The following is a 116,842-nucleotide window of genomic DNA, read 5'->3' on the forward strand; positions in this document are numbered from 1 at the left end:
ATAATATTAAATGTTAATATGAACCCTATTTCAATCCGATATTGGCTTGAGATCTATGTGAGTTACCCATATGTTTGCTCCTAATTACATTGTTTGTCAAATAAATCCCCTTTCCAAGCCATTTTATCATATACAGCTACGAGTAACAGTTTTTCCTTATGCACGGCATTTGTTTGCTTCATCATCAATCAATTGTGATGTCTAGGTATAGATGACTGGACTAACAAATAACCCCCTTCCTTTTTCAGCTCAGTACCCTCCCATGTGCTACACGGACATACCGATGCTGCCAGCAACTTCTGGACCTGGTGATACCATGGAGGTCTTCTTCGTCAAGGTGAATCAGATCACCAGCGACCTCCAATGGCCACTAGATGTCTATGGCATCGTCGTTGTGCGCGATTCCCTAGACTGGAAGCGCAACTACCTCTTCAGTCGAGGCAGAGATAATTGCCAGACCCTCACCTCTCAGGCATGTTCAAACATCTGTGTTTCAACTTCTGTCCTATTCCATCGCCCATTTAATCTACTATAAGCATCTCAATGCATGTATATGGTGTAATCTGCTTGGTAGTACTGGTAATATCAGCTGATTTTTATGGCGTTTAACTCAAAGCTAGCATTCGGAAGAAATATTTATACAGGTTGATACTGTGAATTAGGATCAGAACCTTTCCATCAGAGATACTTTATGCATGTTGCTGCTGGCTCTTAAAACATAAATAGTAAAACTTGGTTGTATTTTTAAAAGTATATCAAATGTAGTTTTTATAGTTGGTATCCACTTCACTTCTTGGTTGGCTGGCCCTGACATGCAAGATTTCAGTAGGTGGGCACATTTCTGATCCTTAAATCTTCATTTTAGAGAATGCTATTAAGTGGTTTTGTATGTGCATCACTGGTGAAATAAATTGCTGGCTGCTGATTCACCTTTAGTGATGGTGTTCCCAAAGGCAATTGAAATTTGCTGGCCTTTAATTTGTCTGGCTGCTGATGCACCTTTAGTGATGGTGTTCCTAAAGGCAATTGAAATTTGCTGGCCTTGAATTTGTGTCACTGTATGCAGGATTCTCTTTTGGAACTTACAGGTCCTAGCCGAGCTATCCTGCTGTGGGATGAGCCTATTTTTGAGATTGACCTGAAAGTGAAGGACAAAGGGAGTTCATCGTCTGAAGATGACAAGATTTTATGCTTGGATTTCTTTGGATACAACAACATCTCTTACAAAGGCAGTCTCAGTTACACCACTACAGAGGAAAATACTGTTTGGTGGCTGATAAGCCGGCTGAATAAGCTGAAGCGAACAGGAGGCTTGTCGCCCTCAAAATGAAGTGGTTTAGGGACAAAAAAAAAGTATAGAACAACAAAGCATCAGTTTACTTTTTAAATTTTTGCACAAAATTCACACAGAGCCAAACTCCCCTTGGGAAAGACGGATTAATACAACAGTGTTTGCCAATGGTAAAACGACTTGGGGATAAAGTGAATAAATCGACAGCAGCTTGGTGGTGACAATTATTATCTCTAATTCACCTTTACAGTGACAATTGTGATAATTGGCATTGACAGTTGGATATCTAGAAAGCCTGTCGCCACTCAATATCCTCACCTATACTCATATGTGACAAGCACCAAGACCTGCTACAATGGCTAGCTCGACCAAGTAAACCTAAGCCCGATTGAAGATTGAAGAGCAATGAGATTTGGTCCGACAAAAGAATTCACGGTCAAGACAAAGCTATTACATACTAGCTTTTGGTCTTTGGAGGCACAGCTTGTCCGGTGGCCCCATCTATTTGGACGTCTTTGGCACCAGATAAATGCAAAATATTTGCATGCCTAAGAACCAGACAGGTGCAGTACTAGCCAATAGAAACATTGTCACAAGCACATGTTGCACACCCCCTACGCTGGCATCCTTTTTTGTCACCGCTTGCCTTATCCGCTCCAGCACGCGCCGCCGGCCACCTCCGCCCCGCGCCCGCCGCCGCCGGCCGTCCTCCGCCCCTCGCCCGCCGCCGCCGGCCGTCCTCCGGCCTCCCTGCGCCCGCGCCCGTGCCATCCTCCGACCCCGTGCGCCCATGGCCAAGATGGGGATTTTGGCCCCACGAAGGGACGAAGCCGCGGGGAGCCCCTTTTTGGGCTTCTCCTCCCTCTCCTGGCTCCTCTCAGCGAGATTTCCGGAGCTTCAGGTATGAAGCCGGTTGAGAAGCCCTACCAAAGGGGGCCTAAGTTTAGTCCGGGGTACCCCCTAGAGGCATCTCGTTAACCTTCTCTTCGGTGGCGGGGCAAAAACCCTAACCTTCTCGGCGGCGGAATATGGAGGCGATGGATCTGGAGGCGAAGCTGGGTGAGAACGGCCACGGCCACAAGGGGTCTGATCTGGATCCGGAGAAGGCCACGGGTCAAGTGCTTCAGGGCGGCGATGCTAAAAGGCCCCGCGAGGCCGACAACGGCGACCACCGCAGCGCCATGGAGACGGATGAGGAGGAGGACGAGGAGCTGGGGCCGGAAAGTTGCTTTGAATTGCACCGCAAGAGTTGGCTCTCGATGTTCGGCAGAAACGGCGCCATCCCCTTCGAGGCCGAGAGTACGTATTCACCTGCACATCTCTCATGCTTTTCCTCGTCTTGATCAAGCATTCGTTTCTTCTCTTATATCAAGGAGGCATATATAATTAGACGCGTGAACTTGCTGGGGACTGGTGCTTGAGATCAATGGTAGGAGGTCGATCTGTCTAGCCAGACGGGGTGTAGGTCTACATTCTTTAATTTAGAAGAACGCCATGATGTGGGTCATCCGTTTTAGATCCTGTTGTTTACAAAACCTACTGATTTTATTTTAGAAAGAATAAAAGATAATATTAAATGTTAATATGAACCCTATTTCAATCCGATATTGGCTTGAGATCTATGTGAGTTACCCATATGTTTGCTCCTAATTACATTGTTTGTCAAATAAATCCCCTTTCCAAGCCATTTTATCATATACAGCTACGAGTAACAGTTTTTCCTTATGCACGGCATTTGTTTGCTTCATCATCAATCAATTGTGATGTCTAGGTATAGATGACTGGACTAACAAATAACCCCCTTCCTTTTTCAGCTCAGTACCCTCCCATGTGCTACATGGACATACCGATGCTGCCAGCAACTGCTGGACCTGGTGATACCATGGAGGTCTTCTTCGTCAAGGTGAATCAGATCACCAGCGACCTCCAATGGCCACTAGATGTCTATGGCATCGTCGCTGTGCGCGATTCCCTAGACTGGAAGCGCAACTACCTCTTCAGTCGAGGCAGAGATAATTGCCAGACCCTCACCTCTCAGGCATGTTCAAACATCTGTGTTTCAACTTCTGTCCTATTCCATCGCCCATTTAATCTACTATAAGCATCTCAATGCATGTATATGGTGTAATCTGCTTGGTAGTACTGGTAATATCAGCTGATTTTTATGGCGTTTAACTCAAAGCTAGCATTCGGAAGAAATATTTATACAGGTTGATACTGTGAATTAGGATCAGAACCTTTCCATCAGAGATACTTTATGCATGTTGCTGCTGGCTCTTAAAACGTAAATAGTAAAACTAGGTTGTATTTTTAAAAGTATATCAAATGTAGTTTTTATAGTTGGTATCCACTTCACTTCTTGGTTGGCCGGCCCTGACATGCAAGATTTCAGTAGGTGGGCACATTCCTGATCCTTAAATCTTCATTTTAGAGAATGCTATTAAGTGGTTTTGTATGTGCATCACTGGTGAAATAAATTGCTGGCTGCTGATTCACCTTTAGTGATGGTGTTCCCAAAGGCAATTGAAATTTGCTGGCCTTTAATTTGCCTGGCTGCGGATGCACCTTTAGTGATGGTGTTCCTAAAGGCAATTGAAATTTGCTGGCCTTGAATTTGTGTCACTGTATGCAGGATTCTCTTTTGGAACTTACAGGTCCTAGCCGAGCTATCCTGCTGTGGGATGAGCCTATTTTTGAGATTGACCTGAAAGTGAAGGACAAAGGGAGTTCATCGTCTGAAGATGACAAGATTTTATGCTTGGATTTCTTTGGATACAACAACATCTCTTACAAAGGCAGTCTCAGTTACACCACTACAGAGGAAAATACTGTTTGGTGGCTGATAAGCCGGCTGAATAAGCTGAAGCGAACAGGAGGCTTGTCGCCCTCAAAATGAAGTGGTTTAGGGACAAAAAAAAAGTATAGAACAACAAAGCATCAGTTTACTTTTTAAATTTTTGCACAAAATTCACACAGAGCCAAACTCCCCTTGGGAAAGACGGATTAATACAACAGTGTTTGCCAATGGTAAAACGACTTGGGGATAAAGTGAATAAATCGACAGCAGCTTGGTGGTGACAATTATTATCTCTAATTCACCTTTACAGTGACAATTGTGATAATTGGCATTGACAGTTGGATATCTAGAAAGCCTGTCGCCACTCAATATCCTCACCTATACTCATATGTGACAAGCACCAAGACCTGCTACAATGGCTAGCTCGACCAAGTAAACCTAAGCCCGATTGAAGATTGAAGAGCAATGAGATTTGGTCCGACAAAAGAATTCACGGTCAAGACAAAGCTATTACATACTAGCTTTTGGTCTTTGGAGGCACAGCTTGTCCGGTGGCCCCATCTATTTGGACGTCTTTGGCACCAGATAAATGCAAAATATTTGCATGCCTAAGAACCAGACAGGTGCAGTACTAGCCAATAGAAACATTGTCACAAGCACATGTTGCACACCCCCTACGCTGGCATCCTTTTTTGTCACCGCTTGCCTTATCCGCTCCAGCACGCGCCGCCGGCCACCTCCGCCCCGCGCCCGCCGCCGCCGGCCGTCCTCCGCCCCTCGCCCGCCGCCGCCGGCCGTCCTCCGGCCTCCCTGCGCCCGCGCCCGTGCCATCCTCCGACCCCGTGCGCCCATGGCCAAGATGGGGATTTTGGCCCCACGAAGGGACGAAGCCGCGGGGAGCCCCTTTTTGGGCTTCTCCTCCCTCTCCTGGCTCCTCTCAGCGAGATTTCCGGAGCTTCAGGTATGAAGCCGGTTGAGAAGCCCTACCAAAGGGGGCCTAAGTTTAGTCCGGGGTACCCCCTAGAGGCATCTCGTTAACCTTCTCTTCGGTGGCGGGGCAAAAACCCTAACCTTCTCGGCGGCGGAATATGGAGGCGATGGATCTGGAGGCGAAGCTGGGTGAGAACGGCCACGGCCACAAGGGGTCTGATCTGGATCCGGAGAAGGCCGCGGGTCAAGTGCTTCAGGGCGGCGATGCTAAAAGGCCCCGCGAGGCCGACAACGGCGACCACCGCAGCGCCATGGAGACGGATGAGGAGGAGGACGAGGAGCTGGGGCCGGAAAGTTGCTTTGAATTGCACCGCAAGAGTTGGCTCTCGATGTTCGGCAGAAACGGCGCCATCCCCTTCGAGGCCGAGAGTACGTATTCACCTGCACATCTCTCATGCTTTTCCTCGTCTTGATCAAGCATTCGTTTCTTCTCTTATATCAAGGAGGCATATATAATTAGACGCGTGAACTTGCTGGGGACTGGTGCTTGAGATCAATGGTAGGAGGTCGATCTGTCTAGCCAGACGGGGTGTAGGTCTACATTCTTTAATTTAGAAGAACGCCATGATGTGGGTCATCCGTTTTAGATCCTGTTGTTTACAAAACCTACTGATTTTATTTTAGAAAGAATAAAAGATAATATTAAATGTTAATATGAACCCCGTTTCAATCCGATATTGGCTTGAGATCTATGTGAGTTACCCATATGTTTGCTCCTAATTACATTGTTTGTCAAATAAATCCCCTTTCCAAGCCATTTTATCATATACAGCTACGAGTAACAGTTTTTCCTTATGCACGGCATTTGTTTGCTTCATCATCAATCAATTGTGATGTCTAGGTATAGATGACTGGACTAACAAATAACCCTCTTCCTTTTTCAGCTCAGTACCCTCCCATGTGCTACACGGACATACCGATGCTGCCAGCAACTGCTGGACCTGGTGATACCATGGAGGTCTTCTTCGTCAAGGTGAATCAGATCACCAGCGACCTCCAATGGCCACTAGATGTCTATGGCATCGTCGCTGTGCGCGATTCCCTAGACTGGAAGCGCAACTACCTCTTCAGTCGAGGCAGAGATAATTGCCAGACCCTCACCTCTCAGGCATGTTCAAACATCTGTGTTTCAACTTCTGTCCTATTCCATCACCCATTTAATCTACTATAAGCATCTCAATGCATGTATATGGTGTAATCTGCTTGGTAGTACTGGTAATATCAGCTGATTTTTATGGCGTTTAACTCAAAGCTAGCATTCGGAAGAAATATTTATACAGGTTGATACTGTGAATTAGGATCAGAACCTTTCCATCAGAGATACTTTATGCATGTTGCTGCTGGCTCTTAAAACGTAAATAGTAAAACTTGGTTGTATTTTTAAAAGTATATCAAATGTAGTTTTTATAGTTGGTATCCACTTCACTTCTTGGTTGGCTGGCCCTGACATGCAAGATTTCAGTAGGTGGGCACATTCCTGATCCTTAAATCTTCATTTTAGAGAATGCTATTAAATGGTTTTGTATGTGCATCACTGGTGAAATAAATTGCTGGCTGCTGATTCACCTTTAGTGATGGTGTTCCCAAAGGCAATTGAAATTTGCTGGCCTTTAATTTGTCTGGCTGCTGATGCACCTTTAGTGATGGTGTTCCTAAAGGCAATTGAAATTTGCTGGCCTTGAATTTGTGTCACTGTATGCAGGATTCTCTTTTGGAACTTACATGTCCTAGCCGAGCTATCCTGCTGTGGGATGAGCTATTTTTGAGATTGAATTTTTAGTTCCGACTAAAAATCCAAAACACCGCCTAACAACCACCGAAAACAAGAGAAAAAAAAAAGGAAAAAGAGCGTGATGAACTCGCCGCCATGCGCGTGCGGATGTGCCATCATCCATCCCATCCATCGAGATGACGGCCCGAGAGCGCGTCGCGCGGCTCGCTCGCTGCTTATCCGGTAGTGCCTGGGCCGGATCGGCCCGATACGCCGTGCCAGGCAGGGCACGGCCCGTTAATGGCCAACACGCCCTCCCCGTCCCACGCGTCCCCCATATAAAAGGTTGCGCTTGCGCCCAACCCTAGCCCTCTCATTCTCCCCTCCCGGCTCCCTAGCAGCCGCCGCGTTCCCATCTCTCCTCCATTGCCGGCGACGAGCTCCTACCAGGTACCCTCCCCTTCTTTTCCTTTCTGCTGTACGAAACGGAGCGCTCTACATGTATGTGTACACCCATGTCCTATGCTAATGGTTTCATGGGTGCCCTGATTGCTACAGGTAAGTAGGAGGAGGTCGGCGAGGATGTCGCACCGTAAATTCGAGCACCCGAGGCATGGATCCCTCGGCTTCCTCCCTAGGAAGCGGGCCTCCCGCCACCGCGGAAAGGGTACGTGCTGCTACACCGATGCATTCGTCTGGATACTTGTGTTTTCCCAATCGCTTGAGTTGTAGCTTATCTCATGTGTTGTGTACCAGTACTCTTATTGTAACATGATTTCATTTGTTGTGCGTTGGGTAGATTATGGAGATTGCTAAATTGAATGAAATTGCTGTCATATACCTATATTTCTAGGTGCATGATTGATCTGTTCACATCTTAGATTCATTTTATGATTTTATGACTAGTATATTGCATTTGGGATCGCTAGTGTTCTTGAACCATGGTGGTAAGTTGTGTGCCGCAAACATTGAATGTGGAAATACAAAATGATGAAGCTGTCGTGAATTTTTAGGTTTTGTCAGTGGTTCCAAATGGAAGATGGTCTTATCTTTTCTAATATATATGTTTAATTGTTGCTTCTATGCAGTTCAATTAATGGGTATGATAATATGTCTGATATGCCAATTCTCGTTTTATGCAGTGAAGTCCTTCCCTAGGGATAACCCGACGAAGCCCTGCCACCTCACTGCCTTCCTTGGCTACAAGGCTGGCATGACACATATCGTGCGTGAGGTCGAGAAGCCTGGCTCCAGTAAGTAAACTCTGTCAGTGGAAGCAGCTTCTTTATAATGTCCCTTTGAGAAAACAATTACTGTTATTTTTGTTGGTAATATAACCATCAGACGAGGAAACTCAAGAATGCGACCTGATTATTCTATCCATATCTGGTCCTTTAGTTTTCGAAATCAAATTGTTATTTGTTGGCGGTATGTGAATGGGATGTAATATCGCCATGTGATTTTGTGCAGAGCTCCACAAGAAGGAAACCTGTGAGGCTGTTACCATCATTGAGACCCCTCCTCTTGTCGTTGTTGGACTTGTGGCATACGTTAAGACCCCACGTGGTCTGCGTACCCTCAACTCTGTCTGGGCCCAGCACCTGAGCGAAGAAGTGAGGAGAAGGTTCTACAAGAACTGGTGCAAGAGCAAGAAGAAGGCTTTCACCAAGTATGCCCTCAAATATGACAGTGATGCAGGCAAGCAAGAAATCCAGGTGCAACTTGAGAAGATGAAGAAGTATGCTTCAGTTGTCCGTGTTATCGCCCACACTCAGGTGATTTTTCCATTCACTAGCATTGCAGCTCAGTAATTTAGTGTTTTACTGTGTTCTGTTCTCACATGTTATGCTGTTTCTGATTTCAGATTAGAAAGATGAAAGGTTTGAAGCAGAAGAAGGCCCACCTCATGGAGATCCAGGTTAACGGTGGCACTATCGCAGACAAGGTTGACTATGGCTACAAGTTCTTTGAGAAGGAGGTCCCCGTTGATGCTGTCTTCCAGAAGGATGAGATGATTGACATCATTGGTGTCACCAAGGGTAAGGGGTACGAAGGTGTGGTTACCCGTTGGGGTGTCACCCGCCTTCCCCGCAAGACCCACAGGGGTCTCCGCAAGGTTGCCTGTATTGGTGCCTGGCATCCTGCTAGGGTGTCGTACACTGTTGCCCGCGCTGGTCAGAATGGATATCACCACCGTACTGAGATGAACAAGAAGGTTTACAAGATCGGCAAGGCTGGACAGGAAAGCCACGATGCCTCTACAGAGTTTGACAGGTGATGCTTTCTATATTCTCTGCAGTTACATGTTTATCCACAATCTTGAATTTGTTGTTTCCATTATTTATACCTGTACGGATTAATGAATTTGCTCCATGTTTACAGGACTGAGAAGGACATCACTCCCATGGGTGGCTTCCCCCACTACGGTATCATCAAGGGTGACTACCTGATGATCAAGGGCTGCTGCGTGGGCCCCAAGAAGAGGGTGGTGACACTCCGCCAGTCCCTGCTGAAGCAGACCTCACGGCTGGCGTTGGAGGAGATCAAGCTCAAGTTCATCGACACCTCGTCTAAGTTCGGGCACGGGCGCTTCCAGACCACCGACGAGAAGCAGAGGTTCTACGGCAAGACCAAGGCCTGAGCTGAGGTTCTGCTGTCGAAGCAAGATGTCTTACCAGATAGTGTTCAGTTTGTTTTTTCTCAGTTTTGTTGGAGATATTCGGAGGACCGGTTTGTGTTGCTACTGTGAGCTGCTTTCATTGCAGATGATTAAAGTTATTACAAATTTTGAACTTGGTAACATGTTGGATTCTCTGGTATGGCATGGTGTGCTGGTGCTGCCTGTCAGCGCAATTGTTTACTCGCGGCGCTTCCTGATAGTTTCTCTTGTGACTGCTGTCCGCGCCCGTGTCACAGCTTCACGATTTCATTGTTGTTTCTGTACAGTCATCCTTTCTCCCAGTCCGTTCGGCGGGTGAAGTGTGAACTGAAAACCTGCTCCTAGTAGCAGGTAAACCAAAAAATTGTCAGAAATTTCAATTTCGGGCAAAAATTTTCGTACTTGAATAGTTTGCATGTGCATTTTTCAAAAAGAGAAAAAAGTGAGGTCAACGGTGACAGTTTTTAAAGGCGAAGTTAGTCATTCAGATTGGAAGCCGGCTCTTGTTGCTCTTCTCCAGATTGAGCTTTCCCCCAAAAATCCCAGTTCCAATTACTCGCGCTCTGCTCCGGTGGCAGGAGGGGATGGCCTCGGCCGCCGCCGTGGCGGACGATGATGGGGCGTGGAAGTGGGCGATACGGAAGCGGGTGTGGGACGCGCTGGAGGTTGATGGCGTCGCGCGAGACCCCCGCCCCGCCCACCACGGCATCCCCAACTTCGACGGCGCCGCCGCCGCAGCCAACACGGTGCGCTCCCTCCCTCTCTCTCTCGCTGTACCACGGCTGACGGCCTGACGCCAACTGCCGGTTCACTTGCCCGCCAGAGCCCTACCTGTCAACAGTGTGTGCTTTACAATCAGCTTCAATACGATGAATCTCGGTCTGGTTTTCCTTGCTGTTCTTGAAGCCTCGTATCCAAGAAATCCTTGCCCACTTGCTTAGTTTTGAACTGTCTGCAGTTGGGAAGGCTTGAAGTATTTCTGAATGCTCAATGCGTAAAGGTCAACCCTGACTCGCCTCAGAAGCAAGTTCGGTTCTTAACACTGTCAGGTCAGTTGCCTGTGATTGCTAGTACTACTTATGGCTGCCTGAACATGTTGAGCTCCCATCCAAGTTTTCCATACGATTTGCAACTTTTTGAGCTGATGCTAATTTTCTTTGTTAGGCATGTTACCTGGGCATGTGCAAATGAACTGTATTCTTACCATTTTCTTTGTTCCTGTTGTTCTTACAAATGGTGCTAATTGTGTCATCCAGGTGATAAGAAGCTGTTGACTCCACAACCTCGACTGACGACAGAACTTTTCTCAGTTCTGGACTCCCAAATGATACCCGCTGGGTGCATTCCTGAGGCATCCACTCCTGTTGCTGCAGCCAAATATGGGAGACCGATAGGCCTAGATGAAAAGTTCAAAGTGGATCTAATTGTGATTGGGTCGGTTGCAGTTGTCCGAATTCAGGAGCACGACTAGGGAAGTGGATCTAAGTGCTTTAATAGAAAAAAAAAACTAGATTGACTTGATTCCGATCTGGCCAGCCAAATGACAAACTATGCTTTGCTTACCACTATTATGTACTCCTATGATTTTGTACATGAACATCAACTATAGGGATTTGCAGAGCTGGAATATGGAATGCTTCGTTATATGGGTGCTATAGATGATTCAACCGTGATAGTAACAACTGGTGAGTCCTCTTGTTTCTATTTCATACAGCTGGTAACCCATCTTTTACATGGATCTCTCTCCTTTTTTGTTATGTAGTATGTTTGGTGTGTTTTGAGCACAAATAAGAGCTATTTCCCCGTCAACAGCATGTCATGAATCGATGTAACTTAGCAGATCTGATTCGAACAATGTTTGAAATACAAATGTCCCCATATACAGATGTTTTCCCCCTACCGCACTGACCCAAAGGTCACTTTGGTGACTTAATATTCAATGATCTATTTACGAGCATGCTTTTATCTCTTTTTATTAGTTGTAAAAACTATTTACGTTTCCCCTGTTTTCCTTCTTTGATTTGATTGGAAATTGATTACCTTTTACTCGTATAATTCTTGGCTTATCACTAACACATGCTGTGAACCTGTCCACAACTACAGTGCATGACTCGCAATTAGTGGACGACATTCCAGTCGAGAAGCTGCAAATTCATGATGTGCCGGTTGCATTTGCACCCCAACTCAGGTCATCTTCACCAACACCACGATCCCAAAGCCGCAAGGTCTGACCGATAGCGTCACATATCACCTCTTTAACCTACAAAGAAGCCTTCTGCCTTAAACGACTTGGGGTGTTTGGTTCTTTAGTCCAGACTAAAATTTATATCACATCGAATATTCGGACGTCAATTAGGAGGACTGAATATGATCTAATTATAACACTAATTATATAGATGGAGGCTAATTCATGAGACAATCTATTAAGCCTAATTAATTCATCATTAGCACATGTTTACTCTAGCACCATATTATCAAATCATGAACTAATTAGACTTAATAGATTCATCTCGCAAATTAATCTCTATCTATGCAATTGGTTTTATAATTAGTCTATGTTTAATATTCCTAATTAATATCCAAACATTCGATGTGATAGGAATTTTAGGAGGTCCCAAAGAACCACCCCCTTAACATCGGGGAACTTGTGCGCGCAGAGATTTACTGGGAAAAATTGTCTCCACAAAAACTGGGCCAGATCCGAGTTCTCAGAGAGCTTAAGGCACGCATAGAGCAGGAGATGGGAACCAAGCTTCCTTGCGGGCCTCCTGTGAAGCTACCACAAGCATCTAAACAAGAAGGACTGGAATGTAAGAGGGAGGGAAGATGAAATGTCTGTGAAGTGAAGCTACCAGCAACATGGGGGTTGATTTTGTGGAATTCTATTCTAAGCCGTATGCACCTTTTTTTTTTGGGCAAATTGAAATATTTTCACCTTTCCGGAGTTCAGAGATCTACACTTCAGTTTCCCTGAGCTACTGTGCAGATGGTTGTGTAACTTGTGTTGTCGAGTATTTCGAATTGCAAACATCAAGCTCAGATAAAAATGCAGAGTATTTTCAAACTGAAATGATGCTGGCTGTTGTGTTGTGGACTTGTGGTGTTGCTGGCTCGCCACACGCCTGCGCATAGGCCCCCACCGTTTCTACGGGGCCCACACGCCAGCGTTACGAGATGATCCGTAGCTCCCCGAATCCGTTGCTCCCTGGCGCGCGAGTGGGGAGCGTGCACACAAGCCAGCCAAGCGATGCCGCTCCTCTTCCCCAAAGCCGCGCCGCCGCTACCACTGTGCCTCGCGGCTCGGGTTTCCCGCGGCGCGCGCCTCGCCGTGGCGTCCACGGCCGGGGGCTCCTCTTCGGCCTCGGCCTCGTTCGACGCGGCCGCCTTCGAGGCCGAGCGCCTGCGCCTCGACGCGGCGGCACGGGACGGGATGGCGTCGGCTGCCGCGGCGGCGGAGGCGGACCCGAGGGCGTGGAAGTGGGCGATACGGAAGCGGGTGTGGGACGCGCTGGAGGCCGAGGGTATCGCGCGGGACCCGCGCCCCGTCCACCATCGCATCCCCAACTTCGACGGCGCCCCCGCCGCCGCCGACGCGGTACGCTTGCTCGCTCTCTCGCCTCCCCGTTCCAGTTCTACATTTCGCTAGCGGCCCGGCATTTCGTGGCTTGCATTCTCCGACTCTTGCTGGTGAAATAGTTGGATTTATTTGGATCGCGATTATTAATCTCGATCCAAATTAGGCGGCTATATGTAAATACCAGGGTGGTTATTGCATATATTTGGATCGCGACTATTGATCGCGATCCAATCTAGGGGTCTATTTATAAAATGTTAGGGTCTGTTTTTGCATATATTTGGATGCGATCCAAACTAGGGGGCATTTTGAAATATATCCTCGAAGGCGACATGCCACATCCGGCGAGGTCGCGCTGCCGCCGGCGATCTCCGTTGGCCTGGCTGGCCGCCGCTATGCGTCCCCTGCGATCCTCGTCAAGTCCACGCGTCCTAGCCACAGGCTTCGAGACCCCTCGCACGCTGCCGCCGCCGCTCACGGACCTATCTCCTCGTGAGACGCCGCGGCGGCTGTGCCGGCGCGCGGTGCTCGCAGGCTGCCGCGGCCCGGGCCTCCGAGTTGTTACGGAGATGCGCTCGTCCACGGTGCACATGGAGCCACCGGATCCATCCTCCAAGCGCATGCCGACTGTGCGCGACATGGCTCCAGTCAATCATCGTCAGAGAGTCCGAAACCGTTTTGCGTTGCTGGCTCGCCGCATCCATTTGTTAGCACGAATAGCCCTGCTAGTGGGGGGTGTACCCGCCCCTCACCCACCCCTAACCGCAACAGCTAAGGATAATCACCCGCCCCAACCCCATCCAAAAAATAAATTAATCACCCCGCCCCACCCCGCCCTATAAAAATGGGTACCCATGGCAGCTGCATGCCATTAATTTATTTTTCCAGAGCTACAGCTAAAAAAACAAGTGTCTTAAGCCAAGTGTCTTAAGTTACAGTTAAAAAAACAAAACAAGTCTCTTGATCTACATAATAGACACTTCAGAAGCCCTGTCTTCTAGCTGCTCGTCCTGGTTTCTTTAACTTCTTCCCAATGGTCTCTTGATAATCAAAATGGTAAACAGCTTGCCCGACCAAACTAAAATGGGCCATGCACTCATTTACTCATTTTTTTCTATCAATTCTCACTGTCTGTGTGTCAAGGAGATGTAGGTCACTGAAACATGTAGAATGAGACCCCCCACCAAATATCAGAAGATATCGCTCTGCAAAGCAAGCAGCAGCATGCTCTGATCTTGGAGAAGGGGGAGTGCCTCTGAAGAGCAACAGCATAGTTTTAAAACAGTCAGATATTGATCCTGCACATCAAAGCAAAGCAAGTATAATACAAGTTTCATCGCATGTCCTAGACCAAGTGTAATTACCAACTGCAAGCTAAATATGCATCATTCTCATGTCACTTTCAAGTTTGGATCTCCACAGTTATATAAGAAACCAGTTCAACATTAACAGGAAGGAGGACCATTCCTATCCAGTAGGGACCCAGACCCAGAACATAAAAATACAATCATTTGTACCAAAAAAATTACTAATGTCAGTTAGCCAACTGAACAAATTTTCTTCATAGAACTTACGTGGTCTCAAATTCATCCCAAGTCATGGTCTCAAGATCAAGAATGTGCAGATCATTCAGAAGTGATCTCTTTAGCCTGATTTTTGCTCAAGTCAATGTCAATAAAGTTCCTGCACACCTTCTCATAAAAGAAGTCTAAGAAGTCAACTTTTGTTCTTGGATCAAGTATGCTGCAAATAACAAGGACCATATTGTAATTTCCATTCCAATACTTATCAAATTTCCTCTCCATTGCTTTTGCCAAATCTGCGATAACCTCATCCTTGTACCATTCTGGACTATTTAGAGTTTGATGGATACAAAGCACATTATCCAGGAACATGTGGGAAGTAGCGTATCTATCAGCTGAGAACGCCCTGGTAGTTTCTTCAAAAACTCCAAGAAACTCACCAATGTACTCAACTTTGCTAAACTCATCTTGAGTTGGAAATGGTTGCTGATTTGCTTGGGCATATCGCTTCAAGACGATCTTGTACTTTACTGCCTCCATAATCATGGCATGGGTTGAGTTCCAACGGTTGGGAACATCAAGGACTAAACCAGCCTTTGCAGCAAGACATTCCCTTTGAGCTATCTCATTGAAATCCTGGATACGCGATGGTGATGAGTTAATGTGCCTAATCAGGTCTCTTATCAACTCTATCATAGCACTAACAATGTTCATACCATCTTGGACAAGAATGTTGAGTATATGAGCACAACATCTAACAAGAAGATGCTCACCACCAAATAACATGTCAGACTTTCCGCTTTCTTGCAAAAGATCACAAGCTGCCTTGTTATTTGTTGCATTATCGAGTGTGATGGTAAACATCTTCTCTTTGATACCATAATCTATTAGAACAGTTGTAATGGCTTCCTCAATAGCTACACCCGTATGTGGATACTTCAGATCCTTAAATGCAATTATCTTTTTCTTCAAAACAAAATCAGGGCCAATATAGTGAGCTGTCACACAAATATATCCCAACTTTTAGTTTGATGTCCAAAGATCAGATGTGAAGCAAATGCGAGAGTTAAGACTCTGAAGTTCACTTCGCAATTCTATCTTTGCTCTCTCAAACTTAGCAACACATTCATTACGAATCATTTGTCGCCCTATGCATCTAAATGCAGGTTGCAATGATTCCATCCAAGGCTCAAACCCTTCATCATCAAACTTATTGAATGCTACATCAGCTCTAACACATCATGCAATCATCAAGTCACGACTTCTCTGTTGATTAAAGGTGAATGAACTATCTACAGGCTTTTTCTTCATTGTAGCGACAAATTTGTTCCTATCATCACTAGGGATTGTGGGGCAATGCTCTGCAATGTGAGTTCGAAGGCTGTTTGTACCTGATTTTCTGTTCGCAGTCAACTTTGTTCCACAGTACTTGCAAATTGCTTTTAGGACACCATCTATCTCGACCAAATCCGGCTCATAATATTCCCAGACTGGTGCCCTTCTGTTTGGTGTTTGCGAGGAATTGTTGTTGGTGCTCTCACTAGTACCAGAGGCCTCTAACCGATGAGAAGACATCTGTTTCAAAAAATATAAAGTATAAAGTAGAAGCAACGTTGTGTAAAAGTAGAGTGACATCTGCCAAATTAACAAACTGACAAGATTTCGTAATGAAACAGATGAACTGATAATAGCACAAAGTAGAAGCAACGCTCTCTATTTAACAAACTGACAAGGTTTCAGCTTAACTAGTAGCACTAGCAGAGAAGCACCAAAGGCCCTCCATGTAGTTTCTGTAGCACTAGCTGGGCTCATTCATGGTGTGAAAATAAAGGTAGAGTAGCAGAGAAGCTTAGACGAACCAATAAACTTTTGTCCTAGACCTTTTCTTTATTGCTATACATACTGACATCATTGGTCGTTGCTTGTTTGTTAATCAAAGAGTTAAAAATCACTTTGTTATACCAGTACAATAGAGTCGTATAAACCATTTCCCCTTTGGATGCAGAGCAATTGGATGCAGAGCATTTCCCCTTTTTACTAGTCAAACACATAAAGTTGTGAAAAAATTGTACTGCCTAATTTTCCCTGTACAATAGATGTTTGTAACCCTTCATAAAACTGTCAAACTGACCCAGGTCGTGAACTAACTAACAATAATCGAAATGGAAGAATCAATTTGGTCGGTTAACTATGCATTCCTCCTAATCATGTCGCTCGTGCAGAGGTTCTTTGCAGAGGTTCTTTGCTGGACAAAGATAGCGCACCTGTGTGTGGGTACTGTGGCTGGCGATTTAGCCTAGCCTGCTAATGGGAGGAGGACGGCGCGAGGGGCCTGGATCTAGCGCCTCCCTGCAGATCAAGCAAGAAGAAGGGTTGAAGGCCGACAGCTCCGTCTCCTCGGTACCGCCCCTGCAGATCGGGATGAGTTGATGAGGAGAAGAAGGGGAGGGGTAATCTGGAGGGGATGGAAGGTGGGAGGTGCAAGAAGAGTACCTGGATCTGCCGCCGTTGTTGGAGGAGAGCGGCGGGAGCGGGGGTTGCGGCAGACGGTGCTGGCACCGGCGGCGTCGCCGGAGCAAAGGCACAAGGGGCTCCGGACTCGGCGGTAGATGGAAGAGCGGCGGATCCACGGACTTGGTGGCGTATCCAGAGAGGGCAATCGGCAGGGACGCAGGGTGGGGCGGCTCGCGACTCGGCGACTCGCGTGCGGGGTGCTGGCCGCATGATGTGGGAGGCCAACCCGCCCCCGACCCGCATTTCAGTACACCCAACCCGCCCCAACCCATTAACCTCTGGTACCCATTCCTACCCATCCTAACAAAACCCGCGCGTGGACCCGCCCCAAAATACCCGTATCAACCCGCCCCACTAGCAGGGCTAAGCACGAATCAGTTCCGATCACGATCACGATCAGAGCATGTGTAATGTGAAATCATGCCAGATGAATTGGATCTTCATTGACAACGTGATATTGATTGCCAAACGGTGCGTTGCATTTCACCAGGCCTGTTTTCAGTTATAATGTGAATGTGATGTGAGACACCTAAAATGTTTCAGCTATCCTATTGAATGGGGTGCTTCAACAAATTGCTTTGTTATCTTGTTCATCTAAATGTGTAAGAAACTGTAACGTGACAGCAGTTTCTTGATATCAACAGGTGCTTACGCTATAGCATGTGTTACACTTGTTGATCCATCCAAATACAATTTGCTTAGTTATATTCTAAAGCCTATTGTACATGCAATCCAAGGTCCTATTCTTGTTGCTTAGCAGTTTATTTATGCACTCAATCACTAATATCACAATGTTTCAATATGTCACCAGTTGGGGAGGCTTGACGTATTTCAGAATTCCCAGTGGGTAAAGGTCAATCCTGACTCGCCTCAGAAGCAAGTTCGGTTCTTAACGCTGTCAGGTCAGTTACCTGTGACTGCTACTACTTATGATGGCCTTAACATCTCTAAATATTCTTTCTAGCAGTAGCATATTAGCATCTGCACAAATTTTGTCTGACGATACATATCAAAACTGTAGTACATCTGCCTCTTAGATTGACTGTCAGTTTGATCCTTGTTTTGCTTACACAAGTAGAGTAGCTGTCAGTATTGACAACCTTTCCTGCAGCTAGACAGGTTATTGAAGTCACTTTTTCTGGTGTAACGTTGTATGATCAAGTGTGTTCTGAACTGCCCTTAAATAGTGAGTTCTGAATTAGGTATGTGGAGCATGATATATGAGGTCGATTCTTGCTCACTTCCACAGGGTGCATATGTCAGTATATCACTCTTTCCTAATTATCTTCCTTAAGTCAGTAGTAGTAGCACTCGATCTCGTAGAATTTTTGTGCTGCAAACAAAGGCATACTCGTTGCATTAGGAGTCCAAGTTTGCTGTACAATTTTCAAGTTTTGATCTGATGCTCCTTTTTGTCATCCAGGTGATAAAAAACTGTTGACTCCACAACCTCGGCTAAGGACAGGATTTTTCTCAGTTCTGGACTCTCAAATGATACCCATTGGATGTGTTCCTGAAGCATGCACTTCTGTTGGTGCAGCAAAATATGGGAGGCCAATAGGTCTAGATGAAAGGATTAAGGTGGATTTGATTGTGATTGGATCAGTAGCAGTTGATCCAAGTTCAGGAGCACGGTTGGGGAAGGGTGAGGTAACTATTCTCTCTTGTATATACAGTTGAAATCAAGTAGATATTGTTGTTTCTTTCTACATTTGAACAGTAATAGTTAATAGAGCACCAATGAAGCTTTCACGGTTTCCCCTTCTTTTCCCCCTTCCTTTGACAGAAAATAAACTAGATCAAATTGATGGTCTTCTGTCCAGTCGACACTGCCTTAAAATGAAAAACTGTTCTTAACAAAGTTAAGCTCTTCCTGTTCTTCATCCATAACTTCATCTATGAACTTCGACTACAGGGATTCGCAGAGCTGGAATATGGAATGCTTCGGTATATGGGAGCTATAGATGATTCGACCATGATAGTAACTACTGGTGAGTTCTCTTTATTGATTTTGCTGGCAAACTTTTTCTTAAATGGGTCAGATTTTCAGTAATTCAGTATTATTGATACACAGGATCCTATATATTTCTTCTTGTTTTTGAGCTCAAACAACAACTATTTTAGCCTGTGATTCTAGCAAAGCTTGAGATAAGTGGATATCGTCTTTGCATGCATGCCTCATATATTCTTTTGTTGAGTTGGAAAACTTTTAGCGCATTGTTTCTTGTGTTGGGCTAGAAATTTACTAGTTATTGCATATTTATTTCGCGGCTAGTCACTAACACAACTGGCAACGATGTCTATGCTTGCTTACAGTGCATGACAAGCAGTTAGTGGATGACATTCCAGTGGAGAAGCTGCTAATTCATGATGTGCCGGTTGACATTATCTGCACCCCGACTCAGGTCATCTTCACAAAGACCACAATCCCGAAGCCACAAGGTTTGACTGGTTACTATTACTTGTTTAACCTGCAAATAAGCATTATGTGACCAGATATTGGGGACTTCCGTATGCAGGAATTTACTGGGAAAAATTATCTCCGGAAAAATTGGGCCAGATCCGAATTCTGAGAGAGCTGAAGAAACGCATAGAGCAAGAGACAGGAACTATACTTCCTTGTGGGCCCTCGGAGAAGCTACCACCAACAGCTCAGAGAAGGAGGCGAGTCAGGCAACAACGACGACGATAATTGTGTATGCTTATCTTAACTGCTTTTATTGAACACAAGCTACGCATACCGTTTTCTTGGGGGAGAATCAATATATATTCTGCATGGTTCAAAATTTAAAGCATCCGATTTTAAGAGCATTTGGATGTCGCAGATGTTGGCAATGGCCAAGGTGAGTTCCTAGAACTCCTAGAACACATCACACACCCACACTATCTGGAGGTAGAAGAAGGGGATGAGAGAACAGCACACACACGCACAAACACTTTGCACAGGTTCAATTGGTGCTGCTGAACTGATTTGAGCTGCAGCTGCTCATCTACTCTTTATAGAGCACAAAGTCAAACTAGAGTACACAATGGTATGAGTGAAACTACCAACTACACTACCAACTACTAGTACTATACATGACAAGGCATACTGCCCTTCTAGTCATGGCACTGCTGCCATATACGGCTGGCAGTGGCCACTATTGGCCAAGGAGCTTACCTGCTCCATTTACTTTCAGCAAAAGGAAGAGTGAAACAAGAGCTAAGCAATTATCCAACAGCAGAAACACCAGAAATGCCCCTGACTGATGAGGCAATGAGAAAACTTGTGGCTGCTTCCATGCCCATTTAATTTTTGTTTGCCAGTATAAGGCTCCATTTGTCATTGCAATGGCTTTTGAAAAGCACCTTTTTTTCCTGGATGTTGCAGTTAGTTGAAACATATTTTACATAGTTGCAATAATATAATACCTTTAGAATTAGTAATGATTTAGGGGACTACTGGATTCAATTTCGACATCATAGCAACCAACCTTAGGAACCCTGGCATGAGTAAGTAAATTCTTGAACGAGTAATATAATTTGAGTCATTGTTAACCTAGGTTTATGAAGTCTGTCCAATATGAAGAGAGGCAGACCAAAATTGACATGGGAAGAGGCAATAAAAGGAGATTTGAAGGGATGGAATATACCTAAAGATTTAGCCCTGGATAGGAGTGCTTGGAAAACAGCTATTCATGTGCATGAACCCTGATTTGTGGCTCTTGTTGGGTTTCAACTCTAGCCTACCCCAACTTGCTTAGGACTGAAAGGCTATGTTGCTGTTGTATGAAGTCTGTCCAATTATCGGAACTTGGAACAAATAAACTCTCATAGAGACATATTGAGCTATGGTTATTTAGTTAGTAAATCCTAGGTTGCAAATGTCCTACTGAGCAGCCACTTCAGATGATCACTTTTTGTGTGCTGTTCAGTTTGGGTAGTTGCTATCTTCTAGGATTCCTTACCCAAGGACATAGGTGGCCTAGTCAACCCCAACCATCATCGACTATAAACTATATTTTTCATGAATGTGGTAGGCTCCAAGAGTTAGTTTCCTTTCTCTTTTCTGAAAGAAAGTAGAATTGGGCGAAGTGCCAGAACAGGTGTGACCATTTACCATCCCAAGTGGCGGTGCCTAGCGAGTTACTTCTGGGTTCTTGTGCCTCCTCACTTTGATAAATCACCTAAACCTGCACTAGGTGTAGCAAGAATTATCAAAGCACTATCGCATATCCACTGACAGAAGTTTGAAAATGGAACATGTGCAATCACTTGTGACTGGCTTTATTTATATATTTAAATTTTTGTGTACTACCCTACTGAAGTACTAATACAATTTATCCAGTGCTAGAAGAGCATTGTTCTTGTTGTCTTGGTTGATGTTGACCTTTCTCATAGCCATGGGCCAGAGCTACCACAAACTAATGGATCTACTTGTAATCTCTTCTTCAGACTGCTTTGTAGAAGATTCAGTTAGCTGCAAATGATAACTACTAAATTTTGGCGTAGTAAATTAAGTTCACGGCAGTGTAATTCAATTTGAGCAAGGTCAGTCTCTACAGAGTGAGATCCCAGATTAGTGTATCCATGTTTGAACCAGATTAGGCTTTATTTCTGATAACTGGCCACATCTGCCCGCCATTTTCCTTTTCATTTGGCACATACATATGCATGCAGATTCCTTATGCCTGACACGTTAATGGATATCATGTAAAAAACAAGAAAAAAATATGACTGTTAATGTAAAACTCTTGCTCTTAGAGTCTTAGTCTTTTATGTTTTGCATCATGCTAACTAAGTAACTGTATTTAGGGACTGGTAACCTTTTCTTTTGATAGGAAAGCTATTGGTGTATCAGTTTTCAAGAGTAATAATATGCAAAAGAATGAACCACCACTGTCTTGACCTTCCATGTCTTTGCATCGATGGTAGCTGCCAATGACTTTGCTCAGTGAAGGAGGTTGCTGAACGTCAGGTGGTAGGAGCAGGCATAACCTAAATGTTGACATGGGGGAGCAAAAAATTCCAAACCACTCCAATTCTGCGTTCAAAATGCTTTGTCCCAATTCCTCATTCTTCAGCATGAGGACAGCACTCTTTGGAAGTTCAAACTGCTGTCCATCCACCCCGTTCTGGATGTTGTCACTAAAGCAATGCTGCTCGTGTGGAAACAGGGCAGGCAGGGCATCTGGCATGTACCTTGACCTGCCGCCTGTTGTGCATTGGGACCTTATATTTTGCCTCGGATTTGCAACTGGCACATTCTACTTGATATACCTAGTCCAACCACGTTCCTTTATTTGTATATAGACATAGTCAATGTGATGCTGCAATCAGATTTTGAATTTGCAAGTGCCATTGTAATCAGTTTTGTTTTATAGTACTATAACCTATGCGCACAGTTTGGATTTGCGACTGCATCTTCGTACTACGGAGCTGTCCCAACTTTCAGCAGCTGATCTTGTATTTCTTATTACCTTTTGGAGGATGAAGAGATAGTGCATGGTCTTCATAAGCAATGAACTCGATCGTCAACTATATCTATTAGATAATAAAAGAACATGCCGTGGTCAAATGCACGTACACAAACACCTACTGCAAGGTGCATTTCTCGTGACGTGACGGCGTATCTAAGCAACCATGTTGGCGTAAGGAAATGGTTGTTTTGTACTTTTGTTTGTCGGACGAAACGTAAGGCGTGATGAAGATGGACGACAGGCCCACGCGAGGACTGGTCTGTGCTGTCCTGGCCGTCCGATCGAGGTCTCAACAGTCTAGATCGCTCGTTCACGTCGTCACTTGCCTGCTGTCTGGTGGTGATTAGCGAGCAGCGGCATGCCGTGTTTGGACTAGGGAGCGCGACGGTCCTGTTCGCTCCGAGAATAGCCTTTTCCCTGTTAGAATCTGTGCGCAGATCCAGGCTCATCGCAGGTATTATGAACTGGATGCGTCTCAAAAGACTTAGTTTAATGGGTTATGTTCCTACTATAAAGAGTTCAAAAGTTCAGCGACTCATCTCAGGTTTCATGCGAACATCTTTCGATATTTCTTCTGTCTCATGTAGTACCATCTATGCAAAGGCATCGTGGTGATGGAGTCGTGGGTGGGAATTGCACATGACAGCTTCACCTGAAAAACCTTACCACATGTTGAGTTGAGTACCGGCAGGGAATTGCACATGTTAGTTGTAGGGAGCACTTGAACATCAAATTTAAGGTCTTCCTTTATTTTGAAGGAATTGAAATCTAGTTAATGGAGTAAACTATTTATCTTGGAATGTGGTATTCCACGACTTTTCAAAGTTTAGATATAAGCCTATCTTAAATTTATGAGGGTGGGATATGGAAATTGATTCTATAGATCCTCATGCTACGTTTCTAATATGCAACTTATAGCACGCTCTTTGACTCGTTTCCCTATAGCAGAAGTGCAATACATAAGTATCTCTCCCGTATGACCAACAATAATATACAAATATACTCCACATACAATTATATTAGCTTAATTAATTTATATTAAAAAATAATTATTAAAATGGAATTCAATTCCAAGATCCAACATGGTATCTAAAGTCAAGAACAAAAAATGAAGAAAGTTATCCATGCCCAGGGCTTCGATTCTCTCCAAGCTGGTGACTCCAAGAGATCGGGGTGTCCTAATCACCTTTGCCGTTTTGCGCCGTCCATCTGACCGAGCTCGCCGTTTGATGACCGCGGCAACCGCACAGCAGCTTGACGGCGTCTTTCCACGACACAAAGCGTCATCCGATATTGGCAGGCCCCGCGCCGACCTGTCAGTGACAGCGAGATTTCACGTGGCGTTTCGTGCCGCCCCACGACTTCCCCGCCGTTTGAAACCGTTGACCGCTCACCACGTGGCGTTAAAGGCGGTTGACCGAATATCTGTGTTCCCGGGCCCCCTTTTCGTTGACGGCGGTCAACCTGACTGGTCCCACTGCCACAGCGGGTTCGAGCCGTAGTAGTGGCTCGCCCACGCCGCCGCGGGGTTGCCTGGCGCGCCGGCGCCGCGGCTCTGTAGCGGCGAGAGCATGCTCAGTCGTGTATCGCCGTCTGCTGTGAAGCTGTACGCTGCTGCAGGAGGAGGAGGAGGAGGCAACGTGCTACTTGACGAGCCACCAGGATCGTCGCCGCCGGCGCTCTGCAAGATCCTGGCGTACTCCGCGTACGGCTCCAAGCCACCGGTGTGGGGCGCCTGCGACTCCAGCAGCGCGTCCGGCCTGGACGGCGGAGGCGGCCATGGGCGCGAGGCCGGATCTGGTGGCGGCGGGGACGGGAGCGTGGCGGACTCGGGGAAGTTGAGCTTGGCGCGGCTGCCGCGGAACCTGAGCGCGGCGCCGTCGTAGGCCCGGGCGGCGGCCTCGGCGGTGTCGAAGGTGCCGAGCCACACGCGCGCCGCCTTGTGCGGGTCCCGGATCTCCGCCGCCCACTTCCCCCACGGCCGCTGCCGCACGCCGCGGTACCGCTTCCGCGGCGCCGCCCTGCTGCCACCGGCGCCGGCGGACGACGGCGAGGTTAGCTCCTCGTCGGCCGCGGCGGCACGGTACTGCGTCTGCGACGAGGTCGCCGCCTCTGTTGCCGCCGGAGGCCAGCACTGCTCCGGCGGCGGCTGCGTCGCGCCGTAGCCTGCATAAAGGTTACAAAATTCAGAGGAGATTACTAACTTATTCATAGGAGAAATATCTTATCTCAAATTGAAAAGAATCTCATTACAAATCTCTTAAAAGAGTAACACTTTTGCTCGAAAAATCGAGAAACACTGCAGCACCAAGACAAGAGTGGCGGTCAGCGTTGACAAGCTTATCGGATAATTTAGCTCCTCAGTTTCGCACCTTCCTTGCTCTGTTTTTCTGAACCATCTAAGGAGGCTATGCAGATTGCTAATGCACTTTATAGTATCTAAAAATATCTAAATTTTAACAACCTCTTCGAACAAGTTTCATAGTTCATTTTCCCCAGTATGCTAATACACAAATAAAGAAAAGCCAAATAAATCCCACGCATTCGAAGCAAAGGTGGTTTCACGAAATGAAGCGTGCAGATTCTAGACATCTTTTATTCTCTTTTATATAAAAAAAAAGAGAGTGTGAAAAGAAAAGACAAATGAACTAAACGTGCTTAGTTGGTAGCATTCTTTTTTTCCCCTTTCTTAAAAGAGACGATCGAGCACTTGCGTGCGTGTGGATGCAAACGGAGCATTGCATGTTGCACGATGCGTGTGCAACTCATACAGAATAGTAGTAGCAAGTAGCACAAATCGACATCCTATGCCCTACCACGAGATCCAAATAACAAGTGGGTTAATTAGTAGATAAAATTAAGAGAAATGCTAGATTCGTAGTGTGTTGTCAGCCCTTACTCATGCGGGAGCAATTAAAAATGGAAACATGGTAAAAAAAATCACATGTCCATGCATATGTGTCGATGCTACTGCACCAAACGCCATGCAATTTTTTGCCGTGCGTTCTTACCGTCGAGCACGAAGGCAGGGGACGGCTCGGCGACCAGCTCGTCGTACGGCCACCACGCCTCCTCCTCCTGCACGGCCTGGTGGTGCCTCTTGGCCGGCGGCGCGGAGCCGGCGACCACCCTGGCCAGCGCGGCCACCATGGCCGACATCTCGCGCGCCTGCCTGCCCCGCGACAGCGCCGCCGGCGACGGCGACGACGATGGCAGCGTGGTTTCCATCATCGCGGGCAGCTGCTGCTGGCGGCGGTCTCCTCCGCCGCCGCCGCCGTCGTCGCCGGCGGCGAGAAGCCGCCGCCCGTGCTGCTCCCCCGGGTCCGCCACCGCGGCGTGGCACATGAACAATCTGTCCTGAACACGCAGGAGCGCACTCGCCGGCCGGACGCCGCCCTAGCTACGTGACAGGCGAGACCTTTTCTCGGAAATGGTTTGCGGTCCTTGGCGAGCAACATGTGTCCATTTATATAGGCGCTGCGGATGTGATCCATGTGAACTGCATGCAGCGGCGGATCAAAAGCTTAGCTTTTTTTTTTTGATAAAGTAAAAAAAAAGCTTAGCTTAGTAGGCAGCAAGAGAAGGTAAAAAGGCGAGCTGGGCATAATTAATTAATTTGCGGCCAAATTTCTCATTCAATGGTTTTCTTATAATAAAAAAAGAGAAACATGGAAAAGTTCTTCATATTTTTAATTTTCTGTCCAAGAGAAAAAAAACGTTTAAAGCATAAACGTTAAATGTTCCAAAAATTGCATGTTTTCCCCATTTTACCCACTTTTCTAGCACGATACTCTCTTGTGAATCTGGAAGGTTGGATTTAAGGGCCTGGCATAGCTTTAGCTCCGAGATCCAGCTTTGATATGTAGTTTGAAGACTAAAGTAAAGTGAAATATCAGTATTTAGTCTAAATTATGAATAAATTGATTCATCTAAATGCTCATGATGTATCTCCAGTTCTAGTTTCAGTATTTTTTTGGAGCTATCAATATCTAACTCCAAGTCATTCAAAAATTTTCAGGAACTGGAATCTTGCCAAACACAACCTTATCCGAACCGTAAAAGTAAACTATTTGGAGTCACAAATTTATAGGTAGATAAAGACATACTCCCTCCATCCCACAAAGATTGTTGATTTAGACTTCAAAACTTATCCCACAAAGAGTGTTTATATAACTTTCAGGTCATCCAACAAAGACCCTCGTAATACCTTCTGGCTCAATTAATGAATCGATCATTTACTCTCGTCATCGATGACCAAGTCAAACTCACTAAATAAGGAAGGCTAATAGGTCCGACAATTACTACAAGCGTACATTCATAATTAATTCTACTCGGTAATCCATCCAATTAAGAAGAGTTATTTGGGGTACTTTTGATTTTTAGCATTGCTACTATCTTATCTAAAATTTTCTAAATGAACGGTCTTGTGGACGGAGGGAGTAGTCCTGGTTACCCTATAGATAACTATAAAAGAGAAAACTAGAGTAATGCGTTCTACTTGAGTCAATGGCTAGATTTTCAACCACGCGTATACTTGAGTCAAATGTTCATTTATCGTTTGCAAACAGAGGAAGCAATAGTAACACAACATTATCCCAAGGGCGGATAAGCATCAGTCGACATGCAGATGAACGCAACTTGTCTGCCGTAACTAGAACAGTGATCATCGACATGTTTATCCAAGATGCAATGCGTGCGTACATTCCTAGTTTCATCCAAGTTACTAAGGAATCTACATTTCCAAACTTTGTTCCTACTTGCGCACATCCTTTTGTTTGTACGAACTTCTGCATTTTTTTAATTCCGCTTGCCAGATAGCTAGGCTTAGGTTTTGCTTTATGGTAAAATAAAGTATTATTCCCACTATTTCAAGTTATAAGTCGTTTTAGATTTGCTCTAAGTCGAATTTCAAATTTCTTTATCTTTAATCAAGTTTATAAAAAATACATAAATATTTATAATACCAAATTATAGATGCTAATAAATTTGTTTGATATCGTTCACCAATTCTTACCATGAGATATATTTTCGTAGTGCATTTTTTGGATATTATAGATGCTTATAATTTTTTTTGACTTAGTACAGATCTAAAACGGTTTCTAATTTGGAACAAAAGGACAGAGTCATGGAGAATACTATACTGTATACATGAATGAAAATAGTATTTTCAAAAGAAAGTACAAAGTACGTTACTCAAGCAAACACAATTCAGTTTCCTCTTCTCTTTCCAACAAAAGAAAATACAAGATTAGGTCAGATTTCACATCCATTTGACCATGGATTCATGCGTGTAATGCGACGCACTTATCTAGCATTCTGGCAAACCTGTCTGCGCCTTACGTGTCCTAAAAGAGGCTGGGTGAATGGATATTTACTTGGGTAGGCTTCCGTAACTTCAGAATGATGTCGACCAGTAATTTATGTGTTAACTACCCCTAACACGGTTAATTAAATCGAGCTAAGTACTAGTTACTATTTAGTTCCAGTAAAATAAGTTTGCATCAAGATATTAATTCCTAGTGTAGTATGAAACATGGTATTACTCAGGGGACGAAGGGGGTGCTGGCCCTCCTGTAGTTGAGCTAATTCTCAATTTTATGTGCTATCTTCAAGCCTAAATGCCTAATTTTACTTGCACATTCATAGGCTAAGGGGGTGCTGCAGCACCCCCTGCAGATCCGCCCCTGGTATTACTACTAGCCGAATAAAAGGTGTAGTATTATCCAAATAAAACATGACATGATACTATCACAATACCATGAAATTTCTACAATTGTCACAAAACTCACAAGCTTAGAGCTCATACTTCGTACCTAGCTTAAACTTTTATCTACGTGGCGTCGCAGAAGTGAGGTTAGTTTCCTCTGGTTACGTGGTTGGTGTTTGGTGTTTGGCTAGAGATAGAACTTTAAAAAGAAGAGTCTTTGCAGAAAAGGGACCCTAATGTAATTATAGACCAGAGCACTAGGACTTGAGGTGCTCATGATGCCATTATCTTAGCAAAAATATTTCTGCCTAGTAGTACTGATAAACTTTGGTCTGAATAATTAAGAATTGAGTACTAGAACAAGTTTTATACATGAAACGTGCGTGTAATTCTTTTTTTTTTCAAAAAATGTGCTTATAATTTGACTATTGCCTGTCAAAATTTATAAAGTTTGTATCCTAAATATGTGTTTTAAAAAGAAAAGGAGCAGCAATACATATTCGTCGTCAATTTGTATTAGTAACCATTAATGTTGAGAGAATGTGCGACAGGAAGTCCAGACAGTGCTTTCTTCGTGACACACTATGGAGGTTGAATCGTGCAGCTCTTCAAGTCGTGAGACACGTGTCGCATAGTGGGAAACGGGTAGTGTAGTTTTTCGCAGTGGATGTCGTCAACTCTCGTGTTCCAACATCCTCCCGACTTCTTGGAAAATTACTACTCCTATTGAACTGGTCAACTGGGCTGTAACTTTTCTTTACTCGATCGATTTCAACGAGGACTGTTTAGATCGTGGACTAATCTTTAGTTCAGGTCACATTAGATATTTGATACCAATTAAAAGGATTAAACGTGAACTAATTATAAAACTAATTGCATAAGCCGTTGCTAATTGGTGAGACAAATCTATTAAACCTAATTAATTCATAATTTAGCAAATATTTACTGTAGCATCATCAAATCATGGACTAATTAGGCTTAATAGATTTGTCTCGCGAATTGGCCTTCATTCACGTAATTAGTTTTGTAATTAACCTTATTTAATACTCCCAATTAATATCTAAACATTCAATGTGACAGAGATTAAATTTTAGTCCCTATCTCGAAACGAAGCCTAAGTTTGATCAGTTCTATTTGTCAGAATACACGACGGCCTGATTCCTTCGGTCAATCTATCAGGTCCTTGCAAAATGAACATCCACGACACAAAGTGCCATGTTAATTTTGCATGGGATTTTTATGAGTAAAAAAAACAAAAGCCAAGTTAAACAACATAGCTTCTTCCACTACATATTTATTTAGGTGCGAATGAATTTACTAATACACCGCACTGGTCTTGCACGATAGTGCCGTCATTTTAAATCTGGCACTAGAAACTGAACTTAATGTTCACAAAGAAAACTGAACTTAATCTTCACAAAGAAAGAAAGAAAGAAAGAAAGAAAATTTTAATTTGAAATCCTGAAAACAAATATTTATGCCGTACAATTATGAGTCTGATCTCTCCTGAGAGGCGAGCTCTGCTCTTCAATCAAAAGCTTAACAATCCTATCATAAGAAAAATAGGGCAACCCTCTGTGTTACTCTCCATTTCGAATTATAAGTGATTCTAATTTTTTTGAGAGTCAAATCATTTTATGTTTAACCAAAATTACAGAGAGGATCATAAAAATTTATGGCACCGAATAGATATACTATAAAATATATTTAAAAAAGAAACTAGACTTTTTTGGTATCAATCGTATAAATTTGGTAATTTAGATGCGGAGTACACCTTTTTACCATGCGTCACTTTCCAATAATAGCGATCCTAATGGCAACGTGTCGCCAGGCCAGGCCACTGGAACCAAAGGATCGGACCTGTTCAGGAAAGTGTCACGACATGCACGACGCACGCAGCACGTGTCGCACTTTTTCGTCGAAAGGGAAAAAGAGCATCGCACACTGCCCTGCAAGTCCCCTCGGTCCAACAACCACACGTGTCGCAAGAGGGAGCACTCCATATCTGTGCACGTGTGGAATTGCAGTGACACTTGGATAATTCAGAAGTATAGCTTGGTTTCATAATGGCAAGCAACATCAACATATGTTGGATATTTAATCAGGAAAGGTGGCCAAGTTTGGCACAATTACTGTGTGTTTCCTATATTTCTTTTCTAATAAAAATCAATCTTTGTTGGATCAATCTCCATACATGGTGCATAAAATATTTATCAAGAAAGCAAAGATGTCTCGGCCGAGCTAAACATCCCAACATAGAATATTGAGTGATAGTGATAATGTGTGTGTTGCCGACATCAAGAGGACACTACACGAGAATGGGTTCCTCTTTTATTTATTTACCTTTTTTTTTACTTTTGAAGCTAATAAGTTCAATGGATTTCGAGGTTCTTACTTACTACTTCTCTTAAGATGTGGAATTGTGTTTAAAAATCACAACCTTGGTTTAAAAAGAAGAACAAGAAGTTATATGAACCAAAGCCCTGTTTTAGAACAAATGGAACAGGAGTTTCAAACAGACATTCAAGCTGATAAGGAGCAAATACGGCTCTGTTTTGGAGTATACAGTTGGGACTTGGTATTTCTCTCTTTGTGGCGCATTCTAGGAACGTCTGCAATGAATCTGGTCAAAGACAGGTTTGACAAGATTAGTGTGGCTAATTAAACTAATGCGTGTGCATGCATACCATAAACCTAATGGTGGTGGGAAACGAACAAACCTTTCTTCATTTGCTTGCTCCTTCTTTCTAGGAGAAGATTAAAGATGTGTACATGTGTTGGTGTCGTGTTGGACATTTCATGTTCTAGTGCAGGTGCAGTTGTAGGTTTGCAGCCTTGCAATTCGAATGCATGAACTAATTGCCCGGTTAGGTTTTCGGCTGGTCAAAGCAGCCATGTAGTTAAGGCTGGAATTCGACACTCGGAACAAGCTTGCCGGCCTCTTCTTAAATGTTCTCAGAATCTGCGTAGAAACCGTCTGAATCTGACATAAAAATAACGCAATTATGATCCCCTATAGAGAAACAGGAGGAATTCCAAGAATTTTTCATTATCATTGAGAAATCGAAGGATGTATAATAAAATGAACATGTTTTTTTTCACAACAAAATCCCTCCATCACAAAACAAAACAAGTATAGTATATGCAGCTGAACTCCTACTTATCCAGACTATGCATCCTCCTTTCGAATGATTTGACCTTAGGTTAGAAGACAAGTGCATCAATTAATCCTAACCTTCTGGCAACAGCCTAACCACTTTCGACAATACAAGTTCCATGGAAAATTAAGGAGGTCAAAGCTCTATCAAAACAACAAAGATCAGCCGGCTCCTGGAAGACTCTCACCATCACCAGAGACCAAACGCAATGCAGGACGGCAGGTCCAGTAACCCTGGTACTGCAAAAGTACGGCAGAACGGTGACCCAAAAGTGCCGCCCCAGCCGTGACAACCAGAGAGGCAGAGACCATGGGATGAAACGAAAATGAAACCTGCAGAACAGTTCGGAATTCAAACCGCGAGTCAGAAATCCAAAACCGGATCTCAACATCGCACAGGATTCTGGCACCGGCAGATGATTGAGCACCTTGCAAGTGACAACCTTGACCGGTCAGATTGAGGCAAACAGATGACATGGAAACCTGTCGATTTCATGTCAAAATCTCAGAAAGTTTGCTCCGGCATGACAGATGACACCTGAAAATTTCAGGCAATTCCGACAACTTTAGGCCAGGAAACACACCAGAAAACATGTTCCGATAATTTCAATGATAAACATCAGTTAACTGAAAAATCAGTGTTGAAGCAGTCCGCTACCAATGGAGAGAATTCTACTTAATAAAAGGTTGGAAATGCTGAGATGGCCCACAAGTTGGGTCGTGTTGTCTAGGAGAAATTGGATCACCTTCTGATTCTGATGCATCCGCCTGTCAATCTGCCGTCCACGTTTTAGATCACATTGCAATTTGGGCTTCAGTCTAGAAGCCCCCCAGTCAACCACAATGTACCTGTCAATGCAACCCCTATGACAACGTGTAATTCTACATCTGTTGGCTAGCTCATTTTCAGTCAATGCTACTGTCAAGGTTGTAACTGTATACTCCTCTCTACCAACCCATGTTAATTTTCTCAATTTTATACTTATTTATTGAAAGTTTAGTTTACACAGGTCCTCAAACATCTCAGTTTTTCTCCCTTTTTATTTATGTTATTATAACCTCAAATTTAGCTTGGCATTCAAAGCAGTCAAATTCCAGTGGTATTATCAGCAATTCAGCATTAGACTGCCCTTCGATGGCATACAAGATTTTTCCAGAAAGGAGTCCTTATCAACTGCAATTACGGATTCAACTCACGAACTAGAAGTATCAAAAGATGGATGTTGTATGAGAAACTGACTATTAGATGGCATCTCAAAATATACAAAAGAAAAGTTTCCATTTGATACATGGTGGAACAGAATGGCTCCCCTAAACATCATAAGGTCACTGCTCGCACCATAAGAGCAAGTTATATGACGAGGTTGACAGCTTTAATCCTTCGATGTTATGACCAGCAAGCCCAGTGCACCCATCAGCAGGTACTGCAGCAAGAGACAACATATCTAAAGCAGCCCTTTTGATACATTCTGAGAACTATCTAGAAAATAAATAACCCATCTACACTAATAAGGAGAATGAGTGATGTATTCCATCAACATGTAGCAAAAATTGTTCTCAGGTAGGTACGAAACAGTAAGTATGAGCGTACCTTAATAATTGGCTTCTCAGTCATGACAATCGTAACCCAGCCAACATATGGAAGAAAGCTATTCACAGTATAAAAGGTAAAGTCAAATATCATTTTTAACCAGGTGCAGCAGCAGGGTCGAAGCTGTCTACGTTGAGGATTCTCACCCTACAGCACGTCCCATGATGTGATGTTGCTGGAGCCAAAGCTGACCGTGTGCATATAAAAGTCGGTCATCCCCAAAATTATTGTCACCTGAAAGGCAGTTTGTCAATAAAGAATATGTTGCAGAGACATGCACAGTAGATAATTTACTAGCAGTTCTTGGCTATCATTTTCTCCATTACTTAGTACCAGACAGTAGTTCAATAACCGGAGAAAAAGATTGGTCGCAAAAAAAATGGTACCTTTTGTGAGGATGTCAACTTCTGCAGTGTCCTGACGTTCATGGACCTACAGAGAGAGGAGTAAACAAACAAGCCAGCAAAAAAGCAAACATGAAAAATCCAGAGCAAATATCATTGCTTGATTTGAACTGTTAAGACTTCAATATGTATTTACCTTAATCACACGGTGAACAATTGGAATTTCACGGCCCTACATGGATAACAGTCAAGTGAAGTTTTAGTGTTGAGAATTGTTAGGCACAAATTAGACATAACAATGAGGTGTACAGAAAAGCTGATGAATTCGTGATTCAGCTGCTTATTCACAGCTAAGCAGTAGACTTACATCGATATTAAAAACAACTATCTCTCCTGTGCGGATAGGGTCTTTGCTCATGTGTAAAAACAGGATATCACCCTGTAAAGCAGATAACAAGCCATTCAGGCATACTGGTGTAAAAGATGCTATCACTTCATATGGATACAGATGATGAACCTTGAAGTCAAATCTAAGCAGCAGATAATATTTACCATAACAGATCAGCAGCCAGAGTGGCACACATCTTAAAAGGGAAAATCCGAATTCTAAAGCTTAAGGTAATTATGCAGCCATTCACCATGTGGAAACTAGCAGAACTTCTACAGGACCAAATGCATTCTTAATAGAATGGCAATTCTCATCTTTCTGCAGTGGTTTCTGAAGTTTAGACTGGTGCTAGTTAATCATGTTCGATAAGTCATTTCAGAGAGGTATTTTATCATGGGAAGGAGAAATCGTACTCTGGCAACTTTACGTATATCCAACTAAAGCCCAAGACCACAACCTACTAAAACAGTAAACCACCAGCATCACTGTAATACAATCGGTCCTAGCAGCTAAGCATCCAGTGAAAAGCCATCCAGTGCGTAAATATCATGTATACATACAACATGTAAGATCATTGCCAATTTGTGTAAGGAGATAACTCACCCTCTTAAAACCAGGCTCCATGCTACCAGAAAGAACCACTACCACTGGGGACTCACTCCCCGTCACAACTATCAATCCCTTCCATATGATCAATGCCGAGGTAACAATCATGCCTGCCAAGAGGAAAAGGAGTTAAAACACCAATATGGTTGAGTGAAAATATCTAATTGCGGATGAGTGATACCCCAACCAGTAACAAACAAGAACCCCCGCCCCCGATCTTACAGGCCAAAACCTTCCCAAAATCTGAATGGAACGGGACTACCCACCAAAATCCTAGTGGAATCGACCTAACCACAACCCAAGAACTACACGGCTCCCAAGTCCCAACGCACTGATCTGGGGGCCCCAGGAAACAGATTCAGGAGAGACGAAGAAGAAGAAGGGATAGTGGCACAGGAGGGCGTCACCGACCGAGGCTGATGATCTGCGAGAGCACGTTGCGGACCTGCATCGAGCGGATCGACTCCAGCGTGTCGCCGACGAACCCCATCTGTCCCGACGGCGAACTCACGACGGGATTTTATTTTATTTTTGCGGGCAACTCACGACGGGATTTGGGAAGGAGCGGCGGAAACAAAACGCGCAGAGGGGGAACAAGAAGAAGACAAGGTTGATGGACGCGAGGAGAATTCCCGGCCCAGCTCGGCCTGCGGTGTTTTGGGCCAGATAATCCCCACGCCTGGGCTTCCTACACCTCTAAGGCCTGTTTAGAACAGCCCAGTTCCGATCTACCATAGTTTTTTTTTAAGCAAATTACGGTGTGGTCTACAGTAACACGTCATTTTTTTCCAAAACCTGAATTCTTACAAGGTTTCTCACTGCTGAAAAGGTGTGTCACATAAACAATTTATGTGGGAATGGCTTCGCATACGATGGACTTTGTCCGACGAGTGTGACGCCTGCACTGCATCTGCATTCGTAGGAATCCGTCGGACATGCCACAGTTACTCATTTAGTATTTCCTAGGGACAAGAGGTCTTGAGGTACTATATTTGGTCTAATTTTATGAAGAAACTAGAAACTGGGCTTCTAAAAGCCTATGAATGCTGGCATTTCGCAATGATGCATGTAATACCATGAAAGATGAAACACAACGGTACTTCGATTTCCGTCACATAGTTAACCTATTCTGAACATATGCTTATTCTTACTTTTTCGTGCTTTACAAAAACATGTGCTTATTTAAGGAGCCGTGTATGATAATGCCTGGGGCAATGTGCCGTGCACCGATTACACCTCGTGCAAGCTGATGCTGTTCATATAGAGAAAGCTTAGCACTAAGCAGCTTGCTACACGCCTACACCTGCTCTGCTAGGCACGCAAACACTCTGACACTGTGCTTCTTGGCGCCACAATGAAATGGCTATAAGAATTTATAACAGCTAGACAGTTTATCGCGCTGAGGATAACTGAGCTATAGTTTGCAGTCGAAGGTATAAAGTCCATTAAGGCTTGTTCGGGTAGTAGTGGATTGAAGTGGAATGGAAGGGATTGGAGGGGGAAATTAGTTCATTTTTAACTCAATTCCCTTCCCGTTCCAGTCCAATCCTCTTCTATTCACACAAGCCCTTAGGGATATTCATCTCAGAAGACACCAAATTCACAAAACAAATCAGGACGAGTAAGCTACTCTCTGTTTTCAATCGACAAAACCATGACAAATTGGGTTACCGACAAGCCTACCATTTTCAATCGACAACCATGAACAATGTGAAAGAGAAACTTTAGTCCAAGCATACAAAGCCTTCAAGACTAGTGTGCATTGGCTGAGCGAAGAAAAGTTTCAGAAGCTAACAAGACAAAGCCAATTCAAATCTAGTTAGGATGTAGCAGGAAACAAGTCCTAACCAAATAATTTAGTAAAAAGTGTACAGGTACCAACTTATCAAGGCCTACCATTCTCAAATCTAACTGATAAAAAACATGCTAATTGTCCATGAAAAACTTCAATCTAACAAACAGAAAATCTTCAGTACTAGCGAGCATTAATTGATTCAGCAAACAAAACAAGGTTCAGAAGGAACAAGACAAAACCAATCACAATCTTAAATGAAATTGAGATACTGTAGGAAACATATTATTCATATAACTGAGCTGACAAAACTAATTTGGAAAAAGTTTTGAGATATCCAGGCTGACAGCAGCAGCTCTCCCACGTAGAAAAAGATATCAAGGCTGACAAACTTACATTCTCCAATTACAAAACAAAATTTTAAGCGTGCAAAACCTTTGAATCAGTAAACACAAGAAAAAAGTTGCAAGGCAAAACTAGATACCTAGAAACTAGGCAGAGATATTGAGGCCAACAAACCTACATTCTCCATTGACAAAACCATGAATAAATGAGCATGACAACTTTAATCTATGCAGCATGCACACTAAACATTCCAATGAGTAAGCAGTAAAGAATTGGTCGCCAAGGAAATATACATAGAAAAAAATAGAGATACTGAGGCAGAAAACTTTAATGTAACCAATTAGTGAGCATTAGAAAAAGAAAGGGGCATGATAAAACAACTTTGAAAAAGTAGAAGATACTAGACTGACAAGCGAACCATTCTCAAGTGACAATACCATTACAATTGGACAGACAAAATCTTATTAGTGCCAGGTCAGAATTCTAAAACTGAGAGCAATACTTGCTCGAATTCTGAAATGGAATAACCCAACAGATATGTTGTTTGACTGATACAAAAGTACTGAGATAGTGAGACCTCAAGCCAATTTTGTAGGCACACCAATGTTTAGAAAATATGTTCACCTTACTGTTATCATGCAAAAAAAATGCCAAATTACACTTCACGTACTGTACACTTAACACCAATGGCACACTACATTCCACCAGAGAAACTAGGATCACTTAAATTTTCTCATTACCAGCACCAACTAAACAATGCATATTCATTTTTCAAAGTAAAGAGTCCCAAGACTGAATAGGACACTTACAAGCAAGTATTAAATCCCCTAAAATTTGCGAGGTAACTAAATGTACTTCAACTTCTACAGTTCTACTCAAGATCCTCCATTTGACACAGCACTCTCAGATATCTCCAGCGCCCACATATTGGTCCTATTATTTGAACAAGGTATAACCATATGCCTAGAGACTGAAACAGGTTTAAAAGATAGCACATTAGCACTTTAGCACATAATGCAGAAGTTACGCTCTAGTGCAGTCCAATTGGTGCAACAATTGAGTTACAATGAAGGGTGAAGTGCAAAGAGCATCCTCAGCTCATAACATGCATTCCAGATGGAACAGAATGGATTCTACATTATGATGCTAGAAGCACAAAATTGATATCCAGATAACGTTGTTACAGCAGGACAGAAGCCTGCTGCCAGAATTTGTGACTAAGGGACATTTACCTCAAAGATAATCTAGCTAAAGACTTCGTAAAACTTCTCAATGACAAGCAAACCCGAGTCAATGGATTCAAGGGGATCCTTCCGGAGTCGATGCCTCAAGCAGTTTGGAATGACAGTAGCAATGTCCTCCACTGTGACCTTGTCCCTTCCTTTCAATGAGGCCAGCGCCTTGGCAGCCCTATTTGTGACAATATCACCTCTGAGCCCATCAACATTCAACTCAGAGCACACCTTGGATATCTTGACACGGAGGTCATGGTCAATCTGCACGGCACCAAGGTTAGACCGAGCGGATGAGATCTGGTCCTGGAGCTTCTCCTGCTCCTCTTTGTAGGAGTCACGGAACGCCTTCGGGTCTCTGTCGAAGCGAGCCCTCTCTTCCACGATTTTCACCCTCAGCTCTGCGTCCCTGACGGTACCAACCTGCGCGTGCATCCCGAACCTGTCCAGCAGCTGCGGCCGGAGCTCCCCTTCCTCCGGGTTACCGGAGCCGATGAGGATGAACCGGGCAGGGTGGGAAATGGAGATACCCTCCCTCTCCACCGTGTTCCACCCCGACGCGGCAGAGTCCAGCAGCACATCCACGAGATGGTCATCCAACAGATTGACCTCGTCGACGTAGAGTATCCCCCTGTTGGCCTTGGCGAGCAGGCCCGGCTCGAAGGCCTTGACGCCCTCGGTGAGCGCCTTCTCGATGTCGATGGTGCCGCAGACGCGGTCCTCGGTGGCGCCGAGGGGCAGGTCGACCATGGTGATCTTGGCGGTGGTGACGGGGAGTCCGGTGTCCCCCTGGAGGACCCGCTCGCGGACCTCGGGGCCCATGACCTCCGGGTCGTCCGGGTCGGAGTTGAAGGGGTCGCCGACGACGACGCGGATGTTCGGGAGGAGGTCGACGAGGGAGCGCACGGTGGTGGACTTGCCGGTGCCCCTGTCGCCCATGATCATGACGCCGCCGATCTTGGGGTCGATGACGTTGAGCAGCAGGCAGAGCTTCATCTCGTCCTGCCCCACGATCGCCGCGAACGGGTACACGGGGCGCTGGCTCTCCTTGGCGCTCGACGCTTTCGCCTCCTGCGCGAATCGCATTTTGAAAAACGGCCCGTCGAAAGCGAAAGCGGTTTGCTCCAAAAATAAAAACGAAAGCGGCGGAGAGGATTAGGGAGGCTTTACCTGCTCGGCGGCGGTGGGGGCGGCGACATTGCAGACGGTGAACCGGCCGCGGCGGAACCCCAGCCCCTTCCTGGACGCCGGAATGCGCCCTGCGAGTAGAATGGAGAGTGAGCCGAGGAGTGTTCGATTCGGCGCTGGGAAAGAGCGGAGGAGGAGGAAGTGTAAGATGTTGTTACCTGAGGAGGCTGCGGCGGCGATGGAGAGAGGGCGGGAGGTGGAGGCTGGGAGCAGGGCCCTCGCGGCGGAGGTGGAGAATGGGGAGGCCATGGTGGGGAGGAGGGGCATGGACTTCCCCGGTGAGGCTGTGTGGAAGGGTATAGGAGGAGGTGGGGATAGCAGGAGGGAGATGGGTGGATAAGCCGAGGGATGGTGCGATTGGAGGCAGCGATGGACAGAATCGCCACGAAAAGGCCCCCCGCGACTCTCTGTGGTGAACTGGATCACTGGATCAATCAACTCCACATCAAAAGCCCAAGGCCCAATAGGCCAGAACCCTCGTCATCTTCCTCGTCCTTCCGAACCCCACCTGCGCCGCCGCCCACCCCTCATCCCCGCGCCATGCCGCCGCGTAAGCGCCCGGCGCCACCGCCGGAAGAGCCCCGTCCTTCCTCGAAGCCTGCACCTGATGCCAAGCCCTCCGACCCCGTCCTTCCTCGAAGCCTGCACCTGATGCCAAGCCCTCCGAACCCACCAAATCTGCCCCCGATTCCGCGACGCCGACCATCTCGGCGGCGGTCCTCGCCAAACTCCCGAACGTGGAGCGGCAGGTGTACACCCTAATCTTCGAGGCGGGAAGCAAGGGCATGTGGATGCTCGACGTGCGCAAGCAGCTGACGATAAGCCCCAACGTCGCCACCAAGGTGGTGCGCACCCTCGTGGGGCATGAGCTCCTCAAGGAGGTCAGCGACGTGCGCCACCGCAGCAGGAAGATCTTCATGCCCACCGATTTCCAGCCCTCTGACGAGATCACCGGCGGCACCTGGTTCTACGGCGTGCTGGGGGGTGGCTGGGCACGAGTGACGAGAACAAACAACGCCGTAGAACCGTGCAAGAAAGCGCCGTGGTGCATCGCGAGAGGAAGGCGAGGGAGACCCGGTCGCTGCTGCTGGCGTTAGCGGGATCATGGTGTTAATTTACTCTAATCCACCTTGAAGGATTCAGAGAAGATACCAGCTTCCCTCTGGAGGGATTCAGACTTTTCCAAGGGGTGCCCAACCTTTCCGGTTTGCGTTTGGTTACAGGGACGAAGTGGGACGGGACGGGACGATACCACTTCATCGCACGTTTGGTTGAGAAACATGTGGGACGGGGACATCCCTGTGAGGAAATATACCCTCCAGATGCGCGACGTCCCCGTCCCACCAAAAGTGGCGGACGGGGTCATCCCTCGTTCACGCCGTTGGAAGGAGGCGGCGGACCGACGCCGGCTTGGCGGGGTGGGGCAGGGGTGGCGGCAGCCCTGGGGCGGCTGGGGCCCTCGGCCGGTGGGGGCGAGCGCTCTGGGCGGCGCGGTCGGGGTCCGACATCAGCGGGGGCGAGGTCCCGAGCTGCGGGAGAGGACCGGAGGAGGCTGGCGGGACAAGATAAGGGGAAGAAAGAAAAAAAAATAAATGTATACAGGATGACATGTAGGACCTTAAATGACATACGGGGTCCACAAAATACTGTAGCTAACGGTGTCAAAAATATCATCCATATCACCCATCTCAACCTCTCCAACCAAACACTAGATGGAACCGTTCCATCCTATTTCAAACAAACATTAGATGGGACCATCATATCCCACAAAACTGGGACGGGACCATCCCATCCACATTGTCTCCCATCCAAACACATGCTAAGCTCCAACGATCCGAAGAATCGGTCTTCAAAAAATATTAACAAATCAAGCACGAGAGAGAAGTTAGCAAAAACAATATTAACAAATATTAACAAATCCTGCGCGTCAAGAGAGAAGTTAGCAAAGACAATATTAACAAATCACTACAAAGTTTTGAGTATTTAAATCACAAGTTTCAATCATCAGCTACAGGTGAAATCAAGCACGGAACTCAGGTTGGAAGCTGTGCTAGGTTTCACCCACTACATTGCCAGCAATCGATAATAATGTGGAACTGCGAATAAACTTTTCAAGACCCATGAAATGCCAAAGCTAATTTCAATGAATCAAGGTATAACCAAGATGGAAACTGTTAGTTTCATCACTGAAAATGAAAACCTTTATAGTTTTTATCCTCATATAACTCTAGTGCTCAGAGTCCTCAAGATTTATCATTTGTAGCAACAAAAGGATAATGCAACCAAACACCTCAAATGAAAATGGATGGCACAAATCACAAAACACAGATCCAGACCAACTCCCATGCCCTCAAAATAATTCTTTCACAGATGCAGAGTTGCAGATTGAGGGAGTCAATAGTTAATTTTAAAGGAGCTCATCTCGCTCACAAGTCCATAGTAGTTAATATCTGCCATTCAAACAGCACAAACCAAATATAGAAAAATCTAGTGAGATGAAGGCAACAGACAAAACAACCACACCTTGAATTTCATAAGAAATAGCTCATGTCACTATATGCATCATTAATATAACAATATAATTAGTCGACATCAATCCTAACATTACCTAAAGTCTAGTCGTGTGAAAAATGCTAGTTATTTCCTTATGATTTACCCAAAAAAAACAGCAAGAGTCAACAAATTATAAAAGCAGTTGATAAGGCTTATCACCGGGCACCGGCACACCTTTGTCTCTCTCAAATTGACTATAACATGATAGAAAAATATAATATAAAGGAAGGAAGGACCGATTTTATATTGCATAATTGCCTTAATATATTCAAAACATATATCTTTAGCATCACAACACATACCTAGAGTTTGAGCTCAGCCAAGGACCAAGGCTAACCTAAGTCCCCATCACCCCACCAAATAAAATATATAAGAGGAACGGTCATTTTCAGTTCCTTATGGTAGACGAGATACGCAAAAGAAAGCATGGATCATAATTTACATTAGCTTTGATGTGAATGTAAATGCAGGTACCACTCTGTTTTGGGCTAGAAACCCATGGGACTATCTTTTCTCAGAACACACGCACACATTAATCCAGGCTTTGCAAGGCATTTTATGTATCCAGCCCTCTCTTAGAAATGTTGTTCAGTTCTCCAAAGAGACCGTGAAACAGTGAAGGCTCATATAACAAAGCACAAGGACAATAAATTGGAACAGGCGCAGCTAGATCATGAAAACTAAGGTTGTTTGATTCCTGCATCCCATATTATCATTGGCACCAGATTGAGGTCCTTCAAAGCAAATAAAAGCCAAGTCAATTTCAGACCAACAAACACAAAGGAACTAAAATGAGATTACCAGCAGATTGGAACAGATGTGCAGGATATCATGTAGATTGTGTGCAAGGACAATGGGCTATACCATATCTGACGACAGATACACACTAAAAGATCATCATAGCATAGTAAGTAACTCCGTTCCTTGTCAGTTGTGATTGTAGATAGAATTACTTCAATGTGCTGCGCTGACACCAGTCACAGGCATACTTAAATTTGCATAATACATGTTAAAAAGCAATTTTTAGTGATTTGTGATGTGAAACGGAGTATTTCCATTTCTGATTATCTGTAACTTTAACCAATCGAAATGGTCAGAACATAGTACAGTCCAAACTACAGAAGCTCGCGTCTCAGCCATCCTTACAAGAACAATAAGATACAGGTATCAACTCAAAGTTATAGCCTGAACATAAATATATCATTGCAATCATGCAGAAGCACATAAGACAGGAGGTGATAGACAGAACTAAAGTTCAAGTACAATACTGAGGAGATCAGACTATAAAACAGCTAAAACCCTGTAAGCACACAGAAAAGGTCTCAAAAGTCAAGTATAATACAAATGAGGAAATGGAGCCATTCTACTCAGGAATCAATACCTTGGTCCCATATTATTGGCCAAAGCAAGAAAATTCACCCTCCGCAGTCCATCCAAGCACTCCTGCTGTCACACTACAACTCAAGCCTTTACATTACTAGCATAAATATCTACAGGACATACATAAGCACCTGACCAACCCAATTCCACAAATTTGGCACTAAACGACAGCAGCTTGATCATTTGGCAAAAAAATACAACCCAAAAGCCTGTCTAAAGCCAATCTAAGTGGTAAATCTAGGTGGGGTCCACCAACTACACTGTAGTGTTTAGAAAACTGATATATATTATGCAGCCAATTGCTAACATATACGCAACACCTTAGTTACAGGAATAGCACATAACATGGGCATATATGAAACCTTATGAGTTGCGACAGATTAAATTTCAGTCAATTTTTATAGGATCAAACTAATTGATTGAGAAACACGCATAGTCGCATACTATATCCGAACGTTGTATGTTGCTTATCCTTGCAGTTATTAGGGGGTCTTCAACACTTAGCTCAATTAAATACTGTAATTTCAGTTAATTTAAGTTTTAAGGGTCATGGAAAGTTTAATAGAATGAAGGCACATCTAGTCGTTAGAAAATGTTGCATCTATATTGATCCTTTGGTTATCATACAGGGTGTGCATTCTCAACATATAACTTGAATATCATAGCATATATGAAAACCTTATGAGTTGTGACCGATTAAATTTCAGTCAAATTTTACAGGATCAAACTAATCGATTGAGAAGCACGCATACTATATCCGAACATTGTTGTTGCTTATCCTTGCAGTTATTGGGGGTCTTCAACACTTAACTCAATTAAATACTGCAATTTCAGTAAATTTAAGTTTAAGGGTCATAGAAAATTTAATAGAATGAAGGCACATCTAGTCGTCTAGTCGTTAAAAAAGGGTGCATCTATGCTGATCTTTTGGTTGTCATACAGGGACACTTTTGGTGTGCATTCTCAACCTATAACTTGAATATCATAGCTAAAATGTGTGGCCAAAGAATTTTGGGTTTTCAAAATGGAACAGAGATCCAAACTTGATGCAACTAAATACATATCAAACACTACCAAGCTAAAAGGCCTAAGTAGATATAACTGTAGAATGATTCTTGATATGAGCACCGAAATCTGATACTGGACACCGAAGCCACCAAAAGAATGGAACCATGGCAATCCAATAACAGAGTGTGAGCCAACATCCCCAATTGGACAATGAGAAACTGAATTCTTCAATGGACTCCACCATGATGCAAAGCGATGAGGGCTCACTGGTCACTGCCTAGAAGTCCATTTCCAGCCACTTCTTGTAGTAGACGCATGTGCTCGGCGAAATGACCCCATCCGGCGAGCACTCATCGATTCTTGGGCAAACCCCACACGGGATCCCCTCCATCATCCCTCCCTGAGCAGCCCCAGCCAAACGGTAGCATATCGTGCCGCTCCTGACGGCCGCGAAGTCCCCCTCGCCTGTGCTCTTGACCTCCTCGAGCACCTTGTCGAGCACCATGGTCTTCACGATATCCCTGACCTTGTCGATGGTGTACCCGGCCTTAGGGTCATCCCTCAAAATGCCGTGGTGGATCATCTGCACGGTTGCTGCGCCGAGCTTCTCGACCTGCGCTTGGCAACGGCGGCGCACGGCGGACACGGCGTCGGTGTCGAGCCGGCCGTCGTGGTACCAGGTGCCGCCGGTGATCTCGTCAGAGGGCTGGAAATCGGTGGCCATGAAGATCTTCCTGCTGCGGTGGCGCACGTCGCTGACCTCCTTGAGGAGCCCATGCCCCACGAGGGTGCGCACCACCTTGGTGGCGACGTTGGGGCTTATCGTCAGCTGCTTGCGCACGTCGAGCATCCACATGCCCTTGCTTCCCGCCTCGAAGATTAGGGTGTACACCTGCCGCTCCATGTTCGGGAGTTTGGCGAGGACCGCCGCCGAGATGGTCGGCGTCGCGGAATCGGGGGCAGATTTGGTGGGTTCGGAGGGCTTGGCATCAGGTGCAGGCTTCGAGGAAGGACGGGGCTCTTCCGGCGGCGGCGCCGGGCGCTTACGCGGCGGCATGGCGCGGGGATGAGGGGTGGGCGGCGGCGCAGGGGGTGTTCGGAAGGACGAGGAAGATGACGAGGGTTCTGGCCTATTGGGCCTTGGGCTTTTGATGTGGAGTTGATTGATCCAGCGATTGACGAGGGTTGCTGTCTGATGATATGGCCACGAATTTTAGGCCTGCTCTTTTTCTTCTTCCTCGGCCCAAACACGTGCTCATCGAATTCAGAGCATGGAAGAAAGAATTTGCATCGTGGCTTTCTTGACATTGTGATGTTGGGGGGAAGAGATTCAGGTAATTGGTTAATTCGCTGGAAAAGAAAACGCAGTAACGTAACCAAATCCGAAATTCATTTAGTAAGGAAGACGGTAGTTAGAACAAATTAGGGATAAGGGTTATAGGGTGCAAATAATCTGGAGCAATTGTGGTTAATGAATACATGTCAAATAGCTAACATGGTAACCAGAACGAAAACAACGAGCCAGCTTGGAAGTTATCTACATCCCACAGAATCCTGGAATAAGCAGATGATCCATCGCCTTGCAAATGACACTCGGGAGTTTGGGCGTAACAGAAACGAGCAATCAAGCAACATGACATGGAAAGATGTCGACTTCAATGTTGATATCCTAGAAGGCTGCTGCAGCGTGTGGCCAGAAAAAATACACGCATGACTTCCAAGTGATTTTTTCTAGTCAGTCAGGCAGCTAAAAATGCATGACCTGTTTGCATAGCTTGCTTTCTGAATTTAAACTACTAATAACAACTCCAAACAGCACCCATATATCCACTCTCATAGACAGATTCATGACTCCAAACTAAACAACATTACAACTTGGGTGTGGAGCTAGCAGTTAATTCTTCATAGGTTAAGCTCCCTACAATGTCCTTTTTTCAAACCCCCGGCGTGCAAGAATTTGAGCGACACTCCACATGTTGATGCTTCACTTCTGTGCAGTCTCTTTCTAGAATGCCAAGTTACCGACCATCCACTGCTGCCTATGTGCGTGTCCCGCACAAGAACTATACAAGTTAGTAGAACGCAATGCTGTATGCAAGCCTCCGCTTGTGCTGCTTCTCGAATCCAGTAATCAGGTCATCGATAATTTCCTCCCAGTCACCATCAATTGCTTCAAGCTGAAAAGGGGGAAAATAAATAAATTAACTCCTTGTCGTTCACCAAAAACAAGCACAGCTGATTCCGTACACTCTAATTTGTAGGCAGTAACTTTGCAAAACTGAGTATTTGCCATAGACAAACTAAGGTCAGTTGGTCAGAAATCAGGGGCACAACAATTTGAGCAAAAGATTGACAATAAATGACAATATACTCATTAATTGCAACAGCGCAAAGGTTAATGTCACGGTCCATTCACAGCACAATATACCACCAGTAGGCATTTGGACATCATTGCAACTACAAACATATGTCGCTTTAGATACCATATAAGACAAGGACAACCAGGCAGCAGGGCATTCTGCAACAATAACTGTTCAGGGGTATTACATGAGGAAACAGCAGAAATACCTCAAATAAACATCACTTTATCAAATAAGTTATGAAGGATGGAAAGTTAATTACAATGAAGGTGCTGATTTCATACACTGATTCTCACTGCAAAATAGGTGTCTATTGAAATGGTTTTTTCTACACTATTTTTCAAGGGACAAGAGGTCCCAAGATATGGTCTGTTATATATTTGATTGATCATCTAAATTCATGAGGAAACAGGGCCATGTGCCTTTATTTCCAAACCACTGATAATGGGGGGTTTATAGATCTATGAATTTTGCCAGTAGTATCAACATTGAAGTAGAAAAGTAAAACATGGGAATGGGATGGTGGCAATGTCACGAATTTGAGCTTGTTAATCCACAGATACCAAGAAACAGAACACCCATGAAAGACAATTGTATGCACCAATCAGAATAATTGGATTTACGTGAGAATTAACCAGTTGAAAATAAAATAGTCTGCTATATATAGCCATAGCAGTGCTGTGACAGAGCAAGAAATGAATCCAAGGGTTGGTTAGCAAAGTTACTTTTAGTACTACTGCAGTATACGATCATGCTAGGCAAAGCTGGAGCAACCCCTGCAGCCTCCCCACGGCCCACTCCATTGCCAAACCCTAGTACTAGTACCCTACCCTCTAGGCAGCCTCTCCTATCTTTGTATTCCCTTTCTCTCATTACTTACCTCCCACAAGCAGCAGTGAATTCATCACCCTCCTTTCTCCCATTATTTACCTCTCACCACCACCAGCAAATCCCCACTCAGTCCTCACCTCGCTCACTTTCAAGTTGAGGCGCCTCCAATCAGTGTGCCATATGATCAGTAAATGATAACTGCAATCCTCAAACTAGATTAGGACTGTATGGATGGCTTGTTTCTCTTTTGGCATTTGACTCAGTTCAGGTAGCATCTATTTTGAGGTTTATCATTCAGTTTTTATTTACTTGAACTCTTGAACTAAAACTTAATTCTGTTGTCAACTTAAATGCACTTATGGGTCCCTAGTCTACATGGCATTAGAGCTCCAGTAGTTTGGGAAGTTGCTGATTACTGACCATAATCATTAATAACAATATAACCAGATATATAAATAATAAATTAACAGTCAGAACAGTTTATGTAGTACATAAGTTATGTGATTTTGATACCTTCTGGCACAACTCTACAGCAAGCTTTGCCCCAACACCAGCTTCTTCATGGTTATCTTTGACATCCATATTGATTATCGGCACACTCTTCATCAGCTTTGGCTCGCGGTTATTCATATCTGGACACAAAACAAAATTTGGCTTCCATTAGTGAGTGTCACTGTTTGTAACTGCTTGATGGATCTGCTAGACCAAAATCAAGCTCCAGTCGGAAGGTGAACGATTTACCTTCAACAACCAAGTCGAAGACCCTCTCCTCAAAGGTCATTATCATATCAAACAACCCATCACCGGCATTGTCCTGCCACCGCTGAGGTGCCAGCTTCACTGAGGTGTTCCTCTTCAGCATTGGCAGCAGCCCATTCCTCTTGTACCTGGATGGGTTCACCATAAGAAATGCACAGTTTCAAGTTATCATCCAGGATGACCGAGAATGCAAGAGGAACGCGTAAACAAACGAGGTGAAACATTCCAGCCGGCCCAATTCAAACGAATTTTCAATGGTTTACTTAGGAGATAGATAGAGACATTGCAAGCTAGGCCCCCCAAAATTGCATTAGATTAGATGGTTTGCTACCCGTTTCCATCAAATGCTCACTAAATTTCGCAGAAACCCCATCCAAAACCATAAAAATCAATCAATATTTTCCCAAATCAACCAAGGGGGGAAAGAGGAGCATCAAGGGGTGGGCAACAGGAGGTAGTAAGCTTTAGGGGCTCCCAAGGGTCAGGAGAGGGAGGATGATAGCAGGTGTTTGTACTAACAGATCAGGGTCCTTGCGGCGGAGGTCGTCGTAGATGGCGCCGTAGGGGGTGCCGAAGTCGTAGACGTTGGGCTCGTGGAGGGAGGGGCCGGGGAGCTTGACGTGGGTGCCGGTGCCGTAGGACTCGACGTCGAGCCCCGCGCGGCCCAGCTGCGAGTGCGCCTCCATGCTTCGGTTCATGTTCGACGAGCACACCATCGCGAACCGCCACCGCTTGCCCTCCGCCACCATCTTGCCGCCGCCGCCGCCGCCGTCGGCGAGGTCGATGAGCTCTCTGTCAACGAGACCCGGCTGCACTTGGGGATTCGTTTGACGTTTGAGTGGGGGGATTGGATTGCCCGAGTCTGGAGATCGGACGGCGGAGGGAACCTGCACCAATCTCAAACATCGGAAGGTGTAAACCTATAGTGGGCCCTGATAAAAAACTATAGTGGGCCAGGTCACGACGATTCGCGGAAAGGCATGTGGACATGATGGATGGATCGATCGATGGACTCATGGGCCGGCTCCTAGCTGTGCACCTGTCTTTCCTCCTGCTGTATGCGTGTGTGGTGGAATATGGAGTGGCATGTTGTTCTTGGGCCAAAATTGAGAGAGGGTACGGACCTAGGCGCAGATCCGCCCTGCATGTGGCAGAGCCTACTAACATACGAAGATGTCTCGCGGGTGGCAGAATCAACCTGCGATGAATTACAGATACCGTGGCAGAATCAACCTACGATGAATTATAGATCCTTATGATCCCAGGTTATAGAGCTAACCTTCAATGGACCACAATTGATGTACTAAGTAATTGAAAAATATATGGTCCAATCGGGAGATTAACAGTTACAAGAATAGAACTTTATTACAACATAACAATATTACACGAGTGCACAACACCCTCTCTTTAGTGGCTAGCCTAGCACTCATCCTTTACTACCATGCTCATGGTTGAATGGCATGGCGAGGGATTTCTATTTTTAGGGCAAGGGGGTCATGAGGTTGAGATAAGTGTCCCCTTTCTAGAGACTTCATAGATATTATAACATTTATTTTATTACCAAGTTTAGACTAATCCATGATAAATATCTTCTTCTTGCATGATGGAGAACACTCTAGAAGGTTGCCTTAACATTTATTTTATTACTAAGTTTAGACTAATCCATGATAAATATCTTCTTCTTGCATGATGGAAAGCACTCTAGAAGGTTGCCTGACTTCCCTTCAACGTTATCTAACTAGATATAGAAGTAAAGTTGACAAAATTGCTTAGGACCTGACATGATTTAGCCTAAAGTGAGCTCTGATTTTATAGCATCAAATCTATCCTATAATTATTTCCTAATGAGCTATTCCTTATTATATGTTAAAATGATGTAAGGAACAACAAAGTGTAGGTATCAACAGATGAAAGGCCAAGTAGCGAGCAACCTAAATTGAATCATGTTTCCACTATCTATCTATTCAAATCATCATATAGTAAATACAAGGACTTGATAAACACTACAACAACATATAACAAACCTTGGTCAGATAACCCTAATCCATGTATTCCTTCTAATATATATGACACATGAAAACTTTCACGTAGGAATTGAAAAACAAAAATCAGTGGTGTTTCAAGGATCTTATACCGGTGTTTCAAGGATCTTATACACTGCCAGTACATATATTTCACGAAATATTTTAAAATAATATAAACTCACATATTTCTCATCATCCGAATCAAACTCAACCTCATTAACACAATGAAAATACCTAGAGAATCTACGAACATTAAAACCTAAAAGGTAACTTCGTTAGTGATATTGTACTTTTCTTAGCCGTAAATAAAATTGGTGGAAAACTTTTCACCTTTCATATGACCTTCTTGGATCATTGCTAGAAAATATGTCTAGCAGCTTTACTTGCACGGTTCCGCTCATACCACCTAAACTAGATGAAACGACTGCATTCATATGTTCTAGAGGGAGTTTTAGTGGGATTGGAGCTTGTGAAAAATATGAAACAATTAATCTACACCTCCAAATACATAAATTTATCAGTGGCAGATCCAGGATAATTGTTTTACTCGATGGTATATAAAAACATTGCACATAAATATACTGGTATTTGGAACATATGTACCTATGTACCTTTAGTCCGTGCTTAGAAGATGAGTGTAAGAGTTTCTCAAGTACCGGTTACCAAAGTACAATCTTCCATGGAAAAGTTGTTTAGCATCCGCTAAAGTACTATCTTTCATGGAAAAGTTGTTTAGCATCCGCTAAAGAGAGGGTGTATTTGAAGGTGTACATTCGACTAGATATTTTAAGTTGGTTCTTTGCTAAAGTTGCTCTAATATTACTAGTGGATGTATACTATCTGTTTTGATTAAGTGAGACTAAATTATGATGCGCAATATATACTAATTAGTTTGTGTCAGTGATTCTATCATTTTCATGGTTTTTAATGTGGAATTGGTGAGAAATATAAAATATGACAAAATAATAATATTTAATAAATTATGCAATTTTTTAATTGAGTTCTTAATGAAACTTTTTGTGGTATTTATAAAGTTTTCCAAGATGGAAGCCTAAGGGCTTGTTTGTTTGAGCTGCAACTTTTCTGACCGAATAGGCAACACTAGAAATTTCTTTACCTTTCTAAACTAAAAAACCTAAAAAACCTCATAAACTGAGCTTTCCAACTTTTCATATAAACCCACTTTTTCTAGGCTTCCAGCTTTTCGGAAGCCGGATGAAAATTTTTTTGTCGTTTGAGTTTCTGGTTTTCTATCACAAAGCCAAAATGGTCCTGTTTGTTTGAGCTTTTGCTTCACTGAAAGCTAGCTTTTGGTTGTTGCTCCTGGAATGGTGGCTTTCTAAAAGCTGGCTTCTCCAAAAGCTGAGGTCGTGTGGCAACTAGCTTTTTGGATGGTGTGGTGCCTGTCATACGTGGTTCACGTGTCAATCTCTCATCTTCTACCTTCTCTTCTCCCTCGGTCTAGCACTATTCCTGACGACCAAGCTCATCCACCAAAAAATTGAGCACGACCACCTTTAAATCGAGCACGGGCGTTGTCCAATCGAGACCTTCAAATCGAGCACGAGCCCTTTAAAATTGAGGCCTTCAAATTGAGAACGGAGGCATGGGTAGGAACAGAGAGGCATCGAGATTGAGAAAGAGTGTGGAGGGGAGGGTTGTCGGCGGACCTGTTGGAGTCAGTTGACCTCGTTCCTCTTCCGTCTGCCCGTGGGCGAAGCAGGGAGGCATGCCGACCGAGCAAAGCAGAGGCACACGCTTGCCCTGACCCATGCGATATGTAAGGAGAGGTGAGGGTGATACGTAAGAAGACTGGGAAAGGGAGGAGGCACCGCGTCGAACCGAGCAGAGCAGAGGTGCACGTGATGGGAGAGGTGAGGCGGTGGGTGAGGAGATTGGAGGGGAGGGAGGGGCGCCGCTGGGCAAGGTCGGAGAGGAGGAAGAGGGCGATAGGTTGAGGAGATGGTAAAAGAAAAATAACGGTTCGTTTTCACTTTGGCACCTTGGCGGTGGCAGGTGGGAGCGAAGTTGGATGGAAAAGCTGTAGAAAACTCGTGAAACGCTACTTTCAAGCTTTTCGTGTAAATCTGACTTCCGTGGATTTCTTACCTTAAAAAAAAGCTAGGTTAAAAAGATGGTTATTTATTTGGGCTTCCGGTTTCGACCTTTTCGTGTAAATCTGACTTCCGTGAATTTCTCACTAAAAAAGCTAGGCTAAAAAGATATTTATTTGGGCTTCCGGCTTCTAACGTCGTGGACAAGCTGCCGTTAAGCCCAAGCAAATAGGCCCTAAACCCTTCCCACATCAACTTCCGGGGCTCGCTTTCCTGCCCGCTGCACAGTAGGGTTCCCAGTTCCCACGGCCCGCCTCCGCCGCCATGGCGCGCGCCGCTGCCTCAAGGCTCGCCGCCGCGGCGACCTCTTCCCCGACGGTGAGCTCCCTCCCCCATCCTCTCCGCTCTCTCACTTCTCGTCCATACAATCTCGAGTCACCAAGGCTGACACCTTCACCTCCGTACCAGCGCGAGCTGTTCGCTCGCCACCTCGCCGCCGCCGCGGCCACGGCGTGGACTGGTCCGTCGCGGCTGCCCGAACCAGGTGAGAATAAAAAAAACTTGCGTGAAATGTTTGATGCCTTCAGCCTTCTGAATGGATTATTGGAAGGAGGCTTGTGCACGTGTGTTGCTGATCCGGTGAATTGGGTAGGGAGGGAGCGGCGGAGCGCGAGCTGGTGGTGCCCGAGCAGGTCTTTCCATGGTGAGTACTTCGGCCGACATGATGTCTCACGTTTCCATTTTTTCATATGCGGTGGTTCATCTTGCGAAAGTAGTTGTGGCTTGATATATGTTACAACTAGTCTAGAAATGACAATTTAAACAAGACCACATGTTCTGGTTAATGTTAGCTCTGTCTTTCTGCTTTCTGTCCGGGGAGCCAGCATTTTTACAGTTTGCATACAACTTTGTTAGAATCGTGTACTTAAATCGTCTGATTCATTTAAGAGCCACCATCCCAAGTGACCTTGACCTTCTGCTTCTGAGTTGTACTTGAGTGTAAGCAAATAGGCATGCGTAGTAGTGCTTTTGAAAATATTAAGGGAATTCATGTGCTATGTTTTTTCTGTTTTTTACACTATCAATAGAACAATAGCTACCTCTCTCTCGCCTATGAGAAAAAGAGAACAGTTATTTTCATGTGACTGTAGCTTCTAAGAAAGCTGAGCTAATACTTAACTGAGGTTGTTACACAAATATTTAAGATTGTCCTGGAAACACAAATTTAAATGATGATGCATACACAAAAACCCAGCAACAACAGTCCTTTTTATTTCCAAGCAAGTTGTGGCAGGCTAGAGATCATAAAACCCAACACGAGGCACCCCGTATAAAAAAAGTAAGGCACCAAAATGAACAGACTAACAAACAAATAACATTGTCTTTGCCGGTCACTGAATACTGATGCTAAATTTTCTTTGCCCTATGTTAGGCGCTTAGGTTGCTTTAGTAATTATGCATTTTATTTCTTAGCGTACCTTGCTATTAATTTTGATGCACATAGCCTATGATAAAACATCTGCATTTCCATGATGTTAGCCACGAGGAGGATGAATACAAGGGATTACTATGATGTACTTGGAGTGAGCAAGGATGCTTCTGCACCAGATATAAAGAAGGCATATTATGCGGTATGCATCTTTATTTGTCCTAGTTAGGATGTGCACCTCCTTTGGAAACAAAGCTAGTGTATTGTCTATTGATGGACATCATTAAACTTCTGGGGTTTCATATTCCTTAATTCCCCAATGTTACCGTACTCGAATGTTGAAAAGGGGTGGCCCAAATGAATTTCACGCGTTGTTTGGCTTATATGCTTTTGTTTGACCATGCAAAATAGTACAGTACAAGTTTGTTTCTAGTTGCTACATATGATTGGTTTCTACACTTGAATGTTGAACCACAAGGTCCAGATAATGTTCCAATCCTGGCCATTGTTTGGCTTCATTTCCGATCCTGATTTCTATTATCTGATAGCTGAGCCAGGATAAAACTCCATGTAAACCCCATCAAGGCCTCAACTATAGTGGATTTCGTCCTCAAGTCCTCAGCTATGAAAATGATTTGAACTACACGTTTAATCATCAAAAGCAGTACGAAGCTTCACCTTGTCCTAATGCAACCTTGATTGTGCTGACTTTATCCTAGGTAAGTTATATGCTGGTGTAGCTTCAATCATCAACATCTATTCCATCTTTCCTTCCTTTCTTTCTAATATCTCCCCCTCGCTTCTCTCTTCTGTACCCCACACTACCAGGGGATGGCTCAAGCCTTCCAGGCTTCGAGCTTGGTCTGATAGCTTTCTCTATTGATGATCTGGTCCTGCTCTTTGGCTCTCTGCTTCCTTTCTGTGCATCTCAACCTTGCTGCCTGGAGGGTCTAAGGTCTAGTTGTCTTGAGCTGACAGTTTCCCTTAGCTTGGTGTTGCTATCCTCTCTCTCTCTCTCTCCAGAGAGTCCACATCCAGGGCACTTCACCCACTTCACTTCTCTTCACCCCTACTGATTGTTGTACCTCCTGTGATCTGTTCAGTTATTCTTGTGCTTGTGGTATTCTTGGCTATGCTTCTCTCTTCTTCTCCTTGCAGCTTTTCTGCTACTACTTTTACTATATCCTTCTCTGTGCTCTTTGCTTTGCCTCTGGCAGTTTCTACTGTAAATTTCTAACCATCCCTCTATACTATGCTACTTACTGTAATACTGATTAACTTTGTCTCACCGATATGGAATACCAGTATGGTGATATTTATACAGTGATACTCCCGTATGCGATTTGAAAAACAATCCTATGATAATATAGAGAGTGCCAGAGGATTACCGTATCAGATATGTGTACGGCGAGGTTAGTGAAAGTATTGGAGATACATCATACATGGCTGATTAACCTATGTGATTTGCAACTACCACAATATATATCTGACTACCTGTTCAGCTCATGCTATTTTTTGCTCATCTTATTTTTGCCTGGGTGTCTTGGCTAGGTGCTTAGGCACCTGGGATGTGCTATCGTTGCTTAGTTCACCATGCTAATCAAGGAATCATGTTTTGGATATGGAAACTCATGTACAAAAGCACAAAATTCTGTAGAACTTGTCAAGACTTGATGATCTGCTTGCGTGTATGGATAATCATAGCAGAGTTTCAATGTGGAAGATATGACATTTGAATGATAAGATGGACAGATAACTCTAGAATCAGGTAGAATAAGCCAGGGTCAACCAACTGGGATTCCACATTGGGAATGTGCTTCCATTACAACCCAGATTGCATAATGGGATCAATTTTGTCATTCTTCCATTTATGTTCCCATTCATTTTGTTTCTTCTACTTCCTGTTATCTGGTAAACTTTTGGTTTTAACTGAACTTATCATTCTTCTCCAGCTTGCAAAGAAGTTCCATCCTGATACTAATAAAGATGATGCCAATGCTGAAAAAAAATTTCAGGAAGTTAACCGTGCCTATGAGGTATGAGGTTCTTGCAGATAATGTAGTTACCTTTCATGAACCATAGATTCATAGTACATGATCATTGTAAATGCTGATATTATCTGTGCATTTGTCAGGTCTTGAAGGATGATGATAAGCGTGAAATATATGATCAGGTTATTGGCATTTCTTTTTTTAATGAAAAAATTGTGATAATATAAGAAAACGATAAGCTTGTGCTTTTGTGTTTATCTTGGCTTGCTTACCCTGCGGTAGCATTAATTTCCATAACTCATACTGCCATAACAGTTAAATGTTTTATGCTTGGTATGACCCACTTTTGTAATTGGCAGCTTGGATCTGAAGCATATGAGCGTCATGCAGCAGGTGGTGACCCTGCAGGGCAGGGTTTTCCTCAGGGTAATCCATTTGGTGACATCTTTGGAGACGTAAGATCCATTGTCCTTGGGATTTATTTTATGTCATAAATTTGCCCTAGGTTGATCTGTACTGTGATTTTAATACACCTGTCATTTGGTGAAGTTATGCATAAGACCTATGATTCACAACTTAAATACACAATATTTCTGTTCGATTGTTTTGCATGCTTCAATTGTGAAAAAATATGCATGGAAAAAAATCCGTAGGCAGGCGGCCATGAAAAATCATGTTACAAGGTTGTAAATTTTTTATATGCAGTTCTATTATTTTGTTTCTTCTGCATAGGCCTTTGTCTATGTTCATATGTTAGCATACATGAACACAGTTACTCTTTCATGTCACGCGACAGGCTAAATATAATTTTAATAGTACCTTGTCAATGTTTAGCAAATTCCTCTGCTCGTTTTTCAAATCTCTTATGCATATAATTCACTCCTTGTTATCTGCATTTGAACTATATTTGAACTGTTGTACGCACCTGATATAGTTTAATTTTGTTATGTCAACCAGATCTTTGATAATGCGTGCAGAGGAGGCCAAGATGTCAAGGTTTAATTAGTTTTTGTCTACAATTGTTTCCTTGAAATCAAACATATCGATGCAATGGATGTTTTCATTATCCCCCAACTGTAGGTTTCTGTTGAACTATCATTCATGGAAGCTGTCCAAGGCTGCAGAAAGACCATTACATATGAAGCCGATACTTTCTGTGGAACTTGCAGTATGTACTTTTGCTTGTATATTCATTTCATTGATGATCCTCCCCTTTTATGCTTGTTTTTAATGTCCAGAACTTCTATTTTGTTTTTGCAGATGGAAGTGGTGTCCCCCCTGGAACTGTGCCTAAAACATGTAAAACATGTAAAGGTTCTGGTGTGGTATGTATCCTTTGGCAGCGCATTTTTCCATGGCATGTTTCTTACAGATCAGTACCTCCAGTAAAAAATAGATGGGATTTTGGCAAGTTGATTCTGTTTGCAAATTCGTTTTGTTTCGGTTATTCAAATCAATTTTTTTTTCACCAAATGCCCTGGAACTGAAAGTGTTAACTGTTTCCTTGTTCTGCCTTATGTGCTTGGAGCTCCAACAACAGTATATTGAATAAAAGAGAGTACTCTGACCTTCAATATGTTGTCATGAATGCAGATATACATGAAGAAGGGTATATTTTCTCTTGAATGTACCTGTTCCCTGTGCAATGGAAGTGGAAAAATTGTGAAGGTGAATGCTCATCTTTTTTCACCAGTACATTCATGTAAATTTGGTTATTCGGTATTTCAATGTTAGTTTCTGCAGCAAGTTGAACATCATAAAATCTCGTTTGTCATGAGCCTTGGTCATTGCCTTGAAATGTTATGCAACATGCCTGTCGCAATACCTATATATGTGGTTTATCACTTGTGATTATGTTTTCCCTTCTTGGTGGCTTAACTTCTTTTGCTTTCCAAAAACCGATTTGTAGAATTTTTGCAAGACTTGCAAAGGAGAACAGGTAGTGAAGGGGAAAATGTCAGTCAAGCTAGACATAATGGCAGGTAAGGAGAAATTTTCTTTACTGATATATGTATATGCTTGACATGCAATCTGAATTTTCTGTTCAACATGCAAAACATCAACTGAATATATTTCTTTTTACTGGTGGTTTGCAACTTTGCATACTGTGAAGTGTAAACTTGCGGTATAAGTAACACTACTAGCCTATGTGGAATAACAAGAGTTTCCAACTAGTGTACTTGGTATTATACAGGCACCACCTTTTATGCACTACTAAGTTAAGAAAGTTAATATACAAGGTGAATAAATCATCTAGCAGCCCTATTATAAAATATGATTGTACCGAATCATTCCACGTTTCTGCTTGTTCTGTTAACATTTGTCACTTTCCTACAATCATGCAATCGTGAGTATTTATTATGAAATGAACATTGCAATACTCATTTTGGTATATTATAACTGAAACGCTTTTTTCAGGAATTGATGATAATGACATCATGAAGGTTTTTGGGAAGGGTGGTGCAGATGTTGAGCGCAATAAGCCTGGTGACCTTTATGTTACTATCAAGGTTTCATTTCTATTTTTCTATAGATGCCAACTCTTGCCCTCAGTTTAGTCAAGAGCTATCCAAGATCTCAAAAAAGTAAAAGGTGAAATCAATTTTCATTTTCCTTATTACAGGTCAGAGAAGACCCTATCTTTCGGCGAGAAAGCAATCATGTGCATGTTGATTCTGTTTTAAGCATTGCCCAGGTCAGCTCTTTCTTATAACTCTTTTTTGTATTTTTTGTATTCTGATCAAGGTACATGTCCATGCTATAAAAGTTTCATCTTTGTTTCAAATAAAATCAATCTACATCTTACCAGCAAGCACACAGTAAGCGATCCTGCTTTCTTTTGTATCATCACATGGTGTACGATGGGAGTATCCTTACTTGATCTAGGATTTAGTTGACATTAGATATGTTTTTTCCTTTTCTGGAGAGAAAAAAATGACAAAAGGTATACCATGAGAAGTATCAAAGTGCTTGGATACCTTTTGTCCATTTGATACCACCCATAGAATTCAATTGCCTCCTACAAGCAAGAGATTAATTTTTACACATCTTTTCAGTTTCCTCTTTCTCCATCCTTTCGCTTGTTGGTGGCAACTTGGTGGATATGCCATCTGACCCACTGGCCTTTATCAACACTGCTGTTTCCACCACTCAAGCCTCCCTTGACTCTCCCAAACACTAGATCACACCATCTCTTGATCTTATTAGTCATCACTTGCCATAAATCTCCTAACCAGTAAAACATCGCTGGAGTAGGATGATTTAGTGGTAAGTGCAAGTAGGCACTGCCAGGCATGCCAGAGCAGCTATCATGGACACTCACAAATATCAGGTATGGAAATGGTGAGTGTGCACTACCCCAGAGAACTGTGGTGTAAGGGACGAGTGTGTATGTCTGTTGGGTGGAGGTGGATATCCATACAGAGGGGTGGTGTGATAGTGATAGCCTAATAGGCGGGTGCATGGGCCCAAAGTTCAATGGTGGCAAGTATCCTGAATCCCTGATCATGGTCACCACTGCATAGCTTGATACTTCCTTTGGAATATTGTTGTTTGAATAGTCCTTTTTTTGGATGATGAAGAGCTCTAAATTCTAAAACAGTAAAACTGCTCATTTACAGGCTGTCTTAGGTGGAACGGTCTCGGTACCAACCCTCACTGGAAATGTTACAGTCAAGGTATGCATTCATTCTTATGAAATCTTGCATGATGTTTGCCAATCACTGCAGGATACCTCTATTTGCTGTCCTAAGTCTGCCGTGTTTGTGATATTGTCTAGGTTCGCCAAGGTACCCAACCAGGAGAGAAGGTCGTCCTTCGGGGCAAAGGTTTGTTATTGGAGTTACCATAAAACCCTTTTTAATGGATTCTTGGATTAGTTGATCGGTCACTCTGGCCTTTTGCTTCTTGATAACTGGTGAAAGAGAAGCATGCTGGATGATAGATTTAGGGTTTTTTTTTTTCTGTTCTTTTGTCAGATGATAGTATTGTAATTAACACATACTTTTTTTTCAGGAATAAAAGCGAAAAACTCATCGGTGTTTGGGAATCAGTATGTTCACTTCAACATCAGGATTCCAACGTACGCCTCGGTGTTTGTCATTTCAATTTTATTTGGCAAAGCAGTTAGGTAATCACAAAACAATTCCTGTTTCCAGGGAGGTGACACAACGGCAACGGGAGTTGATAGAGGAGTTCGATAAAGAGGAGTGCACAGACCGGGAAAGAGTTGCGGCTGCTTCCGGTTGAAATTTTTGGCGCTGGCATTCATTGGTCGTATACACCCATTAGTTGATGGCCCCAGCGCCCTTTGTAAGGTGCTTAGGCACCAAAACTTACTGTAATATTTTGACCCTCATATAGCAGCTATCTGATGTATAATGTATATACATTACGCGCTGTTGTTACGCTAAATTATTGTAACATTTTCAATTGTTTATGTTGCAGCTATTAATTATATGAGAAACTAGGGGTGGATCAAATATGGTGAGACAGTTTCCCGCCTTTGTGACGCCATGGAATGGATGTCTTGAGTGATAATCTTTTGATGTCTGCCGTGTATGGTGTATGAAGAGTGAGCTTGGATTCTGGCACGAGCAATCAGCTACTGTTGGCTTGCTTTATGTACTGTTCTTACAAAAAAAAAATGCTCGCCATGTATCATGCAATCGGTTAAGCATGTTGTAGAAGCAGAGTCTAAAATTTTCGAAAAATAAAAAGGAAACAGGGGGCAGAAATGCTCGATACCGTTTTGGAAAGCAGAAGCAGCTTATATGGATAGATAAGGAAAATAAGAGAAAAAGTAGCAGGGCAGGGACTGCATATGCAGCCCATCATTTCGGCCCAACTTCAGGAACGGGGGCTGGGCCCGGCCCCAGCCGGATGGCGGCTAAGGAAGGGATTGGATTCGGTAGGGCCCGCCTGACGGAGCGGAGAGCGAGCAGCACCGCGTGCGAGAGCGACACAAGTGGCGAGAACCAAACCGAACGCAACTTGACTCTCTCCGCCGCCGCCCCTCGCGCCCGCCGCGTCCTCCGCCCTCGCCGTCCTCGCGAAGCACCTACGCGCCCCTTTTGCGCTGCCGTCCGGAAGGTACGCGGGTACCTACTCCCTCGCCTTCCCTCATTGTCGTGGTTGCAGTTTGAATTTTGTTGACGATGTGTACGTGAATTGGGGGTGGTGATGGGGGCGGGGGGCGATCTGATTCACCTCCGGGAGAGTCCTAGGGCCTCAGGAATGCTTTATGCGACTGTCTTTGTTGACTGCGCTGTGTTTGGGGCTATGCAGGAGAGAGACTGCCTCTTTTCAGGGAAAAGTTGTCCAGTAACTATTGTTACTGCCCATTAACTTTTGGTAACCAAGCATGAGGGATGGTTGTATTCAATTCTATAATCGCCATGGGAGTATTAAATACGTAATGTGCAGTCTACGTGTGCATTAAAGTGCGTCTTTAGGGTATGGTTGTAATTGTATTAGAAGGTCAAAGATTAGCTATACACACCGCACTACTTTACCTCATCAGTTAAAATGGTGCATATTTAATGGTCCATTTTCTGTCGATAAGTGGGGTGGTTGCACTGCTCAATGGACCAGGTCAGAAAAGAAAAGTAATCATGCAGTTAGTCTCTTCTCTTGTTTATAAAGTTTCTTTGATGTCGCAATCTGGACCTGGAACCTTGAGATTTTTTGCCTCATGTTAGTACTTCTCTGCAGGTTTTCGCCTAAGGGCATGTGGGTCTGTTAGTTTGCCTCCTGTAAGCTAGTGTAGCTACAAAGATCACCCTTGCAGAAGTATGAATCCTTATTTTGTTGGCTTCCTTGTTCCCGTCGCGGTCTCCCTGCTGCTCCGCAAGAGGAGAAAGGCTGAAAGGAAGAGGGGAGTGCAAGTTGAGGTGGGTGGAGAGCCTGGATATGCAGTCCGCAACTATCGATTTGAGCAGCCTGTTGAGACGCACTGGGAAGGGGTGTCCACCCTTGCTGAGCTGTTCGAGCGGTCTTGCAAGGAGTATGTCTACATGCCACTCCTTGGCACCAGGAAGCTCATTTCTAGGGAAACTGAATCAGCACCTGGTGGAAGATCATTCGAGAAGCTTCATCTGGGCGAGTATGAGTGGAAGTGTTACGCTGAGGCCTTCAAGAGCGTTTGTAACTTCTCATCTGGACTAATTCGATTAGGCCACCAGAAGAATGAGCGTGTTGCCATTTTTGCCGAGACGAGAGCTGAATGGCAGGTTGCTTTGCAGGTAATCTATTCTGTCTTCTCTCCCAAGTTAAAGATAGACTAGTGAATGCATTCCTGTTCTCTTCACTTGCAATTTGCAATACTCAAGTAAACCAAGGTCACTGGCCACTTTATATCCATAATGCATCAAATGCGGAAATACATGGTTGATGGCAGTGTTAAATAATAACAGTGTTAACTATACATAGACCGCTCAATCAAAATTATTGCCCCAGACACAGGATTAACTCATAGGTTACTCTGTTAGTGCAGGTGATGTACATCTAAGATTTATGTTAAACATACCACTGAATTATGAATCAAGTAGTGCAATGATTTCCTAGGATCATTCATTCTTTCCATTAGCAATATGGTGTAAGTCAGAAAGGACATTCAATTATATATTTGGATGGCCCACTGCTTTGCTATTTTGTACATGGAAAATTTATAGGAGTGTTCATAGCAGATCATCCATATAAAATAATGTTAGCCACCTTGTATATATCATATATATATATATATATATGGACCTGCTTTTATTAATGGGACATGCTTTTCCATGAAACAGTATAGTACCTGATGAACATACCAAGTCACCAGGAACTGTATGGATGATGCATGCTTTTTAGTAGAAAAAACATAATTGGTTTTTGAACACATTTACTTTGGTTCCCCTTTTTCTTGCTTCGCCTCATTTTTTATCTTCTTAATGTTGTGTTATATTAAACCCTTGCACCCTGAAATTCTGAGTTAGACATTCCTTTTCATTTGCAAGGCATGCTTCAGACAAAATATTACAGTTGTCACCATCTATGCCTCATTGGGAGAGGAAGCACTATGCCACTCACTAAATGAGGTCAGTAACTTGTCTCATGTTGTCTCTAATTGCTCAGTTTTCATGCGATCTGCTTCTCTTGGTTTATCAAGACAAATCAGTTTGTACTATTAGTGGCATTCTTCCTAATAGACATCAGAAAATAATTTGTACCAGTTGCATGTATGTATCCTTCCTAATACCGCTGTTTCAAGTAATTAACACCTGCCTGCTATTTGATATGCTTCTATGTTTAACTAATTTGTTCATTTTGCTCTCCAGACTGAGGTCACTACTGTAATTTGTGGCCAGAAAGAACTAAAAAAATTGATTGATATAAGTGGGCAGCTTGACACTGTCACACGTGTTGTATATATCAATGAGGAAGGCATCTCAGATGAAGTTTCTTTAGCTCGAAATAGCACGAGCTGGATAATTGAGTCATTTGATGAAGTGGGTAGGTTAGGAACTGAAGCACCTGTTGAAGCAAACATGCCTCTCCCATCTGATGTTGCAGTGATAATGTACACAAGTGGTAGCACCGGCTTACCCAAGGTTTGCTTTATGCATCCTGGTTGTTTTTATTTTGTTCTTTCTGTATCAATTTTTTTCTTGCGTACTAGAATTTACGAGGGAGTTGCTTCATAACTTGCTTAAATAAACAAAGAAGTGCAGTTATATCTCTGCTGCTGAACTGAAATGTATCTTAATTGTTTACAGGGAGTTATGATGACCCACCGCAATGTCCTGGCTACACTCTCAGCAGTTATGACCATCGTGCCTGTACTTGGTAGTAAAGATATATACTTGGCCTACCTCCCACTTGCACACATTCTTGAGTTGGCAGCTGAGGTAGCTTTCAATTGGCATCTGAATGGGCCAAATATGGTCACATTATTGTTTATTAATCTTTATTCACCATACGAAAAACTGTGCTTTTTAGGCACTAATGGCTGCTGTTGGGGCCTCTATCGGATACGGATCACCTTTGACTCTGACTGATACATCGAGCAAAATAAAAAAGGGAACTCTAGGTGATGCTTCTGCACTGAAACCAACATTGATGACTGCCGTACCTGCTATACTTGACCGTGTTCGTGATGGTGTGAGGAAAAAGGTTATGCCCTTTACACTGTTCTGGTCCAGTGTTCTTTACTGGTTATTGACTGCTATCATTTGTGCTGAGGTGACTTCAGGTGGATGGTACGGGTGGTGCAGCAAAGAAATTGTTTGACATTGGCTATAACCGCCGGCTTGCAGCAATCAATGGAAGCTGGTTTGGTGCCTGGGGGTTAGAGAAACACTTGTGGGATACGCTTGTGTTCGGAAAGGTGCGTGCAATTTTGGGAGGAAAGATTCGGTTTGTACTCTCAGGCGGAGCACCTCTATCTGGAGATACTCAGAGATTTATCAATATATGCCTTGGGTAATATTATTTACATCCTCATTTTGTTGTTTGATGGCAATTATCTTGGTTGTCCTGGTCTGAAATTGACAGTCTTGTGCACTTTCAGGGCTCCAATAGGTCAAGGGTATGGTCTGACTGAAACTTGTGCTGGAGGGACATTTTCTGAGTATGATGATACATCTGTTGGCCGTGTTGGTGCTCCACTACCTTGTTCATATATTAAGGTCAGCTTTGGTTTCTCAGCCATATTTCAATTTGAGGTGGATCAATTTTTCGCAACAAAGCTGCTTTTGTCCCATTGTGTGATCTGTGTGGATATTTTATAAATTTTTTAATACCTAAGAAGGTTTTTATATTGAAGATCTTCCTTAATTGGGGGAATAAGTTGTTTGTCATTCTTGTTTTCAAGATGAGTTACATGCTTGTGCTTTGAATTTTCTGGCTTGTTGATCCTATGTCTCATTGCAGATTTGTTCTGGTGATAGTATAGTCAGTGTTTACTGTTGACCTCTTGCAAGTCCTGACGTATTTTCCATTGTATTTCAGTTGATTGATTGGCCTGAAGGTGGATACTTAACAACTGATTCACCTATGCCTCGGGGAGAAATAGTCATAGGGGGTCCTAATGTAACCAAAGGCTATTTCAAGAATGAAGCCAAAACAAATGAAGTCTACAAAGTATGCTTGCCAATATTTCCACGGGATACTTTATGAAATGCACTGATAAATATTCTTTCACAATTCGTGTAGCACTAATCTCATATATCTTGTGAAGGATGATGAAAAAGGTATGCGGTGGTTCTATTCTGGTGATATTGGACGTTTCCACCCAGATGGATGCCTTGAAATCATTGACCGTAAGAAAGATATTGTGAAGCTTCAACATGGTGAATACGTATCTCTGGGGAAGGTAAGCAATATTCTAGTTCTGGTCTGACTGGCTGATGGCACTGCTTAACTGATTGGATGATAACAGGTGGAGGCTGCTTTGATTGTGAGCCCATATGTGGAGAACATCATGGTTCACGCTGATCCTTTCCACAACTACTGTGTTGCACTTGTGGTAGCTGCACATAATGAGCTGGAGAACTGGGCTTCGCAGCAAGGAATTAAATATATTGATTTCTCTGATTTGTGCCAGAAGCAAGAGGCTGTTAAAGAAGTGCTTGGGTCTATAGCAAAGGTTTGTGTTCTGTATTGACCTCTGTCAACATCTGGTTGCTATACTGTGGTTGGATCATTACAGATGTTTCATGCTTGGCTCAATGCTTTTGCATGTGCATTTATATGGAATACAAGGATTTAGCATCCATGGACCACCATGGTCTCTGTCATCCATGTGTTCATTTTTTTTCTTCCCTAGATGTAAGAATTATTTATAAGTTTAACTCTACAAGTATGCATACATCATATTCACTCATACTGTGCTTAGTTATAATTTCTCGATAATGCCATGCATGTTACCTTAGTGTGTTTCAGAAGCAGCATGATATTTATCTCTTTTAGGCAAAAAGTAGTGAAGGAATATTTATTTGTTGCCACTTTTGATTCAACCCAAGACCATGACTGTAGTTTCATATATGTTGACATCATTGGCAATGTTTCTGCATATCTGAGGCCAACAATCATATCCACGTACTCATGCACGCTGAGAGTTGCAAGCATGTTAGACAAGACAAATCATATGTAATTTGACTGCACTGATGCACTTGCCATTCCTCAGGCTGGAAAGCAAGCGCGATTTGAGAAGTTCGAGATCCCAGCCAAAATCAAGTTGATACCAGAGCCATGGACCCCTGAGTCGGGCCTTGTCACTGCTGCCCTCAAGCTCAAGAGGGAGGTGATCAGGAAGACGTACGAGAATGATCTGGCTCAGTTGTACGCCTGACGGACTGCCATTCTTTTTGACACGTTCAGCTGTGGAGATGATATAGAGCGCCAACATGTCGATGCTAAAGGGGATAATTCAGGTAGTTGATCATGAGGATTGTGTTTTTTTTTGTAACCTTAAATTTGAAGTTGTGGGCTTGTGGCTTCTCTTGAATCTTGATGCTGAGAAGGTATCCTGCCATTTCAAGAGCACTTCTATGTAGCCTCATGTGATGCTTCCTGCATGTGTTTATAATAAAATCGCATTGGATTCTCGTTGTTTTTGTTCTCTTATCCTGAGATTACTATTGGATGCTAGTTTTATCTAGAATGGTGCGGTGCCTCTGTTCTTCCACTCGTCGAGTTGTTAAACAAGGGTCAACCGGATCTCATGGAAAAACTGTCGGATTCGGGATCCGTTCGTATTGCAGTGGTATGTGATCTAAATTTAACTTTGCCAAGATTATCATATTGGTTAATGAAGTTAGGCATTTGAATGTACGATTGGAAGCCGAGTAGAAGTGCTATGAGGAACAAATAAAAACCAAAATATTAAACTGGCATGCTACGGGGTACACACATTCCTCCAATCACATATGACATATTTGATGTTTTGGACAAATAACACGGTAGCATTTACCTCTATTTTATACTATTATATTTTTAGCTAGCTGTCGCCCGTGTATTGCAGTTTTCAACACATCTGCAACAAAAAGAATGTAAAAATTAAATTCAACCATGCTTGTCGGGCTATATTCATTATTTTTTACAGATGGTTGAATCTTAAAGTTGCATGCAACATTTTCAAACCCATCCTAAGATATACAAAGAAACACACGAGTACGCTATATGCTCAAAAAATCCTTGCAACCACATAAATTTGTACACAATTTAGTGTAAGAAAACCCTAGGTAGAACCAACCAACACCATCTTTTTACTAAGCCATATAAAGAAATAATAAATATAACTACGCTAAGAAAAACCTTAAAGCACATAGATATATAGTTATATACATGAACCACCGCACGTAAATGAAATCCCTATTATAGAACCAACCACTCCCGCCGCAACCAACTCCCCAGTAAGTAATAAAACCATAAATGTATAAAAGGTATTGATCGGTGATCAATTTACCTCAAAATCTGCCAAATTTCTAGATCATTACAATGTGTTAATTTGCTACCCTTCTCTATTTGAGTATTTCTTCTTCAAAATCCGAATCAAATTGAGCACCGCCACTCTTACAAACACACCTACCGCTGCTAGTACAAAATCCTTTCTTATATTCTACCTTTTGTTCTCGCCCACACCATCTCCTGCTTTTTTTTTGGCTCGCCCCGGTAGATCCATGCCTACCGACTCTTCAATAATAAATATAGGATTAGAATTAGATTGTTAGTGAAAACTTTTCTAACAATTTTTATTATATTTCTATATCTTGGATGAGAGATCCAACACGCTATTTTCCAGCCTCTCTTCTGCTTGTAGTCTTTCTTCTTCTTGATCCAAATCCAATCAAACTCGCGATCATGCTTGTATTTGCTCTTCACCTACTCTTGAGCCTCCACTATCGCCTCCTCCTCCTCCCTATTGCCACCTAAGAAGCTATCCTCCTTCGCTTCCTCCTCATTGCGTGACCTCTTTTTTGTACCGGAATTTCATTCTACTTGCTTTCTCTCCAACGAGATACCCCCTGCATTTCTCCTCCACCTCTAGTGGATGTAGCCACCAGATTTGTCGGCCCTTCCTTACCAATCACTACAAAGTCCGCTGCCTTTGCTCTAAGTTTTACGTGACCAACTTTGAATCTCTAGTGTGGCATTAACAACTGCAACATCGATCTCCTTGTGACCAGCAACCGTCGAGTCGTTGATGCCGTAGTGAAGGTCGACGGTTGATTGAAAAGCCGTGGATCTTGTGGCATCTTAGTGGTTAGAATAACTGTAAATCTCACCAGAATTCATGAAACTCACTAGAGAATGCTTGAAGATATAGACGCACAAATCTCGTTGCTTATGGTAAGATGAGTATAATGTCACGTTCCGAAATACATCATAAAATTATTCTTATTTACTTTTTATATTTACAAACACAATATCTTTGAAGCTATTAATAATCAAAGTATTAAAAGCTCGACTGAATCCTGACAAAAGTTCCATGATATGATCATATGCTTCTGTCACGAAATTGACTTCTCTAGTCGGAGTTGCGTCTCTCCTGCGCAGACGACCTGCAAACTGATTCGAATTTAATCCATATTCAGCACATCTTTGCGCCATTACCAATTTTATTTCGTATTTACTGAAGAAAATACAAGCCAGGGGCACACGCAAAGATCGCGTTTTCACCTCCGACAAAGTTCGCCGGAATTCGTGAAAAGAAAATTTTGCGGTTTTCGTGACCCTCGAGGCCACCCAAGAAAAGAAAACACGGCAAAAAAAAAAAAAAGGCATGACTCGTCATCTGTCCGGCACTCTCTTTCCTCCCCCTGCTGCTGACGCACCCGCCCGACGGTCGCCGCTTGCTCGCTCCCTCACCCGCCGCCGCCGCCGCCTCCGCCTCCCGTCGCAGCGCGTCCGGCCGCCGACCATGGCGACGGTGGAAGGGGACAAGATAGAGGTGCGATTCATTAATCTCTCTTTACTTCTGGTAGTTGGGGGGATGGGTTCGCAGTCGCATCTCCCCTAATCTTCTAGCTCGGGAGCCTGCTAAAGATAGCATTTTTTTTTTCTAGCTGCGCAGCCGCCTGGATTAGGACCGAGAACCCGGCGATCTGCGGCGACCAGGGAGACCGGCGACATGGCCGGCGGTGCCGGGGAGGGGGAGCGGGAGGGGCCCCTCGGATATGTGCTCTCGCTCCCAGCGGCGTCGCTGCCCCTGCCCGTCGCCGTCTCCTGCCTCGACGCCACCGTCCCGCGCAAGGCGCGCAGCCGCCTCCGCCTCCGCGTCCAGCCGTGCGTCTGGTGGGCCTTCAAGCTCCCCGTCCCCGCGCCGGAGGAGGCAAAGGGCCCAGCTCCCCCAGCGTCGATGGCCACGAATCCGACGGAGGAGGCGAGGTCTCCTCGTCCCCAGCGCCTGCGCGTGCGCCACGGCCCGCCCCCCTCCCCTGACGACCCCCACACCCCCTCACCGGCCATGGAGAGGCCGGCGAAGAGGGCAAGGAGGTGCCTGCAGTGCGGCGCGGTCGAGACGCCGCAGTGGAGGTCGGGGCCGATGGGGTCGGGCACGCTCTGCAACGCCTGCGGGGTCCGGCTCAAGGCGGCCGGGGCGCTGCGGGAGCAGGTGCACCGGCCCCCTCCAGCGTCGGCGAGGACGGTCGCCGAGCCGCCCCCGGAGAGCCCGGTGTCGGACTCGTCGCCGGACGGCCCGATCTGGGAGCCTGGGTCAGTTCCCGACGTGTACCTGCTGAGGAAGAAGCCGCCGAAGCAGGGGAAGCCTCCACCTCCGAGGATGGAGCCAGCGTCGCCGCCGGCGCCGGCGCCGGCGGTGTACCTGCTCAAGAAGAAAAAGAAGAAGCCGCCGAAGGCGTCCAAGAAGAAGCCGTGGCGGCCCCGGAAGTCATCGAAGCGTTGCCTGCACTGCGGCTCGTCGTCGACGCCGCAGTGGCGGGAGGGGCCGATGGGCCGCAGCACGCTGTGCAACGCGTGCGGCGTGCGTTACAGGCAGGGGCGGCTGCTGCCGGAGTACCGGCCGCTGGCGAGCCCTTCCTTCGAGCCGTCGGAGCACGCCAACAGGCACAGCCAGGTGCTCCAGCTCCACCGACAGCGGAAGGGCCAGAAGAACCAGCCCCCTCTGCCAACGGAGCAGCCGCGACTCATGGACGACCTGACCGGCGCGCTAGCGTGCAGCGGCGATGGCGATGACCCGATGAACGTGCTGCTTCCCCGGCGGTGGCACGACAAGGACGAGTACCCGCGAACCCCGCTGCACCAGCCGCTGCCGCAGCCGGAGGACAGCCTCCCCGGCGACCCACGCGTTGGGGGCATCGACGCCACCGCCCAAGGACGTGGCGGCCGCGGCAATGACCCAAACGGCGCGCCGAGCTCGCTGGACTCGTTGCTGCTGGAGGGGCCTTCGGCGCCGCTGATCGACGACGGAGATGAGTCCTTGATCGAGTAGCTAGCCTATCCAACTAGGGAAAATCAGCTGAGATGAGAATAGTAATCTTCTTCTTCCACCTTTTTACCGGTAACATTATCGCCTTTGGTTGTGTGTATCTGTTCCTCTTGGAAAATTTTCGTGTAGAGCTTGGTCGATAACTTGATGGCAGGATTTGTGGCAACGCTCCAGCTAATAATTCTGAGAGTCATGTAGGTTCGCTGCGGCAGAGGTGAAAATGGCATGATGGTATATTTGTGTACTGCAGTGGGAGCATGCTTGCCTGCAACTCATCAACTGCACCCGTACCTTCATGGTACTCCCGTCTTGTCCAAGTGAAGTGATTGCCGAATTGGGCAAGACGGCGTGCATCCAGGTGGAGCGCTCAGGCCTAGGCAACCACAATGTGCGCAAAAACAGTCCGTGGGAACTAAAATATTAAAATATTCCATTCAGCCTCTCTGAAACCTACCTATTCCTAAGGTTGCAGATTGGGTGATGCTTCTTCTCTGTTTTGCTGTGCACGCAAAAGCAAGAGAGAGAAACATGTCACCTGCCTAGAATGAACTGAGCAATCTTTGCCGTGTTTCACTGAATTGGAAGGAAACTGGCAATCCAGCTGAGACGGGAGAAAGGTTCTGATCCTAATTCACAGTATCAACCTGTATAAATATTTAGTATCAACCTGTATAAATATTTCTTCCGAATGCTAGCTTTGAGTTAAACGCCATAAAAATCAGCTGATATTACCAGTACTACCAAGCAGATTACACCATATACATGCATTGAGATGCTTATAGTAGATTAAATGGGCGATGGAATAGGACAGAAGTTGAAACACAGATGTTTGAACATGCCTGAGAGGTGAGGGTCGGGCAATTATCTCTGCCTCGACTGAAGAGGTAGTTGCGCTTCCAGTCTAGGGAATCGCGCACAGCGACGATGCCATAGACATCTAGTGGCCATTGGAGGTCGCTGGTGATCTGATTCACCTTGACGAAGAAGACCTCCATGGTATCACCAGGTCCAGCAGTTGCTGGCAGCATCGGTATGTCCGTGTAGCACATGGGAGGGTACTGAGCTGAAAAAGGAAGGGGGTTATTTGTTAGTCCAGTCATCTATACCTAGACATCACAATTGATTGATGATGAAGCAAACAAATGCCGTGCATAAGGAAAAACTGTTACTCGTAGCTGTATATGATAAAATGGCTTGGAAAGGGGATTTATTTGACAAACAATGTAATTAGGAGCAAACATATGGGTAACTCACATAGATCTCAAGCCAATATCGGATTGAAACGGGGTTCATATTAACATTTAATATTATCTTTTATTCTTTCTAAAATAAAATCAGTAGGTTTTGTAAACAACAGGATCTAAAACGGATGACCCACATCATGGCGTTCTTCTAAATTAAAGAATGTAGACCTACACCCCGTCTGGCTAGACAGATCGACCTCCTACCATTGATCTCAAGCACCAGTCCCCAGCAAGTTCACGCGTCTAATTATATATGCCTCCTTGATATAAGAGAAGAAACGAATGCTTGATCAAGATGAGGAAAAGCATGAGAGATGTGCAGGTGAATACGTACTCTCGGCCTCGAAGGGGATGGCGCCGTTTCTGCCGAACATCGAGAGCTAACTCTTGCGGTGCAATTCAAAGCAACTTTCCGGCCCCAGCTCCTCGTCCTCCTCCTCATCCGTCTCCATGGCGCTGCGGTGGTCGCCGTTGTCGGCCTCGCGGGGCCTTTTAGCATCGCCGCCCTGAAGCACTTGACCCGCGGCCTTCTCCGGATCCAGATCAGACCCCTTGTGGCCGTGGCCGTTCTCACCCAGCTTCGCCTCCAGATCCATCGCCTCCATATTCCGCCGCCAAGAAGGTTAGGGTTTTTGCCCCGCCACCGAAGAGAAGGTTAACGAGATGCCTCTAGGGGGTACCCCGGACTAAACTTAGGCCCCCTTTGGTAGGGCTTCTCAACCGGCTTCATACCTGAAGCTCCGGAAATCTCGCTGAGAGGAGCCAGGAGAGGGAGGAGAAGCCCAAAAAGGGGCTCCCCGCGGCTTCGTCCCTTCGTGGGGCCAAAATCCCCATCTTGGCCATGGGCGCACGGGGTCGGAGGATGGCACGGGCGCGGGCGCAGGGAGGCCGGAGGACGGCCGGCGGCGGCGGGCGAGGGGCGGAGGACGGCCGGCGGCGGCGGGCGCAGGGCGGAGGTGGCCGGCGGCGCGTGCTGGAGCGGATAAGGCAAGCAGTGACAAAAAAGGATGCCAGCGTAGGGGGTGTGCAACATGTGCTTGTGACAATGTTTCTATTGGCTAGTACTGCACCTGTCTGGTTCTTAGGCATGCAAATATTTTGCATTTATCTGGTGCCAAAGACGTCCAAATAGATGGGGCCACCGGACAAGCTGTGCCTCCAAAGACCAAAAGCTAGTATGTAATAGCTTTGTCTTGACCGTGAATTCTTTTGTCGGACCAAATCTCATTGCTCTTCAATCTTCAATCGGGCTTAGGTTTACTTGGTCGAGCTAGCCATTGTAGCAGGTCTTGGTGCTTGTCACATATGAGTATAGGTGAGGATATTGAGTGGCGACAGGCTTTCTAGATATCCAACTGTCAATGCCAATTATCACAATTGTCACTGTAAAGGTGAATTAGAGATAATAATTGTCACCACCAAGCTGCTGTCGATTTATTCACTTTATCCCCAAGTCGTTTTACCATTGGCAAACACTGTTGTATTAATCCGTCTTTCCCAAGGGGAGTTTGGCTCTGTGTGAATTTTGTGCAAAAATTTAAAAAGTAAACTGATGCTTTGTTGTTCTATACTTTTTTTTTGTCCCTAAACCACTTCATTTTGAGGGCGACAAGCCTCCTGTTCGCTTCAGCTTATTCAGCCGGCTTATCAGCCACCAAACAGTATTTTCCTCTGTAGTGGTGTAACTGAGACTGCCTTTGTAAGAGATGTTGTTGTATCCAAAGAAATCCAAGCATAAAATCTTGTCATCTTCAGACGATGAACTCCCTTTGTCCTTCACTTTCAGGTCAATCTCAAAAATAGGCTCATCCCACAGCAGGATAGCTCGGCTAGGACCTGTAAGTTCCAAAAGAGAATCCTGCATACAGTGACACAAATTCAAGGCCAGCAAATTTCAATTGCCTTTAGGAACACCATCACTAAAGGTGCATCAGCAGCCAGACAAATTAAAGGCCAGCAAATTTCAATTGCCTTTGGGAACACCATCACTAAAGGTGAATCAGCAGCCAGCAATTTATTTCACCAGTGATGCACATACAAAACCACTTAATAGCATTCTCTAAAATGAAGATTTAAGGATCAGGAATGTGCCCACCTACTGAAATCTTGCATGTCAGGGCCAGCCAACCAAGAAGTGAAGTGGATACCAACTATAAAAACTACATTTGATATACTTTTAAAAATACAACCAAGTTTTACTATTTACGTTTTAAGAGCCAGCAGCAACATGCATAAAGTATCTCTGATGGAAAGGTTCTGATCCTAATTCATAGTATCAACCTGTATAAATATTTCTTCCGAATGCTAGCTTTGAGTTAAACGCCATAAAAATCAGCTGATATTACCAGTACTACCAAGCAGATTACACCATATACATGCATTGAGATGCTTATAGTAGATTAAATGGGCGATGGAATAGGACAGAAGTTGAAACACAGATGTTTGAACATGCCTGAGAGGTGAGGGTCTGGCAATTATCTCTGCCTCGACTGAAGAGGTAGTTGCGCTTCCAGTCTAGGGAATCGCGCACAGCGACGATGCCATAGACATCTAGTGGCCATTGGAGGTCGCTGGTGATCTGATTCACCTTGACGAAGAAGACCTCCATGGTATCACCAGGTCCAGCAGTTGCTGGCAGCATCGGTATGTCCGTGTAGCACATGGGAGGGTACTGAGCTGAAAAAGGAAGGGGGTTATTTGTTAGTCCAGTCATCTATACCTAGACATCACAATTGATTGATGATGAAGCAAACAAATGCCGTGCATAAGGAAAAACTGTTACTCGTAGCTGTATATGATAAAATGGCTTGGAAAGGGGATTTATTTGACAAACAATGTAATTAGGAGCAAACATATGGGTAACTCACATAGATCTCAAGCCAATATCGGATTGAAACGGGGTTCATATTAACATTTAATATTATCTTTTATTCTTTCTAAAATAAAATCAGTAGGTTTTGTAAACAACAGGATCTAAAACGGATGACCCACATCATGGCGTTCTTCTAAATTAAAGAATGTAGACCTACACCCCGTCTGGCTAGACAGATCGACCTCCTACCATTGATCTCAAGCACCAGTCCCCAGCAAGTTCACGCGTCTAATTATATATGCCTCCTTGATATAAGAGAAGAAACGAATGCTTGATCAAGATGAGGAAAAGCATGAGAGATGTGCAGGTGAATACGTACTCTCGGCCTCGAAGGGGATGGCGCCGTTTCTGCCGAACATCGAGAGCCAACTCTTGCGGTGCAATTCAAAGCAACTTTCCGGCCCCAGCTCCTCGTCCTCCTCCTCATCCGTCTCCATGGCGCTGCGGTGGTCGCCGTTGTCGGCCTCGCGGGGCCTTTTAGCATCGCCGCCCTGAAGCACTTGACCCGCGGCCTTCTCCGGATCCAGATCAGACCCCTTGTGGCCGTGGCCGTTCTCACCCAGCTTCGCCTCCAGATCCATCGCCTCCATATTCCGCCGTCGAGAAGGTTAGGGTTTTTGCCCCGCCACCGAAGAGAAGGTTAACGAGATGCCTCTAGGGGGTACCCCGGACTAAACTTAGGCCCCCTTTGGTAGGGCTTCTCAACCGGCTTCATACCTGAAGCTCCGGAAATCTCGCTGAGAGGAGCCAGGAGAGGGAGGAGAAGCCCAAAAAGGGGCTCCCCGCGGCTTCGTCCCTTCGTGGGGCCAAAATCCCCATCTTGGCCATGGGCGCACGGGGTCGGAGGATGGCACGGGCGCGGGCGCAGGGAGGCCGGAGGACGGCCGGCGGCGGCGGGCGAGGGGCGGAGGACGGCCGGCGGCGGCGGGCGCGGGGCGGAGGTGGCCGGCGGCGCGTGCTGGAGCGGATAAGGCAAGCGGTGACAAAAAAGGATGCCAGCGTAGGGGGTGTGCAACATGTGCTTGTGACAATGTTTCTATTGGCTAGTACTGCACCTGTCTGGTTCTTAGGCATGCAAATATTTTGCATTTATCTGGTGCCAAAGACGTCCAAATAGATGGGGCCACCGGACAAGCTGTGCCTCCAAAGACCAAAAGCTAGTATGTAATAGCTTTGTCTTGACCGTGAATTCTTTTGTCGGACCAAATCTCATATCTCTTCAATCTTCAATCGGGCTTAGGTTTACTTGGTCGAGCTAGCCATTGTAGCAGGTCTTGGTGCTTGTCACATATGAGTATAGGTGAGGATATTGAGTGGCGACAGGCTTTCTAGATATCCAACTGTCAATGCCAATTATCACAATTGTCACTGTAAAGGTGAATTAGAGATAATAATTGTCACCACCAAGCTGCTGTCGATTTATTCACTTTATCCCCAAGTCGTTTTACCATTGGCAAACACTGTTGTATTAATCCGTCTTTCCCAAGGGGAGTTTGGCTCTGTGTGAATTTTGTGCAAAAATTTAAAAAGTAAACTGATGCTTTGTTGTTCTATACTTTTTTTTTGTCTCTAAACCACTTCATTTTGAGGGCGACAAGCCTCCTGTTCGCTTCAGCTTATTCAGCTGGCTTATCAGCCACCAAACAGTATTTTCCTCTGTAGTGGTGTAACTGAGACTGCCTTTGTAAGAGATGTTGTTGTATCCAAAGAAATCCAAGCATAAAATCTTGTCATCTTCAGACGATGAACTCCCTTTGTCCTTCACTTTCAGGTCAATCTCAAAAATAGGCTCATCCCACAGCAGGATAGCTCGGCTAGGACCTGTAAGTTCCAAAAGAGAATCCTGCATACAGTGACACAAATTCAAGGCCAGCAAATTTCAATTGCCTTTAGGAACACCATCACTAAAGGTGCATCAGCAGCCAGACAAATTAAAGGCCAGCAAATTTCAATTGCCTTTGGGAACACCATCACTAAAGGTGAATCAGCAGCCAGCAATTTATTTCACCAGTGATGCACATACAAAACCACTTAATAGCATTCTCTAAAATGAAGATTTAAGGATCAGGAATGTGCCCACCTACTGAAATCTTGCATGTCAGGGCCAGCCAACCAAGAAGTGAAGTGGATACCAACTATAAAAACTACATTTGATATACTTTTAAAAATACAACCAAGTTTTACTATTTACGTTTTAAGAGCCAGCAGCAACATGCATAAAGTATCTCTGATGGAAAGGTTCTGATCCTAATTCACAGTATCAACCTGTATAAATATTTCTTCCGAATGCTAGCTTTGAGTTAAACGCCATAAAAATCAGCTGATATTACCAGTACTACCAAGCAGATTACACCATATACATGCATTGAGATGCTTATAGTAGATTAAATGGGCGATGGAATAGGACAGAAGTTGAAACACATATGTTTGAACATGCCTGAGAGGTGAGGGTCTGGCAATTATCTCTGCCTCGACTGAAGAGGTAGTTGCGCTTCCAGTCTAGGGAATCGCGCACAGCGACGATGCCATAGACATCTAGTGGCCATTGGAGGTCGCTGGTGATCTGATTCACCTTGACGAAGAAGACCTCCATGGTTCACCAGGTCCAGCAGTTGCTGGCAGCATCGGTATGTCCGTGTAGCACATGGGAGGGTACTGAGCTGAAAAAGGAAGGGGGTTATTTGTTAGTCCAGTCATCTATACCTAGACATCACAATTGATTGATGATGAAGCAAACAAATGCCGTGCATAAGGAAAAACTGTTACTCGTAGCTGTATATGATAAAATGGCTTGGAAAGGGGATTTATTTGACAAACAATGTAATTAGGAGCAAACATATGGGTAACTCACATAGATCTCAAGCCAATATCGGATTGAAACGGGGTTCATATTAACATTTAATATTATCTTTTATTCTTTCTAAAATAAAATCAGTAGGTTTTGTAAACAACAGGATCTAAAATGGATGACCCACATCATGGCGTTCTTCTAAATTAAAGAATGTAGACCTACACCCCGTCTGGCTAGACAGATCGACCTCCTACCATTGATCTCAAGCACCAGTCCCCAGCAAGTTCACGCGTCTAATTATATATGCCTCCTTGATATAAGAGAAGAAACGAATGCTTGATCAAGACGAGGAAAAGCATGAGAGATGTGCAGGTGAATACGTACTCTCGGCCTCGAAGGGGATGGCGCCGTTTCTGCCGAACATCGAGAGCCAACTCTTGCGGTGCAATTCAAAGCAACTTTCCGGCCCCAGCTCCTCGTCCTCCTCCTCATCCGTCTCCATGGCGCTGCGGTGGTCGCCGTTGTCGGCCTCGCGGGGCCTTTTAGCATCGCCGCCCTGAAGCACTTGACCCGCGGCCTTCTCCGGATCCAGATCAGACCCCTTGTGGCCGTGGCCGTTCTCACCCAGCTTCGCCTCCAGATCCATCGCCTCCATATTCCGCCGTCGAGAAGGTTAGGGTTTTTGCCCCGCCACCGAAGAGAAGGTTAACGAGATGCCTCTAGGGGGTACCCCGGACTAAACTTAGGCCCCCTTTGGTAGGGCTTCTCAACCGGCTTCATACCTGAAGCTCCGGAAATCTCGCTGAGAGGAGCCAGGAGAGGGAGGAGAAGCCCAAAAAGGGGCTCCCCGCGGCTTCGTCCCTTCGTGGGGCCAAAATCCCCATCTTGGCCATGGGCGCACGGGGTCGGAGGATGGCACGGGCGCGGGCGCAGGGAGGCCGGAGGACGGCCGGCGGCGGCGGGCGAGGGGCGGAGGTGGCCGGCGGCGCGTGCTGGAGCGGATAAGGCAAGCGGTGACAAAAAAGGATGCCAGCGTAGGGGGTGTGCAACATGTGCTTGTGACAATGTTTCTATTGGCTAGTACTGCACCTGTCTGGTTCTTAGGCATGCAAATATTTTGCATTTATCTGGTGCCAAAGACGTCCAAATAGATGGGGCCACCGGACAAGCTGTGCCTCCAAAGACCAAAAGCTAGTATGTAATAGCTTTGTCTTGACCGTGAATTCTTTTGTCGGACCAAATCTCATATCTCTTCAATCTTCAATCGGGCTTAGGTTTACTTGGTCGAGCTAGCCATTGTAGCAGGTCTTGGTGCTTGTCACATATGAGTATAGGTGAGGATATTGAGTGGCGACAGGCTTTCTAGATATCCAACTGTCAATGCCAATTATCACAATTGTCACTGTAAAGGTGAATTAGAGATAATAATTGTCACCACCAAGCTGCTGTCGATTTATTCACTTTATCCCCAAGTCGTTTTACCATTGGCAAACACTGTTGTATTAATCCGTCTTTCCCAAGGGGAGTTTGGCTCTGTGTGAATTTTGTGCAAAAATTTAAAAAGTAAACTGATGCTTTGTTGTTCTATACTTTTTTTTTTGTCCCTAAACCACTTCATTTTGAGGGCGACAAGCCTCCTGTTCGCTTCAGCTTATTCAGCCGGCTTATCAGCCACCAAACAGTATTTTCCTCTGTAGTGGTGTAACTGAGACTGCCTTTGTAAGAGATGTTGTTGTATCCAAAGAAATCCAAGCATAAAATCTTGTCATCTTCAGACGATGAACTCCCTTTGTCCTTCACTTTCAGGTCAATCTCAAAAATAGGCTCATCCCACAGCAGGATAGCTCGGCTAGGACCTGTAAGTTCCAAAAGAGAATCCTGCATACAGTGACACAAATTCAAGGCTAGCAAATTTCAATTGCCTTTAGGAACACCATCACTAAAGGTGCATCAGCAGCCAGACAAATTAAAGGCCAGCAAATTTCAATTGCCTTTGGGAACACCATCACTAAAGGTGAATCAGCAGCCAGCAATTTATTTCACCAGTGATGCACATACAAAACCACTTAATAGCATTCTCTAAAATGAAGATTTAAGGATCAGGAATGTGCCCACCTACTGAAATCTTGCATGTCAGGGCCAGCCAACCAAGAAGTGAAGTGGATACCAACTATAAAAACTACATTTGATATACTTTTAAAAATACAACCAAGTTTTACTATTTACGTTTTAAGAGCCAGCAGCAACATGCATAAAGTATCTCTGATGGAAAGGTTCTGATCCTAATTCACAGTATCAACCTGTATAAATATTTCTTCCGAATGCTAGCTTTGAGTTAAACGCCATAAAAATCAGCTGATATTACCAGTACTACCAAGCAGATTACACCATATACATGCATTGAGATGCTTATAGTAGATTAAATGGGCGATGGAATAGGACAGAAGTTGAAACACATATGTTTGAACATGCCTGAGAGGTGAGGGTCTGGCAATTATCTCTGCCTCGACTGAAGAGGTAGTTGCGCTTCCAGTCTAGGGAATCGCGCACAGCGACGATGCCATAGACATCTAGTGGCCATTGGAGGTCGCTGGTGATCTGATTCACCTTGACGAAGAAGACCTCCATGGTATCACCAGGTCCAGCAGTTGCTGGCAGCATCGGTATGTCCGTGTAGCACATGGGAGGGTACTGAGCTGAAAAAGGAAGGGGGTTATTTGTTAGTCCAGTCATCTATACCTAGACATCACAATTGATTGATGATGAAGCAAACAAATGCCGTGCATAAGGAAAAACTGTTACTCGTAGCTGTATATGATAAAATGGCTTGGAAAGGGGATTTATTTGACAAACAATGTAATTAGGAGCAAACATATGGGTAACTCACATAGATCTCAAGCCAATATCGGATTGAAACGGGGTTCATATTAACATTTAATATTATCTTTTATTCTTTCTAAAATAAAATCAGTAGGTTTTGTAAACAACAGGATCTAAAACGGATGACCCACATCATGGCGTTCTTCTAAATTAAAGAATGTAGACCTACACCCCGTCTGGCTAGACAGATCGACCTCCTACCATTGATCTCAAGCACCAGTCCCCAGCAAGTTCACGCATCTAATTATATATGCCTCCTTGATATAAGAGAAGAAACGAATGCTTGATCAAGACGAGGAAAAGCATGAGAGATGTGCAGGTGAATACGTACTCTTGGCCTCGAAGGGGATGGCGCTGTTTCTGCCGAACATCGAGAGCCAACTCTTGCGGTGCAATTCAAAGCAACTTTCCGGCCCCAGCTCCTCGTCCTCCTCCTCATCCGTCTCCATGGCGCTGCGGTGGTCGCCGTTGTCGGCCTCGCGGGGCCTTTTAGCATCGCCGCCCTGAAGCACTTGACCCGCGGCCTTCTCCGGATCCAGATCAGACCCCTTGTGGCCGTGGCCGTTCTCACCCAGCTTCGCCTCCAGATCCATCGCCTCCATATTCCGCCTTCGAGAAGGTTAGGGTTTTTGCCCCGCCACCGAAGAGAAGGTTAACGAGATGCCTCTAGGGGGTACCCCGGACTAAACTTAGGCCCCCTTTGGTAGGGCTTCTCAACCGGCTTCATACCTGAAGCTCCGGAAATCTCGCTGAGAGGAGCCAGGAGAGGGAGGAGAAGCCCAAAAAGGGGCTCCCCGCGGCTTCGTCCCTTCGTGGGGCCAAAATCCCCATCTTGTCCATGGGCGCACGAGGTCGGAGGATGGCACGGGCGCGGGCGCAGGGAGGCCGGAGGACGGCCGGCGGCGGCGGGCGAGGGGCGGAGGACGGCCGGCGGCGGCGGGCGCGGGGCGGAGGTGGCCGGCGGCGCGTGCTGGAGCGGATAAGGCAAGCGGTGACAAAAAAGGATGCCAGCGTAGGGGGTGTGCAACATGTGCTTGTGACAATGTTTCTATTGGCTAGTACTGCACCTGTCTGGTTCTTAGGCATGCAAATATTTTGCATTTATGTGGTGCCAAAGACGTCCAAATAGATGGGGCCACCGGACAAGCTGTGCCTCCAAAGACCAAAAGCTAGTATGTAATAGCTTTGTCTTGACCGTGAATTCTTTTGTCGGACCAAATCTCATTGCTCTTCAATCTTCAATCGGGCTTAGGTTTACTTGGTCGAGCTAGCCATTGTAGCAGGTCTTGGTGCTTGTCACATATGAGTATAGGTGAGGATATTGAGTGGCGACAGGCTTTCTAGATATCCAACTGTCAATGCCAATTATCACAATTGTCACTGTAAAGTTGAATTAGAGATAATAATTGTCACCACCAAGCTGCTGTCGATTTATTCACTTTATCCCCAAGTCGTTTTACCATTGGCAAACACTGTTGTATTAATCCGTCTTTCCCAAGGGGAGTTTGGCTCTGTGTGAATTTTGTGCAAAAATTTAAAAAGTAAACTAATGCTTTGTTGTTCTATACTTTTTTTTTTGTCCCTAAACCACTTCATTTTGAGGGCGACAAGCCTCCTGTTCGCTTCAGCTTATTCAGCCGGCTTATCAGCCACCAAACAGTATTCACACTGATCCTACTTTTAACACATTGCTTCCCAAACATATGTGTTAAAAGGGATGTGTTAAAGTTTAACATCCCTAATTTCATAAATATCTCAAGAGGGTGTTAAAAGTTGTTAAACTTGTTAAAAGTGGTCCCCATCTCCACTTTTTTCCACCATTGCCCCCTTCTCTCTCCTCCCTCTCTCTCCGCCGGTCATAAATGAGGGGGCAATGGAGTCATTTCTCACCAAAGGTGTTAAAGTTTAACACACCATCCAAACACCCCAATGTGTTAAACTTTAGCACTCCATTTGAGAGTGTTAAAACTTTAACACTTGTTAAACTTTAACACAGGGTATCCAAACAGGCTCTAAGTCTCCTTCCTTCGACTCTTTTCTTAGGGCCTGTTTGGATACCCTGTGTTAAAATTTAACAAGTGTTAAAGTTTTAACACTCTCAAATAGAGTGTTAAAGTTTAACACATTGGGGTGTTTGGATGATGTGTTAAACTTTAACACCTTTTGTGGGAAATGACTCCATTGCCCCCTCATTTATGGCCGGCGGAGAGAGAGGGAGGAGAGAGAAGGGGTAACTTGGGAAAAAGTGGAGAGGGGGACCACTTTTAACACATTTAGCAAGTTTTAACACCCCTCCATGTGTCTATGAAAAATAGGGTGTTAAACTTTAACACCTCACTTTTAACACAAGTGTTTGGATAGGAAAGTGTTAAAAAGTGTTAAAAGTGGGGTGTTAAACTTTAACACCCCCTTCCCAAACAGGGCCTTAGTAACCTTATCGAGCTTGGTTGCGTGTCTCTGTTCGTCTTGGAAAATTTTCGCGTGGAGCTTGGTTGCTAACTCATACTTAGTAAGAATTAGGTCAAGTCTCAGTGGAAATTTCATGAACATTACATTTCATGCCACATCAGCAATTTTGCTGATATGGCAAGGTCTTTATTAGAAGAGAGAATGAAGAGTTTCATCGTATCCGAGAGGAATTTCATCCCCATAACACTTAACAGGCATAGTTACCTAGTTTCCAGTTTTGGTAACAGTGTAATAAAACTGTGCATTGAGACTGGCCTTATGCGAACCTCATTGGTTTGTAAAAAACTAACTACTCAACGAATAAACTTAGATCCATAAAGGACACTCAACATTTAAAACCATCACAACAACCAAAGTAGAGGTATTTGATTAAACTTGTATAAAATTCATCATAAGCCAAAATAAATTATAATAGCTACGACACTGCAATCGAAGTGCATTTAGATGCAATGCAAAACCACACGACTTCAATTTCTTCATAATCTACAAGACGTACAACAATGGATATAACCATGGAGAATCATTGCTAAGCTACCAGTACCAATGGTGCAGCTGGCGCGCCTTGGGCCCCCTTCTAAGAGGGTTGCGCGCCGCCGTGCCGGCGCGGTGGTGCCATCACTTGCCGAGCGGGAGCAACCGGGGCATCTGCGAAGGATCACGGATGGGCCTTAAGCCGAACATATGAACGTGTTTAGGCGGCCCTATATGCGGTCGTGGGCTCGTGCCTCGTGGCAAGCGGTCAACTGGCGAGCCCCACCGGCCCATCCCACTTGTGAACTGTCGAATCACACACCTGCCGCAGCGGTCTTCTCCATCGACGGGCCGCACCTCTGATATGGATGGCTGCTCGTCTGCCTCCTCCCTCTTGCCGTAAATCCACGGGCCCACCATGGCTAGGTCGCGAGGGAGGCGGCGGAGGTGCAGAGGCGATAGATGGCCACAGGCTGAGGTGGATGATGGAGCGGACGTCGAGGCGGCCAACGTAACGCCGTGACAACAGCTGACGTTACTCGTCCCGCGACCTCGATCTTGTTCACGCCACGCCACTGCACGATAGATGTCAGGTTCATGCTGTTTGACGAGATTTTGTGCAACTGTTATTGTGACCATAGCATGGGCCATATACGCTATCTAACAAGAAGCAAGGAAAAGAAAAGAAGAAACGTGCATGCTAGCAAGTGCACATATAGCCATCCAATTGCAGGTGACTGAGCAAGAGAAGCGAGGACCTTTTTGTTTGAAAAATGCCAGTCCAGTCCAGTCCATGCTTTTATTTTGTCATTTTACATTTATGTTCATGACTCAACATGAGTTGTATCCTTGCATACCTTTCCTTGTCCCTTCTTAATTACATGCCACGTCAACGAAAATCATGCTTAACACATGCTAACAAGAATGAAAACCCCTTTTGGGATTCCTCCATTTGATTCAAATTAAAATGCTTGTTATTTTAGTTTTATCTACAAAATCTTTGAAATAGTTGTTGTTTTACAACTTATTATAGGCAACTTTGCCATGCTTGTTTAGTCCACATACCCCCTCTTAACCTCTTTGATTGCATAACCATGCATGAATATTTTAGGCAATATTAATTGAGAGTAAGTATTCCAAATTGGATATGGTACATTTCAATACCAGATTTTCTTGAATCCCTTTGCCTTCAATTAAGTCGCTGCTTTGAATCCAGGAATTCACCATAAATAATGGTACAATCATTTTACAAAATCATGCCAACCTATAAAATGAGAATCCATAACCGTGCTTTAACAGCTAGCACATACTTTCCCATAGAAAAACCATATATCATTAGAACAAACACAATATAAGATCCATAAAAAAAGAGCACCCTTTAATTTCCACAATTCGTATGACACCTCACAGTAGTGTGAGCTTAATCTTGTTTGACTCTATTTTTTGTTTTTGTTTACAAATCAGGGCTAGCTTTGGGAACTATCTTACTTATAGTGGTCATGTACCCACATAGTTTGCCACTAAATCTACCTAATAAACTAAGGCTGTGCTTCACAAGGCTTGCATTACTATGAGCAATTGAAATTTAACCTACAAGCTCGGCACACGACTTATGCGAACCGACAGCCTACAATTTCAAAGAGATAAAGGTGCGAATGGATTTTCAAAGGAAATGGGTGCAAAGCGACAATATATACATTATATTGATTCTTAAAGGTAAGTGGGATGAAAATGGGTGCAACCAAACGAGCTATAGTTTTTTGAAGGTAATAAGAAGAAATGACAAGTACATATCCATTACCGACGACGCTGGCAAAGCGCAAGTCTCCATCACCGACGATGGAGTCCTTGCCCGCGCAGCAAGAGATCCCGGCCCCGGAGTACTACCTCGCCAGCGAGCTGCGCGTCGGCGCCACCGACGACGGCTCGGCCAACAACGCGGTTGCATCCAGCTCCGGCATGGCTGGCCCCGTGGGCGAGCCGGAGTGGCTGGAGCTGGACCCGTTCCTGCTCGATGGGCCGGCGGCGCCCATGATCATCGAGCCGGAAGGACCCTCCTGGATCGTCATCGACTGTGGAGGAAGAACCCGTGAGGATGCTCATCTTCTATAAATCGTTTACTTGTTTCCCAGCTGTAACTTAGATATGATATCGACTTTCAATCTGTAGTGTTTGTTTCGTCTTAAAATTTTGGCTAAGTTCATCATCATTGCAGGACTTTAAATAAATTTGGATTTTTATATCTGCGTTTGGTCTTATAAATTTGGTTCATTGGCTGCGCATCTATTTGGTCTTAAAAAGTTTCGTGTGCAATCTAGTTAGTAGCAATGCTACAACAAAATCTAGGAAATGTTATACATTCGTTTAGTTGTGTTGCATCATATGATGATACGTACCAGCAGCTGTTCTTTTGGATAGGAAATTTTGCATGTCAGGTTTCATGAGTGGAGGGCAAGATGATCGTAGTGCAGTGCTCTAGATTCCCGAATCTGAGACACCAAGAGACCTCTACCTATTCAGTGTTGCACATTACCATATGGTGAGATTTGCTTATATATACTGCCATGGACAAAAAGAAAAAGCAAGTGACAGGCATGTCATGTACCTCCACTGTTCCAAATTGTATGTTGTTTTGAGTTTTTTAGGTTCATAGATATTATTATGCACCTCGATATATCTATGAACCTAGAAAAATCAAAACGACCTACAATTTGGAACGATTTGGAACAGAGGGAGTACTTAGGATGAGCAACCCTTGCTACATCGTTTCATTGTTAATTAGTCGATTCTAGCTTGCGTCGACGTGAGGCTCATCACAAAGAGTTTTTTGTTCTGCCTATCTATCATGAAGAACAAACAACAAAGAGTTTTTTGTCTGGTGGACACCGCTAAAATGTGGTTTTGTGCCAAGCACACTCAATTTGCCGTTTTAGGCTCCTGAACACTGCAAAAGGCATCGATTTGTCTACTACACATCGGCTCCATTAAAAAATGGGCTCCATTAAAAAATGATTTCCTGGCCGGAAGGGTGGATGGCGTAGCCTAGGAAGACCAAAATACCCCCTTCAGATACACCACCTGCACATCGGCTGGCAGCTGCATCCTATCCAGATTATTCACGGCACCATCCGTAAAAAATCTCGCTGCCGCCTCTGCAATTTTTCTCGGCTTGCCATAATCTCCGACGACTCTTCACCGACCGCCACCAATCACACACACCATGCCTCCTGCCACTGATGCAACTTAGCTCTGGCAAGTTCTCCCCATCCGCGAGCTGCACTAAGAGACCAGGCCCGATGGTTGCGACTTGGTCCCCGTTCCCCGGTCTTGGAGTGGAGCGACTATGCAGCGATGACTCCCCATAGAAGGTGTCAAACCTATCCTGGGTTCCTGACGGGTAAGATTCAAATTTCCCCCAAGTGATTTGAGGATCTAGGGTTCAGAACATGGCATGGGTTCATGAGATTTGGGGGCCTAGGGTTCGTTAGATATATATTTGGGCTTTAGCAATATCCTTATAGGAGTTGATTACATCTGTGCTTGTAGGCTCGGGCTCGTCATTCATCAGCCGCCCATAGAACAGAGCATACATTATGTTTCTTGTGTAGTAGCAGATTCGCATGCACAACCCACACAACAGAGCGCATGTACCACCCTGGCAGATCTCTTTGATCCTGTTATTAAATCTGGGACTGAGGAAAACCCTACAGATGATGATCCTTGGGGCAAAAACGATGAAATTGAGTATGCTGGTGTAAATTATGAGAAGGTCTTTCATGTTGACTTGATTTCTGATGATGAAAATGAATTTGATTGCATTCAAGCTAGGCACGCCGTTTACACACATGCAAGCAAGCAAACACAAGCTAGGCAGAGAAAACACACGCGAGCGCGCACGCACGCACGCACACATGAAGCTCCACGCATCACTTGACTCGTGGCCAAGCGGAAGTCTCCATCGCCGGTGATGGATCCCTTTCAGGTGCCGACGACGATGGCTGGCACGGCCTCCAGGAAGCCGGCCCGGTCCCGGATCGGAGTGCTCGCCGGCGAACAAGAAGAAGAACAAATAGCAGCAGCCGCAACACACGTGGACGACAGCCAGGACGACGTCGACCTGATGAGGAGCTGCATGGGTATGCTCCACCTGACGGTGCTGTGACTCGTTGCCAACAACGCAGGTGCGCCCAGCATGACTGACCCGGTGGACGATCGAGGCGAGCTGGCTGGACCCGTTTCTGTTCAACGGGCCGGGCCGGCAGCGCCCATGATCGACGTCGAGGAGGAAGAACCCTGCTGGATCTTGATCGACTAGGTTCTTCCAGCTGCTGGATCGGTGCCCATGATCATTTATGCATTTCCCATTCCAGTAATAATTTATCGATTTTCGTCGGTCTGTTTGTTTAATTTCATCTTAAAAACGTTCGTGTTTGTAGCTAAGTTGTGCGTGGAACACACACTAAGATGGAATTTGTGCGTGACACACTCCACACCTATTCTCAGTGTGTCCACTCAACAAAACACTTTGCTCAGTAATTCGTCTGGTTTCAAAGTCGTTAGAAATTTAGGCATTCAGTATCGTTGATGACAGGGGAAAAAAAAAGGAGACGCGTGGAACTCGCTCACTGCAACGCTGCAAGCGTAAAGCCTGGACCGGACTGGCTCAAGCTACCACCAACCACCCCAACCCGGCCGGACGAACCCAGCAAATAAAACCCGCTCCACCCGGTCCAGTCCGCGAGTACTTTAGGCAGACAGCGCCTGCATCACACTTCAGTTTCGACGTGCTCACGCCAAACGCCATGACGCCCTTGTCGCCCAGCGAGCAGGAGCGCCACCGTGAGACGGCGAGCCCGGTCCCCAACGCCCCGCCGCCGCCGCCGCAGGGATCTGGCCCCAGCAAAACCCAGCGGCCTGCGGTGGCGACCGCCATGATGCCGGGCGGTGGCGGCACGGAGAGGGCGCGGGAGGGGCGCCTCGCCGGCGCCGTCTCGTGGATGGCGGCGCTTCTCCTGGCCGCCGTCGTCGCCGGAAGGGACGCCGCCGTCCCGCGCAAGAAGCGGGGCCCTCGCGTCCGAGCCGAGACGTCCCGATGGTGGTCCTTCAGGCTCCCCGTTCCCCCACCACCGGCGACCCCGAGGGCGGGGACGTGTGGCGACTGCGGCGTGACCAAGACGTCGCAGTGGAGGACGGGGCCGATGGGGCCCCGCACGCTCTGCAACACCTGCGGCCGCCGGCGCTGGGCAGCCGGGGAGCAGTGGGGGGAGCCGCGACGCCGCCGGCGGGCGACGACGCCGACGACCGTCTCAGACCAGCCGCCGCCGCCGCCACCGGACGGTCCCGTCTGGGAAGGCCCACTTCCCGAGGGGTACCGGACGGCACGGAGGAACGCGGCCAAGGGGAGTTCTCCATCGCCTGCGCCCGCGACGGCTACCACGGACTCCGACAAGCCGGCGCCGCAGAACAAGAAGAAGAACAAGGCGGCGGCGGCGGCGGCGTCGGAGAAGCAGTGCGTGCACTGCGGGTCGTCGGAGACGCCGCAGTGGAGGGAGGGACCGGAGGGGCCCGCCACGCTGTGCAACGCCTGCGGCTTGCGCTACAGGCAGAGGCGGCTGCTGCCGGAGTACCGCCCGCAGGCGAGCCCCACCTTCGACAAGGAGAACCACGCCAGCATGCACAGCGAGGTGCTCGAGCTTCGCCAGCAGAGCAAGAACAAGCAGAAGCAGCAGCAGCCTCCGGCACTGGCGCAGCCGCAGCCCATGGACGACACCCAGCAGGATGTCGACCACCTGATGCCGCCGCCGCCGCCGCCGCTGCCGCGTTGCGTCGCCAACGATCTGCGCGTCGGCGCCACCGACGGCGACTCGGCCAACAAAGCTTCAGGTTCAGGTGCGGCCGTCGCGTCGACTGACCCGGTAGGCGAGGCCAGCTCTCTGGATCCGTTCCTGCTCGACGGGCCGGCAGCGCCCATGGTCGTCGACGAACCCTGCTGGATGATTGCTGGATCATCGACCCCATGATCGATCATTTATGCATTTCAAGTAATAAGCCATCGTTTCACCTGATGTGTGCGTGTCGTCTTAAAAACTTGCGTGGATCCTTGTTACCTGCCTAGAGTCATCTGTGGTGAAGAATTTAGTTGTTGTACTCAGTCAGAGGATCATGAGTCTTGGTCTCAGTATGTTTTTAGTGGGGGTTGTGCTTCATAAGGCTTGAAATCGCGGTGACCAATCATTACCATTGCGATCCAATTTTACAACCGGCGTGCAAAGCGATTTAAAAAGGGTGTAACCCGCTAAAAACTAGCGGGAAATAGCATATGACAATTAATTACATAGCTAATAAATGAAAGCTGATGATATACATGTTCGTAAGTCGGGAACCGGCAATCTGCAAAGGCGCAAACCGACAATCCGCAAGTATATATGGCAAGTAACGGGCACGAACCGACAATCCACAAAAACGCATTTATCAAAGGGCGCAAACCGACAACCTCTACAAACATACCAAGCAACGGACACAACCCGACAACGATCTACAAATACAGCAAGTAACGGGCGCAGACTGGCAATTACAAACATGCCGCAACATCGGGCGCAAACCGACAATCCGCAAAAACGCATTTATCAAAGGGCGCAAACCGACAACCTCTACAAACATACCAAGCAACGGACACAACCCGACAACGATCTACAAATACGGCAAGTAACGGGCGCAGACTGGCAATTACAAACATGCTGTAGCATCGGGCGCAAACCGACAATCCGCAAACGTGCACGTGCAATAATCGTGCATTTAGCAAAGGGCGCGAACCGATGATCCGCAAGTTGGTTATGTGACGGGTGGACACCGATATAGAGTACAGTCTACAATTGCCTTAGCTTGAGCAGCGACGGGGCGCAACACTAGCTTGTTTGCTGTGCAACAGAAATGAAGACGACAACGTGACACCCTTTGGCTTTTGCCCGCGGCGTTGATGAGTTGGAGATGGACGACGTCGATCAGTTACTCGTGTTGGATCCCCACCTAGCATCGGCCCCCGGTTTTTGTGGGCGAACGGCTTCTTCTGTTTCCATCGGGGCCGCCGGGCCGGGGAAACGCTCCATCGCCAAGCCGTGGGGTTGTGTTGTGCCTCGACCCTTTTTGCTAGCCGAAAACTAGGCACCCAAATGGCCAGATGACGTCGATGCATGGCCCAGGCGGTCAGCGCGTGTGGATATGATCTATCGGAGCATCAAGCTTGGCCGCGGGCTGCACCGTCCGGAAGGCCAACGACGAAGCTAGCCCGTGCCAAACGACAAGTATTGCTCTTTAAATTTAGGAGAGTGCGTTGTCATACTTGTGCACATCCGAATTCTTGCTTTCAAGTCACATGCCCGTCACAATTTCTTAGCACTTTAAATTTGTCTCTACGGAATCTAATTTTCTCATGACCGGCTTCAAAAGTTCACAATATGTGTGTGTATGTCCAAGTTTGGGACAAAAGTTCACAATAACCAGTTCACAGATCATCATGAGGGGAAAAAAACCACGCATGCATGTGTTCCAAAGGAACCAAAGTTCGACAAGCCACATTACGCAAATCGATACCTTGGTCATGGCCATAAAATATCGAAAAATTCTTGACTTTGAGGGCCAGAGGTCCGTAGTGATTTGTGCAATGCTTCTTCTACGACAGTGCGCCTCCAAACAGCAATATGATAATCGCCCTATGCCAAGATTAATCTTCCTCAACACTACTTTCCCCCCGCGAGCGCAACCGCCATGGCGCCGCCCTTTCCTCCACCTCCTCACGGCCGCGCTGCCTCCCGAGCCAGCCGTCGGAAGCCCGCGCAGCTTGCGAGGATGGCGGCGGCAAGATGCCCTTTGTCTCCTCCTTCATCCCTTGGTGGGCGCAGCCTCCATGGCTGCCGGAGGAAGCCATCGTGAAAGGCACGCGGCAGGGCTGGCGAGGTCAGATCCGGTACCTACGGTGCGGGATCTGCCGTCTGGCGCGGTGGCAGCGGCCTCCCCTACAAGGCCTCCCCCTGGCGTGGCAAGGGCTGCCGTTGGGGTGGCCAGGCCTCGAGTGCGGGGGCGGCGCGGCATCTGGGCGAGCGAGGTGGTGGCCGCGGGACGGCGGTGAGGAGTGAGACAGCAGCCCGTGCGGGGTGTGGTGGCTGTGCGCCGGCGGCCGCCGAGCGTGACGCGCCGGATCTGAGACGGCAGGCTAAGGCCGACGATGGCGTGGAGGCGGTGGCACGCAACCGCAACAGCACTGTGCGCGAGCGAGGAGGAGGCCACGGAAGCAGGTGACGATGGCGGAAGAAGCCCTGCACGCTAGATTTGGGGTGTGGCGGCTTGCAGGCGCAATGGTGGGCTGGAGGCGGCACGCAGAGGCGCTACGCGTGAGCAGTGAGCAGTGGAGGTTGCACGCGGAGGCACTACGCGTGGGCAGCGGTGGTCCGATGGCAGGCTTACGGCGTGGAGGAGGCTTGGTGGTGCGGTGTTGTGATGCCCCGAGTAGATGCCCGACGATGCTAGGGCAATGGCCATGTGCGGGGAGCAGAGGTCGAGTGGTGGCGCCTCTGCGCGGCGACTACAGTGAAGGTGGAGGTATAGCAGCATGGTGCGTGGAGGCGTGGCGGTAGCAGCGCCCCTACTGGACTGTCGTGGCTGTGGTCTAGCAGTGACGAGCCGTGAGCATGCAGCAAGGGGTTAGGATGCTCCCGACGAAAGCCAGGAGAGGGAGGAGAAGCCCAAAAAGGGGCTCCCCGCGGCTTCGTCCCTTCGTGGGGCCAAAATCCCCATCTTGGCCATGGGCGCACGGGGTCGGAGGATGGCACGGGCGCGGGCGCAGGGAGGCCGGAGGACGGCCGGCGGCGGCGGGCGAGGGGCGGAGGACGGCCGGCGGCGGCGGGCGCGGGGCGGAGGTGGCCGGCGGCGCGTGCTGGAGCGGATAAGGCAAGCGGTGACAAAAAAGGATGCCAGCGTAGGGGGTGTGCAACATGTGCTTGTGACAATGTTTCTATTGGCTAGTACTGCACCTGTCTGGTTCTTAGGCATGCAAATATTTTGCATTTATCTGGTGCCAAAGACGTCCAAATAGATGGGGCCACCGGACAAGCTGTGCCTCCAAAGACCAAAAGCTAGTATGTAATAGCTTTGTCTTGACCGTGAATTCTTTTGTCGGACCAAATCTCATTGCTCTTCAATCTTCAATCGGGCTTAGGTTTACTTGGTCGAGCTAGCCATTGTAGCAGGTCTTGGTGCTTGTCACATATGAGTATAGGTGAGGATATTGAGTGGCGACAGGCTTTCTAGATATCCAACTGTCAATGCCAATTATCACAATTGTCACTGTAAAGGTGAATTAGAGATAATAATTGTCACCACCAAGCTGCTGTCGATTTATTCACTTTATCCCCAAGTCGTTTTACCATTGGCAAACACTGTTGTATTAATCCATCTTTCCCAAGGGGAGTTTGGCTCTGTGTGAATTTTGTGCAAAAATTTAAAAAGTAAACTGATGCTTTGTTGTTCTATACTTTTTTTTTGTCCCTAAACCACTTCATTTTGAGGGCGACAAGCCTCCTGTTCGCTTCAGCTTATTCAGCCGGCTTATCAGCCACCAAACAGTATTTTCCTCTGTAGTGGTGTAACTGAGACTGCCTTTGTAAGAGATGTTGTTGTATCCAAAGAAATCCAAGCATAAAATCTTGTCATCTTCAGACGATGAACTCCCTTTGTCCTTCACTTTCAGGTCAATCTCAAAAATAGGCTCATCCCACAGCAGGATAGCTCGGCTAGGACCTGTAAGTTCCAAAAGAGAATCCTGCATACAGTGACACAAATTCAAGGCCAGCAAATTTCAATTGCCTTTAGGAACACCATCACTAAAGGTGCATCAGCAGCCAGACAAATTAAAGGCCAGCAAATTTCAATTGCCTTTGGGAACACCATCACTAAAGGTGAATCAGCAGCCAGCAATTTATTTCACCAGTGATGCACATACAAAACCACTTAATAGCATTCTCTAAAATGAAGATTTAAGGATCAGGAATGTGCCCACCTACTGAAATCTTGCATGTCAGGGCCAGCCAACCAAGAAGTGAAGTGGATACCAACTATAAAAACTACATTTGATATACTTTTAAAAATACAACCAAGTTTTACTATTTACGTTTTAAGAGCCAGCAGCAACATGCATAAAGTATCTCTGATGGAAAGGTTCTGATCCTAATTCACAGTATCAACCTGTATAAATATTTCTTCCGAATGCTAGCTTTGAGTTAAACGCCATAAAAATCAGCTGATATTACCAGTACTACCAAGCAGATTACACCATATACATGCATTGAGATGCTTATAGTAGATTAAATGGGCGATGGAATAGGACAGAAGTTGAAACACAGATGTTTGAACATGCCTGAGAGGTGAGGGTCTGGCAATTATCTCTGCCTCGACTGAAGAGGTAGTTGCGCTTCCAGTCTAGGGAATCGCGCACAGCGACGATGCCATAGACATCTAGTGGCCATTGGAGGTCGCTGGTGATCTGATTCACCTTGACGAAGAAGACCTCCATGGTATCACCAGGTCCAGCAGTTGCTGGCAGCATCGGTATGTCCGTGTAGCACATGGGAGGGTACTGAGCTGAAAAAGGAAGGGGGTTATTTGTTAGTCCAGTCATCTATACCTAGACATCACAATTGATTGATGATGAAGCAAACAAATGCCGTGCATAAGGAAAAACTGTTACTCGTAGCTGTATATGATAAAATGGCTTGGAAAGGGGATTTATTTGACAAACAATGTAATTAGGAGCAAACATATGGGTAACTCACATAGATCTCAAGCCAATATCGGATTGAAACGGGGTTCATATTAACATTTAATATTATCTTTTATTCTTTCTAAAATAAAATCAGTAGGTTTTGTAAACAACAGGATCTAAAACGGATGACCCACATCATGGCGTTCTTCTAAATTAAAGAATGTAGACCTACACCCCGTCTGGCTAGACAGATCGACCTCCTACCATTGATCTCAAGCACCAGTCCCCAGCAAGTTCACGCATCTAATTATATATGCCTCCTTGATATAAGAGAAGAAACGAATGCTTGATCAAGACGAGGAAAAGCATGAGAGATGTGCAGGTGAATACGTACTCTCGGCCTCGAAGGGGATGGCGCCGTTTCTGCCGAACATCGAGAGCCAACTCTTGCGGTGCAATTCAAAGCAACTTTCCGGCCCCAGCTCCTCGTCCTCCTCCTCATCCGTCTCCGTATTACCCGCAACTACGAGCTCATTATCGATGCGTCAAACCGTGTTGGTCCTGGGGACGACAAATACAAGGCGGTGGTGTTTGTGATGTATAGGACCCAGCCGCAAAAGCTTGTCTCCTCTAAGAGCATCCGTGCATAATTATTTTGGGGCATCAATCTATGCCAATCTATAATTTGTATCTTCCATTTCTTACCCTCCATAATAATAATAATAATAATACTAGTAGTAGTAGGAGGAGGAACAAGTTCAAATAACCTTAAGTTTAGCGGCCATTCAATTGCTTTTCCTCTAATGTCTTGTATTTGTGTAAAAGGTGCAAAGTCACCAATTTGAATAAGAGGCTTATCATACCCTACATTATCCATCCACATCCATCCAACAAAATAAAAAACTGAATCATCCCCTCTAAAATTTATTACACCAACCGAACAAAAATTTGTTGGCACATCCAATCCATCCAATCAAACAAGATATATGGCTAATTCTGTCCATAAATCCATGAGTCGCCATCTCATCTAACCTTTTATCTCCAACCATACAAACCCTTAAGTCCTATGCAATTATGTTTTTAGCTTATCATGCAATAATCAAAATGATGTACACTTTTGATATTCCTTAAGTTCTCACTTCATTGCCATAAGAGTGAAGGGATATATGTCTAATAACTTTATGTTTGGTATTATTTGAAACTAGTGTGTTTCTAGTCTTTTATCATCGAAGTATACATCGTACACAGTTTATTACCCAATTATAGTAATCTTCCAAAAATCATGACAGTTTACCATCACCAATTCTTACCTTCCTTGAATTTTATGTACTATTAGTTTTTGTTGCCCCATACAACTAATCCAATCGTGTGATATCAGTTGTGCTTTTCTACACTTTTTGTCTATCATTTTCCAAGTTATCATATTCAAAAGCATATGCATGTTTTTGGGCAGCTATTAGAAGACGGGGCTTGAATTAAAAGCAAGTCTACAATGCGAATACAAGATAGAAAATTCACAGTCATCCAGATTATAGGAGTGTCTAAAACTTTAAAAGCTAAAATTGACAAAATTAAACCAACATAAGGAAATGTTTTGTTATCTTTGTCCATGTTGAGCTTGCATCTAATGTGTTGTAGATATATGGTTGATGTTATATGTATCTCTAGTATAATCTTATTCATGCACTAAAATTATGTGCAGATCTAATTTGTTAACTATGACACCTATTTAGGATACCTGAAGTACCTGTAATCAAGTCTAATCAAGTGACTTGGACGTGTGGACGTGTAAAGTAGGCCACACATATAATACTAGAGATAATCTTCCTTTTAATTTGTTATATTTGAAGTATCATTGAGGATGAAGTGAGAAGGTTTATATGATAATGTTTACTGATCCTTTTTAATTTGTATTTGTAGTGAATTAATTCTAACCTTTTTTATTAATAGTTTGATAATGATTATGAATTTTGTATGGGAGATATCAAAAACAATAATCATGATATAATTGTGATGCCATATCGGTAAGTTGTGGATAAGTATTTGTAAGCGAGTGACATGTCCCTTTTTGAATTTATTGATATTCTTTTACACGCTTCCCAATCTGATAGGTACATATGTGTGTGCATATGTTCTAATTTATACATTTATTACTAAATATATGTTATTCTGATACTCGACATTCATAATAAAAATATTATTTTGAAGAAAGATTATTACATTGTTATTCATGAAAATACTGTTTCTTAAATGGCCAAGAATCCTACAAATGAACATCTTGAGAGAATATGAGGTATTAATTTGTACGAGGAGTCTGAGGGCATTCTACCCTCTCCTCTATCTTTAAGTTTTAAAAAATAGTGGAGACTAGTTCTGATTATTTTTTATGGATTAAGAGGTCTTAATAGATCGAGAAGATAATTATACTGTGAGAGAAGCAAATAGGCCATTCTGCTTTAAATATGGAATATAGATTCTAGCAATGTAGTAGACTTGCTTTTTTATATCGAAATAATTAAGCCGAAGTCTCACACTTATAGCTTGGTCGTTGCATATTTCTATATAACAACGCTTGCCTATGTTCTAGATAAATATCTTTTGTCTAGAAACATATTTAAAAGCATTAAGCGTGAGCTCATTTTCCATAGGACTTTTGGTGATTTTGCCCTACTTTGAAGTGCAATTGTATTTTTATCCTCATTTTTCTAACTTTGTGATTTTGCCCTTGACTATTCACAAGTCATTGTGATTTTGCCCTTGGTCTTCGCGTAACCCTATTTTGACTGTTGACTAAGGGCTAAATCGCATTGACTTGTAAATAGTCGAGGGCAAAATCACAAAGTTGAAAAAATGAGGGCAAAATCAAAATTACACTTCAAAACAAGAGCAAGAACACAAATGCCCCTTTTCCATAATAGGAACCACCTCTTAATGCATTGCAGATGTATAGGCATGAATACAACCATAACGCTTCAAATCATATTGCCTACGATTTACGCACATGTGAGATTTATAGTAGAATATTTGTAGGATACTTTCTAGGGCACACACTCACATATGGGCTTCTGGGACTTGTGAGTAGCCACAAAGTTGATGTGAGAGTGGTAAAGCTTATGACGAGAGGAAGGAACGTAATTATTCACGCCACAAATCTTATGAAGCTCAAACGTGGGATCCTGTAATTGGACAGAAGGGATATCAGTTTGGTGAGCATACAACAGTACTCCTTTCGTTTCAAATTGTAGGTTATTTTGACTTTTCTAGGTTCATAGATATTATTATGCACCTAGATAAATAATATATCTAGATACAATAATATCTATGAACTAAAAAACTAAAACGACCTACAATTTGAAACGGAGGGAGTACATGTTTAGCACATGTTGATATGCATTCAACACAGCATTGACTTTTTTTGGATATTCTTGTATACGCATAAGCTACCTCTGCACAAGGGTACTCTGTGAGGGGCAATGGGAGAAGTGGCTTCTCAGTTCTCACAGGGGATTCAGGAGATAGGCACGCAGCAAGCCGTGGAACATCTTCGGAGGAGAGCTCGCCACAACCCTATGATCGAGCGGTGGCCGGCTTTGAGCAGGCTGTGGTGGAAGCGAAGCGGGAGCGCAGCTCGTTGGCTGGCAGTCGGGCCAGGGCATGCAGGTAGAACTCGTGGATCACGTCTTGGAGCCGGTTCAGGCGTTCAGCAAGTGGGGTTCAGCAAGCGGGGGTGCCGGAACGGCACGCTGCAGGGGTGAAGGCGACGAGACGCCGCGAGCTACCACGCCCACCGTACCATAGGTCTTCACAGCCTACCACCGTATAACATATGTTTACCTGGAGAAAATATAGGCCACATAGATATAACACCCACGTAAGTACTCCCTCCTTTCCAAATTATTAATTGTTTTGGATTTTTTAGATTCATAAATTTTGTTATACACCTAGATATATATTATGTCTAGATGAATAGTAAAAAGTACGAACCTAGAAAAGATAAAACGACTAATAATTTAGAACGAAATGAATACTTTCTAAGGAAATCTTGAGCTATAGCAGCTTTTGCCTTGCTGTAACCTTTGGGTAAGAGCTCGAATACCAGCCTTAGCTTACAAAGAGGACTTAAAACCTATTAATTTCACAATATATATTTTTTTAGAATCATAATTTCAAAGTTGAAACGTTTTTAGAAAAAATACGGAGCTTGTAATCTAAAAAAATATTGAGTTTACATTAGGGAAAGTTTGGATGCTTAGCCAATTGAAGCAAGACTTGATTAACAAATTGGAGTATACCAGAATTGTCACTGACAATTTCAAGAAAGATTTGCTGCAAACATGTAAAAACTGACGCATCAAACAATATACATAAAGGTTTTTTGCAAGTCAGGCTAGAGTTAACTCCATTCTAATGGCTGACATCTTAGTCATCCATCATGGAATCCCCTCTGATATCATAGTCATCATCCATCATGAAATCCAGATCCCAAAAGTTCGCACCAGTTCTAGGCTGATCAGCGTAAAGACAATCCTCCTTAAGACTGCCAATCTCATTCGATATGAGACGGCTGTGGCGAACGATCCTTATGTTGGGGTCTTCTCCGCAAACCATCTTCTCAAACTCCAACTCACGCCCATGGAATTCTTCATCAATTGGGTGCACTATCCTAATCCCCACGTAATCGCAATATAGGCAGCGAACTCGTACGTTCTGTCAACACGCAAAGTAACATAATTAAGACACCTCACGGATTAATTGCACACTAGACTTTCGATGGAAAATGAAATCACAGAGATAAAGAACAATACTGGTTAGACCATATACCTGCGCATCAGCGCATGGTGGCGGTGCTGAGACAGTGCAACACATGGAATGCATTCCACCTTTGTCTTCGTCATCGTTGCTCAATTCAGCAAACAAAAGCACCGGAGCTTCACGAGCGTGAGGTGGAGTATCTTTGAGGGTTGCCAAGAAATTGACATGAGATTGGTAACATTTGTGGGGAGCAAATTTGGAGCCACCTGGACAGAACACAGGCCCAGTCACCTGATCATTCACGCCACATATAACATGGAGCTCATACATGGGTCATGGGTGCATGAGATCTCAATGCCTCCATGACCTTCTTGGTGATTCTTGTATGCTCACACACGTACTCTTCAAGCGGGAATGGGAGAAGCGGCTGCTCACTGCAGGAGGGTTCAGGAGACAGCAACCTGGCAAGGCCACGAACATCCACAGAAGAGAGCTAGCTACTACCCTTCAGCAGCGTCACGGCGGCAGAAGCCAGCTTCTGCTTACACGAAGCAAGAACGTTCACCTGAGCATCTGGGTTGTTGGGGTGCCACGCAGACGCAGCGACAGCAGCGGCCCTAAAGGCTTGCTTGCTCGACTTCGGTGGCCTGGCGGCCTGAGCCTCGGTCTTGTGTTTCCACCCTGCACAAGGCATTATGAAAGGGAGCCGTGGTGCTCCATGGAGCTAGCCTTGGGACCTCCTCGTCTTCCTGTTCCTGAACCAGCATCGGCAGCATGGAGTCCTGGATCGGCAAGTAGCAGGTTGGCATCGCCATCGAGCAGGAAACGCATGGCCTGATGGAAATCTAGGCGATGGTAGCGGGTGCAGAGGAAGGAGGCCATGCCGTATAAGGAGCGGTTCTCGATCCGGTGGAGGCTCAGTGAGCTGATCATGTCGAGCTCGAGCTCATGGGTGCGCGGGAACGCGGCGTCGTACCGACGGTGTTGACGATTATGTTGGAGACGGGATCGAGCGCGCGGGCCGTAGCAGTGGCCGGCCTTGAGCAGGCTGCGGTGGAAGCGGGACCCCAGCTCGCCGGCCGGCAGCCGAGCCAGGGCCTGCAGGTAGAACCCATGGATCGCGTCCAGGAGCAACCGTTTCAGGGGAGTGCTGGTGCGCTGGTACGGCACGCGGCGGGTCTGAGGGTGACGAGACGCCGCGTGCTGCCACGCCCTCAGCAGGTCTCCACGGCGGTCCGTCGAGCAGCCTGGCGAGGTTGTGGAGGCTGGAGGAAGGTGAGCGCCGGCGCACCTTGGCGCCGAGACGCACGGCCTCGTCGAGGCGGTTGGAGATGGTGAGCCAGGAGCCGACGAGGCGGTCCGGGTCGGGGTGCCGGGCGGCAAGCGCCGCGCACTTGAGGGCCATCCTGAAGGCCTCCTCGGTGGCGCGCTCCGAGGATCCGAACCTCTTCATGCGGCGGTCCATGACGATGATGCGGGTGGCGACGAGGAGGCCGGCGTCGGCGAGGAGCAGGTGGCGCTCGGCCTCGGAGTCGGCGAGGTACGGGAAGAAGCGTGTGAGGAAGATCACCATGCCGTCCAGCGACCAGCGCTCCATGTCTTCGAGCTACGCTCCCGGGACGGCGGCGGCGGCAACGTGCTCCTTGTCCCTGCCCTTCTTGCTTGCATGGTTGAGCCGCCGGCAGGGGACGAGGGCGTTGATGACGATGTTGGAGGCGGGGTCGAGTAGGCCGAAGCAGAAGCCGGCGGCGAGGGTTCGCGTCGCCAGGGGGCACCTTGCCTTGCTGTTGATCGTCAGGCGCTCGAAAGCCTTGCAGTAGGCGTTGTGGATCTCGGCCAGGAGACGCGATCTGTGATTGGCCCTTTCCTGGCGACACGAGTACTCACACGCGAAACTCGGCTCGTAGATTCGGAGATCCGTGTCGCCGCTGTTCACCAGCGCCATCGCCGGCCTGCCGGCCTCCGGCGATCCTCCTGGCCCTCGCTACGAACTGGATTGGACGGAGTAAACCTATCTCTCAACAAGTAGAAAAAGGTTCTCCTGCCATGGATCCGATTCGACTTTGTCAATGCTGGGCCTTCCCTGGTTTGCATAGGTCACAACTTACAACGAATCCCTCCTTGCTGCTTTGGTTTGCTTGCTGCTTTGGTTGTTTCACCGGTACGAGTAATCCCTCCTTTTTTTTTCTTTGGGCTGTCTGTATCAAACTCGACTAATTTCTTCCTCCCCAAACTCAATGTTTTTTTTTTATCATCATATTTCAGTCCAACCGTGGAGGTCCCTCTTTCTACCTCTAGCCAAACAGCTTCCTCTTTCTTCTTCCTTGTGTCTAAGCTCCTCTCTGGGCAGCAAATTAAAATCTCCTGCCCTGCCCAGGGGCGAAGCCACGTTAGGCTTGCCGAGTGCACAAGCACCAGGAAAAAAATAAAATTTTAGAGATTAGCACTTAATTTCCACTACTTGTGCACTTCCTGAACTTCGATGCATTCAACACCATTTGGCCTAGCAGCACACGCTTGTTGCGCTTGCATACTTTCTTTGCAGGCAGGACAACAGTAATAAACAAATGGGGCAGTTCAAAGCATTGTATAAAAAAAAGCCCACATGAACGGGTCAGTGGTCGTCTGCTAACAAGCCAAGTGTGTCGCGCGCATGACGAGCAAGAGTTGCACCAGTAGAAAAACAACATTCCATCCTCAACAAAAATCTCAGTTGTTTTTGGATCCGGGACTAAAGAGGCTTTAGTTTCGAGTCTAAATTTTGTAGTCCGTGGAGACACTTTTAGTCGGTATTACCAACCGGGGCTAAAGAAGGCCTTTAGTCCCGAGTGAAAGACCCGAAACTAAAGATGGGGATCCTTAGTCCCGATTAATTAGTCCCAGTTGGGAAAACTGAGATATACGAGGTTTCCCAATCGGTATTAATGCTCGCTTTTCTACCAGTGTTGCACGAGAAAGCTAAACGACACCCGCAAAATTGCGGTTGCTCAAAATGCAAAAACTTCATCGTCCAGGTTCCACATCGCAAGCAGCAAAAGATGGGAGGCATCATTCGCTCATCGCCGGTCGCTGCAGCACGCCGCCTCGCCGGATCGGTGCCCACGGCCTCAAGCTGCTCGTAAGCTTCCTTTTCTATTTCTCTCCGCTACAGCATCCTTCCAGAATCTTGTTTTGCTCCAAATTTCAATGGTATACAACTAATTTCCTCACGAATATTTTGGGTGCAAATCAATTTGTTTGAAGTAATAAGGTAGTGTTTCGATTTCTTTGGTCACCAATTCTGATTCATTCATTTAAATTGCAATGTTAGAGTCTGCATTTAGAGGTTTTGCTTTTGCAAATTGCAACAAAGGGGCAAGAAAGGATCCATCGATATTTGAGACTTGGGGAATTTGAGTAATATACAAAATCATGTAATTGGAGAATTGGTGTAATAATATTGGAAATATGTATTTTTCATCTCTTAAGTATTTTGGAAGTGTCCCTCATATTTTAATTGGTGCAAATCGATCCCTTAATTTATTATATCGGTGCACTAATCATCCCTATCCTAACACTTTTTCCTACAATATTTGGTCAGATACATCATTTTAGTAAGCATTTTTACCGTTGCCGCTTTGTCATCATTGTATAGGTTGGACATAGATTTTTATACATATATGTATTGAAGTGTCCATTCAGGTCGTCGTGCACTAGCTTCACCCCTAGCCCTACCCCCAACCACAAGCCCTCAAAACCACTGCCATTGTCCACTCCCTCGCTAACCCATCCATTTATGGCGCCTAGCCCCTGCCATGCCCGACCGGCCTCCTCCACCGTGGCGACCTCTGCCTCACAACCCCACGCTCGTCATCTTTGGTGTGCCGGCCTGCCTTCCTTCTAAACCTTTGTTTGTTTGAGTTTCTATTGTGGGATGTCCAAAATCCAAATGCACCCTAAAAACCAGAAGCTAAAGCCTAACCTCACCGGAGAGCTCGGTGGGGGTGGAGAAGAAGTCCCCAGGTCTTAAATTGGCGAGAGAATGAAGAAGGAAAAAAATTGGGCATGGGAGAGGAAGGAAACACTTGAATTTGCATATAGCTTTCAAGTTTTCTTTTGATAGGGAGCCTACCTGATTGGATTCTTGACCTGATTATTAGCTACAATTTTGACGTAATCTGTTATTTTTCTTATTAATACAAGAGTGTATGGGCTTATTTGGCAGCATTGTATTTCTAAAGATAAAATGCTTGCATGTCTGTTGTTCCTTTTAATTTTTTCTTTATTAGTATAGGTGTATGATATGGATAGGCCCTCATATCAATATTGTTCTAGATCCATTGTTGATAGAGGAATTATGTGCGAATGGAGTGATTTATCTCTCGACGAAGACGTTATACCTACGGTTCAGGGACAAAGACTTGAAGCACGTGGCTATTTAGTCATCAGGTCGCGCTCTCTCTTCTTTCGTAATTCATTTCATCGTTGACGTGGAGCACTTATGGCCGATTATCCATCCACTCTTATGTTCTGGGATGGTGTCCACCTGACAGAGGCAGCTTACCACTACATTGCTGAAGATTGGCTCAACACCATAGTAAGCAACTTGTCTGCAAGAGGTAGCTCTTAAATGAGCTTACTGCAGCTGAATGGGATACATGGATTAATGGACACAGTTGCGGAATTGCACTGCCGCAGACCCGCAGTTTAGTGGATCATATCACTACAACCTCAAATACAATGATTGTCATAGAATGAGTTTAAATGTATTTATGAAGAAATTTACTATTGCATACAATATGACCCATGTGGCATAAACAGTAACATTGACATAGATAAGATCTTTAACCACATAGAAGAGTGATAGAAAAGATGAAGGTGAAGCTACATCTTTTGCACCTATCGATCCTCTCTCTTGCCCCCCCCCCCCCCCACGCACACACACCCAACGGATCTCCACCCATGTTCCATAACCATTGCCTCTAAGTTTAAAATGTTTGCTTTGAAGGCATGCATAAAACCTTTAAAATATAATACGGAGACGACATCATGCTCAACAAAATTCTTTAAGTTTTGTTATCATATTTTTTAATTGTTTTCTTTATATAAATTACTTATAGTATAGGTGTATCCGTGTATGATATGTACATGCCATCCTATCAACTTTCTTACAGATCCATTGTTGATATAGTGTACTTATGTGCAAATGAAGTGGTTTTTCTCGACAACGGTACCTACGGTTAAAACAGGGTACACATGCATGATTATTTGGTCTCCAGGTCGCACTTTCTCTCATCTTTTTCCTTCCATTTCCTCATCAACGTGAAACACTTATCGCTGGTTACTGCACTTGCGCTTGCCAATCATCTCAAATTATGGCTGGTTACTGCACTTGCGCTTGCCAATCATCTCAAAAGATCAAGAGGCATGCTACCATGCGCCGCCGTTGTACCAATTGTTTTTCTTCCAGCCTCGTTCGGTTAATTAATCCTCTTTCCAAGGGAATTGAAGGAAATTAGAGGAGATTGAAGGAGATTTTGACTTGTTGGGGATTTAATTCCTCAAAATTCATCCCTCCTAATTCCTTCCAATCCTATTCGGAAAAAAAAGAACTCCTCCGACCTTTCCAATCTCCTTCAAATCGACAAAGACCTGGACAGTACCAATAAATCTGACGTGTTTGTTATAAACAAGTAGATTGACTAACACAATGAATGCAGATCTCTTTCTCGAGCCCGAGAGAGGATCAAGCAAATCTTATCATAATAACCGACCGATCGAAAGCACTCACATGTCTATACGAGTAACTCTTATAATATATTTTAATTTACTGCAATTAGACCATTCTCAATGGTCATTTCATATTTATGTTTCTAAGAATGCCACATAACCCAAATAACATTTAGTTCATAGTTGAAATAGCTCCACACAATGCAAAGTTTCATTGTTTGTTGTTTTCCATGTTACATGCAAGACACAAGGTTTCTAGGAAACAGTGTATACATGATTTTATGGTGACCAAACTCATTTCACCTTTCTCTCTCCATTCATTACTTGCCACATCATCAAAAACGTTGATGTGCTGTTCTATTTAATGAGGATGAAACTCTCAGTGAGAATTATTTATGTGCACAAGAATTGTTTATGTGCAAAATAAGTGCTTTGCCTCTTGACGATGACGTTGTACCTATAGATAGGGACAAAAACTGGATATGCTACGCTACTTTACGTTCCTGACACGACGATCTGGTGACTATATGAGTGTGTCGCTACTGGTGCATTAAAAATATTAATAGCTAGTATAAAAAAGATTAATAGCTTTGTAGGACTGTACCAATAAATTTGACACGTGAGTTCTAAACTAGAGCTTAGATTGACTGACACAATGAACGTGGATCTCTTTCTCGACCTCGTGCCCAGGCTAGGATCAAGCAAACAACAACTGTATCATAGTGATCGACCGATCGAAAACAATGCAAAGTCTACAACGAATGAGACGACGTGACAAAGATGCGAGCGTGTTATTCATCCAGCGTGCGATTAAATGTAAATTTATATTTGCATAAAAAAGTGAATTGATATTATACTATCCATAGTTGCATTTGATATATATTTTGGAGACCTCTCAGAAGACCAAGTTATAATTTTTTCTTTTCTTTTGGGCAAGAACATGTTTTAACTTCTATTTTTTTTGCCCCTTCTGATGTCGCCCTACTGCTGGCTCTTTCTACCACCATAATTACCTTACATTAACCGATGAAGGAGAGGCTAGATCAATCTAACTAATGCCTCCTCCCTCAGATTGCCTTGGTAGTTGGTACTGGTGGCCACCTCTCCCATGCCTCGTGCTGACTCATCCATGGCATGTGCAAGCAATGCCTTCGCCCTGTGCCGTCACTTCTGCACGACCAACAGCCAGCGCCATTCACATGGTCGCCGTGTTCTTTTCCAGCAAGGTCATTTGATATAGAGGAAGAAGAGAAGAAGAAGCATGCCAAGAAAAAGAAAGCTAAAATGGGGGAAATACATTTTTACGTAAAATGGCCAAGAATGGATCAAAACTGAGGGGTGACATTTAGTCGGTATAGTTTTAAATAGGGGAAAGCTATACCACGCTCGAGTGTTTTGAGAAGCTCTCACACTTGATTTTTTTGGCTAATCGACGGACGCCACGACACTGCTTCCCCCATCAGGGTTGGGTTTTGGGGTTTCGGATTGGGGATTCGGGGTGGGGTTACATGTGGCCTCTGGGGCCTAGGAGGAGGCTCGGGGGGCTCGCCAGCCGACGGTGGTGGTGGTCGAGACGACAGGGAGTAAAGGCGGCGAGGCGCCGTTGGAGCCGGACGGCGGGGGATCCTCGGTTAGGCAGTGGAGGTGTTGGAGGCATCAAGCTTCAATTGGTTTGCGTCGGTGGCAGCGGAGGCGGCGTTGCGCCACCAGAGCCGTGCGGGGGGCTGGCAGTGGCAGGGGATCTCGGGAGAACTTGAAAAAGAAGACATGGGGAGCAGAAAACACATGAGATTAGTTTTGGGTGGTGGTGGAGGGTGGCGGGCTCCAGAGGCGAGGGCGCCGCCGGAGCCGGGGAGGGAGGCGTGGGCGGCGGGGGCTTCACGTTGGATTTGGAGGCGGCGGGATCTCGCGTCAGACTTGCAGGCGGCGCTTGGAGAAGAGACTTGGTTGGGCTCCCATGATTCCGTGATGGATAAGGCAAGCAGGAGGAGGAGAAAGAGATTGATCCAGCAATCTATTTTACATCGAAGGGGTCAAAAAAATTCGAGTGTTATGACCCTCAAACACTCGAGTTTGACGTAGACATCTCCTTTAAATAATAGCATATTCTAGATTGCACACCTAAATGGTATATACCCCATATAGTACCTATATTCAAGTACACGACCAAAAGAAAAGCTTTGGATGCATTTGTACTAAATATATAAATTGTTAAGTTGTAGCTGGTGTTGCGAATCCCTAATCCATGTTCCCTTCCTAGCTGAAGATGAGGCGTGGAGAGGATGATAGATGACCCGTCTCCCTTCCCGATCCCAAGTACGGCACATACGAAGAACACACGAGAGATCGTAGATGTGGATAGAACAGATCTCTTATTCAATAATTGATGGGTGCAGATTCCATTATACAAGATCAACCCTTCAAGGTATCTTCGGTATAACCCATAAATAAGTGCACTATAGTGTTTAATCTTCCATGTCAAAAAGGACATATATCGTGTTTGATCCTGCCAAAACTGAGAAACCAACTTCCAGCTGGATTTTAATTCTAAAGCTAAAATGCCGCATGCCTGTATGGTAACTTTTTATAATATATTTACATTTACTTTTTCTATGTTATTTAAATTCCTTTAATATTTTCTTTAGAGACATTAATTATTTGTTAGGTGCATGATATGTAGGCCATTTTGTTCGAGTATAGACCATCATCCTGGCAATCTTGTTCGGGATCCATTATATTATATTGTTAATAGTGCAACTATGTGCAAAAGGAGTGCTTTGTGTCAGGACACAAAACTGAGCATGCTGCGGTGTTAATCTAGGTTTGTAGTATGAGTGTACCGCTACGGGTCCATTTTAAAGAAATACGTACTGTCATAACTTTGTGAATACTGTACCAATAAATTCGATTTTGTCCATTTTTCTAAATAAGGACCAACACAATTAGTATGGATCGTTTTCTCGCCCTCGTGGCCGGGCGAGGATCAAGCAAATCGTGTCACACAGCGAATGACCTACGGAAAGCGATGCAAAGCCTACAACCGATGAGATGGCATGATGACGCGACAAAGATGTGAGCCTGTACGTTCATCCGGCGTGCGAAATACGACGCCGCGTTCGATCGCGCGCGCGGCGGAGGCTTCCCTAGCTATAAATACCGGGGCGCCGATCCGTATGATCCGCAGCTCAGCAGCAGCAACACGTATATACACTGAGGCATCAACATGGGTGGTGGTCGGTTGGTGCCTGCTGCCTCCGTGGCGGCGGCGCTCGTCGTCGCCGCCGTCTTCCTCTCGGCCGAGGCGGAGACGACCGCCTCGTCCCTCCGCGCCGGGGCGCCGTTCGACTCCATCTTCGCCTTCGGCGACTCCTTCACGGACACCGGCAACAACCCCGTCGTCTTCGGCTGGTACAACATCTTCGACGTCGTCATGCGCCCTCCCTACGGCATGACTTTCTTCGGCGGCCGCCCCACCGGCCGCAACTGCAACGGCCGACTCGTCATCGACTTCATCGGTAAGCTCCATTATGGCTTATGGACTCGTCATCCTCCGTTGCCTAGCTCCGTGCTGCCTATCTCATCATGGTGATAAATAAAATGGTTTTCAGCTCAAGGCCTGGGCCTGCCTCTCGTGCCGCCGTACCTGTCGCACAAGGGGAGCTTCCGGCAGGGCGCCAACTTCGCCGTCGGCAGCGCCACCGGTCTCAACTCGAGCTTCTTCCACATCGGGGACGCCCCCGGCGCCAACCCGTTCCCTCTCAACATCAGCCTAGAAGTGCAGCTTGGCTGGTTCGAGGAGCTTAAGCCTTCGCTGTGCAAAACGGACCAAGGTCATGTACTAGCATTACTTGGGATTTCACATAAAAGAACTGAACTGACACGGGTTGGAGAAAAACTGGTTCGTCTGCCAGCTGATAATGGGCATGATTTTGTGGATGAATATACGCGGTGAACAAAAAATCATTTCAGAGAAAACTAGAAAGTTAGGTCCTCGCTAGAGAAAACTTTTGATATGAATAAAATTGCTACTCCTGTCTATACCGTAAAGTACCCAGGGTAGGTTACCATAATTCTAAAAACAATGGTAGGTTACCATCAACAAACACCCACTTGATGTGCATCTAATCAAGATGACCTTTGCTTCACTTACAACCATTTGTGTATATAACTTGAGTACTGTCGTGAATATTAACCAATACCTGCATATTTACAGTATCCGTTCTAGTAATTAAGTTTAACCATTAATCTTGGGCAGTACTCACTTAAGTTGTAAGAAAATGATAGGACAAAATTCCCCGTGCTCAATGGACAGTATGTACCGTGTTGTTTTTGCACCGCAGAGTGCAAGGAGTTCTTCGGCAAATCGCTCTTCATCGTGGGTGAATTCGGGATCAACGACTACCAGTACTCCTTTGGAAAGAAGAGCTTTCAAGAAATCAGAGCCTTCGTCCCAGATCTCATCCAGACCATCTCGAGGGGCGCCGAGGCAAGACCACTTGACTCATCCTCCTGGTCACTCCTTCCTCTTCCAGCAAACATGATGCACCTCATTCATTCCCATATAGTTTTGTTTTCTTTAGACAGTTTATTTAAACAATCTATCCTTTTTTATTTTACTCTGGATGCATGATAACATCAAGAAAACTATTGTAACAACAGAGAGTAATCGAGCATGGAGCCAAGACTCTCGTTGTCCCCGGGATGATCCCGTCCGGATGTGCGCCGCCGGTCCTCGTCACCTTCGCCGACGCCGACGCGTCGGAATACGATGCCACCACCGGCTGCCTCAAGGAGCCCAACGAGATTGTGATGCTCCACAACTCGCTGCTGCGGGAGGCCATCGAGAAGCTCCGGGCAAAGCACCCCGACGTGACCATCATCCACACCGATCTGTTCAACCACGTCACGGAGATGGTCAAGTCGCCTGAAAAATTCTGTAAGTAACATGCATATATGCTCTTTGTTGTTAGACCTACTATACTCCTAGATTCATCCGAACCTATTACAAACCTTTTTGTTGTGAAATACCTATGTGTAGTAAGGTTGACAAAATGGAGTGGTGGTAAAATTTACTGAAGGTGAGTTCATCAATTATGTGGTTGCAGGGTTTAAAAAGGACGCTCTTACCATTTGCTGTGGAGGACCTGGGAGGTACCACTACAATCTATCGATCGTTTGTGGCGACAAAGCTGCAACGACATGCGAGGATCCATCCACTCGTCTGTTCTGGGACGGTGTCCACCTGACGGAGGCAGCTTACCACTTTATTGCTAAAGATTGGCTCAACACCATAGTAAGCAGCTTGTCTGCAAGAGCTAGCTCTTAAATGAGCTGCCTACATCCGAATGGGAGTCATGGAAACGGTTCTTGGATTGCACTGTTGCAGTAGTACTGGACCAGAGCAGTTGATCATATCACTACATCCTTCAATAAGATGATTATTCGCAAAAAAAAAGATGATTGTAATAAAATGGGTTTGAATGGACTATTGAATAAAATTGTTATTACGTACTATGGATCCACGTGGCAAATCTAAAAGGACATTGATATAGCTAAGATCTTTAACTATCTGTAAGCGGGAAGAGGAGGCAAATCAGTTCGGTGAGCTAGCAACCTTTGCATAGTTTGGTGATCAAATGTTGGCGACAACAAAAGAGAGTGAAACAAACCTACCCCATTCGGCATCACGGCATATGCACTCAATGCAACATTGATTTTTTTGGACATTCTTGTGTGCGCACAAAGTGTTGGACTATCCCTCCACATGGCTCAAAGAAAACAGCCCACAAGTTCAGTGTTTGTGCACCATTGATTTGGTGCTTGAATCAATAGTGGAGATCACTCCAAAGGAGTGCAAATCATAAGAAAACCCTAGCCCCCACTTCTCCCAGGTCAGGTCGTCACTTGGAGAGGGTGAGGAAGCAGAACACACACAACACAACCAAGAGAGGGGAGGAAGAAGAAGGAGAAGCAAATCTGTCCAGATTTGGTGGCTCTAGGCAGATCCACCTCAAGCTCGTGATTGGAGGCTCAAACATGCTTGGATTTGCACCAAACTTGGTGAGCTCGTTCCACACTTAGAGTACTTCGATTTGGTCAGTTGGTTTGAGGTTTAGTTCAGCAGAGCATCAGATTTGGAAGTGGTTTTATCAGTTCGGTTCAACACTGAGCAGTTTCGGTAGATGATCAGTTTGGGTTGTGAAATGGTGTCCGATTGAGCTGAAACTTTATCAGTGGTTTGGAGACTCGTGGAATCACAATCCTACCAAAATTGTGCACATTGGACCTGTAGTTTGTGATATATGAACTGATTACCAAAGGGGACAGAATTTGTGCATTCTCTCTTTGATAGTAGTCATACCTTGGTGGTGGTTGTTATTGTAAATGCCAAGTTGCATTATGATGAACGTGTTGGTGCTGGTGTAATTCTCTAGAGGTTCTAGAGAAGTCTCATTGTAACCATTTGTTGATTATAATGGAAGCTTGGAGTGGACCGATTGGTCCCGTGAGCTTTTACTCCTCACCTTGAGGAGGTTTTTCCACGTAAATTGCTGTGTCCTTGTGCATGTGATTATTATTATGGACCTGACTACACGGAGAGGCCTCTCCTTTCAGCGCTAGGTGGAGAGCCTCCATATGTAGCATCCTTTCCATTTATGGAAACAACCCCCTTCTGCCCGCCATAAACATGCATGCACCACACGACACCCAGCTGCGCCCAGGAAAAAACTAGGCGCAGGAAGGGTAGCGGAAACTGAGCAACCATGCATAGGAAGGGTAGCGGAAACCGAGCGCGCGCGCGCCGGACGGGTTTGCACGGGAAAAAAAAAGAGAGAGAGAAGGAAGCAGCTGGACCCTGGAGAAAAGCGAGCCGGTCCAACAATGAAGTAACAAATAAAGCCCAAACCCTGGAGAAGCCTGGAGTTGTTGAAGTGCTGACGCAGGTGGCGGCGTTTCATCCGTCGCCGCCGCTGGAGCGACTGAAGCAACTTCAAGAACTCCAATCATGAATCAGGTAGAAAAATCACCAAATCACATGAAAAATAGAGTGGGAGGCAGCATGGAAAATCAAGCAACACCAATGGGAGATCACGCTTCTCCATGTTAGCATCCTTCTCTTCCCAGATACAAAAACTACTACTAACACATCAAATCCATCAGCTTACCACCAGGATTAGGACTGAAACAAGCTAGTTGCATCCATCAGATCTATGAGCTGTTCATATCCTGTATGCATAACTTGAATCACAGTGACTATAGTACATAGCATATTTCCCCCCCCCCCCCCCCCCACACACACACACACACAAAGAAACCTTGTTTTTTGACTGCTTAAACATTTAGTCCTTGCATCCTGTAACAAATAAGATATCACAAGTGCTTCCCCCATGTATGTGGCTCCCTCCATGAATGTGACTCGCTGGATTTCAGTTTTATATCTCTATTCCTGAATGGAAAAGGAAACAATTCATAGCACTTATGCAATAAGTAAATGTAATAATCTTTGCAATAAGTAAAGGAAGTGACTTGCATAGAATAAAAGAAGAAGAACTACCATCAATGTAAGAAGAAAAAGTAATTGTCAGGTTAAGTTTATGACTTATGGGAGGAATCTAAAACCTGCTACAACAAGTATGCACAAAAGGTTGGATTGTCAGAAAGCACATGGATGAGATGAAAGCTGAGCTGAGGGCCTTCAAGGCGAAGAATTCCAAGAGGCAGAAGACTATGGCAGCTCATTACAATGCTGAACTGACTTAAGAATCATCTAACTCCACATACAACATACCAGCTTCATTGGATTTTTAAAGCCTCAATTTAAGACTTATGCAACCAACACCCACTAAAAAAGCAAATTTTATGCCTTCATGTTACTAGTGCTCTAAAAACTAAAAGTATGAATAAGTTACTTTATGTTGGTGCAAATATATAAGAAAGTTACTTGTTGTTCAGCTAAACAACATGATAAGTTACTTCTTTGTCAGCTAAAGGGTATGAGAAGTTACTTCCCAGTCAACCAAAAGGGACAAGAACTTAACAATTAATGAGCTAATGTGACTTTCATTACTTGTTGTTGAAAATCACCTAGTTTGTGTATAGAAGCTAGTGAAAGTATCAAAAGTAAGTTTAGCATTGCAAACTGATTACCCTTTTTTAACCCTTAAGCACTTGATGCCAATTTAAAATATTTAATTTCAAGTACAACATTGTAGACATGTACTTGATCCTGATATTAGCCACTTCAGATTGGTCAATCTGTGGCATGGTTTTGCCATCCCAATATTCAATGTACTTGAGCATGTAGAAGCCGTAGTCATATATATCTGCCAGCCAAAAAAAAAGAAAAAGTAATGATATAGTTACTTCATGTGGATGTGGTGTGGAAAAAAAAGGCTAGTGAGGAAAGGTGCAGGTGGCGCATGGTGAGAAAAAAAAAGGTACAGATTATGAAAATAAGGTAGCTCCTAACTAAATGTTTGAAATGAGGGGCTAGTTGTTTCCAACGTAATGACACAAATGTTTAATTACTTCCTACATATGTTTTCGATCAAAGCCTGGTTACTTCCTATATCATGTCAGGAAAATCATTAGTTACTTCTAATCTCATGTAACTCAGTAATCATCATGACAACATTTTCATAAAAAAAGGAGGTCAGCAACTAGCACAACACAAAAAAAAATTATTGCAACTTCAAGATAGTAGTGAGGTAGCGCGTGGTGAGCAAAAAAGATGTACAGGTTGTGAAGCTTAGAATAGTTACTTCCTATCTAATTTAAATATGTGAATAGTTACTTACTAGTTGTTCAGTTTCAGGAGCAGGTTACTTTCATGTCCATTAAATTGATGCCAATTAGTTACTTTCATATACAGGATATGTTTTATATTTTAGAAAAGCATAAGTTACTTTGTAATTTATGTGGATGGGTGGTTAGTTACTTCCAGTGTGATGTAAAGTAACAATTAGTTACTCACTAGGACAGATTACTTCATAACATATTACTTCCTGCATGAAGGGAAAAAAAGAATGAACAAATGAAGTTACTTGCTATGACTGCTATGTGTATGCAGTTAGTGATTCTTTAAATTATGTGTTGCTTTCAAACTGTGCAGACATATAAATGCCAACCAAAGTTTAACTACTTTCTATATGTTTAAAATGAAGGCTTGGTTACTTCCTATCTAATGTCAGTAAATTGTTGGTTACTTCTAATCTCATATAATCCAGTTATTAATTACTTTATCATTCAGAGAAAAAGAAATATGTTCAGTACAAGAAAAATAAGTGCAAACATCAACGACAAATGCGACTTCAAAATGTTAATCAAGAAAAAAAAATTGTTATGAACTGGAATGGTAGAGTACAAGGATTGCGTGTCTCATGATGGAAGACATGCAAAACAATCTAATCAAACAGGGTTCAGAATATTTAGTGTCCTATGTTCCAGTAAGGTTAGTACATGCTTTCTATAGTAGAAGTAATATATGCTAGCTAGCCGTGGGACCAAAACAGACATCAAAAGCAGCAGGAATAAAGCTAGCACAACTCTCACTTTCGCACAACAGTAGATTAGCTAGCAGTGACAGCAAGAGCTACACATAACCCATCACTCATGCAGCTAGCTCATGTCACCCATGCAGCTAGCTCCACTAACACAACCACATCAAGTGGTTGCAAGAGCTGCACATAACCCACAACCACATGCTCTATGTTCTAGGGTAGCAGAGTACCACACAAGCATCGTCCCTCACTCATTGGTGTCTTTCACCTTAAGTTTCAATTTTAGCAAGTGTTAAAAAAGTGCAGAGTTTCAGCTCCACAAGCATTCTAAGAAATGTGATTAATTTTTTCAAGGGATTATCTTCATGTCGTATATATCTATATAAATATCTAGTTACTTATTATGTGACTGAGTATATGGTAAGTTACATCCTAAGTAACAAAAATACAAAACTAGTTACTTCTTGTGTCATCGAATATATGCTTAGATACTTCCTATGTAATATAAATACAGAATTAGTTACTTCCATAAAAGTTATGTGAAATAACAAAATTGGTGACTTCAAATAAAAAGACAAGTTACAAGTAATATATTAACTAGATCACAATAAAAAAGGGAAAACTGCGCATGGTTGTGGCATATTGTGGATATGAACTATCACTTGATGACAAAAGTAGAATGTCGCTGCACTGCCCAATATGAGGTGTCACACTGACTTTGGATGCACCTCAAAAATGTGACAAAATACTGGAATAATGATATCAGAACAAGTTCTTGAATAATGGAAATTAAAACAAATAAGTGAGCTATAAAAAAGAGAGTAGGTGCTAAGCTTGCATGCATTGAAGGGACCACCAAACCGGGAATTATTAACACTGGTTGTTGACAATGCTACTTGAATGCTGACTTGGATGCAACTGCAAAATATCATAAAAACAGAGGAAACTTGAATTACTTCGTATGTCATGTAAATAGATGGCTAGTTAGATCATACGTGTTTCAAAAAAAATAGGTGTTGGTTGCATCCTACGTAGTGTGAATAAATGGCTAGGTGCTAACTAAATGTTTGAAATGATAATTGACTGCATATGTGGTAAGTAACTTCGTATGTAGTGTAAATACATAATTAGTTACTTCTTATGAGACTGCATATATTGTAACTTCCTATGGTAAGCTAAATTAATTACTAGTGTAATGCAGCGAAAAATTACAACTTCAGGTTCATAATGAGATTTATGAACTAGATGGTTAAGAATAATGCAATGGAACCAACAAATGGATAAGATTGCAACATATGCCTGATAGAAATCACATGGCTAATGCATATCCACATGCAAAAAAATAGTTACACTCAAAACATCGAAAAAGCAGCAAAACTAACACAAAAAGAAACCCCTACCCCCTACTATTGAACTTTACTTATGTTATTCAGTGCAATGAAAATGTTAAAATGCAATCTTAGATCCATCATGGTGGTTTTATATCATTAAATATCACAATGCAAAAATGAAAAGAGCTTGTTATGAACTAGATGCTACGCAGGATCACAACAAAAAAGTCTCTCCCTTCATATTTGTGACACCCGGCCCAATTTGGTTGGCTTAGTGTGGTCCATGAGCGCAGGTGCACATGTTTAGTACCACCTTGCTAGTTGAGTAAGGGTGGAGCCAACTTATAAGCCTTTGTCAACCAGCCATAGCACCTTTGGGTTAACCCTTTTACACAAAGCGAGGACAAAAGTGTAAGTAGGGTGCTATGTGTACGCGTGCCCGCCCATCGGAAGGGCTGGGAGGTGCGGCTTTCAAGGACGGGGTGTTACAATATTTGAACCGTTGTACAATGGGCCAATGGCCTACCTTTGCCCATGTGGCCATGTCCGAACTTGTGTGCTGGTACAAGAAATTCGCCTCATCGCGAATTGGGCCACTAGATGCAAGCTGACTATACTGTACTAAGCTAATTAGTTCCTGCATCACTAACCAATTCTGTGGTACTACTGTCTGTTGGTGTCAGATTGTTCCTGAAGTGATAATACAGGGACGCTGCACAAAGTTTGAACTCAAAGTAGAATGTGCTAGCGCTGCCGTGTTGGAAAATCCACACTTGACTGAGAAGGCAAAGTGCGACAATTAACATGACGTGATATATCTTCCAATGAAGATTATGTTATCTTCGGAATAAACATTGCAAACAGAAAACAAAAAGGACTCCAAACTAATAGCACAACCTAGGATCAGAAATGTAGATCACGACATGTAAAAAAACAGCAGATCTGACGAACTCTTAACATTTTTAACTTGTTTATGCACAGAAACTACATTTTGGCAGTAATATGCCAACGCTAAACTATAGTAGACAAACAATTGTGCATCTGCATGGCTCAGGATCCTAATGAACAGGATCTAATTCGCAAAAAAACATCAGAAGATTTTTGATGCGAGTAAAGCATTCGCGTATTATTATTCCGCTGCCTATGGGTCGGTAGATGTTCTCCTCACAAGATGAGGGATTAATTGGTGTATTGCTGCTGCCATTTATCCTAACACAAAGTACTCTGTTCGCGGGAACGGGCGAAGTGGCTGTTGTGCTCACTGCAGTCCGCAGGTGGCCTGAGGAGTGAGGACACAACCACCTGACAATGAACATCTGCGGAGGAAAGCTGACCACCACAATGCAGCAGTGATGAGGCATCCTGTAGCATTAGCTCACCGCTCACACTAACACCAGCCGGCAGCCGGGCCAGGGACTGCAGGCAGAACCCGTGGATCGCGTCCTGGAGGGTCCCCTTCGGAGCAGGGGTGTTCTGGATCGGCACGCTGCGGGGAGGAGGGAGACGAGCAGCCGCAAGCTGCCACCGTCATGCACCAGCGGTGGCGATCCGTCAAGCAGCTTGGCGAGCTTGCCGAGGCTGGATTCGGGAGAGCGGCGGCGCACCTCAGCGAGGAGGCGCACGGTCTCATTGAGGCGGCTGGAGATGGTGAGCCAGTCGGCGACGACGAGGCTGTCGGAATGCGGAGAGCAGGAAGCGCATGGCCTCGTAGTCGGCGAGGTAGGGGATGAAGGTGGGTGAGGAAGGCCACCATGCCGTCCAGCAACCACGCTCCAGGTCCCTGAGCTTCGCCTCGGGGACGTAGACAAGCTCGCACTCGCCGGGAATCGGATCGCCCTCCGCACGCCCGTAGGAGGCGAGGGTGTTGGTGACGATGTTGGACACCGGATCAAGGTGTAGGATGCGGCGTTGCCCTTCCAACGGGGTTGGAAGATGGGGAGCACGGCCGCCCGGGAGGAGGGGTATCGGATCGTAATTATTAATCGCGATCCAAACCAAGAAGCTATTTGAAAATATTCGGATCGTGATTATTATTCGCGATCCAAATAAGAAGTCTATTTGTAAATTAATGGGGGTTATTTGTAAATATTCGGATCACGATTATTTACCGCGATCCAAATCAGAGAGCTATTTAAAAATATTTAGATCGTGATTATTATGCGCGATCGAGCCTATTTGTAAATTAATGGAGAGGCTATTTGTAACTATTCAGATCGTGATTATTTACCACAATCCAAACCCGGGGGCTCTTCGCAAATATTGTGTGCCGGTGGCAGCCGGCCGGCGGGATCGGTGAGGAATTGAGGTGGAATTGTAGAAATGGAAGGTAGAATAATTTGAAAATCAAACAGTTTCGAACCGGGAACGGTAATGAAATCACCTGCT

The 116,842-nt window shown here is 45.0% G+C and overlaps 14 protein-coding genes and 2 pseudogenes across 24 annotated transcripts; 8 read left to right on the forward strand and 8 right to left on the reverse strand.

Moving 5' to 3' along the window:
• The first annotated feature begins 4,879 nt into the window (after window positions 1–4,879).
• On the forward strand, window positions 4,880–6,264 carry LOC117865885 (uncharacterized). The gene is made up of 2 exons (XM_034750146.2): window positions 4,880–5,447; window positions 5,963–6,264. The coding sequence occupies exons 1-2, from the start codon at window positions 5,177–5,179 to the stop codon at window positions 6,247–6,249; spliced, it is 558 nt and encodes a 185-aa protein (XP_034606037.1). The 5' UTR covers window positions 4,880–5,176; the 3' UTR covers window positions 6,250–6,264.
• Window positions 6,265–7,090: 826 nt separating this feature from the next.
• Window positions 7,091–9,589, forward strand: LOC117863161 (large ribosomal subunit protein uL3). Its single transcript, XM_034746762.2, has 6 exons — window positions 7,091–7,239; window positions 7,348–7,456; window positions 7,932–8,042; window positions 8,260–8,564; window positions 8,654–9,063; window positions 9,172–9,589. The coding sequence occupies exons 2-6, from the start codon at window positions 7,372–7,374 to the stop codon at window positions 9,428–9,430; spliced, it is 1,170 nt and encodes a 389-aa protein (XP_034602653.1). The 5' UTR covers window positions 7,091–7,239; window positions 7,348–7,371; the 3' UTR covers window positions 9,431–9,589.
• Window positions 9,590–9,737: 148 nt separating this feature from the next.
• On the forward strand, window positions 9,738–11,115 carry LOC117863163 (5-formyltetrahydrofolate cyclo-ligase-like protein COG0212). Its single transcript, XM_072295405.1, has 3 exons — window positions 9,738–10,194; window positions 10,407–10,497; window positions 10,705–11,115. Exons 1-3 carry the CDS (start codon window positions 10,033–10,035, stop codon window positions 10,917–10,919), a joined length of 468 nt encoding a protein of 155 aa, XP_072151506.1. The 5' UTR covers window positions 9,738–10,032; the 3' UTR covers window positions 10,920–11,115.
• A 1,546-nt stretch (window positions 11,116–12,661) lies between these two features.
• Window positions 12,662–22,492, forward strand: LOC117863162 (5-formyltetrahydrofolate cyclo-ligase-like protein COG0212). Of its 8 annotated transcripts, XR_011898863.1 has the most exons (8): window positions 12,662–13,043; window positions 17,871–17,961; window positions 18,483–18,709; window positions 18,975–19,050; window positions 19,376–19,501; window positions 19,579–19,755; window positions 21,494–21,589; window positions 21,880–22,492. XR_011898863.1 is itself a non-coding variant. In XM_034746765.2 (7 exons), the coding sequence occupies exons 1-6, from the start codon at window positions 12,696–12,698 to the stop codon at window positions 19,749–19,751; spliced, it is 1,041 nt and encodes a 346-aa protein (XP_034602656.1). In that variant the 5' UTR covers window positions 12,662–12,695; the 3' UTR covers window positions 19,752–19,755; window positions 21,854–22,492. The 8 variants fall into 8 exon arrangements, 7 of the variants coding, with proteins under 7 accessions (XP_034602656.1, XP_034602655.1, XP_034602658.1 ...); XM_034746765.2 differs by lacking the exon at window positions 21,494–21,589 and having other exon boundaries at window positions 21,854–22,492; XM_034746764.2 differs by lacking the exon at window positions 21,494–21,589.
• LOC140223307 (zinc finger BED domain-containing protein RICESLEEPER 2-like) lies at window positions 14,634–16,120 on the reverse strand (annotated as a pseudogene).
• Window positions 22,493–23,510: 1,018 nt separating the features above from the next.
• On the reverse strand, window positions 23,511–25,953 carry LOC117863259 (uncharacterized). The gene is made up of 2 exons (XM_034746896.2): window positions 25,530–25,953; window positions 23,511–24,684 (listed from the first exon to the last, which is right to left on the reverse strand). Exons 1-2 carry the CDS (start codon window positions 25,861–25,863, stop codon window positions 23,978–23,980), a joined length of 1,041 nt encoding a protein of 346 aa, XP_034602787.1. The 5' UTR covers window positions 25,864–25,953; the 3' UTR covers window positions 23,511–23,977.
• A 6,652-nt stretch (window positions 25,954–32,605) lies between these two features.
• Window positions 32,606–34,882, reverse strand: LOC117865272 (uncharacterized). Its single transcript, XM_034749428.2, has 8 exons — window positions 34,723–34,882; window positions 34,309–34,421; window positions 33,685–33,756; window positions 33,514–33,549; window positions 33,360–33,405; window positions 33,120–33,207; window positions 32,974–33,031; window positions 32,606–32,806 (listed from the first exon to the last, which is right to left on the reverse strand). Exons 1-8 carry the CDS (start codon window positions 34,799–34,801, stop codon window positions 32,756–32,758), a joined length of 543 nt encoding a protein of 180 aa, XP_034605319.1. The 5' UTR covers window positions 34,802–34,882; the 3' UTR covers window positions 32,606–32,755.
• A 2,640-nt stretch (window positions 34,883–37,522) lies between these two features.
• LOC117865269 (magnesium-chelatase subunit ChlI, chloroplastic) lies at window positions 37,523–39,232 on the reverse strand. Of its 2 annotated transcripts, XM_034749424.2 has the most exons (3): window positions 39,027–39,228; window positions 38,851–38,939; window positions 37,523–38,751 (listed from the first exon to the last, which is right to left on the reverse strand). In XM_034749424.2, the coding sequence occupies exons 1-3, from the start codon at window positions 39,133–39,135 to the stop codon at window positions 37,693–37,695; spliced, it is 1,257 nt and encodes a 418-aa protein (XP_034605315.1). In that variant the 5' UTR covers window positions 39,136–39,228; the 3' UTR covers window positions 37,523–37,692. The 2 variants fall into 2 exon arrangements, with proteins under 2 accessions (XP_034605315.1, XP_034605314.1); XM_034749423.2 differs by having other exon boundaries at window positions 38,851–39,232.
• Window positions 39,233–41,832: 2,600 nt separating this feature from the next.
• LOC117865270 (uncharacterized) lies at window positions 41,833–44,952 on the reverse strand. The gene has a single exon (XM_072295211.1). The coding sequence runs from the start codon at window positions 44,864–44,866 to the stop codon at window positions 44,087–44,089; it is 780 nt and encodes a 259-aa protein (XP_072151312.1). The 5' UTR covers window positions 44,867–44,952; the 3' UTR covers window positions 41,833–44,086.
• Window positions 44,953–45,458: 506 nt separating this feature from the next.
• On the reverse strand, window positions 45,459–48,619 carry LOC117865271 (uncharacterized). Its single transcript, XM_034749427.2, has 4 exons — window positions 48,279–48,619; window positions 47,742–47,887; window positions 47,514–47,632; window positions 45,459–45,986 (listed from the first exon to the last, which is right to left on the reverse strand). The coding sequence occupies exons 1-4, from the start codon at window positions 48,506–48,508 to the stop codon at window positions 45,882–45,884; spliced, it is 600 nt and encodes a 199-aa protein (XP_034605318.1). The 5' UTR covers window positions 48,509–48,619; the 3' UTR covers window positions 45,459–45,881.
• Window positions 48,620–52,068: 3,449 nt separating this feature from the next.
• Window positions 52,069–59,738, forward strand: LOC117865607 (chaperone protein dnaJ GFA2, mitochondrial). Its single transcript, XM_034749829.2, has 18 exons — window positions 52,069–52,215; window positions 52,306–52,381; window positions 52,490–52,540; window positions 53,377–53,468; window positions 55,219–55,302; window positions 55,401–55,439; window positions 55,617–55,712; window positions 56,215–56,253; window positions 56,338–56,425; window positions 56,518–56,582; window positions 56,851–56,925; window positions 57,167–57,239; window positions 57,676–57,767; window positions 57,881–57,952; window positions 58,878–58,934; window positions 59,036–59,084; window positions 59,272–59,338; window positions 59,415–59,738. The coding sequence occupies exons 1-18, from the start codon at window positions 52,162–52,164 to the stop codon at window positions 59,503–59,505; spliced, it is 1,260 nt and encodes a 419-aa protein (XP_034605720.1). The 5' UTR covers window positions 52,069–52,161; the 3' UTR covers window positions 59,506–59,738.
• A 451-nt stretch (window positions 59,739–60,189) lies between these two features.
• Window positions 60,190–65,843, forward strand: LOC117865605 (long chain acyl-CoA synthetase 9, chloroplastic). Of its 2 annotated transcripts, none has more exons than XM_034749825.2 (12): window positions 60,190–60,348; window positions 60,970–61,499; window positions 62,253–62,333; window positions 62,574–62,846; window positions 63,012–63,143; window positions 63,235–63,408; window positions 63,488–63,717; window positions 63,806–63,923; window positions 64,246–64,377; window positions 64,475–64,609; window positions 64,676–64,882; window positions 65,423–65,843. In XM_034749825.2, the coding sequence occupies exons 2-12, from the start codon at window positions 61,050–61,052 to the stop codon at window positions 65,585–65,587; spliced, it is 2,097 nt and encodes a 698-aa protein (XP_034605716.1). In that variant the 5' UTR covers window positions 60,190–60,348; window positions 60,970–61,049; the 3' UTR covers window positions 65,588–65,843. The 2 variants fall into 2 exon arrangements, with proteins under 2 accessions (XP_034605716.1, XP_034605717.1); XM_034749826.2 differs by having other exon boundaries at window positions 60,222–60,356.
• Window positions 65,844–65,982: 139 nt separating this feature from the next.
• Window positions 65,983–69,851, forward strand: LOC117865606 (uncharacterized). Of its 2 annotated transcripts, none has more exons than XM_034749828.2 (2): window positions 65,983–68,188; window positions 68,304–69,851. In XM_034749828.2, exon 2 carries the CDS (start codon window positions 68,369–68,371, stop codon window positions 69,686–69,688), a length of 1,320 nt encoding a protein of 439 aa, XP_034605719.1. In that variant the 5' UTR covers window positions 65,983–68,188; window positions 68,304–68,368; the 3' UTR covers window positions 69,689–69,851. The 2 variants fall into 2 exon arrangements, with proteins under 2 accessions (XP_034605719.1, XP_034605718.1); XM_034749827.2 differs by having other exon boundaries at window positions 68,312–69,851.
• Window positions 69,852–73,277: 3,426 nt separating this feature from the next.
• Window positions 73,278–75,308, reverse strand: LOC117865609 (uncharacterized). Its single transcript, XM_034749830.2, has 2 exons — window positions 74,121–75,308; window positions 73,278–73,605 (listed from the first exon to the last, which is right to left on the reverse strand). The coding sequence occupies exons 1-2, from the start codon at window positions 74,389–74,391 to the stop codon at window positions 73,319–73,321; spliced, it is 558 nt and encodes a 185-aa protein (XP_034605721.2). The 5' UTR covers window positions 74,392–75,308; the 3' UTR covers window positions 73,278–73,318.
• Window positions 75,309–97,584: 22,276 nt separating this feature from the next.
• Window positions 97,585–100,166, reverse strand: LOC140223520 (uncharacterized; annotated as a pseudogene).
• A 6,635-nt stretch (window positions 100,167–106,801) lies between these two features.
• On the forward strand, window positions 106,802–109,137 carry LOC117862859 (GDSL esterase/lipase At5g45910). The gene is made up of 5 exons (XM_034746390.2): window positions 106,802–107,141; window positions 107,235–107,456; window positions 107,967–108,112; window positions 108,286–108,562; window positions 108,732–109,137. The coding sequence occupies exons 1-5, from the start codon at window positions 106,850–106,852 to the stop codon at window positions 108,950–108,952; spliced, it is 1,158 nt and encodes a 385-aa protein (XP_034602281.1). The 5' UTR covers window positions 106,802–106,849; the 3' UTR covers window positions 108,953–109,137.
• Window positions 109,138–116,842: the final 7,705 nt, after the last annotated feature.

Source organism: Setaria viridis, chromosome 7 (genome assembly GCF_005286985.2).
Source record: "Setaria viridis chromosome 7, Setaria_viridis_v4.0, whole genome shotgun sequence".
Classification (NCBI taxonomy): Eukaryota; Viridiplantae; Streptophyta; class Magnoliopsida; order Poales; family Poaceae; genus Setaria; species Setaria viridis.

Excerpts from the sequence above, each read along its gene's own strand:
- LOC117865885 (XM_034750146.2), top strand. The coding sequence starts at position 5,177 with ATGGAGGCGATGGATCTGGAGGCGAAGCTGGGTGAGAACGGCCACGGC. Across the intron at positions 5,448-5,962 it reads CATCCCCTTCGAGGCCGAGA|CTCAGTACCCTCCCATGTGC; the intron begins GTACGTATTCAC and ends TTCCTTTTTCAG.
- LOC117863161 (XM_034746762.2), top strand. The coding sequence starts at position 7,372 with ATGTCGCACCGTAAATTCGAGCACCCGAGGCATGGATCCCTCGGCTTC. Across the intron at positions 7,457-7,931 it reads CTCCCGCCACCGCGGAAAGG|TGAAGTCCTTCCCTAGGGAT; the intron begins GTACGTGCTGCT and ends CGTTTTATGCAG. Across the intron at positions 9,064-9,171 it reads GCCTCTACAGAGTTTGACAG|GACTGAGAAGGACATCACTC; the intron begins GTGATGCTTTCT and ends CCATGTTTACAG.
- LOC117863163 (XM_072295405.1), top strand. The coding sequence starts at position 10,033 with ATGGCCTCGGCCGCCGCCGTGGCGGACGATGATGGGGCGTGGAAGTGG. Across the intron at positions 10,195-10,406 it reads CCGCCGCCGCAGCCAACACG|TTGGGAAGGCTTGAAGTATT; the intron begins GTGCGCTCCCTC and ends AACTGTCTGCAG. Across the intron at positions 10,498-10,704 it reads TCGGTTCTTAACACTGTCAG|GTGATAAGAAGCTGTTGACT; the intron begins GTCAGTTGCCTG and ends TGTGTCATCCAG.
- LOC117863162 (XM_034746765.2), top strand. The coding sequence starts at position 12,696 with ATGCCGCTCCTCTTCCCCAAAGCCGCGCCGCCGCTACCACTGTGCCTC. Across the intron at positions 17,962-18,482 it reads TCGGTTCTTAACGCTGTCAG|GTGATAAAAAACTGTTGACT; the intron begins GTCAGTTACCTG and ends TTTGTCATCCAG. Across the intron at positions 19,051-19,375 it reads GACCATGATAGTAACTACTG|TGCATGACAAGCAGTTAGTG; the intron begins GTGAGTTCTCTT and ends GCTTGCTTACAG.
- LOC117863259 (XM_034746896.2), bottom strand. The coding sequence starts at position 25,863 with ATGTGCCACGCCGCGGTGGCGGACCCGGGGGAGCAGCACGGGCGGCGG. Across the intron at positions 24,685-25,529 it reads CCCTGCCTTCGTGCTCGACG|GCTACGGCGCGACGCAGCCG; the intron begins GTAAGAACGCAC and ends ACCTTTATGCAG.
- LOC117865272 (XM_034749428.2), bottom strand. The coding sequence starts at position 34,801 with ATGGGGTTCGTCGGCGACACGCTGGAGTCGATCCGCTCGATGCAGGTC. Across the intron at positions 33,757-34,308 it reads TGGAGCCTGGTTTTAAGAGG|GGTGATATCCTGTTTTTACA; the intron begins GTGAGTTATCTC and ends TCTGCTTTACAG. Across the intron at positions 33,550-33,684 it reads TAGTTGTTTTTAATATCGAT|GGCCGTGAAATTCCAATTGT; the intron begins GTAAGTCTACTG and ends TTATCCATGTAG.
- LOC117865269 (XM_034749423.2), bottom strand. The coding sequence starts at position 39,135 with ATGCCCCTCCTCCCCACCATGGCCTCCCCATTCTCCACCTCCGCCGCG. Across the intron at positions 38,752-38,850 it reads CCCCCACCGCCGCCGAGCAG|GAGGCGAAAGCGTCGAGCGC; the intron begins GTAAAGCCTCCC and ends CGATTCGCGCAG.
- LOC117865270 (XM_072295211.1), bottom strand. The coding sequence starts at position 44,866 with ATGCCGCCGCGTAAGCGCCCGGCGCCGCCGCCGGAAGAGCCCCGTCCT.
- LOC117865271 (XM_034749427.2), bottom strand. The coding sequence starts at position 48,508 with ATGGTGGCGGAGGGCAAGCGGTGGCGGTTCGCGATGGTGTGCTCGTCG. Across the intron at positions 47,633-47,741 it reads CTTCGACTTGGTTGTTGAAG|ATATGAATAACCGCGAGCCA; the intron begins GTAAATCGTTCA and ends TTTTGTGTCCAG. Across the intron at positions 45,987-47,513 it reads CTGTAGAGTTGTGCCAGAAG|CTTGAAGCAATTGATGGTGA; the intron begins GTATCAAAATCA and ends CCCCCTTTTCAG.
- LOC117865607 (XM_034749829.2), top strand. The coding sequence starts at position 52,162 with ATGGCGCGCGCCGCTGCCTCAAGGCTCGCCGCCGCGGCGACCTCTTCC. Across the intron at positions 59,085-59,271 it reads GGTCGTCCTTCGGGGCAAAG|GAATAAAAGCGAAAAACTCA; the intron begins GTTTGTTATTGG and ends CTTTTTTTTCAG. Across the intron at positions 59,339-59,414 it reads TTCAACATCAGGATTCCAAC|GGAGGTGACACAACGGCAAC; the intron begins GTACGCCTCGGT and ends TCCTGTTTCCAG.
- LOC117865605 (XM_034749825.2), top strand. The coding sequence starts at position 61,050 with ATGAATCCTTATTTTGTTGGCTTCCTTGTTCCCGTCGCGGTCTCCCTG. Across the intron at positions 62,847-63,011 it reads GTAGCACCGGCTTACCCAAG|GGAGTTATGATGACCCACCG; the intron begins GTTTGCTTTATG and ends AATTGTTTACAG. Across the intron at positions 64,378-64,474 it reads AAACAAATGAAGTCTACAAA|GATGATGAAAAAGGTATGCG; the intron begins GTATGCTTGCCA and ends TATCTTGTGAAG.
- LOC117865606 (XM_034749827.2), top strand. The coding sequence starts at position 68,021 with ATGACTCGTCATCTGTCCGGCACTCTCTTTCCTCCCCCTGCTGCTGAC. Across the intron at positions 68,189-68,311 it reads TGGAAGGGGACAAGATAGAG|CCGCCTGGATTAGGACCGAG; the intron begins GTGCGATTCATT and ends CTAGCTGCGCAG.
- LOC117865609 (XM_034749830.2), bottom strand. The coding sequence starts at position 74,391 with ATGGAGGCGATGGATCTGGAGGCGAAGCTGGGTGAGAACGGCCACGGC. Across the intron at positions 73,606-74,120 it reads CATCCCCTTCGAGGCCGAGA|CTCAGTACCCTCCCATGTGC; the intron begins GTACGTATTCAC and ends TTCCTTTTTCAG.
- LOC117862859 (XM_034746390.2), top strand. The coding sequence starts at position 106,850 with ATGGGTGGTGGTCGGTTGGTGCCTGCTGCCTCCGTGGCGGCGGCGCTC. Across the intron at positions 107,457-107,966 it reads GCTGTGCAAAACGGACCAAG|AGTGCAAGGAGTTCTTCGGC; the intron begins GTCATGTACTAG and ends TTTGCACCGCAG. Across the intron at positions 108,113-108,285 it reads CCATCTCGAGGGGCGCCGAG|AGAGTAATCGAGCATGGAGC; the intron begins GCAAGACCACTT and ends TTGTAACAACAG.